General features: G+C 41.7%; 4 protein-coding genes across 5 annotated transcripts in view; 3 read left to right on the top strand and 1 right to left on the bottom strand.

Moving 5' to 3' along the window:
- Positions 1–17,219: 17,219 nt before the first annotated feature.
- Positions 17,220–21,874, top strand: TMEM139 (transmembrane protein 139). Its single transcript, XM_058800224.1, has 4 exons — positions 17,220–17,246; positions 17,460–17,547; positions 18,510–18,818; positions 20,137–21,874. The coding sequence occupies exons 3-4, from the start codon at positions 18,526–18,528 to the stop codon at positions 20,609–20,611; spliced, it is 768 nt and encodes a 255-aa protein (XP_058656207.1). The 5' UTR covers positions 17,220–17,246; positions 17,460–17,547; positions 18,510–18,525; the 3' UTR covers positions 20,612–21,874.
- A 1,480-nt stretch (positions 21,875–23,354) lies between these two features.
- Positions 23,355–41,741, top strand: CASP2 (caspase 2). The gene is made up of 10 exons (XM_058825466.1): positions 23,355–23,603; positions 28,991–29,158; positions 30,636–30,711; positions 32,081–32,175; positions 33,555–33,731; positions 34,817–34,945; positions 35,359–35,449; positions 38,936–39,085; positions 39,178–39,287; positions 39,868–41,741. Exons 1-10 carry the CDS (start codon positions 23,454–23,456, stop codon positions 40,000–40,002), a joined length of 1,281 nt encoding a protein of 426 aa, XP_058681449.1. The 5' UTR covers positions 23,355–23,453; the 3' UTR covers positions 40,003–41,741.
- Positions 41,742–46,282: 4,541 nt separating this feature from the next.
- CLCN1 (chloride voltage-gated channel 1) lies at positions 46,283–103,633 on the top strand. The gene is made up of 25 exons (XM_058825559.1): positions 46,283–46,333; positions 66,253–66,495; positions 72,878–73,031; positions 73,549–73,680; positions 75,177–75,305; positions 75,410–75,543; positions 76,321–76,398; positions 79,887–79,965; positions 82,699–82,824; positions 86,205–86,289; positions 88,717–88,818; positions 90,122–90,206; positions 90,667–90,816; positions 92,233–92,302; positions 93,574–93,684; positions 93,810–94,023; positions 94,730–94,863; positions 95,367–95,581; positions 95,702–95,807; positions 97,221–97,303; positions 98,076–98,114; positions 98,735–98,839; positions 100,732–100,818; positions 101,314–102,931; positions 103,484–103,633. The coding sequence occupies exons 1-24, from the start codon at positions 46,283–46,285 to the stop codon at positions 101,707–101,709; spliced, it is 3,108 nt and encodes a 1,035-aa protein (XP_058681542.1). The 3' UTR covers positions 101,710–102,931; positions 103,484–103,633.
- A 4,559-nt stretch (positions 103,634–108,192) lies between these two features.
- The window catches only part of FAM131B (family with sequence similarity 131 member B), a 14,240-nt gene continuing 11,746 nt past the window's right edge, over positions 108,193–110,686 (bottom strand). For both annotated transcript variants that reach the window (XR_009274406.1, XM_058800247.1), the window contains one exon: positions 108,193–110,686. This exon is cut by the window's right edge. The gene's annotated coding sequence lies outside the window, so the exon portion shown is untranslated.

The raw sequence follows: 110,686 nt of genomic DNA, 5'->3' as shown, positions 1-110,686 counted from the left end.
TGCTCTCTGCACAAGCAGGACTTACTCATTCACCTGAATCTCTGAGTAGAGATGTGACTGGACCAAGGCAAAGAGCCAAGCTTGCCATTTCTGCTGCATCTAGGAAGGAGGAAGAGACATTATTTTTTGCTGTTAGAGAGGGCTGCCAGCAGTAACTACTGCCCTCCCCCATCTCAGGGTCATCATCAGCAGCGCTATCAAGCCTGGCCATGGTGAAAGCAAAGCATACAGAGAGGCTCAGGTCTTTCTGCCGTTCTTGTTCTTCGGCAGCTTGCCACTACAGACAAGAGCCAACTTTGTTCACATACAAAACCACACGGAACTCAGCTTTCATATAGCTGCCTCACAGTTTTACCTAACCTTCTGTGTAACTCCACTTGTGTACAAAGCCCTCAACATGCATAAGCAAAACAGCAAACAATTATTAAATGCCCTAATTACTGTTCTAATTAACTTCCTTTAGCAATAGCAACATGAATAAATTACATGTAAGCAAATCACAGGTCTGCTTTCTGTTCCTCAACTTACAATCAAGACAGCGATTGTTACTATTTACCCTGCTGATACAAAAATATTCCCTATTATAAGCCTGTTGTAGTAAGTAGATTCAGCTCCTATTAATACTTGTGTTCTTATATGACTAATACAGTGTACTTACAGTCTCAGATTTTAATCCCTATATGTGTCCATACCTGCATGGATCATTATGCATTTTATAGTGATGTCGTGGTTTAGTTTTTGTTCTTTCAGGTATCCTTGTAGGCACATTAATATATGTCTTACAGTAATTGCTGTCTATACCTTTTGCTATGTATTTTCCTATTTTTGTTAGCAGATTTTTTCAGTGTGTTTCATTTCACTAGCATTTTCTCTTGCTCACATAGGAGAAGTCTATATTAGCTGTAACACAGAAACTGGTCCCTGCAATTCTGTTAATTGAGTCATTGTAAGAACATCAGCAGCTCCACGGAAGCTGCGCAGTACCACATAAACACAGCAGTATATCCTTCAAGGGTAAACTCTTCAGGGCAAAACCTGTATTTTTTGAAGTTTTACTTCAATACTACACAAACTCATAGCTGCATCCACAGACAGAAACACACATGTTCTCACATCAGCTGTTTCCACAGATCTATGCACACAGTTTCTAAATATAGCACCGGGTGTGCACAGACAGCACCTCCTGCAGTGCACTTGGACTCCTCATTTTATGTCCAGGACTGACATAATCAGGGTGGGATTCCTTTGAGTCTGGGCAGACCCCTCTCTCATGCCCCCCCATCCCTTTAGTTTGTTTCATTTCCTACACAGACATCCGCTCTCCCCACCTCCACTCTCCATTTCTCTCTCTGCAACTGCTTCTCTACACAATGCAGAATAGCACAATGTCATCTAAAAAGCACACACACTTTCCCTGATGAGGCTGAAACTGCCCCAAACTCTATCATTACACAACGCCACACAAGCAGCAGAGAAGATCTGGATCAACCCTCCCCCACCTATCTTTGCTCCCATTCCTTCTAGATGCAAAACATTTTTAATTGGCATTGCAAACAAGACGAGAATAAAAGCAGCTAAGCTGTTCATCCCCTACCTGAGCAAGGATCTCTCATCCCCAGCTGGTGAGCAGATGGAGACAGGGAACCCAGCTGCTCTCCCTTCCTTGCACTATCAATTATTCACGTAGGTTGCAGTGTCCTCCCTCTCCCTCCCTCCCTTTCTCTTCCGCTGCCCCCACCTGCAGCTGAATGGAGATCGAGCAGGTCGGTGCTGTCACACTTGAAACTAGAGATCATTGTCGATTGAACAGCCAGCCTGTGGAGCAGCTGTGCTCTTAAGCAGAGAAGATTTGCCCTGGCAGAAGGGGACAGACTGGCAGCTCCAGAAGTGGAAGACAGGCAGCTCTGTACATCCACATCCTGCTCCCTGCACTTCTAATCTCAGACCTGCAGGGATGACCTTTAAAAATGAAAGCAGGTTTTTTGGTTCTGTTAGGTTTCATTTTATGGTGGTTTGGGGTTTTTTTTGTTGTTTTTTTGGGGGTTTTTTTGGTGTGGTTTTTTTTTTTTTTTTTTTTTTTTTAACCAGAGAAAAGCACATTTTCCTAGTTTTCTCAAGTATAATGACAGTTATTTGGTGACAGTGAACTGGGTCATGCCAATTCATGTGTATAGATCAGAGCAGGAAGGGGAAGTAGAAGACTGGAAAAATCTGAAACATGATTACGTAGTACTGATTTAGTCCCATAGCAAAGGCACAGGAGAGGATAATTTAAGGGGACAGGATGACATGGTACTTTCTGTAAATGCTTTTGGTAATCATGAATCATGAGACCGACCTGTGGGTTGGAATGATTCTTCAGTCACAATTTTTGTAGATAATTAAAGGATTCTTACGTGGTGCCAGCCTTAGGCAAAGGTAAAATGAGTTCTGGCAGACCTGGGTCAAGGCATTTAGAGCATTTTGCCTTTGTAGAGGGCTACTGCCCACAACTGGGTGAATGTTCTAGATCTGCCTCCCAGCAAAATTAGGTTGAAATCCCAGGACAAATTAACTGCTCCATTTTGCACTGCTGTAACTCACCCTGAATCATCCCAGTGCCATCAGTTTGCTGGGGATCCTCCTGCTGTGTCGTCTCAAACATCACAGTAGTTTGTTCTGTTAATTCTTCCCATGACCATAGCTGTGCCAGAATCACCACAGAGACAAATTAAAAAAACAACCAGCCAGAGTGCTCAAACAGTAGGTCATCGTGGCTTTTCTGCCCCATTTAACTTTTCCCATCTTTTGAAAAAAATGTCTGCAGGAATTTTACCAGAAGTAGTGAAGAATATCCTGAAATTACATTCAAAATAAAATGCCAAATAGAAAACATTGGTATTGCAACTACAGTTATGAGTAAAACTCCTGAAGACCAGCAATGCTTTTAAGAGGGTACTCTGATTGTTTGCAACTATCTTCTCATTTTCAAAACTTTAAAGATCAAGCTTTGTCAAGCATTTCTCCACAATTCTGCAGGCTGGAAAAGTTTTAATTTAAATTAAGAAAAAATCATCACCTTTTTGTTTTTGTATGAGCATTGGAACCACCAAGTTCTGTGGATGGAATAATACCCAAAGATTTGTTTTGTGCAGTTGTTCCAGGTCCAAGAACTCTAATTGAGGCTTCTGGAGCAGTTACAAGACCCATCTATTGTGCTGGATCTTCGATGAGGTTCACTTTGAAACCTTTCCCTCCTTTGGATCTTTTTTCTTCATTGGCCATTTTAATTAAATTTAAAGGAGCCTTTTCTCTGAGATAACAGAAAAAAAGGCTCAATGAGATAATTATCGAAGCAATAATTATCAAGTAATCAGAACATAATTTTATGAAAATTATCAAATCAACAAATTATCTTTGAGACCTTGATACCCTAATTTTGGTAAAAGAGAGCTATTCCAGATGTTATAAAGAAATAATGGTATACAGGTATATAAGGCACAGACAGACTGTTTAAAGTAAGATTTATTTCCAGAAAAGCAGACTAAGAACAAGACATGGTAAAACTCAATAACATTAAGAAAATCAGAATTATAATATTAGAAAACAGTAATTTTTGGCTTTTCAGTTAGCAGTAAATATACCTGTGCATCTACCTACAGATATAGGAGTATAGATTTATTTATACTTTTCAGAATATTAGACTCTTACTGGACTAATTGTATGACTATTTTGGTATCTTACAATTTAGTATGATTCATATTATATAATATATATACAATTTATATACTGCATAAAATTTAGTATTATATACTAAAAATTAGTATTATTCATAACCTGATCAATACAATTATAACACCCTGCCCTTCATACAAGTCTTTAAATCACCCTTTGATTATAAACTGACTGGGTCTTCCCATATGTCTGTAAAGACTCTCTCAAAATCTCTGCTGAGAGTGACCCCGGAATACATTAGAAAATCTCTTTTCTCAGCCCAGTGGTTGAAGAAGGAGTCAGAGCTCTTCATTTCTCGGTCTCAAGGTTGTTTATTGTATCTTATCTATAAAATTCTTTCTCCTGGCCTGCCAGCATCTGCTCAGCAAGACAGTCAGAGGCACTTTGCCCCCTCAGAGGTCATGTTATCTTTTTATACTAAAAACTACAATATTTACAATAACTTTCCAATACCTATCACCTATGTTAGACAGCAAGCTTCTACTCTAAACCAATCTAAAAGTACCAACATCACAGCAGAAGATGGAGGCCAGGAAGAAGAAGGAGAAAGGCTGGAGACGCCCAGATTCCTCCATCTTGCCTCCCTGAATCCTCACTCTAAAAACCCCAAAAATCTATTTTTCACCCTGTGACAAACTAACTATTATTCTACTTAAACTCTTTTGACTTGTAATTCTTCATATAAAGGTTGGTAATTGTTTTTCCATGGGTCAAGATCAAAGGCACAGGGGTCTTGGGCTCTGTGCCAAGGTCTCTGAGCCCCCCGGGCAGGGGCTCGAGTCCTCCAGGGCAGCCAGAGCAATTTCCTGGGTTCCGACAAGACTGTAGAAGAAATTGTTTCCATATAAATACAAACACTTGCCACTTCCTTGCCACCTTTATTTGCATATCTCACAAGGCATTACTGATATTGGTTCCCGTCATTACCACTGCTCTACATAAGGATAAACTGGCAGAGATACTAACCCTCACTATCTCCCAGGGCCATAGAAAGGATATAGAGTTCTGAGTCCATCAGTACAGCTGTATAAGCAGCTTGAGATGCCTCCATGCCATGCTGACACAGGCGAGCCCCACTTAGGTCCAGGCGACATCCTGAATGCTGGTGCAATGAAGGGGACTGGAACAAGTGGACAATGTAAAAGGGATGTGGCAGGACTCCTTTGCAAGCAACTGAATTTTAAACTGGCCCATGACATCAGTGCAGCATCGGTCTCTCTGCAGGGCCCTTAGATAACAACTCAGTTTATATTCAAGCTTTGACCTAAATTGCCTGCTAGTAAAACTTAATTATATCAGAAATATTTATCAATTTATCTGTCTGTCAGTACTGTATGAATTGGGGAAATGGGCGGATTTTGATAGTATAACTTTGGGTATTTGTCAACAGGGAAAATTCATTAGAAAGGAAATTATGAGATTGCTTACTAATTTCAGAGAAGACTGGAATGGCCACAATTCAGAAAAGATTAAGCAGCTCCTCCACAGAAGTGACATCTAGGTTCATCACTATAGGCACAGCAAAAGACGAGTGACAACATTCAGGTTGCACCAAGGAAAATTTCAGCTACATTCAAGGAAAAAATCATTCTTTCTATGAGAGTGATTCAGTCATTAAGAAGTGCCAAGAGAGACTGAGTAATATCATTCTTGGAGATCTTCAGAAGATATATATAAAAGGCCCTTCTAGCTTTGAAGTTGACCATTTAGTGCACAGTAGTTGACCTAAATGAGACCTTTTCATGCTAATTTATTCTATGGTTTTATCCACTGCATGTTAAAAAATCTGTGGCATGAAATGTTCAAAAGGTCAAAGTTCATAATTTCAGTATAATATGTAAGAGCTTCAAGTTCTGCAGTGTGTCAGATCTTAACCAAGTTGAAATTCGTCAGTGATGGTTTCCACCCAGAAATTAAGTTCTCTAATCATTCAGCAGGTAAAAATTTTCTTGGCATATGTGAAAGTACTTGGAAAATCAGAGTTTGTATCATCCAGCAAACTTCAGGGCAGGTCTTGCCCTGGCCATATATCACAGGGGCTTAACAAGAGGATAACTCAGAGAGCAAGATGTGAGGACAGCTCTAGCAGAGGAAGACCCTCTAATTAAAGACCATATTTTGCAAACAGCACTGCATTACCTATATAATAATCATGCTTAGAAAAAGGACTTAGTTTCTAGGCTTTACTGCACCATTAATTTCATAATGGGCTTTAACTAATGATTTTAACAAAGGAAAACTCTCTACACTCTCAGTAAGCATAATCCTTTAAAAGCAGTGTTATATGAATATACAAAGCCAGTTTGCATCCGTGAATTGCGTGTGAAACCAAGGCAGGGAAGTGAAAGGATTGCCAGGGTCATGTAAAAACAGATGGATGAACAGCAGAGAGGCAAGTCATTAGACTGAGGAAAGGCTGAAAAGCAAAAGGGTAAAGATATGGGCCTTGCCTAGGTTGGATCAACAAGTTTAACAATTTGCAGTAATGAAATGGTATTCAAACAAGGGGAATAATAGCTGCTTAATCCAAACAAAAGGGCAGGAAGCACAGGCAAGGATTTTTTTGTGGCTGCTAGAAAGATACATGGGATGAGAAGGAAGGGAGGTCAGAACTAGATGCCGTGCAAATAAAGACAATGTGTGGATGAAAAGGCAATCGGACAAGTAAATTTCTTTTGCAAAATTAGCGATAAAGGTGCTTGCAATTTCCTTCTGTCCAGATAATCTGGACCAGCTGGGATTATTCCCCATAAGCCTCTACTGCAACTCTGAAGGGCGCAGAAGGGGTTAAAGCAGCCCGCAGCACAAAGGGTGGCGGAGCGGCCGCGGTCAGACCGTGCCGAGGCTGCGGAATCCCCGGGGACGGAACACCTGAGCCCCCTCCTCTGGGAAATGAGAAGGGTGCGGCGGCCCCTTTAATGACGGGAGCCGCTGCTGATTAGTGTGGACGGCACGATCCACTGCGGAGCGGGAGAAGGGAGCGGGAGCGGGAGCGGGAGCGGGGCGCCCGCCCGCCCGCCCACCTACAGCTGCTGTGCCCGGAGCGTGTGAGGGACGCTCAACAGCGCTTACACCCTCGGGGCATTAATATAGGCGGGGGGTCGTGCTGACACTTTGTTAGACATGATCAATACCTGAAGTACCGTGAAATTATCTGTTTCAGTGAAACATTTGTACTTCAGTAAAATCTTGCTGGTTTTTTTTTTTTTTTTTTTCTTTTCATTGAAGGAGGATGCAAGGCAGCTCAGGAAAATCTCAGCCCTGTTTCCAAGGCATAAAATAAGAGTCAGTCCCCATTCCAAAAGAGTCCAATCTCTGAGAGACCTGCAGTGAACGAAAGGATTTGGTTAAAGTCACAGCTGAAGGCTGTGTAACTGGAATTTGATCTGAGATGACCCGAATCAGAAGTCAGTGCCGGTTACAGGAACAGTCCCCTTGTTTCCCTCTTCCTTCCCACCTACGATACAGCATTGCCTTTCTCCAGTGAGGGCAAGACAAGGACATTCTTACTTACAGGAATCAGGACAGTTAAACAAACAATATGCAGACTGTTCACAATTAATTAACCAACAGAATTTCATTGGAAAACACCTAGTAATTATTCCACATCAACAGGCCATCTGAAAAGCAGTAAGGGTGGTTTATGCAGAGTATTAGGAGACAAAATAGTGGATCATTTATTTGTTAATAAGAACACATAGAGAATAAGGAGGGTTCCATAGTGTAAGCATGTACAACAGCAGAGAACAGCTGACACTTGCTTTGACAAATACTTGGCATATATAAAAACTTAAACAGAATCACTTCATGACATTTCGTAAGAATGTATCTATCACTTTGGAACCATACACTAACTCTAAATATCTAGAAATTAATGTTAATGAAGAGTATGGAGAACATTTTGCTTCTGTGAATGACTAAATATGTGTCCTGATGTGTTTGCACACTACACACTACATACAGTTCTACATGGCATGTGTGGGCTGTGCATTATAGGTATACACACATTTATCAAATACATCTATTCTGTGTATCAGACATGCAGTAAAAATGGAATCTATGGCTTCAAGTTTACTTGTTACAGAGAAGTGCCCACTAAACGTTTTGGAGTACTATCAAACAATATGTCTCACAAAATAGTGTTTCCACATCAAACTTAAATCACACACACACAAAAAAAATTATGGCCAGTTTGTTAAGCACCTCAGTGGCCTGGATAGCACTAAGAGGACAAGCACCACTGGAAAATCAGCCTGCATTGAGCACCTTGGTTAGTAACAATCGAGTATAATTCCCAGACGGCAGGGAGTTGAACTGCCAGAGTAGAAGAAAAAATTCTATTCAATTGCAGTGAAATTGGCTCACTTACTTCCCTGTGGTAGGATGGGGGAGAGAATCAAAAGGGTAAGAGTGAGAAAACATATGGGTTCTGATAAAGATAGTTAATCGGTAAAGAAGAGTCTGCACATGCAAGCAAAGCAAAACAAGGAATCATTCACCATTTTCCATGGGCAAGCAGGTGTTCAACCATTCCCAGGACAGCAGGGCTCTATCATGTGTCACCGTTACTTTGAAGAAAATTAACTCTACCACAGCCAAACCAGCACAGCATGGGATAAAAAGTATCCAGGCATTCTCAAAGGGAGCAAGTGGTCTTAAATATATTCTAGACCTGAAATAAAGAATGCCATCAGTACTTTGGTGACATAAAACTGGGAACAGGGAAAATCCAGCTATCTTTTAAGAGCAAGTAGAGCTGCACAAATTAAAATGTAATGAAAGGAGGGCAAGATGTCTACTTCCTTCTCAAAGAATATTAAGAATTGATAAATGTATTTATATAACTGATGTAAATATATTTGCAGAATGAAAGGCAGAGCTGTAATCAATCATGGGACTCTACCAAAATGAGAGAAGTTAGATTTGTTAGGCAGTAAATATTTACACTTTGTTAGTGCTCAACCAACCAGCCCAGCTGGCTTGGTGTGAATGCTGGAGATAACTCAGAAGGGTCAACAGTTAAACCAGAGAGTTTAGGATCAGCAACAACAACTCTCTCATACTGAAGAGTTTTGCACAGGCATGTCAAATGTGGGGAATCACCTAACCACAGCCTGGTTATTTATAATATCAGTATCTCATCTATGACCCCAAAACAGTAATTTCTTTTCCCTTTGACTCATTCAAGAGCATACATCCAGTATTAATCTGGAGGATGTCAGGTTTGATTTTTCCACCATTTTGTGTATGTTCTTCAAGCTGTACCACTTCCATTGTCTCTTACTGACCTACCACAAAAGCCTCTTACTATGGCAATTTCTAGCCAAAACTTCTCCATTTAGAGAGCCACAATTCACAAGAAGCCTTGATTTTGTCTGTTTTTGTTTGGAAACATGTTTACAGCCAAATTCCACATTGCTTGTTTGACCTATCAGTTTCAACACAACTTGTAAGAAAAAATATTCAGCCTCCAAATTAACAAAATATAAAATAGGAGCATAAAAATAATCTCTGAAACAAGCCTTTGCATGGAAATTAACATATCTCTGCCTTCTCCAACCCCATAATGTTAACATGGTAGATACTGTATTTCCAGTTTCATGTACTTATGGTTCAGAATTTTAGAAACTGCGAGACACGCTCAACAATTTCAGCATAGCTGGGCTGCCATGGAACTACACTTCAGGGTAGGATTGCAAGAGGAAAGCAGCAAGCAGAAGCAGGACATGCAGAAAGCTGTAGTCCTCAAGACAAGCAAACAATTGTCAGGGATTTTGCATAAATAAAAATCATCTGACCTTTACAGTGGTCATAAGAAATTGAAAATCAGTTCACCTCCATACAGTTCTCATTCTGCCCTGACCCCTTACTTTGCAAATATCATTTAAAAACAGCAGGTGAGCATAATATTCCCAAGGAAGCAAAGGAGTCAGCTTTCATCATGGAGGCCCTTTATCTTTTCTTCAGATGGCCAAATGTTCATGCCATAAGAATGCTTAAAGTACAAATTTAGGAAGTCTTAGTGATTGCTAAAGTTGTTGCTGAGTAGCTTCATGAGCAGGAGAATCTGGCTAAAAGGAACACCACCATATATCAGAGACTTGGAAACTTCATCAATATTAATGAAGCCCAAGGACTTTGTCAGTATCAATGGATCTCAGGCAGGTGTAGACTGGAAACTTGGGAGAGCTCTGGGTGTTGTGTACTGCCACACACTCAGGTATGTGAAGTAAAGGTCATATAATGGCAATTCTGATAAAAGACTATTCTCTCTTTTTTTGATCAAGCAAGACAATATTTGGAGGAAGCAGGGAGGAAGAAAGGAGGCAGTGGACAAGAATATATACCTCATCATTACTTCCAGTATAGTCAAAGAAATCTCTTCAGCCAAGATTAAGATCTCTCATGCCCCAAGCGTCAATGAGAGCTTTTCAAATAATTAACACCTTCTCATGAATCACTCTGATATCTTTCATCATCTGCAAGGGATTTCACAGAACAATTAAATGAATCAGAGGTCACCAATAGTGAGTTAACTTAAAAACTCTTCTCAAGAAGCAGAGGCACTATGACAAGGATCATCTTCGGCATCAAATATGACTTCACTTCAACACAAATGTTCATAAAATACAACCGTTCTACCCTGAAATTCTGCCTTCAATGGCAATCTTCTAAGTTTCACAGAAAGACTCTTTGCAACCAGTCAACACTTGCTCTTGAAACAGGTACAATGTGGAACAAGCAAACTTGCACAGTCATCATCACTAATAAATTCTCAAAGCCGTCATTTCAACCAGATAGGCAGTTAATCCCACATATTGAGTGTCCTGGTTTTTTGTTGCCTACAGTGAACAAGAAAGCTATCTCTCAGCAGCAGAAGCCCTGATAACGCAGAGTTCCCCTTCACAAACAACAGGAGTTGCAGTGTCACTACTGCTGCCGCCTCAGGAGAAAGCAGAAGGTTGTGTATTGCTTTCACAGTGCTCGTTTACAAGGAGCAGGCTGGACTGGCAGTGATGTGGTGTGGTGCTTTCAGGAGATTGTCCCTGCAGCTGGTGGCTGACCTTGGAAGCAGTCATTTGCCCCCACAGGAACAAACATCTGAAATATCATCACAATGACATTCTAGAATGTACCAGAATGACAATGCAGATGCCATACAAACTGCAACACTACGAGCATGACAATGGCACATACCAGAAATGCATTATGATGTGCTCTTGCTAATTTGGCAGTGACCATTAGGAATGCAAATCCATGCCAGAACTGGACAAAACCTGTCTGTATCACTAAATAAACTGACATCTCAGACTGAGGAGCCATGCCAAGATAAAAACTACATTCTTTTTGGCTCATGTGACTATTTGCTTTCATAAAATAACATATTTGCTCTTTCACTGACCCCTGTGAATGCCTGTTTGCAGGGATGTAACTGAAATATGACACCCATTTTTCCTGAAGCAGAAAAGGGAACCAGATTGAGTTTCCTCCCTCTGAGGTGTGCTGCCTTTATGGCATGTGGCTGGAGCAAAAACTAGTGGTAGAACTAGGCTGAAACAGTGTTGTCTTTGAGTGGAGAATATCTAACAAAGGAAAGAAGAGGATCCCAGTTAGAGATCTAGTTTTCAGGCAAAAGGCATCTTTACTAAAATAGATTTTACTTATTTTTTTTCTTTTCTTTCTTAGAGTTTCTTTTTATACTAAGTTATCTATCTCTGGTCTTCCACAGCTAAATTATTTTGTGGCTTTGCCACACTTGCTTTAGACTATGAGCACCTCAGGCTGAGAACAGGGATCAAGGAGCATGTGGGATTCTGTGCTTTGCTTGCTACAAAGCACAGCACTCAGAGAAGGGCCAGTACCAATAACAGCAGTGTCCTCTTCTTCTCCAAAGCACAACTCATCAATAAAATGGTTGTGATTTCTCTGTCTGGCAACATTTTCCCCATTCCTCCACCCCTCTATTTACTAAAAGAATTTGAAGAAAGTGCAATGTTATACAGTAGGAAGTAGGAACACCTTATGGAGAGACACTGTAGGTCTCACCAGCAACAGAAAACAATGCCAAATTCCTGCTCAGGAATCTATATTCTGCAACAGGCACTTCAACCTCTTTCTCATCTTTTCACATCTATTACATTTTAGTCCACAGTGAATTGCACAAATGCTGAATTCCAACCCAAGTAGGCTGTATTTTACTGTTGGGTAGTAAAATTTCTATTAACCCAACTATTTCAGGTGTGGTTCCTTAGCAAAACCATCTAGAGCTGTTGAAAGGAAAAGGGCATCCCCCTTTCTTCAACGCAGAAAGAGGCTATGAGGTCCCTTCTCCTCTCCTGTGGCCATACGGTCACTTCCTGCATGGTTCTGTGACTGTTAGTGTATTAACACAAGAGAAAATAGCACTTTTTTCTTTTATACTTGTTTATGCCCTGTTAACCATTCAGAACATTTCAGGGAGCTCTCCAGTGTATAACAGGTTTGGCAACATAAGCAGCAGGAATATATCGCTAGGACCAGGGAGGAAGATAAGGAACAGAAATTCTGTGGCAATTACACATTAACTTTTCTCACTGCATCTCATGTCCTTTGGCTGAAAAGTTTCCTATTTTAGAATAGTGAAATTATGTCTGGAGAAAAGGAATGTTCCATAGTAAAGCTGCTCAGTATACATAGGTCTGCTTTTCTCTTCTTTTCACAGACACCTAGTACAGTCTAGAATGACAGCAAATTATCTTCTTGGGTTCTTTTAACTATCCTCAACTGAGTCCTTAGTTTCATCTTACAACTATTTCTTTCTGCTCATTTGCTCTTTCCACACTATGGAAATTTCCACAGTATTCCACGTGATTCTTTCACCATATTCTTGCAGTAGGATCTTAACTGCCCTCCTTCTTCACATTTAGTCACAGCCATCTCCTCCTCTGTCTAATCCACATTAGGGGCTCTAAATTAGCAAAAGAGGAGAGGTCACTGTAGTGTCCCATTTAGTAGCATTTCAGTCACCAGTTTGGATTCCCACAGAGAAGTGCATACTGCTAATTTACATCCCACATAGAATAACATCTCAGTAGAAGTACTGCAGTGTGCAGAGATTCTACACAAGTGAAGAAAGTCTTCTGGCAAAAAGTAAATAATTTAGACCCAGCTGGGCTCTATCATTAAACTAAATCAGATGCAGAAAGTTTTGCCAGTGCTAATGATATCTCACAAATTTAAAGTGCTTGCCCTAGGGAGAACTCAGAATAAAAAGATGAGGAAGCTTCTAGCCTTCACTTTTTTTTTTTTTCTCAGACAAAAAGCAAAACACATACATGATGTATGTGAATTTAAAAGTCTGAAAGAGGATATAAAGACTGTCATATCACCTTGGTAAATGCTTATTATTTTTCTGTTCCTCTCCTGGCAGGAAAAGGAGGTGCTGTTTTGTTAAATTTAAGTACTTAGGAACTTTAAGTGTGCAGACAGCCCTGAAAAACACTTCACATCTTGAATGTGACTCCTCACTTTCAGAAAAGAGAAATCCTTTAGTTCTCCACAACATAACAAGTGTCTCTGACTCAATCTCTGTACGTTTATGCTTTTCAGGCATGCATCAGACAGCTGAGGAATTAAGAGTATCAGTCCTTCTGTCACCACATCTCGGCCCTGATCTGTGGAGAAAAGCCACTGCAGGTAGAAGACAAACATGCCAAAAAAACCCACCCTACAGTGACTACGCATATAACTTCCAACCATTGTCCGGTAAGAACTGGAATAAGCTGGAAGGAAACAGAGATTGCCAGTTCCCAAGAAACGTATGACCATTAAGCTCTGGCAGGTCAAACACAAATAATTTTCCCCAAGTTACACACATATTTTGAATATCCAAGCATAGGCATTTTGCTTTCCTTGGGGTTTTGCCTTCTCCTGCCTAGAACATTATACTGACCAGAAACATCAACCAGAGCTCATCATTGCCCCATGATCTCTAGACAAAACGCAAAATGCAGTGATGCAATTTGCTTAGTCACAAAAGTGACTGTGCAAAACCTGGGGGACAAAAGGAGAGGCAGACAAGACTGGAAAAGGTGATTCAGTAACACTTTGTACCCAGTACTTGCTCAGATTCTCAGAAATTGCTTCAGGACGAGGTTATGAGGAAGAATAGGCTTGGAGATTACAGTCAGATTAATTGTGCCATGGTGTGCACGTCACAAGCCCTTGGGAATAAAGCAAGCTTCTTTGCATACCGAGCCGATAACTGAGCTCACTGTAGGTACTAAGTTAATTAGTAGCAGTTGGGGCAGAAGGTTGAGTAGATAGTGAGATGAAACAGGGGAAAGGTGAAATGCTTCCTAGAGGCTGACAACGAGATACAGGAAGAAACAAAGAATTAAAAAAAAAAAAAAAAAGGAAATTCACAGTCCTAAGTAAAGAAATATACTGTTAAATGAAGGTTCTCACAGTATGACTGAACAAAAGAGAACAGAAAGCTTTCTGTAAGAAAGAAAATCTGTACTGCACATGAAAGGGAGACAGTTTAGCACGGCAGGATAAATGTGCTTGTTTACTCTCCCAGGCTTCAACACCTTGTTTAACAAAGCCCACAGAGTGATATCTCTCAGGCCTTACCCAAGCCTCACTGCTTTTTCTGTGCCTTTTAATCACCAAAACTTCTTGATGCAGCTTGTGATCAATTTTTCTTAGTTATGGATCCCAGTGACAGTCTGAACCAGACTGTGGAGAGAACCAAAACAGCAGAGAGACAAAAATTTTAGAACTCCTTCAGAAATGCTAAAAGGCCTCATGAAGAAGCACTTTTCTGCCAGAAAACATATTTAAAAGGTTACTTCATAGAAATTCATCCTGCTTTGTATCCTTAGACTCACAAAGCAGTATGTGTCACATTCAAAAACATGTTCAACTAATGAACATACAACTGCATCATAAAGTATTGTTGTTTTATGTGGGTTTGTAAATAAAAATAATTCCTAAAGATTCAGCAGTCATCCATGAACTGCATGGGTAAAATCTACAGGAGTTACTGAACCCTGAAATCCAACAGAAATAAACAGATGCAATCAATACAAGCAACAACCAATTCAACACAGACCTACCATTTCTAGCCTTTTTCATCCCGATATTTCATAACTATGCCCAAGACTATTTTTAAAAATGGTGCACCAATCAAAACTGCTATACAGATTTTCAGCAAAACCAACATCTTTCTATCTATCCACAAATCAAATACAGGATTTCCAGTCCCAGAAGTAGTTGTCCAGCAAATAATGAAGAATTTTTTCACCTTTTTAACTTTGTACTAACTTAGCAAAAAGATCTAGCCCCAAAGCAGTTGGGGAGATTCTGCACAGGAGAATGTGCAGATGTGCAAAAAGCCACAGCTCCCTCCACACAGCTGAAGTACCTTCTGTAAGAACTTACAAAGGGGATTCAACAGTGGTCAAATTGTTGAGGCCTTTGGACAGTAGTCAGTGTACATACCGGAGCTGGGAGTTGTCTAAAGTCATCAGGCTGAGCTAGTAAGCCATGATATATCTAACAGGCTTTGCTGGGTAAAAAATGGGTCTTAGATTCTTTCTGCACCTTTCTGTGGGGCTTACTCCATCAAAGAAGGAAGAATTTCCTTCTGCTACAATGGTTTGGGCCAAGTCAATCAAATGACAGCCCTGGAAATTATTCCCACTCTTCCTCCCTTCTCCTCTACCACTCTGGCTCTGCATTCCTATTGCTTCCCTTTAATGGAGAACTAATGGTTAGATGATACTCTAGGGACTAGATTAAGCCTACTAAATTCACTTTGGAAAAATGTAAATACTTTCCCACTGAGACAGCGGGGCTGGTTCAGCAAGAGATCACCTGAGCACTGAGTCACTGCAAGGAAGACAGGAGGAAATGGAGAACAGGCAGGAGGATAATTTTAATTACCTCCTCAAATCAGTAGGATGTAAATCTTATCTCTGAGGAACGGTTCTAACAACCACCAGCTACGCTGGTTAGAAAGCAGTTGCTCTTTGTACTGACATGTGCAGATTCCACCATGGGTCACTCATGATGCCTGTGTAAAGAGGCTGTCAAAACAGTTTTCTCAAGTCTTCCTTAGAAGTTAAGGTGTTCTCAACACCAGGCAACCCCAAAATGCAAATCATATTTTCCATCTAAATAATAGCCTTGCAACATTACATGCTGCACACCAGAATCCTGACTTTCTCCCCTTTATGTGGGTGTTTAGTCTGCCATATTCAAAAGAATTCTCTTGAAAGCAAAGAATGGATAACAATCAAAGCTTAAAGTCCTTTATCTGTCAGCAGCCAGAAGGGCAATTATAAGGAGAAAATATTCAAAACACAGAAACATTGACAAGTCTAGGCTGGAAGGGCAGATGATCTTGTCCAACCTCTTACTGAAAGCTGGGCCCTGAACTCAGCTGTGTCTTGAATATATCCAGCCAAGAGGATTCCTCCATTTTTCTGGGGAAGTAATAGCATTTTGCTGTTTTCACATTAAAGATTGTTTTTCTAATATCTATAGGCACTTACCCTTTTTCCTGTTGCCTCTTATCCTGTCACCACGTACCCTCATTAAAACTCCTTCTCTGTAACTAGCTATTGGAAAACTGTGAGCAGACACTCTCCACCTGCCCAAGCCCTCTCATTTCTCAGCTGTACAAATTCAGCCTGTTAAGCTCTCAAAGTTCTCCAACCCTCAAGGCATTCACCAGACCATATCCAATTTTTCAGACCACATCAAAACTGGGGGGACCAAAACTGTACACAATGTTTCATGTGTGTCCTAATAAGGGCTGCTCAGAATAATCCCACCCCTTGATTGCCTGTCAGTGTTTAAGAGGCATTTGGACAATGCCCTTAAGAATGCTTTAGCTTCTGGTCAGCCAGAAACAGGTGGGGAGTTAGGGAAGCTGTAGGTCCCTTTCAAGTGAAATTATTCTATTCTATTCTATTCTATTCTATTCTATTCTATTCTATTCTATTCTATTCTATTCTATTCTATTCCAGTTTTCAGACACACACTAAAGATTCAGATAACAGAAGTAATTCAGGACCGAATTCAGTTCTGTTGCTTATCATTACCTCTCATTCCATTCCCAGATACATCAGGGAGTAAAAATATTTTTAACTCAGCCCTCTGTGAAACAGTAACCTTTTGCCCCCCCTTTCCCCCCCTTCTGTTTGTGAAATCAAAGAGGACATAAAACAATATTTGTCAAACAGAAGTCGACCAGGACAAATGTATGAATTTACATTTTACAGAAGTCATAAATAGATTTATATGTGGGCCACGTGATGTGGGCTGGGCAGGCAGTTGTTCCTGCTTTGTGAGGCAGAGATCAAGATTCCTTTGCTACGTGGGGAAAAACCCAGAATTTTCAGGGCAGTTTCTCTCATTGAGGTGAAGCAGATCAAAGAGATACGACACAGGTAAGCACTCCCCCACTGCTCACTCCGCCCTCTTTCCTAATGAGTTTCCTGCTTTTGTGGGACAGACCGAGAAGAGCTGCAATAGAGTAGAAGGTGTGTGATCGTCTAGAAGCTGCTTTGGATTCAGAACCTGGAAAACAGAGATTCTTCTTTCCCACCCAAAACTTGTACAATGGGATCTTCCCATCAGTTGCTCTATTCCCATATTCACTAGTTTCTTTTATTTTCAAAAGAAATCTTCATAGTTTCCCTACCAAAAAACTCAAAAGGAGGAAGGGAGAGTTTTAATTGGTGTTCTATCTTCAGGTCAGAACGGGAAGCAGTGCACATTTTTCCTTGTGATGAAGAGAGAAGTTAGACCATGACTGCTTGTACCTACCAAAACCTCCTTCTGGTAAGTAGATGCTAAAACAAATGTGTTTATTTTGCTTATATGCATTTAACTATTTTTGTTGTAATTAGGGGAAAGCACACAATGTGACATGAGCTATATAAAACTGTTTATTTCTTTGGAGAAGCGTATTCATAAAAAATATGCCTGTTGTGTCATGCTTCTTTGCTTCAAACAGGTCTTCACCAAAACAGTGGGATAGATGTAAGTTAGTATAACAAGTGCAAGACAGCTCCTTAATTATGGTATTCTTGAATACCACAGATCCCTGGTATTCATTCCGTATTGACTGCACACAGTGACAACTGCTGACTCTTTCTCTCAGAGAAATGGGGTTTGGAATGGGGGACAGGAAAGACTATTGTGTCTGAGAACAGAGGAAAAAAAAAAAAAGCACATCAACCGAGAAGGAACTGAGAATACAGGCAAACACTGAAATGAACACCTACATTTTACAAAAGCACATATACCCTGGCTACATCCAGAACCTAAAGTTACATTACTGCTCTAGTACTACACTGAAGTAAGATGCTCAATTTGTCAGGGCAGGCAGGCATATTAAATAATGCTGCTTTTCTTCCAGGGTTTGAACGAGTATTTGAATGTTGATTATGCAAGGTACAAACGTCCCAGAATTAACCCTTATAGTTATTCCATGTCTTGCTTTTGCAGTAACCTCAATCTGCATTCCTGTTAAGCCAGGCCTCTTTAGATATGTCTGGTAATAAGTACTGATGGTCCATTTATACATTTTATGTTTTGCAGCTGTGTCCAAGCATTCCAACTATTCAATATGGACACACAGAGGAAATTCTAATATGTTTACATTGGTGTGCACAGATTTCCCAGGCTTATGATGTACATGCACATACTTGAGTGTCTATGTTTTTACTTTGGTCACAATACTTAGAAATGTGTTTATATGCTCATGTTTCATTTTGAAAAAACTGCTCCATCTTCCACAGATGTCTGACCCTTTAAATGCCCATCTGTTCTCGAGTGCCTGCCACCGCCATCCCTTCTGCCATGTTGTTAGAGACACGCTGGAAGAACATCCGCCAAACCTTGCTGCTTCTGTTCACCGCTGCTCTTCTCATCGGGGTCACCATGCTGGCCATCTCCTCTAACATCAACCCAGTGGGCTATTTCTTCCTCGGGGTAGGGGGAGTGTGCCTGGTCGGCTATTTGCTGAGTGTGTTTGTCGAGTGTTACCTGAGGAATCAACACCGGCGTGACGCAAATGAAATACCTCCAAACAGGCAAAGCCAAGCAGGGTAAGCAGCAACCTGGTTGCTCCTCTTTAACTCTCTCACTTCACTCATGGCCATTTTAAACACTCTTTTGCTGCCCTTCCCCTGAGGCACAAAATGCAGGCTCCATTCCCAAAGACAAAAGTTCTTTTCAGATTGTTTTCCCTCATTACTGATGTGGAGGTTGCAAATGTCAATGCCACGCATGTCCTGTAACTTTTATAATATGTATTTTCTTCCCCCTGGGAACTGATCCACTAAAACTTGCCAATGTTAAACCGATCCAGGCCCATTTTATTTTTTCTTTGAGTAATCGAGGCTTGCCAAACAATGAGTCAGACAAGGAAAAAGAAAAAATGAAGCAATACTAAATCTTATTTGGGTTTAGCTCTATAAACCTTATCTCTAGAGAAACTGTTTCTTGGCAAACTTTAAGAGAAACCTGTAACTGGGTGTGTTTCCACTCTTAAAATTCCTGCTTGACGCTAATAAACCCCTGATTTTTAGAGACTGAATACTCCCACGTGTTCTTGGCTTCACGTTCATTTGCAGGTTTTCAGCGTCAGCTAATTTAACCCCAGTTTTCCTCTGTCATTGAAGAGGTTAACTCTACTTGCAGCCTTGCTTCCTTGTATAATCCAGATAATCATTATCCACGTGCATAAATGACTTGATGTTCCCAAAGACAATGTTTATTTTTAGAAAGACTATATAAAAAAAGAAGTCTGTATTGGGCCCTGCTAGTTTGGGGGCATACTTAAAGAAAAGTAGTATCCTTTTATTTAAAAATACAACCCAAAAATGAAAATGTCTCCAATGTAACATTTTTTCCTTTGGATATAGTTATTTTAAACATGGAATAAGTAGTCCTTGTTTAAACTAAATGAAACTACCTAATTTTCTCCACTTCTTAAAAATGGATGAGCTAATGTAATAAATAAAATAGCTAATATAATAAAAAAAATAGGTCCTGTTTTAGGTTCTTTTATTCCATGAGATAACTAGCAGTTAGCAATCCTTAGTGATAAATTTCAACTGTAGGAGGACACCGGGTTAAGCCTAGGACACTGAACTGAACAGTGTGGGTAGCTTCACTACCTCTGGGGAGTGTGGGAGAATGGTCAGACAAGCTATTTTCTATCCCAGTAAGAAAGGCATTTAGTTGGCTGGAGAGGTGAGCTGATCCAGGGGCAGAATATCCTACACAGCAATACCACATGAGATACCCTGTCTCAGTCCCATTTGTTGATTGTAGCACGGTCCCTATAGTCCATGATCTGTACTACAAACATAAATTATGCACTAAAACAACGAGTGTGTCTGGCATTGTTCTCTGGCACAGGGTGAATGCCGCCTATGAAGCACCCACCTACGAGGAGGTGATGACCATGTCAGCTCCAGCACCAGCAATATGGACAATCACATCCAACCCAGGCTCCGTGCCCTCGCCGCTGAGCGAGCCTCCCCCGTACAACGTCGTTATTGAGTCCTCTGCCCAACAGGGGATGATGGTGGAGGCTCTGCGGGGGCCAGTGCCACCAGACACAGTGCACCCCTCTGACACAGACACGGGCTCCAGGACGCAGCTGCAGCTGGTGCTGCCCCCGAGACTGCAGCGGTTTGTTTCGGACATCCATGAGGACAAAGACCTTGAAGAAAGGTTTGAACCACTGGAGCCACTCACCCCACCACCTCCTTACGAGACTGCCATCAGTGATGAGGTCTTTGCAGATGCTCACCAGCCCTCTGTATTAGGACTGACTTCACCTTCCATGAATACAGAACCAAACCCTCACTCCAATACAGGATGTTCCTAGAGGGATGGTAAAATGGCTGATAATGTTTTGCCTAAACGTTTGTCTCACCATTCTTTGAACCAGAACTGAACTACAGACACAGCTTCTGATGTTACCAGAATCTTTTTGCACAAAAAAGAAATCAATGCAATACCACACTGCTTTGACTTGGCAGATACATAAAACCACTGTGAGGAAAGTTGTGTTATGTATGGCAACATTCTCAAACTGGAGATACACCTTTATGGGAGAGAAGTAAATCCTGAGAAGAAATGAGATGGCCAAAAAAACTCCCGAAGGACTGTAGGAATGCAGCCAGAAGAATCTGCCTGGAAAAGGGGAGGAATAGAAACAACATTAAGCACATTCTGCCTGTGCATTGCAAACAGCAATATTGCTGAGCACTGTGTGACTTCAGCCACCCTGAAATCCCCACAGAGAGAACAAGCCTGCACTCCTCACCTTGCTGTTTTGCAGCAACACAAATTTATGGCCTCAGCTTTTTGTTACTGTCCCTCTGCCACACCTGCTCCCCATCCTCACCTGTGCTACATGGGAGTGTGACTAAGGGGAGAGGTCTGACTGCATCTGGAAGCTGGTACCACCTGATACCTCTCACTTAGGGTTGAAAAGCTGATAGTATGCATCAAGTGACTTCTGTTGTTCACAAAGTTCTCATCCCACACAGCCAGTGGTGGACAAGTGGGAGATAACTTTTCCCCCTGAAAGAGAGGCCAGCGATGGGATTTATACACATGTGAGCATCCTCTGCTTGGACCTCATGGCTCTAGAGCAGGGTTTATGTCTGCTGTATTACAGATGCACTCTAACAGATGGCCTGAGACACTTTACTGTCATCATGCACAGAAAGGCCAAAGCTCCCCCAGTTCTCTGTGGGCTCTGGAAAGGTCCAGTCTGTCTGCCAGGGCAGCGGAGCACCAGAGGACAACAGTCCCAAGACACATTTGGCCTTCATCATGATGGTTGTAGGTTGTAGGCAGGTTCTAGCTCTCACTGATCAGTGGTGCTGTGACTTTTTAAATGAGTGAGCTAAACTGATCAGCTCTGCAGTGTCAAAGTGGTCTGCAGTATGCAAAGAGATGCATTTGCATCTGTTGAATGTCCACATTAAAAAATTTAAATGGTGGTCGAAATCTCCTGTGAAGGAGAGCAGCAATCATCCCAGCCTTGCTCATGACTGCATATTTAATTCATATGAGGAACCATCAACCCAAGGCTAGAAGCAAATAAATTATTTCTTATTGTTTGATTCTTTATATTTCAAAGGAGAAAAAATAAACCTTTTATGTTGTTTATAAATAAATAGGACTGCATTAAAAATTCCTGGTGGCATCATTAATTTTTCCTCTCAAAAGAAACACTCCACAAAGCCATGCTTTTGCTTGCATTCTGCTTATTTGATAATCTTGGCTTAGAAAAGAGAGAGGAGTTCCATTTATGAATCAACAGCTGAATCACTTTATTATCATTATTGATGAAGCAATTATGATACCTCTGTCATGGAAGTATTAGGAGACACAAACTGCTGATCAAGGCACTGTGATTTCTTTAATGTCAATGACTCCTTGCATTTCCCTCCTGTATCTGCCAGCAGAAAAGAAAAATACCTTACCAAAAGGTGTCACAGGTATGTGACACAGGCATAGAAACTTTGAGTCTTAAACTGGGTAACTCAGGACTTGCCTGAGTGCATCAAATTGCCAGGAGTCAGGAAGAAATTCAGGTGGCCAGCACCAACTAAAAACTAGCCAAAACAAAGACCAAAAATGTCACCAGTTACAATCAGTACAATTCTGTCTTCAACATTTGTAAAGGTTGTCAAGCCTTTGGACTTGTGCTAAGCTTTAGCAGATGGAATTCCTGTGCACCAGGACACGGGAAATCTATGTGCTAAAGAATAATGTGCAGAAGCCATCTGAAGATTTACATGACTGTTTTTGTAAGTTGTATGGGGAGCAGCTGCGGGAGCTGGGGTTGTTTAGCTTGGAGAAGGCTCAGGGGAGACCCTATCGCTCTCCAAAACCCCTGAAAGGAGGCTGCAGCCAGGTGGGGTTTGGGCTCTTCTCCCAGGCTACCAGTGACAGGGCCAGAGGAATTGGCCTTAAGCTGTGCCAGGGGAGGTTCAGGCTGGACATCAGGAAGAGTTTCTTCTCGGGAGGGTTGTCGAGCATTGGAATGGGCTGCCCTGGGAGGTGGTGGAGTCACGGTCCCTGGAGTTGTTTAAGGGAGGGCTGGACGTGGCACTCAGTGCTATGGTCGAGTTGCCATGGTGATCTCAGAGGTCTTTTCCAACCAATTTTTCCAATTGATTCCTTAATGAGAGCTGTGAATTTGCTTTCGCTAGGGTGCTCGCTTGATTACCCCTTTGTATTTCCCTCCGTATTTCTCTGCACCCTTCCTCCCTCCCTGTTAACTACAGCACGTTATCATTTTTGACTGCAGCTGATTGCCGCAGGAACCCATCTCAGCGGAAGCAGAGAAACTAAAACCGGTTAAAAAAAGAATTAAAAATGCCCAGAGCCGGTACGCTTCCCAAGGAAGGCGCAGCCTGGCTACTGCGCCCGGTAGCTCCGCACGCCTGAGGGACCGCGCGCCCGCCAGCGCAGGAAGAGGCGGGAAGGCGCTCCCGCTCCAGCGGCGGTCACGTGAGGGCGGGAAGCGCGTCCCGCCGTTTGAATCGCGGGGGCCGCCGGGAGAAGGCTCCTTTCCGCCCGCCCGCCCGTAGTCAGGCGGCGGCCGCGGCCCGCGGGGTCCCGCCGGTTCCTCCCGCGCCAAAAGTCGGGAGGGGGCACGGGTGGCTTCTTGGCGCGGCGCTCGGCCCTGGTGTCCCCGCTCCTCCAGGATGCTGGCGGCGTGCGGCATGCAGCGGTGCCACCAGGAAGCTCTCAAGAAGAACCGGGTGATGCTGGCCAAGCAGCTGGTGTTGAATGTGCTGGTGGAGCACATGGTGGAGAAAGACATCATCACCACGGAAATGGTGGAAATGATACAGGTACGCGGGTTGTCGCCTGCGCCGTGAGCTTTGTGTCTGGCTGAGCTCGGTGTCGCTCTTTGCAGCGGCAGCATGGGAAAAACTCACCTGTTACCTGCACCTTGCAGGGGAATTGCACTCCGAGGAGCTGCAGCGTGCAGGAGAGCTGTGAGGTGCTTTTGTAGAAAGGCAAAGTGCATTTCCTCTTGACATTTCCCTGTGTTCTGGTGTGCAGTTGCAGCAGGCTGCACTTAGTGCATCGTATGGTAACTTCCAGTCCATTATTGTAGTTTTGTGCTTATCTTTTTCCTTCCACGTATAGAAGCAGGAATAATATGTATTTCCAAAATAATACTGTGAAAATAAGTAAATGAATACTTTATATACCGGTTTGTTGTGGCACCTTCCACATAAAGAGTTGGTGCTTCCTGTATGTTTTTGTAAATTGCGTGAATTGTATTGCAAGGCTCACTGTCAACTGACAAATGCTGTTTGTTTGTAGGCTTGTGTTGCTTTCCCTGTGCAGTGGGTGCTGTGGGGAGAAGTCCATCGGAAATAGCTTGGGATTCCAGCCAGAGGGATGGTAATGTGCAGAACACAGTGCAGGATGAGCTGCAGGTCTTCAGAGAAAGCAGGCTGGAAAGGAAGTGGTTGAAACTGCACAACAAGTGCATGTCAGGGCTCAAGTAAGGAGCTGAGGGGGTTTTTAGTCCCCTAGCAAAGTTCATGGTCCCATAACAAAGAACGGATGCTGAAAATTAGGATTATGAGCTATTTTCTGGGTATGAGTGTAGAAAATGTTAACCTGAGACTGATAAGGTTTTGATAGTAGTGAAAAGATAACTTCCTGACTAATTTTGAGTCATTGTCAAAGATAATGTGAATTACTTTGCATACTTTGACGCAGTGTCAAAGATAATATTAGATGCCTCATGGGGCCTGTCAAGGATATCAATGCTGAGTTGTGGGAGTTCCAGGCAGTCTCACCTGAAATAGCTCCAATCCCCAGTGGAGGAGAACAAAGATACCATGAAACAGTGCAAGCCAGAGAGTGAATCAGGGACTTCTCCGAGTTCGGGCTGGAGTAGTTAATTTCATAGTAGCTGCTATGAGGCTGTGTTTTGGATTGTGCTGGAAACAGTGTTGTTGATTTCGCAGTGTTTTAGTTATTGTTGAGCAGTGCTGACCCAGAGCCAAGGCCTTTTCTTCTCACCCCACCCGACCAGCAGTGCTGGAGGTGCACAGGAAATTGGGAGGGGCCGTATCCGAGACAGCTGACCCAAGGGATATCCCACTCCGTATCCAGTTTCAGTGTCATGGTCAGCATGTAAAGGTAGGAGAAGAAGAAGGAAAGGGAAACTGAGTTAGAGAATGGTGCTAATGATGCCACAGTCTTGGATTTAATCCCTGTACAGGCCATTCACGTATGACTCAATGGTCCTTCCCACTCAGAATATTCTGTGTTTGTAAGTCACCATTGTGAGTGATGGAGCCCTGCTAGCCTTGGAGTGGCTGAGCTCCTGCCTGCCAACAAGAATTAGTGGGTGAATTCTTTGTTTTGCTTTGTGCGTGTGGCTTTTGCTTAACCTATTAAACCATGTTTGTCTGAACTTTTCTCACTTTTATTCTTTGGGTTCTCCCCACCATTCCACCTGGGGAGGAGGTAACTGAGTGTCTGATGCTTAGCAGCCCACAGGGGTTAAGCAGCAGCATTGCTCAAGTGTGAATGGTGAGTAGGGGTGGGCTTCTGATGGCCTGCACTGTGTCACCTGAGGGGGAGAAGGGAAGAAAAGGGAAAAAAAATCGTCTCAAACTAAGGTAATGGCAGAGAAAGTACTCTTTTTGGTGAGGTGCTATTGTAAGTTAAAAGTATTAATCTGAGACAGAAGAGAAGAAGCCTAAAGGAGCCTTTCCCTCCAGATGTAATTGAGTAAAAGGGAATGCAGCAGTACTTAGTAATGGATTATCAGTAAGGAGGAAGGTGTTATGATGGATAACTCAGGTAAAGAGTAGTAGCTTAGTGAAAAGTTATGCCTAATACAATAAACACACCTAACTAAGTGCTTAAATGTGTATAAATAGCAGTAGCAGCCTGAGCAAGAGAACAGAGTGACTTGGACTACTGTTGCAGGGCATTGATCTGCAAATTGCAACAAAAATAGAAATATGGCAGAGGTAGAAGGAAGGCTGGATCTGCAGAATATGCATTGTACTAGAAGGATAAAAATGAAGGGAACGTTTACTGAATACTCCTAGACGTAACAGTGCTATGGAGAAAGAGCAAAGTGCATTAAAAAAAAAAAAGAATCACTGGAGTGGAAAACACTTTGTCTTAACTTTGATCTTCCTGTAGTAGGTCTGTGAATTTTTAATATTCTTCCTGTCTCTGGCAAATGTGAGCACTGGTCTTAGAAGTGCTGTTAAGTAGCCTGTTATTGTAAATGTATTGTGATGCTGATCGCCAGGTACCTTAATGGAAACAGGAGGAGCCAAATGCCATTGACTGATGAAAGAGAATAGATTCTCCTGGATATTATAACTGGCTGGTTCTATATATATCCTCCTGCACCCTCAATAAGTCAGGAAATCAAGATCTGGATAAATAGTTACGATAAATAGTTATGTTCTAAATAATCTTTTCTTAAAAAGACAACAGTTACGCTGGTCCTGTTGGCTTGATTTAAGCTAAACAAAAGAAGAAAATGGAAAATTTTCTGGAAACAGAAAATTCTGGAAATAGAGCATTTAAATAAATTTCTGTAATGTAAGGAAAGTGAAGTAAATCAAGGAGCTCAGGGAGATGACATTTTTTCCAAGTATGAGGTGTCAAACCAGTACTGAAACTTTACCACAAGTAAAAAGAAGATGGGAGGGGGACTGTGTTCCAGAAGGAGCCACTGAAGGCAAAGATGGTTGAACTGGATGAGGAGCTCACAAGGAATATGAAGAGTAAGTAGAGAGTTTATAGGTGTACAGCATTGGAGAAGAGTCAGCAAATAGAAGCTGCCTCCTTTGATGTAAGAAATGTGGGGAGATAGTAGGATCTGACAGTATTGAATTTAAATTGGGTCGTTCAGAAAGATGCTAAACCGTGTGAAGTTTTTTTCACAATATACATTTTCAATAAATTGTAAAGAAAAAAAAATTGTGTTTACTTTGTAGTGAAAATGATGTTATGATTATCTAGGTGAAAACCCAGAAGAGGGGAGTTTCAAACACAGGGGGGAAATTATTGTGGCATAAAGTGGGACAGTGGAAACGGCTGTTTTTAAGGCAAGCTCCAACATCTACTTGCATAAATGCTTGTTGGAGCATTAGATGTTCTTCCAGAGCTCTGAGATGGACTTTTAAAATTGCAGATAAAATAGCAAGAGCTTTCATGCTTTTTAAACAAGTTGAGTACTCTGTACTGTAATCAAAGACTGAGATGGTATATATAGAAAGATTTAAATACTCCGTTGATCACTAGACAGTAATGAAGGGATCATTGGTTTTGACAAGTGACATAAATTTGATTAGGATGTTTGTCAATTTTATATGCTTTTTCTAAGGATTCTGCAGGTGTATAATAAGACTAATATGGAATTTTGACAGGACTTGAGAATTTATTTACAATTAGTTTCTGTTATTCAGATTGTCAAACCCATATGTGAGGGGAAAGAAATAAATTAGGGATGTATTGGGAAATAAAATGAAAGAAGTGTCTTATTAACTTCTGAATGTTTGCTGAACATTATTTAGCATAACCTAAATGTGATGTTGAAGATAAAGGGCTGTGCTTCCTGATATGACTTTGAGTGTTTAAGGAAGCATTAAGGAAGAAGTCTGCCAAAAGCTGACTGCTGTGCATGCAAAGTGCAGAATATGAACATTCTGGAAATTTCCTAACTTTTCAGTAAAAGTAGCATTCTGGTTCTTGAGGTCAGCTTGTGTTCTTAACTATCATTTATGGCTTAGAGTCACAGACTGAAGAAGATGAATGACCTTTAGCTTGTCTTAAAGCAGCTGCAGAAAGGAAGAAAAATGCATTAGATACTTAAGAAATCAAGTCTCAACTTACGTTTCTAGTTACAATAAAATTCAATGAGCTTACAGCAAGATACAAATGTATGGAGGTGGTTATTTTCAGCGACTAATGGAGCAGTGTTACCAGGAGAAAGGAACCTTCATACTTCTGGGAAGGCACAAGTAAGACATTGTTATTGGCAATTCTAGTCAATAGTACTCTGAAAATTCCGGATCCTGTGGGAATAGGAGAAGGTACATTCACTGCTAAGGGAAAGAGGCCATTTATGGAAGAAAGTTTGTTTCCTGTAGCAAATCAAGACCAATTTATAGAAAGGAGTTTGATTAATAAGGGAAAGGACAAAACATTGAAGCCAAGGATAAAAATAAATGCTCTTAGTCAGTCATGAATGAATATAGGTCTGAAATTCTAAATAGGTTCATAAACATTGGATCAACAAGATTTTGCAATATCCTCCCAAACAATGTGTCAGGGCAAAACCCAGACTCTGACACTGAGCTTGATAATTATGAATGAAACCAGATGATATGATATCTTTTGTAGCAGAAGATTTTCACATTTACTTCAAGGCTTCTTTTTTTTTTTTTTTTTTTCCTGTGATTGCTGTATTGTTAAGCTTTAATTATCTCTAACTCATCAGCTATTCCCATCATCCACCAAAAGGAGAGATCTTGGATCTAAGTGATAATTAAAACAATATAAGATTAATTCTAAATAAATAAAATTTGTTTATGATACCTAGTATTTTGGTGTGTGATTTTTGGTGTAATTTAGATTTCACAGGGAAGAGTATTATTGTAGAAATTATACATTTTGTTGGGAAATACCTGTTAATATCCTAACAGTTAGAGCTTCTTGGCACTGTTTGATTTTTTGATGGCTACTTTTCCCCATATACCAGTATATTTCGCTTCATTGGTCTAAGTATTCATCTGTACATAGAAAATACCATTCTGGAACTGACTGCATATAGTAAGTGTTTTACTTAATGTTTTCTGGAGAATTTGACTATCTGTGTGAGACCATAAACTATTGGATAGTAGTGGGAGCATGTGGTTGACTTTGTGTATTCAGTGAGGAGGAGCAGATACTATTCCAGCCGTAACTGGAAGAAAAATTTTAGAGAGAATATGGTGTATTACTGTGTGTGGTCATGTATGAATTGTTGGCTTGTTGTGTGGTGTCATGTATTGAGCAAATAGGAACAGAGAAGTGTGAATGAAATCAACTAGGAAGAATATAATAGTGGTTCTAGCACAGCTAAGCATAGTGGTGAAATGTTTTTCTGAAATAAAAAAAAAGGAGTTCTTCTGATGATTCATTGCAAGTTATTTATGTCAGATGTTACTTGAGTATGGATTTTGATTTTTTTTTTCCTCAGGCCAAGTCTGGGAGCTTCGACCGGAATGTGGAATTCCTCAATTTGCTGCCCAAGAGAGGCCCTAATGCCTTCTCAGCCTTCTGTGAAGCTCTGAGAGAAACCAAGCAGCAGCACCTGGAGGCAATGATCCTGAAGACAATGTCCAACCTGAGCCATGAGATTGCAAGGGTACAGCAGTTTTTAAAGAATAGGATGGATGGATTGCATTTCAGATTGGGTTTGGGCACAAAAGGATCTTTATCAAATGGGAGAAACTCAATTTTTTACAAAGGATAGAGTGGTTTTGTTGTAAGCTGAAATTTGTAGTAGCCTTAGCAAAAGCAGAGAAGAAGAAACTTGGGAAGAACAGCATTTTCATAAAGAATCACAAGATGGTGGAGGTTGGAAAGGGCCTCTGGAAGTCATCTCTTCCAACTTTCCTGCTCAAGTGTTACGTTCAGTAGGCTTCCAGAGTCACATCCAGGCAGTTTCTGAATATCTGCAAGGATGGAGGCTGCAGCCTCTCTGGGCACCGCCTCCAGTGCTCAGGCACCTCCCAATATAAAAGCATTTCCTGATGTTTAAGAGGGAGTCTCCTGTGTTTCAGTTTGTGCCCATGGCCTCTGGGTCTGGCGCTGGGCACCACTGGAAAGAGCCTGGCTCTGTCCTCTTTGTGCCCTCCTTTCAGGTATTCATACACATTGATAAGTTCCCCTTGAGGGGGATGAGGGATCACCTCCCTTCATCTCTTCTGCTGGCATCGCTCCTCCTGGTGCAGCCCAGGGTTCCAGCTGCCTTTGTGCCAAGGGTGCACTGCTGGCTCCTTTTGGGCTTGGCAGCACACAAGTCCCTTTCTGCCAAGCTGCTTCCCGGCTGGATGGCCCCCAGGATATATTGGTGCCCCAGGCACAGGGCCTTGCACCTCTTTTTGTTGGACTGTATGAGGCTCCTGCACTGTTCTTACATCCAACAAGTTCTTAATGGATGTGTAATCAATAATCCAGAAATTTTCTCTGAACATTCATTGGTTTAGTTTTCAGTGATTGTCTGAGTAGACTCTTGAAGAAACAAATACTTGTATTTCTTTCTTTTGTTATTTTTTTCACCTTTTCACTTTGTGTACTTAGTGTTGTACTAAAGGAAGAGTTTTGGAAAGATTCCATGTTCTTAGTGCATTGGCAAGGATGGAAACTGTCAGTAAACATATTTTACACAAAGGAAGCGAGATCAAATACTTTTGCACAAGTGTTCCCTTATTAAAATGTAAAATTTATTAGACTACCCTTTTAATTTTTTGTTTCCAATTTTTCTTTACTATACAAACAATGAAATCTTGACAGCAAACAAAAATAGAGGAATCACCAGACAATCAAGTTCTTGTTAAAACCGAGAAAGCTAAGATGACCCCAGTGTAAAGATTCTAAACTGAGGATTTGGGTAGAAGTGCAGATGATCAAAGGGGAGGAGTCTTGCATTGAGAGAAAGTGCTGCTGCTGTCTTGTCATGATGTTTCTTTTGGAAGTGACCATAATATTATATTTTAGTCATTTTTTTGTGTATATAAATGCATGTATCCTTTCTTCCATGATACCTTCAGCTTTGTACTGTAGAGAAAAAAAAGCTATTTTATGCTACTCTTTTTCATGGATTTATTGATGTCTTGTAGCTTGAACACTGTCATGAGTCAGATCTTCCATACCCTGTCAGTGAGTCCTGTAATTCAAAGAGACCCCGTTGGCTTGGTGAGTTGCACTTGATTTGCTACCTGGTTGGCTCCTGCCAATTAATACTGTCTTAATTTGATTGTAGAGATAAGCTTGCCACCACTTTGCTCATGCCAGGAATGCAAACTTGACAGTAAACTGACTATATTATGATCAAAGAGGGTGCTTTATAGCATATGGGAAGAGACAACCAATACGTGTTTCTTGTTAGCTTCATTTATTCTTATGGGAGACTTTGTTGCTTAAAACAGTACCTGTCAGTAAAATTCTAGATTTTGCAAAGATTTTCTTGAAGATCTGTAATAGAATTTCATTGAGCTAGCACTCTGATAAGATACTGACTTCAGGCAGCATTTCTTAACCAAGACTTCCTTCTTAAAAAATTAGTTTAAGGCCTTATATGTGTTATCTGGGTCCAACTTGCTTTTCTTTAGCTTCTGTCAAGTGCAGGAAATCAGCTTCTCCTTAACGTGCATTTCCAGCTTAGGCCAGGGATCTGGTCTAGTAAACATTGGTTGGAATGAATCTCCTTGCTAGTTTTTATGTTGCTTCTGGTAATGCCTTGAGTACTTTTTCCCTAACCACAGGTTTTCCCTTATGCTGGTTACTAGAAGCTCTCTCTGGTGTTGAAGAGCAAGTGTCTAATTTTTGGAAACTTTTTTATTTATGTGCAAGGGTTTTAGGTTGGGTTGTTTTGATTTTTTTAGAGCATATGTTCCTCCAACCAGGAGAGCCATGCCTCAAAATGCTGAAAGAGGATTTCAGAAGAGCTCGTGAATGTCATTAGCTCAGTTTCTTCGGTACAGAGGAGTGAGTGTTTGTCTGCAAATGGCAAATAGTTGATTATCATTCCCCTCATCTGCTGTTATCCAGAGGAAAGTGTTCAGAGGCAGATTAAAAAAAGAGAAGGGCTTTGCACTTTATGAAAGTTAAAATTGTCTCGTTTGATCACTTATGCATGTGTTCAGCATGGGAGGCCTTTTATGAAGGAAAGAAGTATTCTGTTTGAAATTTTCTAGCAACATTTCATCAGCCAAACTCTGAAAGTAAGAACATACTGTGCAAAACAGCAGAAAGCACAAAGATCTTAAATTAGATGAGAATTCTGTTTTCATACTCTGTAGACTAGGCGTTAGATAAGGCTGACCCACATACAAGCAAAAATAAAAGCTGTCAGTTAAAATAAATAAAACAAGTATACTGTTACAGCACTTTTTTTTCTCTTCTGTGTTTCATTTTGTGTCAGTAGGCCCTGATCAAACAAAATGTTTGGAGGTGTGAAATATGCATAAATAAATATAGTTCAGAATTTGCAAGTTACTACCTTAATACAGAGGTTTTGTGTCTGAAATCTTTAATTTTTATTAATATATTTGGCTTTGCACAGAACCAATAGAGCATTCCTTGGATAATGGAGATGGTCCCTCAATTCCTCCAGTGAAGTATTGCACTCCTGAATTTTATCACAATCATCAGCACTTGGTAAGTTGTTGGCAGAGAAAGTCTTCAAGATGTGAGATGTTTGGATCAGTGAGCTGAACATGTGCCACTTAAAATTGAGTTGAAATGCTTCACTGGGATGCAGATCAGGGTTGTGCTATTTGTGTAAATGAAAGGTGTTACCAGTCATGCTCCGTTTGATGTGGTTCTCATTTACAAGTGTCAAGAGATCCCAAAAGGTTCTGTAACTCTAAACAAATCTCTGCCTCTGTTTTTTTGGTCATGAAGAGCTTGTTGGAATGACTTCTGTGCTATTGCTCTCTGTGAGCTGTCAGTATTATTGCCTCAAGTTTATTTATCTGTGTCCTCATTTTCTGTAAGATGACAAACCCTCTAAATGACTGTAAGATAGTAGAACTGTGTTTTCAGCTAGTAAGTTGGCTGTTTTAATTGTCAGCTGTACCCAATAGAATCCTTAGGCTTGAGAACCAGATCAGGATTATGTGCTAGAATTCTACCTGTGGGTAGAACAATTTGAATTTCTAATCTTCTGCTGCGGTGTTTGAAGTTTATATGTAATCTAATTCCTTTTTGTTGATTCTGTCTGTAAATAGATTGGTGGGATGGGCTTAAGGAAAAATTACTTTGTGTTGTGGGATAAACACTTCCTTAGGGTTGTACAGTGTCAGAGGCTCTATGTGTAATGAAACAGAGGTTTTGTTTGTGTGTTGGTTTTTGTTTGGGTTTTTTGGAACTGTCTGTGGGGGTGACTTGATTAATAAGCAGTGCCAGTGTGAGCTTGACTAGGCTCCTTTTACATCTGTGCCTGGATGCACCTTATTTGATATTCTTCTTTGGTATTAAATTTTACTTCCAATTTGCAGGAGTGTTAATAAGTGAATTACTATTGATTTGTTGTTGTTGGAATGGTAGGGACAGAGAGGTAACTTCTCTGTCAGAAGGCACCCCTCTTAAATTAGTTTTTTTCCTGTTAACCTCTTTTGCCAGTTGCACAACTTTGAAGATCAATGACTGACAGTCCCTTGCTGTTACAATGACACTCATTGCTATTTTACATCTCTGCTCCCAACAGCAATTAAGAAACCTTAGCTAAATTTTGCATAGTGTTGTCCTTTGTTGGGGGTGACACAAAAATATTTGGGGCCCTGCTGGGGTGAGGAAAGGGGGAAAAGTTAGCAATATCTAATTCACAATTTGAAATGGATAAGCTGTGTTTCTTTTGAAATGAGGAATAAGGCAAGGCAGTCTAACTTATTAATAATAGTATTGTAGCATTGTCAGTTGTGGAGGCTGGCAAGCACAGGCATATCAAGTTGGTCTGGAATGATAGCTGTTCTATTCTAACACACCATTATTTCCTTGTGTAGTCTAAATTTACCCGTTTTTAATCTTCCTTGCAGGCATACAAGCTGACATCAGAGCCACGAGGCTTAGCGCTGATCCTCAGCAATGTCCGCTTCAGCAGCGAGAAGGACCTGGAATATCGCGCCGGGGGAGACGTGGACTGCGCTTCCCTGGAGATGCTCTTCAGGCACCTCGGCTACCGAGTCACTGTCTGCCATGATCAAACTGCACAGGTAAGGGGTGATCCCAGTGCTTCACAACCGGTGTGCCTGAGAGTTTGTGTCGTAGTTGTCTCTGGTACGTAGCTGAGCTTTGAATATATGAATTATCACTTAAGAATAGAAAATGAAGCTGAACGTGATGATGCTCTCATACTGATCCACATGAGAAAGCTTGGAAGGCTGAGCTCTTCCAGTGGATAGTAGTATCACAAAGAACTACATGAGGTACTATTCTAGTCTGACCCTAATGCAAGGGGAAGACTTTTGAGACCACTCCTGGCATGTGTTAAAAGCACAAATTAATGAAGTCTCCAATTTACTATAGATAGACTTTTCCAGTGTTCTCTCCTAAAAGTTAAACTTTGCAAATATTTGATGTAGTCTTTGCTATTGTGACGTTTTCATGTCCTTTCACTGGTGAAGTCAGTTGGCATCCCATTCACCAGTCTATCTGTGCAGCTCAGTTCCACTCTTTCAGTCTTCACTAAAAACATGTATGTGCTTCACATAGGAAAATTGGTTGTGTTCCATGACTAACTTAATCAAGCCACTCTCCCTAGGAATGCAGTTGCTGTCTTCTCCAGCATCATTTGATCTTAGTCCTTTTAAATCCCTATGAATTCAACTGACACAGGACGTGTTAAAGAATGTTTTCTTCAAGAACAGAGCTTTTGCAACATTGATAGAAGATATTTGTATCTGTCACGTTGTCGGTTCCTGAAGTTTTTCAGTTTAAATTTTGAATTGACCACTAGTGTCTGAATGCCTGAAGCCCCAGAGTATGTATCTGTTAAGCTGGTCCAACATCCCAGCCAGATGCCAGTGTCAGTGTAAAATATCACTTGTAAAATATCACTTGGTTTCCTCTGTTGGCCTAAGCAATTCCTGCTTCACAGTGTTATATTTAGGACTGAATATTGCATAAAAGAAGAATATTTTGCCTTTTTTTTTAATAGTATATGTCTTTTTCATGTAAATTTGAGGTGTGAGGGGTTTTTCTTCGTTACAAGGAGGGCCATTTGTGTTCTTCCCAGAAAATTGATTCACTTTCCCTATGGAAGTTTGGAAAGCATTGGATTTTTTTTTTCCTGTTCTAGGAGATGCAGAATGCATTGGAGAGATTCTCCAAGCTGCGAGATCATCGAGATGTGGATTCCTGCATTATTGCTCTGCTTTCCCATGGTGTGGAGGGTGGGGTTTATGGCAGTGATGGCAAACTACTACAGGTATGTTGCTGAGTCCTGATCTCTTGTAGGTTATCTCCAGGAAAGTAACAATATTCAAAAAGAAAAAAAAAAAAAAGAAAAAAAAAAGACTGAGGATTCACATATTTTAAAATAGAAAAAAATAAGGGCTGGAGGGAAGAAAAGGGCAAGGGGAGGTCTAGAAAATGAAAAATAGCAAGCAGGAGAAATTATTTCTCTGTGTAAATACTAGGTAGAGTTCATGAACCCAAGCAAGTATGAACCTGGGGAGAGGGTGGAGAAGGGATATGTTTGTCACACACTGAGTTTGCAGATAAAGGAGAGGATTACCAAGACTGGTGAGGTAATAAGCAAAAGATAGGGAACCAAGGTTGAGACTGGGTTTGGCTTACAGGAGGCTACAGTGAAGAAATTTCCTCTCTTTCTTCTCTCAGTTGCAGGAGGCTTTCCGGCTCTTTGATAATGCAAACTGCCCAAATCTCCAGAATAAGCCCAAAATGTTCTTTATTCAGGCCTGCCGGGGAGGTGAGTGCCCAAGCACTGAAAGCCATGTACTTGGCATGCCATTAAGGCTCATTTTGCACACATGCACACCCTCACATTCAACTTGCTGTCAACTTTGCTCTTTGCTTCTCTCAGGTGTAAGTGGGACCCATATTCACCTCCCTCTGCCCCGCTGCTGCCACTGCATCTGTTGCTCTGTAAGTGTCTTTAGCTGTGCATGAGGTGTGTGCATTGCCTTGCAGACCCCAGAGCACCTTGGTGACATAAACTCTGTCATGTCCCACCCATACCCCGAGGCTTCCTCGTGCTGTGCCTGCAGGAGGGGGAGCGGGGCACGTGGTGCACAAATAGCAGCACAGCATGGAGCAGTACACTAGCACTGGAGTCTTGCTGAGGTCCTGTCTTTCTCTAGATCCTTGATGTGTTGTGTCTCCTGTGGTGGTCTCTTGAGCTGTCAGGGTTGTTCCAATTATTTTTAGGGTCTTGGCTTTTTCCTTTACCTGAGCCTGTTTTCAGCCTCAGATGACCTTTCCTTGCACCCTTTTCCACATACTGCTGTTGAATTCTTATATGCTGCTGTACAGAACTCTTTTAATGATTCTTACAAACTTGTTCTTCTTCTGTGCTTTGTGTACCTTTTAATTTAAATTCTATTATTCCTTTTCCTCCCTTTTGTAACTAAACAAAGACATCTGTAACTAGCTACCTTTCAGATCTGCTAATGACCAAAATTTTTTTCTCAAGTGTTTGGACTCTGTGAAATTGCAGCTATTCCAAAGTGAAGCTCTGTCTTAGAGTTTCCTTCTTTTCCATTGTGATAGAGGAGTTTTCCTCGTAGCTTTTCCCCCTGCTTTTTCCTTGTTTCTCACAGTTGTCTCCCTTCTTTCTCATTTTTAGCAAGCTTTACAGTTTGTCCTCCAATCTCTACTCTTCTTTAATCCCAATACAGGGAAATGCCCAAAGTCTACATGAAGTATTTCAGTGGTCAGAAATACTTGATCCTTTTAAGCATTTGGGAATATTGTAACATGCATGTTTACAATATGAATTGAATCTGATTGCTTTCCTTAAGTGAATGAACATTTAGATACTCTTGAACAAATGTGAATGGGCAGACTCAGGGTGGAAATAAGTGTAATTAGCCATAATTTTCAGCTGACCTCATTAGGTAATTATGTTTATTTGACTGTAATGTTACCATAAGGAGTCTGTTAAGACTAACAAATCAAGCTTGGCCTTTGCATTCCCAAAAAGTTGCTGTCAAGGAAGAGTGGTAAAGCTTGCTGTGCATAACACTTTAGAACTAGGATATTGCAGTAGACAAAGGATTAAGATACTTGAAAAACTGTAAGGAAAAACTCAATTTAATAAAAAACAGCAAAGACAAAACCCTGCCTTGTCTAACCTCTTTTAAACCTTGATTAATAGCTAGAGGGGAAAGCCAGTTAAAAAGTAATTGAGTTGTCAACAAAAATGTGTACCCTTTAGACAGCATTAAAAGGACTGTATAAATAGTATTGTCAACTTTGAAATAGTAGTCAATCTATCTGTGCCATGCAAGTTAGCTGGAACTAGTTGAAACAAGGTGAGAAATACATAAGTTATTCTTCCTCTCTAACCTTACATTGTAGGCCTGCTCTGTCTTCTATTAGTGACACATTTTTAAAATGTAGATAAAGAAATATTGGTACAGTCCTAATTCCCAATGAGCTTTTGGCAGGAGTCTACTAAAGAAGTTAAGTAGTTCACCTACAGTCATGGGTCAAAAACCAGTGGCAACAGAAAGCAATGGGAAGAGTTTCAGTGTGGCATAAAAGTTGCTTAGAATCTGCATTTGATGTAGTCCATTCAAAAGAGTGAAAAATTATACTAAAAGCTGGGTAGTTAGCAGTTACTTAAATTAATTGTCAGAACAGCTGTCTGGGAGCTTCAGTACAATTTAAACAGACTTGATCAATCTCTGGCAGTGGTTCTATAAATTAGAGGTTAAGTATGCAAAGGGTTAGTGCTTTACATGTTTTAGTAAAGTTGATAGGAGTGGTGTTTGAAGATATGCATGAGGAAGATGTTTAATTCTGAAGCTTTAATCAAAAAAGTTTTGATTTTATACATAATGGGATGATGACAGTGTGAATAATAGAGTTTGACAGTAAAATTACCTGAGTGTTCTGAAATAAAATGCACTGTGAACAGTACACTAAATTTTTAAAAAGACAGAGAACTGGAAAGATTTTGAGAAGGGTGATAAAGGCATGAAAAAAATGTGGTTAAAAATGAAAAAATACGCATTGCTACCCTAAGAGATGAGAAAGGAACTTAATTATGAAATTATTAAATTCTGAGCTATGGAGACTTTAATTCTAGGCTGTTTCAGACAATCACACTCCTCCCACTGCTGTTTTCTTTTTAGAGGAAAAGAACAATGTTGCTGACTTATGAACTGACCACTTTCTGAGCATAATTATGAGATGCCACCTGTTCCACTGCCTGTTAAAGGGTTAGAAATCCAAATAGATTATTTAGACATGAGCTGGCAATAAAAATTGAGAAATATCTTAGGAGGAAGGCCTCTGAAGTGGACACTGAAGCCTTGTAACACTAGACTCTGATTTTGCTGTTAGGAAGAAAGAATAATAGATTCTCATAACAAAAGAAAACAAAAGGGCAAAATTATATGGAAAATTTGTGAAATGTAATTTTAATTTTCTTGTAACACAGCTGGACTATCAAAGTTACCACCACTAAGCAATTAGTTGAGATTATAATGGAAGCTCTGCATCATGCAGAAAACCAATTGAGAATATCTACACTTGCATAATGCACACTAATGAATCCTGGAAAGAGCATTAAATGCTCTCCAGGTTTTAAACTCCAGGTTTTATCTCTGTGGACTGTAGGTCTCTCTCATGTTTGGATTCAGATTATTTTGCATTTTTCTGCTGCACAATTTATGCTTTTAATTGAAACAAGCAGTATTGTAATCAGGTTTTAGAACTAGGTGAAATACTTGGTCTAGGTTTTCTACATGTCCTGGGTGTAGATCATAGCAACTAAAATTACAGCTCTTGTTTGAGTTCTGCAGTCAAAAGACAGTTAGCACTGCAAAGTGCACTAGGCATTTTTGGATATTTCCAAGGTAGGTATGAGTGGAAAATAAAATCATCATGGGTAGGCATCAAATGAGTGGTGGAGAACTATCAGAAACTTCCCTGCTTTCATGGTTATCTCATGATCTGTGCAGGAAGAGGTGGGAGCAGAAATCAGCATGCAGACCGTGTCAGGTTAAGCAGGTGCAGCAGTTGTTGGTACTGCATTAGTTTGCGCAGAAGAACTTTCAGATGAGTTTTGAACAGCTGAGAAAGCCTCAAGTTAATGCAAAAACTTTCTGCTTGTCAGGAATTGTGGCATTGCTGACCAAAAATCTAAGTCAGTACAGGAAAGCTACATCCAGTAATTCAGGATAATTTCTTCTCCCTTTCTCCCTCTCCTCGTTTATTGCCACCACAGATGAGTTGGACCGGGGAGTGGATCAAAGAGATGGCAAAGGATGGTCAGATTCTCCAGGCTGTGAGGAAAGCGACGCGAACAAGGAAGAAAGCCTGAAGCTGAGGCTGCCCACGTGCTCGGATATGATCTGTGGATATGCTTGCCTGAAAGGTAATTGTTTGGGCCCCTAATTGTTTGGGCATGAGGAGGTTTCACGTGTCGGTGTTCCCCAGAAGGCTTCATGGCAGGCGCTCTCTCGGCAGGCACGGCGGCCATGCGGAACACCAAGCGCGGCTCCTGGTATGTGGAGGCTCTCACCTCCGTGTTTGCAGAGGACTCCCGACACACCCATGTGGCTGACATGCTGGTGAAGGTAAAGGCCATTTACTCTCCCACTCCCACCTGGCTTTAGAAGGGCCTTCCATTGCTTCAGAATGCTAGGATTAAAGTACTGTTAGAGCACTTATTTTTGCCTTGTTTGTAGCAAAATTATAATTCTTTCCTCCTTCTTGTTTATTTTATATACAGCTGCATAGTAGTTTAACCAAGTAATGCTGTTTCTTTGACTCCTCCTGTTTCACTGATGTGGTCACATGGTGCACTTGCAAGTAGAGTTCATATTGCTTGCAACAATTACTTTTCTTCTATAGAAATAGCTTTTGTTTTAGTTGAGTTCATTCCCTGAACATGCACAAAACAGCTGCAAAAGCAGCAATACTCATATAAAGTAAAGATTGAAAAAGTGGAGGAAGAGTGAGTGAAAAAAAGCAGTGTGACCACAGCAACTTGAGCTGCTGTGGAACTGCACCATAGTTATTTATCCTTCTTATAATTACAGGACTACTTAATGCATTAAACAGAAAAATCTGGGAGTGCAGAAAGAAATGACATTCTTCTTCCTTCTGTCTTTTTAATCCTTCTAGTCACTTGAATTTTTTTCCTCTCACATCTAGGTGAATAGGCAGATCAAGCAACGAGAAGGTTATGCCCCAGGCACGGAATTCCACCGCTGCAAGGAAATGTCGGAATATTGTAGCACGCTCTGTCGGGACCTTTACCTGTTTCCTGGCTATCTACCAGGAAAATAACCTTGCCAGCTCTGTTTGAAGAGAGATACTGCCAAAGCTGAACTTTGACTGTGGATATCTGTTTTCACTCTTACGAGCTGTGACATCACATGTGCAAGCAAGGAGTGCCAGTCTAATTCTTTATGTCCTTTTCTAAAATAAACTGCCCACTCTCCTTGACCCTGACTCAGTCCAGGGTTTAAAATTCTAATATCCCAATTGGGTGTGTATGTATAGAAAGTGATGGAAAGAGGATCAGCACTGGAACTGGAAAGAAGTGGAAACATCCTTTGGAAGGAGACATAAGGACATTTGTAAACAAAGTTAATGCGAAACTGGAAATGGACTACTAGTACAAGTTTTTAAGTTAAGCCTTTCTGAAAGGAAAATCAGTCAAAAGATGCTACTTATCTTATGCTTGTACTTCAACAATTTCAAGTACTTTCTGCATGGTTATGCATCCAGGACAGTCGACTGCTCTACATATTGAAAAGGGCTTCTTATGAAGGAGAATCTTCCCCCTCCCTAAAATGGAAGGTTATTGTTCTCAGTACTCAACACTTTCCATTTTGATCACTTAAAAGTCTATTTTTCTACATTCCTTCTATAGCCAAGTTATCAAAAGAACTCTAAGATATACCAGATTATCAGAAAAACATGTAGAGACCCAAACAAATATGCCTGTATAAAATGCCCCAGAAATAGTTTTGAATCCAGAAATTCTAGATTAACTTCCCTTAGTCCCAAGAGTGAACAACTGCATGGAATATTCCTTTTGAGGAATTTGTTTGCCATAGTACTTACATGTCACAACAGACATTCACTCCACCAGTTTCTCAGGAGTCTATAAATTGCACTGTACAACCGAAGCTCTGAAGCTCTACAGCTTTGTACATGAGGATTCTTTGCCTTTTTAATTAACAAAAATATTCAAGGCAGCTCTTTACAGTCTGAGCATGTTGCTTGGATTATTTATCACTGCAGGTTTTTTTTCCTTTTAAATGAGAGGGAAGAGTTTTATATTGTTATACTGTTCTGTGAGTTTTCTTTCTTAATCCATGATCATTTAAAAGCATAAACTATCACTTCTTTTGGAAATTTCTTCCACAGCCTCTTCATGCTGTAATTTGTGTCTTGCTGTGTCCAACTGCAGTTACTCCCACTTGATGTGATGTGGGAGATGGGCATTGCTCTCTTTTTGTGGTAAGCCTAAATCCTGAGACACTGGATTACATGTGGACTACAGGTGGCTCACTTCAGTCTCAGTCTCTCCATTTTGCAGCACTAAGTTGGCATAGTTCCTTGCTTTTTTTAATGTAAGTATGGCTTTTAAGATCTGTTTTTCGGGATAGAATTATGAATGGGAAGCACAAAGGTAAATGGAGGGAGGCTGGAAAACTAGGCATGTGCTCTTTTTATTGTTCTGCCTGGTAAATGAAGGCTGTGTTTCCTCCAGCTGACAAGGGTGCAGCATTAATGTGTATCTTGTATTTATCCTACACACAATGTGATGAACAGAACAAGAATCATACTTGCCAATTGGTGCCTTACTCTGAAGTCTAATACACCAGTTTAGGGGTCGTGTATTAGGCTGGAGTATAAACAGTGTCTTCCTGAGTGCTCCCTCTACAAAGTGGTGCAATATTTTACAGATAGATTTATTGATGAAGCAGTCCATTCTGATGGACTAAATTTCTGTAGGATTGCATCAAGTTGCATTATCACTGCCACTTTTATATATCTTTTGTGCACTTGTATTTTACTGCCTTGAGGTGTCAAAATAAAGAATTTTTGTTTGATTAATCTGTGCGGTGTCTTCCATTTGGAGAATTAGATCCCTGCAGAAATGGAGGTTCTACATAAACAGAATTTTGTGTCATTTCTTGGGATAGCACATCCCAGAGGGGGTTTTGAACTCTCAGGCAGAAGCCTGCTACTTACAGCTGCAACCACTGTCAGCTGCTTGTGAATTTTGATAACTCCCTGGCCAAACAAAGAGTGATTCATTAATAAGGAGAGATGAGGCAGAACCACCAAGTAGGAGGCTGCTGTTGTGCTTCAGCAGATGAAATACTCACCTTGGGAAAATTTTGGGGTTGTTCTTTTTGAGGGAAAAGTTGGTGTCAAAATGAAGAGTTCGTGGAAAAAAAGGAGCCTCAGAGGCAGAGGCTGAAAAGAAAGTGAAGATACCATCAGTCAGATTCTGGAAGCGGAGGAAGGTCCAGGGGATTAGAGAGATGCATGGGAAGGAATGCCGGAGAATGCTTAGAGGCTTGATGCATAAAGCCCAAGGCTTGTAGCTGGGAGCAGCTGTATACAGAATTTTCTCTTCCCCCTTCACAAAGGAGCCATGATCTTACTGCTGGGTGGGGAAACTGAGATCAAAGTAATGCACCTGTGAGAAAGTCAATTAGTGTGAAATAAAAAGGTAGAAGCTCTGTTCTTGTAAGCTCTAAAAATAATGCCCAGTCTCTAAATCCACTAGAGGTTGCCATTTACCCTGTTTCATCCATGACACCTTGAAGATTTGTTTCCTGTCTTCCATGATCTCTTTTTGGTGAAAGAGTACATTGGTTTATTAAAAATACAGAATTCTGGTGCAGGAAATCCAGTATGATATTAGCACTGTAATGACCAACATCTACCTGTGCAGAAAGTGATTCTAGCAAGCCAGAAGATGAAGTAAAGAAGATGTTTTCATTGGTGAGTTTGGAGCTACTAGCATGGTTTAAGGAATTACTTACAATGCTGGGATAGCAGGGCAGTGTTATCAGGTTCACATTTTGTCTGGAAACCAGAAGAATAAGGTCGAGGGCTTTATTTGAGATGGGGAGTGAAAACAGTGAACGCAATGTATTCTAAAAATCTTGTGTTGCATGAGAATCACATTTATTAACAGAACAATTCAGTTAATACAATTTTAATTCTGAACTGGTTTTGTTTCCCTATCTGTGATTACTGATAGATAGTCAAAGGATTTGATTTTGTACAAATAGTCATTAGTCCCCTTAAAGATTAGGATGTACAGAATGGTATTGAAAGAGAGCATATGCTTCCAAAACATCAAAAGGTTTGGCTAAACATCTCTAATACATCATATAAAATTTATGCCAAGCTGAGACTCCTGACATGGACTGTACCGGTCTTATATAATTTGTTCTTACCCCTCAGGATATGAGAATTCTTCACTATATCACACCAGTAAATTATTAAGTTAGGAGAAGGAAATGCAAGAAGATACTGTTATGTAATAGGTTATGTCATCAGCGTATGCATACAGAGAACAGTTTCTTTAAAAGGAAGGGAATGAAATGGAAATCTCCAGAGAAGTTACAATCGACTGTTGTCACAGGATCAGCAGCTTTGGTGAGTCTGTTTCACTAGGAATGAGAGCTATGTCCTACTCAGTGCAATTTGGCCTGCTGTTTGTTGCTGATTTTGCCGCTTCTCATAGAATTCTTTTCTGTTGAAGTTTGATATTCTTTTGTTTCAGTTCATCTGCATTTGTTACTTGTTTATGGGACTGCTATCTATAACTTGGTCTTCAGACTGTATTTTTGCACGAACCGTTTTGCCTGCATGCACAAATTCTTAAGATGACATCTGTGTAATTTACTACATATTTCAAAGAGCTCAGAGTCGCACTCAGATTTCTCTGACTTAGAAAAGTAGCTAAAGTGCTGTAGTTTAGGCTGGTTTTTTATTATTATTTTAATTTTCCTTTGGCACTCCAAAAGTTTTTATTTGAAAAACTTTTATTTTACTTTATTTATTTATTTGCAAAAAAAAAAAGGAGCAACAGTAACACCTGCCATAGAAACCATGTTTTGACAAAGGTAAAGTTCACACTACATTGAAAAAATACTTGTATTTCGATTTGGATTTGGATCTGGATCAGGGTTTGTTAGGTGCAGGTGGTAAAGAAAAACACAAACTTAGTAGCTGTTGGTATTCAGTCACTTGTAAAGTGACTTAAAGAATGAGAGGGAAAGGTCACACTGAGCATAGGCTTAAGTTTTCTAAATGGATTCACACAGAAATAAACACTTAAGGAATTTCATAACTAAGCCTCTGCAAGTCTGGCTTAGTTATTCCTCCTGTCCAGCCCAGAAACCCTGGGCTCCATGCCTTAGCAGCTGACCCAGGACATGTGCTGGTCCCATCCTAGAGGCTGGAGCAGACAGTCGTCCGCTCCTGTTTTTAAGACCAGGGTGCCAGCACCCCAGGTGTGACAAGTTCTTGTGCCAAGTCCCCTCACACAGGTCTGAGCTGCAGCATGCCACACACTCATTTACTTGGTCCAGAGAGCTGTGGCTGCTCCAGTTGCTGTTGCTGAGGCCACACTTGCTTCAGCTCCTGTCCCCGATCTGCACCCAATCTGACTGCAATTGGGCCAAATTCACTCATGCCAGTCTCACCAGCTGCTGGCATCTCAAACTTACAGCACTCATGCGTGTGGGATAATGATATTTCATGGAAAGATAGTTAAGAAAGCATTTAATATGAAGATAGGACAAACTTAGTTTTCATGAAGGCTGTCCTTTTCCATCTATTTCCCTCATTAATCCTCCCCAGCCATCTTCCTTAATAAGTTTTGCATAGCTCCACAGACCTAGTTCAAATCCTTATGATCCTTGTTTCCCTCTTGGTAATAGTTACAAACTCCAAGCTGGCCCTCTCCAAAGCTGTGAATGTACTTTATTAATGGCCTGTCAAACAGTGACTGCAGACATTTGGTCTTTTGCATAATCTCTGCTCCCCATTGTCCCTGAGTCCTGGGTGGTTTTATTTCTGGCTTCCCATCTGCATTGGAAAGCTCCCTGACTGGATAACCTTAATAAAGGCAACACTTTCACCTTTCACATGCTCTTACATAACTCATTTTTATTTAGTGGGGGAAACAGCTTAGGAAGTTATGATGCTGCACTAAGTAACTGCTTTCCTAGATACAGAATTTTTCTTTTTCCCTCAACGAAAAGCTTTACAGATATCAGATGACAGGGGGAAAAAAAGCACTTGTCTGTGAAAAGAACTGTGGCCTATATTATCTGCTCCATTCCCCACAAACTTCTGTGCTTGCTGCTGCCTCAGGGTACAGCAGACAGTAGCTGTGACTCAGCTGAGGACATAGCTGTTGCCACAGCTGCTCAGTGCTCTGTTTCTCAAGGCAGTAACCCACAGCAGCAAAACCCTGGTTTTGTCCTTTCTACACTGTTAGTTCCTCCTTGCTTTTCTTGTGGCAAAGGCCCAGGACACACAAAAGGGCAGGGGGCAGGACCTCTCTACTTTGCACCCCTACAGATGTTCCAGGATCCTCAACAGCCCACAAACTCTTCCTGACTATGCTGTTGAGCAGCCTTAATTGGCACAAACTGAAACCCAGGAGGCTCCATCTGAACATCAGGAGGCACTTTTTTACCATGAGGGTGCCTGAGAACTGGAGGGAGTTGCCCAGAGGCTGCTGAGTCTCCATGCTTGGAGATACTCAAAAGCCATCTGAAAGTGGTCCTGAGCAACTGGCTCTAGAAGGCCCTGGTTGAGCAGGGAAGCTGGGCCAGATGACTTCCAGAGCTCCCTTCCAACCTCAGCCATTCTGTGATTCTGGATATAAAAGATCCTGGGTGTTAGCTATGCCAGTGGATGAAGGTTCATGAAGGTACAAAGACTGCAAGGAGTGCTGTTTATTTGTGGTGAGGTAACCAGCAATAATGGGTATGCTTGAAGAAAAATTATGTTAAATGTGAGGACAGCATAACAGTAATTCATATGAGGAATCATCTTCCAAGGCCTGCTAGAGAACTTCCTCTCTCAGATGCTGACACTTCACAAGATTGTCCCTGAAAGAGGTTGTGGAAATAATCCTCTTCAAAGTTGCAGGATGGTGATCTTGTCTCTAATTTTGTTAATTCGTCATTTCCATCCTTCTCTTCCTTCATCTCTCTCTGCCATGAGTACCCGTTCTTTCTGTGGTTCCCCACCCTTTCCAAATGGAGTGAAGAATGACACTGCCTGAGAGAGGAGGAGGAAACGTTACCTCCTGTTAATTTACTGAGCTGTCCCATTGCCAGGACAGCAGAGAGAGATTAAAGCAGGGAAGCAGACAGAACAGGAGGGGGCAGGGAGTCTCTGGTTACACTCTCCCTCTGTGTCTTTCCCTCACCAGTAACCTTCTCTCTCAGGGTGCTCTGAGGGACTTCAGCTGAAGCCTTGTGCCTGTTTCACTCCATGATTTTGCTGGGGAGGGCAGACAGGAGGACAGCCCTGAACAAGCCCTGCTCCACAGGACGTTGTCTCTGGGGATATGACTGGGGATGCCTCTCCAACGAAAGCGTTCCGATACCAAGAATCTCTGGTGAGTACGATACCTGCAGCAGCACAGAATGTTTCCTACGTGAGAGCTGGCTTCCCTCCTCTGCTTAAGGCACTGAAAACTTTCTTTGCGTACAAATATCCTTCCCTGTTTGCATTAGACAAACTCCCTGAGACATGTGCCCGAGCACATGCTCCAATAGTGGCTTCCTTCAAGAGAGAATGTGGCCATGTTCTCCTTGAATTCCTAATCCTCATGGGTGAAAAATTTACAACACCAGGCAGGTTAAAAAATGCTGGCATGAGTCAGAGCTGAGTCTGCAGAGCTACACAGAAATGCAGCTGCTGGTTGTGAATGGGTTTCTCTTATCAAGACAGCCACCGATAAGGCACTGAAGCCATTCCCTGCCCTTTGTTACAGCTCCCACAAGAAGCAGTTAGGATTCTGCCATAGTGGTGGCTACAGGCACTGTGAGAACATGGAGCACATTGCTCTATGGCATCCTTTGGGAACATCCCAGTGGGGTCTTGCACTGCTTTGTTGTAGGTATTTGGATGCAGGCTGTTGAGCCTCTTTCTGCTTTAGCTACTTTAAAGAGTTAAATGGCAGAAATGAGATTCGCTGCATGTCTGTGAGTCCTCACACTTTACTGGACAAGTGGAGGTAGCAGTTTGTCCTGTGCCTAAAAAGCTTCTTGCTTTGGTCCCTGAAGTGAGAATTAGCATCATACAATCCAGATTGCCTAATGAACACCATGAATGAAATCCCAGCCTTTAAAAATGAATAGCAGCCTCTTTGTGCCTGGGCATGCAAAGTTTTGGTAGCAGTGTTTAGAGAGAAGTAAGACTGTTGGGGCTGAGGAAAAAAAAAATTCTCATCTTCTCTGAGCTGCTGTAAAGAAAGATGGAGACTTTTTTACATTTTTCTTTCTGGCATTTCTTGACCACATCTGAGTAGTGTCTTGCACTGCTTTGTTTTATAAGTATTTGGATGCAGGGTGTTGCCACACATTCTGGTTTTTGTTTCTAGAGCACCTAGTTTAGTGAGAAGAAGGTATGGAGAAGGAAGGGATGGGCTTTGGGAGCAAGAGGCTGAGGTGAAGAACTAGAGAATGGCTTTTAGTAAAAAAATATTCTGCTGCTGAATATTGCTCGTGTGTATGACAGAGTACCTTAGAGATGAATGAGGACTGTATGATCTTCAATGTGACCATACAGCCCTTTTTGATTTGAAATCTTAATTTCAAATCCAGACTTACACAATGAATGTAAATTTCTTAGTGATCCACAGTAGGCACATCACAAGCACACACCCTCAACTCAACAGTGGTTTTTTAAGAATGCTATTTATCACATATCAAGTATTAACATTGCCAAAAGAGACAGTCAGTACAGTGGAAGGATTAGGATGTATTTCATCTCTCTTGGCCTGATTTTCTGCATTCAAATATAAAAAAGAAACATCCTCATGTCAGAAGTGAGTAGTATCAACAGTACAGCATTGAGGCTGAGCCTAATATAGAACAGAATGGGATTGCCATGACCTGTTTTATTGTTTGCACTATAAACAGACAAGTAATGATTGCATGAGGTACTGAACTGTTAGGAAATACTACAAACCCAAACAAAAGCAGCAGTAAGGAAGAGAGCATGAACCAGCACAAGATGCAGAAGAAGTGAGTATGCTATTTGGATAAAATGGCTATATTTCTTCTGCAGATATAACAAAGTCATGGATCTCTACAATTTTCAGTTTTAGGTTCTTGGTGTAAAACTAGACTAGTCAGAGTAAATAGACTAAGGAGAGTTTTCTCGAATGCCTGTGGGAAGACACAGCTAGCACCAGATTTCTTGAGTTCAAAGAGCATGATTTGTATAACTTGAGCTAAGGCAAATCTTTGACAAAATATTTGTCCATTAAAATAGCTATTTGTGAGAGAAAGACATACAGTGTATTGCATTATATTAATTTATTCATAAATTTATCCCATATATTTGCCTCTGAGAGCTTTTCTAGGCTTCTGTACAGGACAGGATTGTGTAATAAATTATGTCTGATTCCTTGAGTACCTGCTAAGGTAAATCCCAAATGATTAACTCTTTGTTGAACTCAAGTCATCCCCATCCCTGATAAGAGGGCAGCAATGCTAGGACCTGTTTCATTAGGGGTGACGCTAAAGTTAGGAATTCTTTGAGAATGACCATATATACCCAAGTCCTTAGGGATCATAGGCAGAGTAGCAGCTAGTTACTGGAGCAGCTATTTGCTGGATCCAATCCAATTCAGTGCTAAGAAGGCACTGAATCAGTAATCTCAATTGAAGATAAATTATTTCTCAAAACAAGCAAAATTAAGAGCATTTATAAGGATTATGTAGCAGATGAAAACAGGACTGTAATTCTGGATGTTGTTGCCTCAAGTGTTTTTGCCAGACACTCTCAGGACTTGAGTATCTTAGCAATTTACATCTTAAAATGCTATCTTTAGGAACAGGCTCCTCTCAAGTATCAGCATTACATCTGTTCACTCCATGTACTCAGTCATGTTGGTTCGTTCTTGTTTGGTGAGTGAACAGAAGCAGAGAGCACTTCTGAACTAATGCTGCATACATCAGTTTTCAGACATAAAGCTACCACTGCTCTCTAGGCATGCTGCTTGGTCATAAAGGACAGACAGTAGGTCATTGCCTGGCTCAAAGACTGTAGGAATGACTGCTGTTTTCCTCTGATTTAGAAAATCTATTGTAGTGTCACAATCCACAGCCAAAGTCACTTATGAAGCCTGTACATCTTGGGGTGAGGAGAGATGGTAGATGAGGCAGCTGCTGGTCAGCCTTCAAGGTCACAAACCATCTACAAGAGAGCGCTGATGAGTCAACTGACCATTTCTTGTCTCTAAACCCCTTCTATGATTGAAGTAGCTGTGTTTGTTTATATACTGTGGCCACCTTATAAATTTTTTCTGCTCCTGGCTTTTTTTTCTTTTTTTTTTTCCTTTTTTTTTCCATTTCCAATAATTTTTAACTATTTGTTTTCCAGGTGTTCATGCCTCTTAGTCACTTACTCTTTTACCATTCCCTTGTTGCTCTCGCATACCTTCTCACTGTTGTGCTCTGCTGGTCTCCTCAATTTGTTTCTCTGCTCCTCTTGCTCTCAGTACATATGAGGCCAAGTGTTAGGTTTCACAGCTGTGTTTTTCTCTGTGCCTTCCTCACATCACTGCCATTGGATTCTGTTCTAAAAATATCCCATGTGACCCTTTCCCTGTGCTGTCCCAAGGCAGAAGGGGGATTCTCCCCAGCTCCCCTCTCCTCTTTTTATTTTTGAAGATGTTGTCAATCATACAGAAAGTAATGTTAGAAGGCAGAAGAGACCTGGGAAACTGAGGTCATGAGAAAGATCACTTGTGCAGATTTGTATTGCCAGTTCCAAAGCTGCAGAGGACAAAAGATGCAGATGAACATGGGGCCAAGTTGTATGTGGCAAGATGTAGGGTTGTGACAATGACAATAGAAAAGAAAAAAAGGAATTCTTTCTTCAGTCCATTTCTGCATGGGAGAGATGTTCAGGGCAACCTTACCTGTTTAAAAGATGAGGATAGGAATTTTTGCTGGATTTTGCTGTGATTTTAAGCTCTGCTGTGAGAATAGCAGCTTCTTGAGGAAATTTTCTCATTTCCAGTTTGTATTGCTAGCAGGTCTGGTCTCTATCATTCTATTAATAATTGAAGTTTGCCTGCCAGTATTTTGGTTTTGTTGCCATCAAAGCAAAACCACAAGAATCACAGAATTATCTATAATGGAAGGGAACATTAGCAGCATCCAGTCCAGCCCCCTGCTTGGTTATGAATTTCCCTTGTTTCAGGTCATGGCTATTGGCTCTTGCATCTTCCTCATGCCTCTCAGAGGAGAGCCTGGTGCTGCCCTGCCTATACCCTCCCTCTGAGTGTATTGGCATTTGCTGTTTGCAAATCAGCCTCTTCTCTGGGGTGAATAAACCCTGCTCCTTCAGCTTCTCCAGTCAACCATCCAAGCAAGACTTCCTGAGGTGACACCCACAACTGCACACCTGTGCTGTATATTCCTGACTTAAACACATTTCCCATGGAGAAAGTTCAGTTCAACAGTAGCACATGCAACAGAAATGGTACCAAAGGCTTTACTTTGCCTGAGTGTTGCCCACATTGTCCTGGTTCTGGGTTATGGGAGCAGCTACAGGAACAGGTTGCCTGCAACACCACATTCTGGATTGCACCATCCTGGCAGGGAGGGCAAGGGGCCTTTTCTGCTACTTGCAGAATAGTATTTTTTAAAATTCATTTCCAAAATCATTCAGGTATTGGACTCTGTTGTGAAGGTGTCCAATACCTGAAGGTGAATTACAGTTTCCATGAATTGTACAGGTCTCCTGCCCAAAGAAATAAATTCCAAGGGCTGGCAGCATGCCAATCAGTCTACACATTGCCATTGATCTTGTGCTGTAAAAAGTAAAAAAACTTGTTCATGTGTAAATGGCACATGGGGCTATCCCCCATTTGTGTGAAACCTAATTGGGTAGTTGCATGCTATAAGCTTTTTTTATATGGACAAAGAAAATACATGTTTGCTTTGACATCTCGTGTGTGCTGCTTTGGCAATATAGCAGATTAAATTATTTCACGCAAGTTTGGGGTAGAGGGTACGTGTGTGGGAAGACCTTGTACAAAAATTCCTGACATTAAAAAAGACAGACCTGTTGCTAGTATAATTCTCAACAATGGCAGCAGAGGTGCAACTGGAGTACAGAGATTAGTGCCCCAGCTGTACAGCAGGTGGCATACAAAGTATGGTAGATGGGAAATATTTCATCAATACTGAAATGCACAGCAAATAAAACTCCTCAGGGTAAAGTCAACTACTGTTGTGAATCTCCACACAATCACAGCAGAGAATCTGGGCATGCAGAAGAGAAGCTGGCAGTAAACATGACATAAAAATAAGTTATTTTGTCAGTGTTTACTTTAGCAAAATAGCAGGGAGATTTTGCTGTCAGTATTGATGGAAGAGCTTCCATGTACCTGTATGATAAAATGATCACTGTTAACTTGTTAATGCAGAGGCAGGACAGACAGAAGTTTAATAGTGCTGAACACTACCTTCTTGGAACCTGCTTATCTTAAGTGTTCATATTTACTGTTAAGTAACATAGAATTTCTTGATGAAACCAGATTTCACTGCTGTTTCTTTGCATGGGAAGGCATATAATGTTTTTGTATTTGTTAATCACACAATTCTCAGTACTGAACATAGAGGCAGCAAAGAGATCCTCCACACATCGTGACTGCAACAAACACTTTGGTCTTTGGACCTTGATGAGGATGTAGTCAGAATTAAAGAAATTGCTCACATCTTTAAAATTCAGGCATTTATCTCTTCAACAAATTCCTGCCTCTTGGTGAAGAAATTGATTCTTACTCATTCTTCAGGGAACCAAGTGGCCGTTGGGATTGTTAGTCATCCACTTCTATGACGTATTTGTAAAAGGTCATGGATCAGCAATGTTTGCCCATCATCTATCAGCACTGAGGGTGGATTCTAGAAGCACATAAAAATACAAAGCGCCTTCATCTACTGCACAGTGCTATGGTGAGCGTCAGTGGCACCTAAACTTTTTCAAAGGAAGTCAAATACCTATAGCTCTAAAAACTCTGACAAACTACATGTAGTATGTTCTGATTTGGTGCCATGAGGAAACTACTTTGTGCACCCCCAAGTTTGTTTCAGATGGAAGTTTGTCCAACTAGTCTTACCTGTTCATATTCTGGCATACATATCCTTTGATTACATGTAAACTATTATAAGACTATAGATATCTATATCCTGAGACTTGGAGTTTCCCACATCTCTACTGGGACACTGAAGAGGAGAGAATTTGCCTGAAGACCAGTCACAGAGGCTGATAAAGTATTTAACTGTGAGGAGGAACACACTGCTTTTAACAGCTACAGAAAAATAACTATCCATTTTTGAGTGTGTGGTCAGCCAGAACTGCTCGCAGTCCTGCAAACAGATTTCAGAATTAGATGATGCTTTCTTCAGACCATTGCAAGAGGTCATGTTCATAGTCCCTGGAAGCAAACCTGCTGCAGCAGTAAGAGCAGGGCACAAGCAATCCTGAAGGCTTCTGGAGTGCATTGCCAAGAAGTTCATAACAAGATAATCAAAGAGACAACAAGAGGAGGTGCTCTGCTGGACCTGATACTTGAAAAGGAGGAAAGACAGGTTAGGGATGTGAACATCCAGGACAGCTTCTGCATCTGAGGAGGGAGGAGGGCTCAAAGTAAGGTTTCAAACCTTGAGTTCAGGAGAAAAGTCTTTGACTCTTCGGGGATCTTATTGGAAGGATCCCATCGGAAATGGCCCTGAAGGGAAGAGGGGTATGAGAGAGCTGGTTGTTGTACAGGGATCATCTCCTCCAAGCTCAGGAATGATCCATCCTTATGAACAGGAAATCAAGCAAAGGCAGGAGGTCTGCATGAATTAGGAAGGAGATCCTGACAAATCTCAGACAAGTGACCTGGGAGGACTCTAGGGACACCAGCCATGTGTTAAAGGATGAGATTAAGAAAACCAAAGCTCATCTGGAGTTTAATCTGGTGAGGGACACAAAGGGCAACAAGAAAGGCTTCTACAGGTGTATCAGCAGCAAAATTGAGGCAATGGAAAATGTGGGCCCTCTTCTAAAGAATCAAGGCAAATTGATTCTAAAGAAGATGATGGAGAGCAAGGACTCTCACTTGAGGAGGACAAGGTCAGAGAACATTTAAACAAACTGGGAATGCACAGATCCATGGAACCTGATGGGATGCACCCACCAGCATGAGGGAGTTGGTCAATCTCATTGCAAGGCCACTCTCTATTTAATCTTTCAAAGCTCATAGGGATTCAGAATGGTAACTGAGGACAGGAAGAAAACAAATGTCACTTCCATCTTCAAAAGGAGCAAGAAGTCCAGCAAACTGCAGGCTGACCCACTTCAGCTCAATCCCCATAAAAGTGATAGAGCAAGACTTCTTGGGAACCATTTCCAAACACATGAAGGACAGACTCCCCAACATGATTGGGAGTGGCCAGCATGGCATTGTGAAGGGAAAATCACATTTAACCAACATACAGTTCAGTGGCCAGTTGAGACAGCCTGGTGGATGAAGGAAGAGAAGTGGATTATGGTTATCTTTACTTTAGCAATGCTTTTGTCTCCCATCACATCCTCATAGTGAGCTGATTAAGTACAGGCTGGACAAGTGGACCTTGCAGTGGATTGAAAATTGGCTGAACTGCAGGGCTCCAAAGGTTATGATCAGCAGCACATCCTTCTGCTTAGCTGTGATGAGGCTAAACCTGGAGTCCTGTGCCCAGGTCTGAGCTCCCCAGTTCATAAAACCCATGGAGTTTCTGGAGATGGTTCTACAAAAGGCCACAGTGATGATGAAAGGATGGGAGCATCTCACATCTGAGGAAAGGCTGAAAGAGCTGGGATTGTTCAGCAAAGGCTTGGGGGAGGTCTCATTATCTGATGGTAGACTGAAGATGGTGGAGCCATTCTCTTCTCAGCAGAGCTCAGTCACAGGACAAGACAGAATGGGCACAAATTGAAACACAGGAATTTCTGTCTGAACATAAAGAGGCTTTTGCATGACTGAGCACTGCCACAGGTTTGCCTGGTGTGATTGTTGCATCCTTGAAGGCATCCAAAAGCTGTGTGGACACAGCCCAAGGCAACTTTAGCCTGCTGACACAGCTTAAACATGGTATTGGACAAGACAGCGGGTGTCCCATCCAAAGCCCAAACATTCTGTAATTCTGTGATTAACTTAAGTACTCAGAGGAACAGCAGTGCAAATTACCTACTGGTCTACAAGATTATTGTCTTCTAAATATGACACAGAATGTATTTTTAATTCTTTGTCTGTAATGAACTCTCTTATCTACCCTTGCTGTTAAATGACTCACACAAAACTGTCATTTACTTCTATTACAGAAAAGCAAATTAAAACTGTTTGCCTGCATCTAAATTCCAAGGAGTTTGACTTCAATAGAGCAAGGCCCTACTTCCTGAGATACAGCCAAATTAACCTTCTCAGTTAATTTTCTTCATACCGCTCAATATTTTCCAGACCTCATTGTCCTTTCCAGCTTGGGAGGTTATAGTCCATTTAACTGTTCCTCATACAGCAACTATTCCATAATTTGACCATCCACTAAAAGTCTCCCAGTTCTACTGTATTAATTTTGAGACTTACGTAGGGAAAGAGAAAACAAACATTGTTCAGATGTACTTGCACATTGTATTTTATTAGGTATTATTATCCTGCTTCTTAAACATAGTTCTAAATAAATGCTAAAGAGGTCATTATGATAATTCAGTGTAACCCCAAGGTCTTATTCTTACATATTGAGAGCTTACATAGTTGAACAGTTCTTGTGTATGCAAAGCTAGAATGCCTGTTCCTCCTTAATCACTTCAGATTTATTGTGACTTTTCATCTGTAATTTTATTGCTCAATCATCCTGTTAAAGCCCTGTACAATTCTTCAGCCAGTCTGTTTTTATTCCTCTGAATAGCTTACTAGCACCCTGTGAGCCCTTATCCAGACCAGAGAGGTATTTGATATTAATTCTTCTTGGCATCGAGTTTGTTATCAACCGTAGGGGACATGGTACTGAGGGCAGGCTGCTTTTAGTTCCAATTCCATATAAAAATAAGGCATGTTGGAAACCTTGTTTCCATTAGTTTGAAGTCCATAATGCTCCAGGCTCAAAGGGCAAAAGAGCTGCAGGTTCACCTAAGCTTTCCAGGAATGGGAAAGGCAAAAGCAGGATTAAACACATGGCAGCTATGCAACAGGGTAGTGGCAGAAGAAACAGTCAGCGTGGTGTAGGATCTTTATTCCAGGGATTCATGGAAATCTTACTCTTGGGAAGATGAAGCCAGGGCTAAATAAATTTCTCTAGCCTACACATGTGTTTTAGTGCTGCATGTGAGCATGTACATTTTGGATGATATGATCTATTGACGGCCACGCGAACAGCTTTGTTCTTAAATGCTGCTTCCCTATGTGACCTGCAGTGAACTCACTCAGAGCACAACTCTGAGCACTTAACTGCATGAAGACATGAGTGTTTTCGATTGGTTTACCTTTCACAATGCTCAGACAGACATATCAGAGCTGGTGCAAGGAAGGGAATATGACCATCCTTTCTTCATGGCACTCAGTTTTGAGACAGCTGTAACAGTTCAGGCCAATGCTGAAAAATCTTGAGTCTCTGTGTGTTCTCTCTTCTTTAATCTAGATGTATTTCAGAAGCAGTACCAACTACTCTTATGCCATGACCCTGGAAAATATATTTTTTTTTTCCTTATAACTGCCTCATACCAAAAGATAAAAGAACTAGACTTGACACTTTGTCTGGAAATGTGGAGCAAGGGAGACTAAGAAGGTCAGGGCCTGATGCATCACTGGCTTTTGATTAGGCAGGTGCACAGTGTGACAGGCAGCCTTTTCTGCGCAGAGCTCAGGTACAGCATGGTGCTCCACTAATAGCCCCTCAATGCAAGCCTCAGAAAGAGTCAGAATACCTACAAGGAGTAGTCCTTCCCCTTGTGACTCCTCACTCCCCACTAGTTCTAGCCCTGCGCGGCCATATGTTATCTTTATTCTCTTTTACTCTTCCATCACTGGGGGAAACTACTTGCATGCTATGTAGCAAATAAGTAGTGTAATAATAGTGTAGTAGATTAATAGAATATGCTAAGATATCCTTTCCAAATTCTTCCACAAAGTTTTTTCACTCTCAGAACCTCTAGTGGTTTCTGCTTCCAACCCGACTCTTTTTTCTATGTGTAGGCTTCTCTTTTCTTCTTTCCACTTTTCCAGATCAGTGTGTTTGGTCCTGTAGTAAATGGATGTTCTTTAAAGAGAATGAACTATCACCATCTGATGATTTTTTGCTACTGCATATGGAGGACTGAAACAACTGATTCCATAACAATACTTCAGCTGAACCTGATACCACGATTCAGCTTCTTAGCTGAAACCACTACTTATTTCATGGTGACCACAATGTGCTTGGAGTTCAATAACCCCACAGAAACAGCAAAGGTCAAAACATAGACTAGAATGGATCAAATGGAGAGCCACATTAAAACAAAGAAGCTTTTTGACCTATTAAGAGAAGTGTTCAAAAAAGTGAAACATTTCCAGAAGATATGAAGGTTACTGAAAGACGCTATACTGGTATCTAAAGAGAACAAGTCCACACAAAAAGGCCTCAGTCCTTCTTTAGTCTGCTTCAGATCCTTCACATGAATGCTGTCCCCTGCCAGGATGCAGGTGATATGCTTATTATAGGGTTAGAGGGTGTACTAGGAATCCTTTAGGGAGTGCTGACCTCCTGCCTTCTCATTTATATCTGCCTCTTATTTCCAATGCAACTCTGTAAGAAAAATTCAAAGCTGGGTCCAGACCCTCCTGTGGACAGACCGTGGACTGCAGAGGAAGGCATCTTGATAACAATGACATTTCAGACCTGGTATCAGAACACAGATATTGAAGACGTTAATGCACTTCTAAGCAGATCTGAATGCTCAGCAGCTGATTCAGGGCAATGATCATGTTCCCCAGCACACAAGACTATAGGTCAAGGGAGGACAGGTCTGTAATGATCAGTGTAGCAAAGCTCAGTATGAAACTGTATAGACAGATGTCTGTTCATGGTCCTGCCAGAAAGCACAGTTAGACTGGTGAGGATCTCCTGCAGGAAGACAATGGAGAACCCTCCTGCCCAGAGCAAGGAGATTACCTTGCCCCTACAGAGACCTCACTGCCATCCCATGGGATTTAATGATGGCATTTGTAGCAGTTTTATTTGGAGGGAGAGGGAAGGAGGGTAAGGACCTGTTGGCTGGCAGTGGTGGAGGCACTGGGGCCAGCCTGTGCTTTCTACCAGAAAGTTCTGTAGCCAGAACTGTGGTCCCTGTGGTACAGGGAAGCACCACAGCAATACCCTCTGCATCCCTCTCCTCTTTGATGAAGAGCAGGTTGAAAGCTGCCATGGCAAGGGTCAGCTGCATCTTCTTCCCAGAGCAGTGAGTCTTCAGCATGTGGCATAGCTTGTCTGTCAGCAGGATGGGTCTGAGGAGCCTGCAGACTTGTGTGAGCTTGTGGTCCTCATGGTGCCCAAAAACCAGTGGTCTAGAGCATTTCTGTCCTTCTCCCCCTAAGTAAATGTCCCCAGCCCAGCCAGTGCACCTGCCAGAGAGCAGTGCACCTGCCAGAGAGCAACAACTCTCCTCCTGATGCAAGAAAACCCAGAAGAGTGAGTGAGTGGGATTTGAAACATTTCACAAAGTCCATCTCTACTTTTTTTTTCTTTTTTTTTTTTTTCTTTTGTTACTGACTCATTCCTTTCAAAATAAACTATAAACATAATATAGAATAGAATCTGGCTCTGATATAGACAAGAAAAATTTTATATACACCCCAGACCAAGGGCAGTGCTTGAACAGGATACCACAAGTAGTCTTAAGCATTGCTGCTGTTTCTGAACACCTAATAATGCAAGAGAAGGACTGTGAGCAATGGTCTTAAACAAACACAACATCCAAAAGTCTTTCATTTCTCCTGAACAGTCCGAGTTTAACAGCTTGTAGAACTAATTTCAGCTCCCAACATAAGTGAAAGTAAGAATAGTTTCCACCATTTCTTCTCAGCACCTTCCTCTTCATTGGACCATTATCTCTGCACCATTCCTGACCTTGGTCAATAGTTTCCAGCGTCAACCTATAGCCCCTTACTGGACTCCTGTTCCAGGGCTAATATTTTTAGATGTCATGGACATTATATGCCAGCCCTGGGACCCAATGCCACTTATGGGGAATGTCCTGCAATTTCTTCTGCTGATTTATCTTAATATCCTGGACTTTATATACTAAGCTACCTGTCTCTTTGGCGCTTGGAGATTGTATCCCCTCATGGCCCTGGTGTACTTCTTGCACCATTTTTCCCTTTGTGACAATCTAAATTGGCTCTTGCTAATAGGTGTGCAGCAGCTCTAGTTTATAAAGCTTGACAGAGAAAAGACTTTTTGCAGCCTTCAGGCCAAAGAGTGGCCCAGTACTTGAACCTGGATGCACATGGTTGATGCAGTTCTTTTTCCCTTCCCCCAGCACCTTCCTGCAAGTCAAAGCAAGGGGCTAGAAGACAGAAGAGGGAGAGAGTCCAGTGAATGTCATGCTGACTCTCACTCTCATCCCTGTATCAGCAGCCAGTGATAACAGCAAAGGTTATTGCTGCAGGGGAATTTCTTTGCCTTCATTTGGGATGGATTCATTATTCAGGCTGCCAAGAGAAACACTATCTTTCCTCTGTTTACCTTAGTCTTTATCTCATATTACCACCAGGGATTGTTTCATGGAAAACAGGCAAGACCCCTGCTGTGCTGGAGAGTTAGGTTTTTTTTTTATGGGTATCTGCATTTAGATGGGGGAAAGAGAAGGGGAAGGTTAGTCAAAACTTTTCAGGATTTACAGCTGTCCTTGTAAATAAGTATATTAAAAAATCTTCAATGCTAGTGATAACACATCTGTGCTACAGCCCTTCTGTTGACATCCTGTATCTCAGTTGTCTGAGATGGGACAGGACAAGCCAGAGCTGCCAACAACTTGTACTCAGCAACCATGGCTCATGCAAGCACTTCATAGCATTTGCTCTAACCATGTCAAGAGTCTGAAATGTAAGCAAGAGCCAAGTGTTACATAGAAAATTTTTATGGTGGATGAGAGCTCTGTTGCAATCAGAAAAGACAGTCCCTTTTCTCATTTCTAGGTGTATTCCTCATCCCTTTTTTACTGACATTCATGTGGTCATGCATCAGCAGGAATGAAGAGCTGAGCTGGCTGAAAATTAATTTTTTCCTTGCATCAAGCTTCTTGATCACTAGTTCCAGTACATAAAAAAATTAGGACTGTCCTTTTCAACAAGTCTGCTCCTCAAGTGCCCCAAACTAGGCAATGTGATCAGTCTCATAGAGATCCATAGATCACAGGGCTTCAGTGAAATTGCTTTTCAGGCATTTGAAAGTGGAACATATATCAGGAAAAAGAAATTATTTTTCTTGCATATCTCTAATCCTAGCCATGACCTGCTGCAGGTACTCTGTCCATATTCATGGTTCCTTCTTCTTGACCAACCTCAGCTCATGCACACCACAAACATGTCCTTGAAACTTTCCCAAAAATCTTCCCTTCACAAGCCAGTTCCTCCTCCTAAACCTTTCAACTATGGCCACACATCTTCATAGTTGGCCATATTTTACATAAGAATCATCATTCTGTTGTTGAAATTAGCCAAACCAGCTCAGCACAGCTCATCAGTGCACTTTCTTTCCACCCTCGTGGTGTTGGTCAGGCTGTGAGTCACAGCATGACTGACAGATCTAATGGGCAATTATTCATTTTACCTGTGCAACAAGCAATCCACAGGGAGAAGGGGAAGAAAGGCACAAGCTACAATTTCTCTGTGCTGGAATAATAACAAATTTACTAGCTTAGAGGTATCCTTAATAAGTTTTGATCATTAAAGAAAAGTCTGTATTTCCTAGATGTTCCTTGGTCCTTTCTGCTAAAAATATCTTCAAGCTGACTACATCAGAGAATGTTTGTGATGCAAAATTATTCTCCTAGAAAATAAGAAATCCACTGAATCTACTTCAATCAGTTAACTGAGTGTTTGCTAGTTCTCACTGTACTTTAGCTGCTTTTGGATGCACAATCCAGTCAGAAAAAGTTTTCTCCTTCTAAGCAGTCTAATATTACTTTTTTGTAATTGCTTTTTTTCTTCTTTTGGTACTTGCATGCACACTGTGCCTATTTGATTTGTTCTTGGTTTATCCTAAGACAAGACATTCACTTTTCTACCTCACCAGTAATACACCTCTTTATTTGGAAAGCCTTTTGGCAGATGAAAAGAAGAAATTATTTAATAGAAGCTACGGGGTGCTGTAGGATAGAGAATCACCAAGGGAATTGAGGGCTGCAATTTTAGAAGGGGGCAGCTGTAAGGGAGGAGGCATCCAACCTGTGGAGATATGGAAACAATCTCCTAGGCAATAGAGTGTAAGCACAAAATTTTAGCAGCTCAGAAGGTCATCAACTTAATTGCAACCAAGGTCATAGTGGGTTAGGGAGAGTTGTGTGTAGACTATGTATTTATTTCTGTGCTTTCTGACTTCCATGCTTGAAGTTTTCTCTATTTAAAATAATCAAATAATCTTATTTTTATTCTACTAAAGGCTGTTCTGTATTGAGTTTTGAAGCCTGATGGTGTTTACCTGAGAGCTCATCAGGACAGTCAGATTCACTTTAAAGTTCTGAATGAGTTTGGATCCATTTATAAAACCAAATTTTGTTGTCTTCTCTTTAATCTGAGTTTCTGTCTTGTTCTTATTGCTGGGTTTAAGTCTCCCTGCTGGTTATTTTTGCTCTCAGTTCCAACCTGTGACCACATTGTGATTTAGGACAATACAACCTCGAGTTAAAAAGTAATTTACCTTAGATGGTGTCATCAACATGGACATGTGCTCTGTGATGACTGTCACAGTCAGGTTGGTTCTGGAACTGGGACATAACCCTGCCCCTTTAAAGCTCATTTGGTTTTTGCCAAGTCATGGCATATCATATCGTCATATCATGTCATATTGCACTGCCATCCTGCCCTATCCTGATCTGTTCAAATTCCTTCCAAATTCCTCTACTCCAACATCTGCTTCAATGGCTCCTTCATGTCTTTGTGTTCCTGTAAGTATTTATCTGATGCCAGTTGTGAGATTTTTTTCCCCCATTCTGCCTCTTTCTTCTTGAGTTATCAAAAGCTGATGATTTTCAAAATCTGCCCTGTTTCTGTCAATTCTGCTCTACTCAGTCTAGTATTAGTCAGTACATGTCCACTTGAATATCATCATATTATCTTGTTATTTTTCCATAATGAAAGCACTTAAACTTTCTGGTCTTTTTCTTTTGAGTTTTTGCTGTGAACTCAACCCTTCTTTCAAGTGTCCTCTGAGAGTTCTCTGCCATTGTCTCTCCATATCCAGCCTGACTTACTATGTGCCCTGCACAGCCTAAATTTCTATCTTTTGCTGCTGTTCAAGCCTCGGTCCATGATCTATTTCTTTCTTTTAGTATAAAAGCTGCCTTTTCTTCCAATCTCCCTCCCTCATCCCAGCCCTTTTCACAGCATTCTTTCTCTCCCAAAGCTCTAATTGCCTCCTGTAGCTCTTTGAAGCCTCTATGGTTATCTTGTCTAATAAAATGTCCTAGTCAAGAGCTTTGTTCTCATCTAGAAGCCATTGCCTTTTCTAACATCTACTGAAGTCTTTTTCCTGCTTTTTTCACTCTTTTTTGCTCCATCTAAAGGTATTGCTTGAAGCAAAATATTCTTGCTGTATCTTCCTGTCCAGGTTCTCATCCCCTGATGCCCTCTGGAGCTTTGTCTTTTATTGCCTTTGTGTTTCTCTCTTAGAGACCCTGTTAGTGTTAAGTAGTAATCCCTTTGTCACCTTTCTCCTCTTCCTCCTTTAAAACTCCCTTCTTCATCTTTATAGTTTCTTTTGTCCCATAGACTATCTTTTCTATTATGTTCTTTGCAGACTTATGGACCTCTTGGGCTGGGCTTTCTCAAGCACAGAATATTATTTTTTTTCTTTGTTGTTAAATGCCTGTTTCTAATCTGCATGCAGGGTTCTCTGTAACAATAACTCTGCCTCAGCAAATTCCATTCCTATCAGTGTGGGGTGGCAGAGGGCTCTGCATCACCATCTGCTATAATGTCTGTGTACGCAGGGTTGAAAAAATAGATGTGGTGTTTCACTCCAGAGGAGGCTGCAGTCTGCTGGTGGGCTGCAAGGCTTGTGTACAGGGAGGTCATGAAGTGGTCTAGATCTTTCAGAACAAGCCAAAAAAAGCTCTAGCATAAACACAAGCCTCAGAAGTTGGTATGATGTCTGATAATTGCGTGGGCAGGGCATAGGGAACATTAAGATTGTCACTGCTGATAAATAGTACTTGGATTATTTCAGGTTATAAATCTCCTGGGACCAGACCATGGGAGAAGTGTGAGTCTTCAGACATCCTTACCTCCCTCCCCACCAGCCTCTCAGAGCTTTCACCAGCCTTTCAGAGCTTTCTAATGCCATCAAAGCATTAGGATGAGAAGGCTAGGAATTGTATTTCTGCATCCTGAAAAGCATTAAGGAGAAATAAATTAATGCAGAGAAAGGCAGACCTGAGGGAAAACTAAGAAGAGGAGTGAGAAAAATAGAAGCCTGACTGGAAAAGAGATCCATCTCAGTTGACAGCTCTTCCAGTTTCTATTCTTTTCTTTATTGTCATTTAATACCCTAATTTGGACTGTAGCTGTATTTTCATTCATCACAAACATCTTTTCTTGAAGCACATTTTGGAGTCTCACTAGGGCCTGTAAAATGCAATGGACAAAAAAAAAAAAAACATGGTGTATGAGCAGGTCGTGTAACTTTACTCTTGCATGCCATGGGGAGGTCTAGAAACTTTTGTGAGCCTTTTCCAGAGGCTTAGGTGCACTTGAGGAGTCCAGCCATGTGTGCAGGTCATCTGTGTTTGTGGCTAGTGCAAGATGGTTAAGATGTGTTATTTTTACGTCTTCCTCCAGCTCTGTGCTAATCTCCTGAGTGTGCTGGTAACCTCTGAAGCAACAGAAATGCTCCATTGGTGAGTCCTGGTGGAAGTGCAGAACAAGGTCTGGGGAATAGAAAGCAAAACAGAGAGACAGTAAAGAAAATATATAACAAAGAGCTGTGGCAGGAGATTGCAGGAGGAGTGATAGGGGAGATTTGACAGCAGTTGCTGGGCAGCAGCAGTGCAGAAAGGCAGATTTTTTTCAAGGTATTCTCTATATTCTTTGTTTGTGTTTTTATCTGCAGATCTGAAAACATGGAAAAGATTATGAGTAAAGCCAGAATTTTACTTTTCTTTAGGTCAGCTGTGCCAGCTGGAGAAAGTGGACAAATTGGTGGGTCTACAAGTTCTTCTGAGAGTGAAATAGAAGCAAATTGAAATCTCAGAGCAAATACAAGTTGAGAGTAGCTGCTTTGAATTTAACTAAAGTAGTGTCAGTGAGGCTGGAGGCTGTGACAGAGATTATTGGTACCTTGTGAAATAGCAAGGATTGTTAAAAATTTCCATAGAGCTGACAAAGCATTTTCACCTCCAAGGGGAAAGAGGTTGATTTATAAGCTCAGTAGCATGGTAAGATTAGTGTTCAGGACACAGGAAATATTGTAACATAAATCCAGAATCTCCAAAGATTGCATATATTTTGTAAAGCACTGAAATGACGAATTTCAGTTCTCATTGTTTCCTTGTTGGACAATATCTGGGTACAGAGACTAGAGGCTGTGACTCTGTTTGATGAGAAGTGGGAATTAGTTGAATATGAGGTTCTTAGCTGCAGACGAGCCAGGTCTTCCCTAGTGCATAGGCGCCACCATGCACACAGTGATTGCTCAGGATCAGCTGTGTAGTTGCAGCACTGCCATGCACTGACTGAGGTGTGTTACACTATGGGAAGCACAAGGAGGGGCTCAGGGGGTTTGTAGGATGTCTTCCTAGTGAGGACAGTAAAGGTTTCTTCTTCAAGTAGCATCTGGAGTCACTTGGTTGGCCTTGAGGTCCTTCGTGCTTTTATTGATGAGGTGAGTGAGGCTGGGACCAGTTAGGAAGCTGAGAGGGAAAAAAAGCTTTTTCCAGTTCTTGGAAAAAGCCTTTCAGGGTAGAATCATCCTATTTTGAGCTATTACTATATCATTGTTTCCCTGGAAATTCCACAAGAGTATCATGCAAGACAGGCAGTAGAGTTTGATTAGCTGGCAGTAGAGGGTTCATATTTATACTGCAGCAATTTCTAATGTGCCATTCTTGTGCCTCTTGAAAACAAGAGCTAGAGGAGTGCACTTTCAGCTAAAGGTTCTCATTTGTTTTCTGCAGTGTCTCTGATGAGTGTTCTCCTTCAGTGCATATAATAGTGGCTGAAGATCTGGTGCTGTATTACAGCTTTGATATTTGCTAGGCTCTACTGTGTTCAGTTTTTAGGCTTCCTATACATGATGTACCCTATATTTTAGAAATTTTTTATATTTTATACACTATATAGATTGTGCTATGTATAATTTTTTAATATAAGTCATAATGACAATGGCCTTCCAAAAGCATCTTAATAGGTTTGGAGCAATTAATACCTTTTTGATGGTAACCTGTAAGGGCAACCAAATGTTTTTCTCTGATTTCCTAGAAACAGTCGCTTAGAAACTCTTCTTTAAGGTGATTCATTTCAAGTTTTGTCCTGCCTATGGGACACAGTCTTTCTCCAGAAGATAGTGCTTGTTGACAGTAAAGTGAGTGCTGGTGAGAATGAAACAGGAGAGCCTGTAAATTTTTGGGGCAGCACTAATATTGCTTTTGTAAATATTCAGTACATTTAATGCTTGCCTGGCCAGATACCAGTTGTAGATTGCACACACTAACCCTATCCATGTGGATATTACTGCTAATGGATATCTATATCTTAGCAGGAGCATGGAGAAGGTGGTTTGTGCAAGAAATGAAGTGTGTCTTCCTCATAGAGACTTTCTTTCTACCTTACTCTCTAGGACCATGCAGACTAAAAAAAAAAAAAAAAAAAAAAAAAAAAACAAAAAGCAAAAGAAGAAATGTTTTACAAGAGTCTGCAAAATGAAATAATAAGACCACTGTTCTGGGCCCAAAAAGGGGTGTTTTGCCCTTCTCTCTACCCCATCCTGCCTGCAAATCTCTTACTCAGTATGAGTAGCTTGGCATATGAGGTCTTTTTTCTTGTATACAGCTTCTGGGACCTTGAACTCTCTGCTCCTCCCTAATTAATAGCCTCCACAAGAAATATGGTTCCAGGCAGCACTCTGACAGTACTGGGAGGTGTCTCTAGGCCAAGTTGCTTTAACATGCTTCTCATTCCTGTTACTGGCTGGTAGCTCACTGGTGTTGGCTGAGCTTGTTGCTTCTCTCCGTGGCTGAGAAACAAGTGGCAGAGTGGAGAGGAGAAGCTGTTGAATGCTCTACTCTGTGGAAAAGTGAGCATCAAGAAGAATTAAATTTCTGCATACACCTATAATTGAGTACCCACAAAGCAGTTTGGTGACGTGCTTTGAAGAGCAAAGTATTCCCCATAAGAACATCTGGGAAAGCTGAGATTAGACTGTAATGTTCAGCTTTACAGGGATGTCTGACTTTTCCATTAGGGCTTGCTGCTGTGAACTGTATGCTTAGAAAAATTGTCTTGGGACACTGAGTGAACACTCATCTCGTTCCATCTCACCATGGCTGCTGGCTTCTTTATGGTTGTTGCTCAGTCTTTAGGGCACCTGGTGTCTGGGGAGAAAATGAGGAAGCCCACTGACCTTTGTTCTCATTGCAAACAGAGCGCATGGGATGGGGAGCTGTGAAAGAAGAGATATCCTGGATAATAATTTCTGCTTCCACCTCTCTGCTTTCTGTTTGTGTGCTCGTAGCTCTGTCACACCACCTCCTTCCCCTTGCCCCCTCCCTCTCCTTCAGGAGTTCTCCTCTTGCTCACACCTGATATTCAATCCCAGCAGAGTTATTGCCTTTTGCTGAGATCAGACACGGCACTGGGGAATCATGTGGCTGAGGAAGGTTGCTATAAATATAGTTGAACCTTTTGGGCAGGAAGGGAAGAAAGCGAGAGAGGCACAAGGAGGAGGAGGAGGAGCAGGGGCAGAGAGAAAGAGAGTGCAGGAACAGGACAAGGTGGAGTGGTCTGAGGAGAGAGAGAAAGGAAGGATCAGCAGAGAATGCGGAGGCCATGCTCTCTGCCAGAACACGAGGTGCTTCTAGGTAAGGCCCAGAGCAGCAACTCAGTCCCAGAGGAGTGTGAGGAGGAGTGGAGGAATGGAGAGCTCAGAGAGCAAGACAGAGGATCCCAGCTGGAAGCCAGCTTTGTGGGGGGGCACACCGCAGTACGACTATGTCTGCTTTGAGAAATGCACCCGGTACGGGATTCCCCTGGAGGCAGGACACGAGGCTGGGCCCACACGGGACGACCTGCGCTCCCCGGAGAACTCCCTCAGCTACCCACAGGTAGGGCTGAACAACGGGATGGTTTGTGGCAGCACAGGTCTCCCTGGGGTCACACAGGCTCTGGGGCTCTCAGAATACAGATCCCTGTCCATGCCCAGTGCCACCAGCTCTCCCCTTCGCTTGCTGACTCCAGGCCGGGCCTTGACGTTCATGGCCGTACTTGCACCAAGGATCCCTAACCAGTCATTCAAGTCAGAGGTCATTGTCACCTGCCACAGATGCAACGAGACTTGGAATGGGCAAGCTGGGATGGGGAAAATTAACCAGAGCATTAATGTGTTTGTAACAGCAAAGAGAAGCTGCAGCTGCTTTCAAGCTGTGTAGTGATATTGAGTAAAACTAAAGACAAGCAGTGATGTATGTGTATGGATATCTGTACAGCTGTGTAGATGAAGTAAAGCTCTCTTGTGACTTTCCTCTGACCATGAAGCCCTTCATGGTCATAGATCCATACATGTATATTGGTATTTTTGATAACTGTTAGTGGCACTGTAAGTGAGGGATTTTCTAACCCTTAAGCTTGACCTGACTCTTGCTCTGGTTTGTACAAGCACTAGTGCAGAAAAGTGTCTGGAACATAGATGTACTCTGGTTATGGCTTTTTGTTCATTATGCTCTGTGTGTCCCTTACCTCTTCTTTTGGGACAACGGCCTGCAAAGGGGAGGGTTTACAGAGGAGTCCTGGTGTTTTATTTCCTACCACTCTGTTCTGATTAAGCTGATCTAAGACAGCTTTGGTGCAATGAAGGATCCAGTCAAATTATAAGGAAGAGAGCATGTGAATGTGAAATTCATAAAGTGGATGTTTCTCCTTAAATGAATACAAATCCTCTTACATGGATGACGAATGATTGGGGAATGAAGGCCATTGTATTAATTGTCTCCTAAAGACTTGGGTGATTTAATGATAGGAAAACAGGCACATTTGCCACCAAGAAAATCTCTTCCAGTAGAAAAGCATCCCAATAAGGATAGTTATGTGTCACACTGCCAAAGATCAGAGAATCAGTTCCATGGCCATATTCAGGAATTTCTCTTCTGAAACTGCCTACAGCATCTGAGACCTTGCATATCTCCTCCACAAAAGTCTTCCCAAATCACCCCACTGGCTTACTTGAAGCAGCAGCCCAGATGGACAGAGGTCTGACTTAGGCTTTGTTCACAGCAACACGAGACAGAGCTTTGGCTGCAGCAGCCATGCTAAGAGGGTGAGCAGGGGGGTGGGATGGGGTGGAGAGGTGTGTGTGCCCACCTCAGGCTGAGCTCCACTGGGGTCATGCCTGCCCCATGGGGTGCAAATGGGGCTGGAGAGCTGAGGTGGGTGAAGGAAATGCACCTTTGTGTGTGTGCCGTGAACCAGGAGTGAGCTGGGTTGTGGGGAGCTTCCAGATGCAAACCCTTTCTCCAGTAAAGCACATCCATGCACAGAAACTTCCCAGCTCACACAGATCCAGCAGATATGCCAGTCCCACACACCTAAAACCACTGTCCAGTAGGCACAGATGACACAGTGAGGCAACACCACCACCAGTTCTGTGCTCTTGCTCCCTGACACCAGAGTGTCTCTGTGCTCAGTTCCAGAGGCCTGATGGTCAGTGCATGCAGATAGATGATCTCTCATGCAAACAAGAAGGCCAGCAAACCCATTCCCATGCATAACTTCAGGCAGAAACATCCCCAAGCAAGCATGCATTCGTGAAGGCAATTTGTAATCTAAAAACCAGACAGCTGTATTTATAGTTTCCTGAAAGATGCGTCCTAGAAATATTTTATATAAGCAGTCATGTACATGTGTGTATGTACATTTATCATGGAATTTTGCATGCAAGCATATTCTGGCTAAGCCAGGTTTGCTGTGGATATGTGTGTTTTGCTGGTAAGTCATGCACATGCAAACAAATTATAAATATGCACAAGTAGTTTTTACAAACATGCACACTTATTATCATGTAATTAGCATGAAAAACAACCCCTTGCACGTTTTCATACATTTCCACACAGAGTCAGCATTAAGATTTCTTTCCCCACTGTCATCTGAAAAAACACTTGACAGAGATTTTGATTCTGTTGACCCCTTTTTTTGCTAGCTGTTGCCTTCTGTTATACATGTGATTTGGTTTGGTTTACACAGGCCCCAAAATAGTGAAATCTTGGTCCTTGGCCTTGGACCTTCAGATAATTGATAATAAGAAACCATAAAGTGGTTAATAGATAATAACATTATAGTAGGATACTACTACTACTACTACTACTACTACTAATAATAATAATAATAATTATTATTATTACTATTATTATTGTTATTGTTATTATAAGAAGAAGAAGGAGAAGGAGAAGGAGAAGGAGAAGGAGAAGGAGAAGGAGAACAAGAACAAGAAATTTTTGGCAATTAATATAACAGATAGATACATAACAGATGATGTAATTTACCTTGTTAAAAATATACATTATCCTACACTGTAGGATTTTGTATTGTTTTATTTCTGCATGAGAAAGCAGTTACAGCTGGTGAAGTATTTAAAAGCTGTGCTATTTGTGACTATAGAAAGGGTGTTCCTGGCAGGGAGCTCGCTCAGCAATACACAGATGGGGGTAGTGGGAGGGATGTGCAGTAAGAAATCAGGCAATGCAGTAATACAGAATAACAGGCTCACAGAGAGAGGTAGGTGGGAGGGCCTCTGGAGCTCTCCTGCCCAAATCCCTACTCACAGCAGAGCTGACTCCAAGGGTAGATCACGTTGTCCAGAGCCTTTTCCAGGCATGTTCTGAACATCTGCAACACTGAAGATTCCCCAGCCCCACCGAGCACCTGCTCCTGTGCTGAACTACCTTCAAGTGGGGCTGGATGGGAACATGTGTTCCTTTGCATGGGCTTTCCTTTCTTGCAAGCTGTGCTTTTTCCCTTTTGTCCATCTCTGTGCCCCTCTGAGAAATTTTGCTCTGATGTTTCCCTCCAAATCCTCTCTCTCTTTAGGTAGTGGCACTGCTGTTAGATTTCCCCTTAGACACCCTTTCTTCAGGAACAACTATTATTTTGTTGCTGTCCCCTGTCCCTTACATGTGCTTCATTGGCTCTATGTCTAAGCAGTGGACTGAGATATTTTACTGACATTTGAATTTATGTATGTGCTGCATTTTGGGAGGTTTCACCTTTGAGGTCAGATATGGCTTCTCCTTGGTGATGCATCAGGAAAAAAAAAATCACCTAAGGAAGATAATTTTAGGAATAGCAGGAGGGCTACGAGGCAGAAGTGAGAGGGAAAGGAGGTACAGGCTAAGTCTGCCTCAGTGGCTGGGAGCAGCAGATCATAAACAGGATGCACTGGCAGAGCTGGGAAAGGGATTTCAGGACTGGAGTATTCCATGCATTGTTCAGTCTGAATGGCATGGGAAATAGCTTGGGCTTTGGATTGTGGGAGGAGGGCAGTTTTATACAGGTGCTGACCCCTCAGAAAATAGCTCCCAGTAAAGTCTTGAGGTTGTGATGTGCTTTTTCCCCTGAGATTCTGTGAAGCTTTTCCTCTGTTACTCAAACAATGAAATTTCCCCAATTTTCAGAAAGACAAAAGATCATTTGCATTGATAAATGCTTCATATCCGAAAACAAACTTTGCCTTGTTGGTTTGGTTGTGGTTTGTTTTTTGGGGTTGTTTTGTTTTGGTTGGTTTGTTTGTTTTTGTTTGGTTGTGGTTTTGGGGGTTTTTTTTTGGGGGGGGGGAATGTATGTTCCTCCCATCTATCCTGAGTGATATTTATACCTTCAGCTGGTTTTGCACCATTTTGGTGTCTCCCTTAGCATTTAGCCAAGTAGGCACCTTTTCTGGTTCAACACTTAGGTGGTAATTGAGAACTTATAAAATTGCCTTCATTTTTTCTGGTGCTCAGAAACCCTGTGTTCCTCGTGCTAGAGAGGGAGCAACAGAAGAAGGAACAGTCAGAGTCGTACTGTGTTATATTTTTAGTTTTATATCTTCTAGTGGGTGGATATTTCTTGCCTAACCCAATTTTGCTGTAAGGTCATCCTCTGATTTCTGGATTCTTTCTCTGTCCCACAGTCTCCTACCTTTTCAGATACTTCCAGAATCCTGGAGAAGCAAAGCACATGTGTGAAGCATTCTTTAAATGTTTGAGACTACCTAGTTTGCCAGGACAGCAGTTTCTTTTTTATGTCTGTGGACTAACTCCTTTTATTCCCATATCCCAAATGCACCATTTTGCAGCCAGGCAGAAGCAGTGAACTCAGATACCGTATGAGGACTTTCAGCATTCGTACTATTTTACTGTCATGCTGTTCCATCTGACAGATGGAAGATTCTAATTTGAATCTCATACTTGACATGGGTTTGAGTTGTATTTGACATAAACCCATCTCTCATGATCATTTAACAGCAATGAAACACTGACTGAGGTGATGTGAAGATGCATTTGTCTAAAATCTGCTTGTATTTGGCATTTCTGCCTGAAAGACACAGTAAAAGAAAAAAATGAGCAGTTTGCTAGGAAGGACTGTATTCTGTATGTGGCAGTTACCCTATAGATTAAATTCTTCAGCCTGATGTTTCACTGTCCTGTCTGTTTTAAGGGGGTCAGAGCATGGCCATTATTCCCTGCAGAGAGTCTGCTTCATTTACTTAGAATGTGTTGGTAATCATGTGGTTAATAATTGCATTAAATTTGTGTGGCATCCAATACAGTGATGAATGGAAGAATACTTTCAGCTGCTCAGACAGGATCAATCTGTTTAAGAAGCAGCAGATGAGCCATCTTTAGAACAGGATGATTTTAAAAAGCATAGATAGGGGTTCTGTGAAGAAAAAAATAATCCACTAGGATTTCCAAAGGGAGCTATGACAAATGGTACAAGTGCCTCTTGAGGAATTTGTGCCAATAAATAAAATACTTAGGACCTTCCGTCATATTTGTTATGTTCAAGTACTAGTTGGTAGAGCACTGAAACAGGTGCCCAGAGAAGCTGGGTAATTCCTACTCCTGTAGTTGTTTAGGAGTTGCCTGGATAAGGTCTTGAGGAGCCTAATCTGGTTTACCTGGCTTTGGAGTTTGCAGGCTGTGGGCAGAGGCTTGGACTAGAGGTGCTGTCTAGTGTAAATCTTTCTGTGAGTCTCTGTATCTATTTCATCTCAAGGGAACAGGAAGGGGGAGGCAGGAACTGTCAAATAGAAATGTCTCCTAAGTGTGTGGTAGTGCTTTATCTCTGTCATGTGTCCTGTCATTCTCCAGCTTAAGTGTCTGATTTTGCTGTCCAAGACATGGCTCATTCTCCTCCTGCCACTCAGAAAATCTCAGAGAAGCAGATGTTGTGCTGGGGAGGGAGCAAAGGGTCACCTTGTCACAGGTGGGAAGTGCATCAGGTGGTGACCTGGTCTGAAGTAAAGCCAAACCTGGTTCACTGAAGGACATGAAAGGAGAAGAAGCTTATTCTCTGCTTCTCAAATGCACACCTTCCCCACCTATATTCTGAAAGAATGAGGTGGGATAGCTGCTCTCCAGGGAATTTGGTAAACAAACACAGGGCACGGTCAGGGTTCTTCAAGCTCCCTTAAACTGTTGATGAGACAGCACAACTGCCCAGTTTAGTGTAGACCCATGTAAGAAATGTCCTTGTTGAGCACCTGCAGCTGATTATGAACTGCATAAAACCTACTGCTTTTCAAGTTTAGGATCAGAAGAAACAGACTGGCTTAAGCAATTAGGAATTTCAGAGGAATTGGAGATGCAGGGGTACTTAAAATGCTGATTTGGGTAAATAATGGTTGGAGGTGTGCAGCAGCCTGTGATATTTTTGAGATGATGCTGCTTCTTTTCCTCACAAGCAGCACCAGTGGCTGTGTGCCCTGTTAAGCATTCCTTGGCAGCAGGAGGAACAGATGCAGGACATTCCTGCAGCCTGTTTGAGAGTGTAATGCCTCTCAAAACCTTCAGAGATGTTTTACAGTGCTGCTGAAATCTATGAGACAGCCCTGAGGATGGTGGCCTCATATGAACTACTTTGACCTTCTTTTGTACCTTCAGAAAGCTGTCTCTTAATGCTCAAATGCTGTCTCTTAATGTTCAATCTCTCAACCATTTTTTCCCCCAGGACATTAGAAAATAATGAATATTCTGTGATCATATCTTGTACTCCTAAAAAGGGGGTGAAAAGGTTTTGGAGAGATTGGGAAGAATAAACTAGAAAGAAAAAGAAGAAAAAAATAAATGGGCTGCATCTGTCTGAGAGTTTCTGTGTCTCAGTCTCCCTGCTTGGTACATTTGGGTCTGTAACTCAGGCTGTTGGTAGATCTGCCTTGTCATCCTTAATGCTATTTGTGAAGGAGCATTTGCCTTGCCTTTTCCTTGTGATCCTTCTTGTTTTCTGCTGCTCTAGCTGTATGGCCGATACACAGACCGGATAACAGATGACATTTCAGACAAGGAAGCAGCAAAGCTACTGAAGAAACAAGCCCAAAGGAACAATGGAAGACCCCTGAAACGTGACAGTCAAGTACAGATCAAAGAAGAGCACTATTCCAAATGTCAAGGTAAGGAAAATTCATGTTTCATTCCCTATTACCAGATATTGGGTGGGCCAGCAAGAGAGATGGGATTTAAGCAATTGAGACTGGGGAGAAGCAGAGAGGGAAGGAAAAGGAATCGAGTCTCATTGGGTTGAAAAACCTTTTCTATATGAGCTTTCATCCTAGAAAAGATGTTTGGAATATAAAAAAGCAATCCCAAGTAAATATTTTTTCCATAACAGAGCTCTGTAATGGGAGGAAAAGGACCTTCTTGTATTAGACTTTTGCTGCTAGTGTACAAGATGTTAAATTCCACCCTGTGTCCCCTGTACATACCCCCCCCCCCTTTTTTTAAAATGTTTTTTAAACTACATTAGGTATTACAGAACTGTGTGAGAGAGGGATGGATATCAGTCCTTCAACATGAAGCCCACGATGCCTCCAAATAAATCCTTGTTTTAGTCAGTTCTCAGCACAGGAGAGACAGACACAGCTTCATCTATGTTCACTCCATTTTTCTGGTTCACTCTTCCCTCCACAGACTGTGCTAAACGCATCCAGAAATATGTCACCAAGAAGCTTGGAGAGGACTGGATTTTCTTGGTTCTGTTGGGTCTGGTCATGGCGTTGGTGAGCTGGGGAGTGGATTATGCCAGTGCAAAGACCGTACAGGGTGGGTCCCATTCAGGTGTTGCAAAAGCAGCCAGTAAATGATAGGAATGTGTTACAAAGCCCAGTGACCAGTGTTGCTCCTCCTTTAGCATCATTGTCCCATCCTCAACCCTCGCTGCTTGGGAAGTTTGAAGTTCTGGCAACGTAGTAAAGGTTGGCTAGAGAGAGGTTCTTTAAAGTGATGGCAGGGGAAATTTTGGAAGCAAGTGGGCAGAAACAAGAGATGTGTATGATGAGTCAAAGACAAACGATTATTTTTAATCCCTTTTCTTTCTGCTCCCCTGAATATGCAGGAGCACAGGGAAGTGTTACTGCGGCCTTTCCTGTTCTACTGCTTCCCTTTCTCCCCAAGAATATTAAGAACATGGGTGACTGGGGGAAGGGGCTCTTAGATGCCCTCCTGGCACTGTTTCTGCTTTTTAACTTGATTTTGTTCTTTCCAATTTTTACTTATACAGTGCCCTGATTGGTTTTTTGCCATTTGGGCATATAGTGCCCTCACCTTTTGCCCTTTTCACAAAGATCTCCTATTCCCTGTCTTCTATCCCTTCCCTGCATTTTTCCTGTAGTCTGTCTCCCTTCACCAGCAATAAAAATTACAAGATCTTTCAGCCCCCATCTCAGTGTGCGCATACAAACACTCCACCCACTGCCACATCCCATTAACTGCACTGTTCCTTTGTCCTTACTCTCATGTCCCAGTCCTGACTGGCCCACACATACTGCAACCTTTTCCTCTTGGCTGCTGCAATTCCTCAAAACTCCCAACATTTCTTCAGCCTGGCGTTCCTCCCTCCAGAGCTTCCCCATCTACCAGGTGACTGGTATAATCTACTCTGAGGGCTCCTCTCCTTTATACTCCCTGCAGCTGAGTCCTTTGGGGTTCTTTTTCCTTTTCCCCTGCCAAATCTCTACCAAAGCTCAGCCTCTTCTGAGCCTGTGTGGGGTGCCAGCTCAGGCAGGGAAGATGCAGTTTTAGAGGAGCTGCAGTTCAATTTAGATTCTCAGCAGCTCAAGTTGTTGTACCTGGCTGAGCAATGGTACCACTGCTGTTTTAATAGCTGCTGGCACAGCTTCCATTCTGCTGCTCTAAAAGGGTAAAAGGGATATCACAATCAGAACTTTTAAACTAGTTTTTTATGAAGGAATGGTGGGTGGACTGCGTTATTGCCCTTCAGAACCCACGCAAGACCCTCAGACTGCCAAATGAAGGCACTGCACAGTGATTTGTTCTCACAGCTGTATGTAACAGGCCTCTTTTTATGCCACACTTGTGCACAGGTATTAATAGTGTTTTCTATCCATCTCTGAAGAATGCCTGCTTTATTGGGGAACTCATATTCAAAATAAGGCTTGTCTTAGAAAAGGAGTATGAGGGCACCATTTCTGATGGAGCTTTAGCATGGGCGCATTTAGCAAGTGTGTGACTCTCTGATGTCCACCAGCCTGTTTGGAGCAGCTGTGGGTACTGATGGGTTCTCTGTTTGTGTGTTGCAGCCTACAAGTGGATTTATGGAGCGCTGCACCCCAATGTCCCCCTGCAGTATGCCGCGTGGGTGGCCGTCCCACTCGGCCTGATCCTGTTTGCGGCCAGCTTCTGCCACTTCGTGTCTCCACAGGCTGTTGGTGAGCGCAGAAGGGGGGCAAGATCTGTTTCTGTCTGTCTCGTCTTTCCTTCTTTCCATTTGTCCATGGGTTTTGTTCATCCCTGGCTCTGATCTTGTTTTCAGGGTCTGGGATCCCAGAGCTCAAGACCATTATGAGGGGAGTGGTCCTCAAGGAGTATCTCACTCTCAAAGCTTTCGTGGCCAAAGTTGTGGCCCTCACAGCTGGGCTTGGAAGTGGCATGCCTGTGGGGAAAGAGGTAAATATTGCTGATTCTGTGTGCAGCAGTAACCATGGTCTGGAAGGTGAGAGTTTTCTGTGAAAGAAGAATCTATAAATGTTTTCTTACTTTCACCACCATTCCTCTTCTCAAAGCTCTGCACTTTCCAGCACCTATTTTTCACTGGCCATTTTTCTTCCACTTTCAAAGACATGATATAGGAAACATCAAAGAACTCAAGTCAGGTAGTCTTTGAGAGGGAAAAAAATTAAATGGAGATAGGACAACTGAGGAAGATTGGTGGATCTAAAGCACAAATCTTATGAGGAGTGGCTGAGGGAAATGGGGTTACTTAATCTGGAGGAAAGGAGCCTCAGGGGAGACCTTCTCACTCTCTATAACTCCCTGACAGGAAGCTGTAGCCAGGTGGGAACCAGTCAGTTCTTCCAGGTAACCAGTGAGAAGACAAGAGGAAATGGCTTCAAGTTGCACCAGGCAAGGTTAAGATTGGATATTAGGAAAAAATTCTTCAATGAGAGGGTGGTCAGGCATTGAAAAGGCAAGTGATGGAATAAATATCCCAGGAAGAGTTCAAAAGGTGTTCAAAGGGCTGTGGCAGTTGGGGGCATGGTTTAGTGGTGAACACAGTGGTGCTGCATTAAAGGTTTAATTCAATGATCTCAGAGGTCATTTCCAACCTTGATGGTTGTATTACTGGCTAAGATGGCAGGGAAGCTATGAGGCCTGCAGCAGCTAAATGGTTGTCAGTTAGCAAGGGGCAACCCTCTCTGATTTTGTCCTCCTCTTCTTTTGCAGGGTCCTTTTGTGCATATTGCCAGTATCTGTGCTGTGGTACTCAGCAAGTTCATGTCTATCTTCTGTGGGGTGTATGAGGTAAGACACATATCTCTGCGCACAGCTCTTCCACAGGCTGAGCTCCTGAGACACCCAGGGTAGTGTGGGTAGGCTATGGAACACAGGGGAAAGGCATAGATTGATGTTTACTGTACTGCTTAGAGCAGTAAAACACAGGCTGAACAAAAGTAGTGCAAGGCCAGACATACAGGCCAAATAACTGTGCAGGACCATCAATGTTGCCTAGAAATTACACAGAGACTGGTTAGGAGTATGTGTTTGACAAGTTTTCAATCTTGTGGTTGATGCCTTTGCACTGTGATTGACTGTATAAAAAAGTAGCTGCAGACAAAGATCAATTTGTCTTTAAGCCAAATTTATACAGCATTGCTAATTATAGACACTGACACCGTCTCTGTGCTTTTGCTATTGCCAAACAGCCTCTGCAGGCTGATCACCATATTGACTGGTTGTATAAAAAAATCTATTAACTGCACATATAGATAAATGTAGGAACTCCTTTATGTGCAGGCTCTTAGCAGAAGGTGACTGTGTAATACAGCTGGAGGTGCTGTTCTCCTTGAGTAGGTCCTGTCTGTGCACAAGGAGCAGATGTCACTGCTGGAGACCAGCTGACAGTACTAAAGACCGCACTAAAGTGTGTAGAGCCTGCTATTTGTAATAGCAATGGCTGACTGTGCTGCTGGCTGTTGCTTCTTTTCATTGTTTTGGGTCCTAACCCCGTGGCTTTGCTCCCTCTAACCCCAGCATGCCCGTCTCTGGCTGCACTCCCTGTTCCAGAATGTGCATAGGCAGCTCGACCTCCTGGTGCCAGCTTGCGCAGTTGGAGTCGGATGTTGCTTCAAGGCTCCTCTTGGAGGCAAGTGTCTTCCTATATGTGACATTTCGTGTACAGTTCCTTTGACCTCTTGCTCTGAGACTTCCTGCTCTCATGAAAGGTTCTCCACAGAGACCTCTCCACTGCAGCAACACGAGTTCTTTCTTTCCACGTGTAACCAGGGGCAGTGAAAGGAAGGGAAGGTTACGGGGAAAGGGACACCTATTTAAGTGCTAATTTCTAATGATGCAGCTTGTTCAGTCCCTGCCAGCCATTAACACTGCTCCACCTGAAAAGTACCCAGGGCAATCCAGACAATCAATAAGGATGAAGTAGAGAACAGAAGTAAAAAAAAAAAAAAAAGCCAACCTTGCAAGAGGCAACAGGCACAACTTGCAATGAGGGAAATTTTGACTCAGTTAAAGGAAATTTTGTTCTTTTCTCCCAAAGGTGGTCCAGCACTGGCATAGGTGTTCAGAGTGTCCAGGGAAATTCCACCCTTTGAAATGTGCAGGACTCACTTGGACAAGAACCTGACCTAGACTTGGAATGAATGGAACTAACAGCTCTCTGAGCAGGGAGACAACTCCAGTGGTCCCTTCACAACTTTCCATGATCCCACTTGGAAGAAAAATTTGGAAATTTATGTCTCCCCCATGCATTTATACTACTCTTCTGATTCACTGAATTTCCTTAAACAGAGGCACATGTACAGAGGCCTCTTCCTAAAGCAGTGGAACATATGAATAAATAATATTTCTTCCAGTTCACTTCCCCCTCTCCCCTCAGTGTGCTGCCCTGAACCTCTTTGCATGGTTATTGTGCCCAGAAGTGTAAGGAGTTTTTAAATGCTACGTTTTTGGGGTTTTTTTAAGATGGCTTTAGTTTTCCCATGCACTACTTTCTTGTTAGTCTTCAAATGGATGACTTAGCTGACAAATGCAACATGGTCTTGCATCAGCAGGAATACTGATCTTTACTCTGGTTGGCTATTTAAAAAAAATCAAGGAAGGCGCATAGTTTGTCAGCTACAGATCAGAAGTTCTTTAGTGGATAACTTGAGAAAAGATGCCAGTAAGAAAATCAGGCTAAGCAAGAGAGAGGCTGAGAACTGTGCATATGTGGGCAGTCCAGCAAGATGTAGACAGCCTGAGCCGAAGCCTGAGGCTTCAAGGCAAAATTTGTCAGTCTGCCAAAAGCCTTGAGAGAAAGCAGTTTCGGAACCAAGGATCAGACCGCAGTCAGGTGGAACCATTGGAAATATACAGGAGAATGGTATCTGTCTTAATGGTAAAAAAAATTAAAACAAAAAAACCTAAAAAATCATCTCCGTAGAAGTCTATAAATTTTGTTTCTTTCTTTGTACCTGGAATTAACATCATGTCAGAGACTCCAGGATGCATCATACCTAGATGACTGGGAGATGCTAGAGAAGAAAACAGAAGGCTAAACAGGGACTGATCTAACTGCTGCCTTTGCTAGATAAAGGAGATATCAGACAAAATAGCCAAAGTCTTCTCAGAGGGCAGTGAAAGCACAAAGAGACAGCAGGCACAACTTGCAACAAGGGAAATTCCATGTACACATGAAAAGAATTTCTCCCCTTGTCACAAAGGCGGTTCAGGGTGGCACATGTGTCAAGAGATGCTGGGGAATTGCTGCCCTTGAAGGTGTTCAGGGCCACCCTAGCAGCCTGATCCTGAGCACCCTGATCCCATCACCCTTGACCAACCTTGCAGTTAGCCCAGCTCTGAACAGAGACATTGAGAAGCATTCAGAAACACAGGATTAAAACTTGCTGTGAGTCTGTGATAACATTGTATTATGAGAACAAAGAGAAAGTTATCATAGTTTCTGTAGCCCTAGTTCCTCTTTTGGATTTACACCAAATTGCCAAATGTGATTTCCCTTACTTCAGAGTCATGTAATCTTCAGCTTGGTCCAGGATATAACTTGCAGTTTGACTTCATATTGCCCTGATGTGTAACTTCTTGGTGTTCTTGCAGGTAAATACTACTCTGTGTGTCAGGAGGATGGATTTTTAAAGCCAGTTTAGCCCTTGACAAGCAAATGGTACTCAGTGTCTTAGAAAGAATCTCCCTTTTATACCTTCCAATTACTTTTTTTATTATTATGACCATTTTTGCCAGGACAGCACAATGCTTTACTGGGTGATCTGTCACCCACTCACCTACCCAGCATGGGAGAACCTTCAGCATCAGTCCACACTCTGCTCTGGACATGCATGTACCTTGTGCACACTGAATCACAGGGTAGGTTTTTCGAGGCATTCTGTGGCACATGTGCTTCCTGAGATTCCCTGCCAAAGTAAACGAGATGGAATAAAACCTACTTATGCTCCTTCAACCCTCTGGAGGATTTTCCAGGAGACATTTCTTCCACAGTGACAGAAATGTGTATGTTTCAAAGGAAAATGAGGTGATGCCTTCTTCATGTTTCTTGAATGTGTGATTCCAGGTATATGCCTGTCCTGTGCCAGGTCTTGCCTTTTCACTATTTTGAAGCCATCCAGAAGGGAGAAGTAAGATAAACATAGCTGTAACTCTGAGACTGGAGACAGAGCTGGGTGACATCATGCAGTAACACCTGCCAATTTTGTTACTCACTCTCTGTTTTCTTTCCTTCTTTCTTCTGTTTGTCTGTCTCTCTTGGTCTCTTTCACCAGTAGCAGCCCTATTATTACACGGATGTCCTGACTGTGGGCTGTGCTGTGGGTGTTGGCTGCTGCTTTGGGACACCACTTGGAGGCAAGTGGCTGTTCTGTTTCCTTTTCCTCAGGTACCAAAATCCTCTCCCACCTAGTCCTCTTCTCCTCTGCCCTTCTCCTGCACCACATTTTTGATGAGACACTTACCTTTAGTGTTTTCAACCTCCCCAGCATCTCTGACAGTCCCTTTCCCACGTGTTGTCCACTTTCTGGAGGCAAGAGGAGAAGGCTCTCTAGAGCAGTGGTCTCTAAATTGGGGTGTTCATACGCCAGGGGTACACAAGGTGTTCTGCTGGGTGTGGGAAGGAAACACCCACAGAATTTGTATTTTTTTAATATAAAAAAGTAAATAGATTAAACTTCACTAATATTAAGTATTTGTATTGGCAGTGGTGCCCTAATATGCCACATGGCCATTTGTCACATACAGTGCATGAGGTGCAGAGTTGCTCCCAATGTGGGGGGTTGATCATGGTGCCTTCAATCATTTATTCACTTTAAGCATATTGCAATGAATTGCAATTGATGTGTGCTCACACTGGATTAAGTGGATTTATGGATTATATTATCTACTGTTAATGAAACTAATCCTCACAAATTGGAAAAGTGGCTTTTAAAGGTTCCTGCAAAGAGGCTATGGATTGAAGATAATACTAATAATGTCAGCACAGAGAAATGACAAGAAATGGCAGAGCTGACACTTCTAGCACAGGCCCTTATTCAGTCCCATTATGAGGTACAAACAATGGCCAGCTAATCAGATCTGAGAAGAAGTCAGATAAAAGAAGATTAAAATTATCAAAGGTTCTTTTAAATATGAATTTACATCTGCTATTGTTAATGATGAACTTTATCCTGCGTGTGTATTGTGCTTTGAGAAGTTAAGTAATGAGGGTATGAAGCCATCAGAATTATCAAGACATTTCAAATCTAGGCATCCAGAGCATGAAGACAGAGACCTCTACAATTTTTTCAGTGATGTTTCAAGCTGTGTGACATTCAATCCAATATTTCACAAAATTCCACTGAACCTAATGACAAATGTGTAGAGAAGCCTTCTTTAAAGTCTCTTTCTTCACAGCAAAAGAGAAAATGCCACACAGCACAGGGGAAACGCTTGTTCTTCCTGCAATAAAATGTAAAAATGGCTGTGATAGTAGACAGAAAGCAACAGGGCAGCAAACTAAAATGTGTTCCTTCATCAGTAAACACTGCTGGAAGATGCACAGCAAACATTGCTTAAGGTTTGAAGAAACAAGAGTCTGTACAAATTGCGCAGTAGGAGAGGTTTCCTGTGCAGCTGGATTAGAGTACAGTTGTTTCTAAAATGCCTCAGATGCTGGTATTTTCCAGATTCTGTTTCAATGGTGAAATGCAGAAGTTCTTTCTGTGAGACACTGAAAGGAATGTCTACCACAGAAATTGTATTCCCAACAGTTAATGACTTCTTTAATAAAAACTGTTTCATGGAAGAGCTCTGCACATGTAACAACTGGTGGAGCAGAATAAGAGAAGAATTGTGGGGGTAAGGCTACCTAGACACCATTACACCTGGAATTCATGCACTCCAGTGTTCACAGATGAGCTATTGCAGCAAAGAAATGGGAGCCAGACATGCACAAAGTGCTGCAGGATGTTGTTGATGTGGTTCATTTAATAAAAACAAGACCCTGAAAGAGTAGAATCTTTACAATACTTCATAATGAGATGGGAAATGACCATGAAAATCTTACAGGCATTTGCTGGTTATCTGATACCAACTTTAGAGAAGAATAGAATTTAAAGTCCAGTTGCACCTTTTTCTTTTACAAAAAGAGGTGTTCTGAATTTGCTGATCTTTTCTGTGATGACAAGTGTCTGTCAGTAGATTGCTACCTAGCAGTTATTTTTGAAAAAGTAAACATACTTAATGTACTTCAAGGTGAAAGTGATGTTCTAAGAGTGGGTGAGAAACTGCTTTTCAAAAGAAATTTGTGGAGGTTTTGTGAATCTGTTGCCAAATACAATGTAAATGTCTTAGCTACAAAAACTGTCACTTTATATATACTCAAAAAACTTGAAAACAGAAATTTCTACCTTTTTAGAAATCTTCAAGATTATGAATTTCAGTGGGTTTTGAACCCACTTGTTAAAAAAATAAAAATTCAACATCATGTGATTATTTTGCAACCACAAATGATTGACATCACGGAGGATGAAAATTTACTACCCAAACTTTAATAAAAATCTTTGCATGTGTGGTGGGTGGGATTGAAAAAATAGTACCATGATTTAGCCAGCACAGCAAATGATACATTTCTTGCATTTGGATCTATGTGTCTTTGTGAGATATTCTTTTTAGACCAAGTACCAAACTAATTGAGCAAGGAACCAAGATATTCTTGTATCTTGAATCCCTGTGTCACAGAGCATTAAACCCAGATTTTTAAAAACAAAGAATATTACTATTTTAGTGAGAACAATTATTTTTGTTCCATCAATAAATAAAACAAATTATTTTAAAAATTATGTTTATTTCATCTTTATCTCATCCTTGTTCATTTTCTATCTTTGTGCATGTTTGCTATTGTACGCAATGTTTTAGTACATTATTTTAAAATAAATAAATACACATATGAGGGGAGGTTACATGCTCAAAAACCTTTTATTGGTAGGAGTGCATGATCAAATAAGTGCAGAGACAACTGCTCTAGAGAGCTATTTAGAACCCTCTCTCATGCTTCTAACATGACACTTGTTATTTTAACTTTGCTCCCTTTCCAACCCTTTCTAGGGGTTCTTTTCAGCATCGAGGTCACCTCCACTTACTTTGCTGTGCGCAATTATTGGAGAGGCTTCTTTGCAGCCACCTTTAGTGCCTTCGTGTTCCGAGTCCTGGCTGTCTGGAACAAGGATGCAGGTAAGCTAACAGCCATTCCTGCCCTCTTTGCACAGAGGTTGCTCTGTTCATACATTATTTTCCATCTTTCTCAAAACCACAATGTTTTTATGATGTTTGAAGCTTCTGCCACAACACGAATTTCAATGGCACAGAAGGAAGGAGAAAGGGAAGTGTCTTGTCATCTTGTCAGCTGTCTAGTCCAACCTATTCCTAGGAGAGCTGGGGTGTATCTAACTGATAAATGACAGAATATGAGTCCTCAGCAAGCAAAAGACCCCCTGAGGTGGGATTTTTTTTTGCCTCCACTCAGGACAGCATCCAGGCTGCCACACAGAGATATCCTGTCACACAGGATGTAATCCTTGCTGGAAAACTCATGGCCTGCTTTGGTCATCTGTTGACTAAAAACAGATAATCAAGAAAATTGAGATGATTGAATGATTAGGAGAGTATAGGACTGGTAGGATCTGACTGAAGGTCCTGAAAAAATAAAGTGTCTCAAGTAACTGAAAAGCATGAGAGTGACATTTGTTGCAGACAGAAATTGCACAAGTCAGGCTTGTTCAGGAGAGCATCTCAATCACTCTGGGAATAGAGTTTTGGTGCAGAAGGCTGCCATTTCTATGTAAACTTCTTCCTTATAATGCCTATATCTTTTATTCTTACAATTACATCTATTTTATTGAGCTCCATGTGGGCAGTTTATTTATTTATAACTGCTACAACATGTCTCTCTTGACTTCAGAGGGCTGGATTTTTTTGGAGGTTTGAATATTCTCTGAAATATAGAAAATGACTATACTTTCTACCTAAATGTAGAAAGGGACTACATTGTTCTTTATACAGAACTGCCTAAAAGTCAGCTGTATTTTACCATTGGGTCTGTCACAAAAACCCAGAACCCTTATCTTTTTGTTCTTTCCAGAGAAAAATATAAGAAACTCAAAGACAGATAACAAGAGATAATTTCCTGTCCTTCACTTTGTCTTTTCTGATTCCCTTCTTGGTCTCTCAAATCACTAGAAATTAGCTTAATCCTGAATCATCTTGACTCCTGTCCCTTCTTCAAAATCATCCAGACAGCTTTAATACCCATATTAATGGCTCTTCAAGTTCTTCTTCATTGACTCTCTAGGTTAAAAAGTTCCATGATTCAACTGGCTATGAAAAATCAATCATTTTCACAGTTCTGTATTTTCTTTGTGTTGTCAGTCTGCTTGTCCTTGTATTAAGGAACTAGGAACTTCTATCTAGCTAAGTCATTCATTATTTTATGATCTTTTATCATATCTGCTCTAACTTGCCTTTCATGTCTTTTCTTGCTCATTTATTTCCCTTCAAAAGTTAGACACCCAGTCTTTTCAGTCTCCGTTCATGTTCTATTATGCTTGCTACCAGGAAGAAGGAGGTAGGGAAGTGATCACATCAGAATGACACATGCAAGTAAGTTGTGTGGCATCTCACCAAAATTCTTTTATTTCTTAGACCCACAGAATCTTTGCTGGACTCTTGATACTCATGGCTTTGTTGTCTGGCCTCACACCATGATCTGTACTTTCCAAATAACTTCTGGTTATTTGTCAACCACTCTGGTTGGCTGCTCCAGCCTGAGTCCCTCTTTGTCAGTCATGGAAGGCTGGAGTTATGCAATTTGCAGGATTTCTGTTTTACCATGTCCCCAGCTTTCATCTTACTTGCCATAGGATTTCATGCCTTGCCTTCCTTCTGCTCCTTCTGGTTCCTTCTATACATGGCTCAGTGCTATCTTAAAGTTCAAATCTATTTTTAATTAAATTTTCACATTAACTACTTTCCCATTCCTTTTTACTTCTAGCCTTGTAATAATTGGACAGATACTCTAAAGTGGTACATTTGGTAGCCAATGGAGAAAAAAGGGCTTAGACATTTAGTTTCAGGATGGCTTAGTCAGTCAGGAAAGAGGATGTAGACAGGTGGGATGAATCTCTCTGTGGAAATCTCTTTCTCTTCTGTGGGAGTAGAGATGGAACTAAGAAGGACCCAGACTAAATGCTGTGCCTGTTTTCCTTTCCTCTGGTCATCTTTGCCACCCTGTAGCAAAACTCTTTGAAAATGAGTTCACTATACTTTTTAATGCTCTGCTCTTTAGTGGCTTGGACTATTTCCTAAAACTGAATTGAGATGATCCCTTTCTTGGGCTGATCTAACAAAAAAGAGGGCACCCTGCTTTTCACCATCTTCCATCCCTGAGTGTTGTTCTAACCCTCGCTGGTGCCACCTGGGTCTGTTGTTCCCCTCAATTCAACTCACTTCGCTGGCAAAGGAGTAATGCAGGGAAAGAGCAGACAGGTTTTCTGGCAGGTTTTAATGAGGCAAAGGAGCTCACAGAAGGCTGTGATGTGTGAGAGTGGGCCCGATGGGAGAGGAGAACAATAGTACAGCCGGGAGGGAAGGAGCAGGGGGAAGAGACAGGGAGCAAGATCTTCAAAATTTGGATAGTAGAATGCAGTTTTAGGCTTAGCTATCTTAGGTAACATAACCCACTGAGACCTCATTAAATTATTACTCTAAACCTAGTTCTGTCTGACCAAATTAAAAGTAATTAATTCTTCCTGTTATTATCATATGCTAGATTTTCACTGCTTCTTTTATTTTCTCATTGAACAAATAATTCCTTCATCCAGGACAAGTGGGGATTTATAGCCATCCTCATTCAGCTGCACTTCCACTCTGTATTAAATTGCTGATTTATCCTTCTTCTGTTGGCACACAGATGTTTATTGTTTCCCCATAATAATGCACCTCCAGAAAAAAGCAGCTCAGGTTTGAACATTGCATTGTAGCAGAGCAGTACTACCAGGAGGGGTGAGCTGGAGAAGATGGGGCTTAGCTGATCTTTTACATCTCTGATTTCTAAGCTTTTAATTTTCAAGTTTTGGTACCAGTCAGAAATTTTGAAGCTGTAACTTCAGTGAAGATCTGAGTTTTGTTTCTGGAAGGCAATCACAACTGTAAGAAGTGACACAGCTTCCTCAGCTATGCATGCACTACCTGCCTCAGCAAAGAGACCTCTTGGTCAGTAAGGACACCAGGAAGAGTTTTTTTTTCTGTAGTGGATGCATGGTAGGAGACAAGAAAGAAAAGAAAACCCTGTAAAAATCAGAGATTGATGCTAAAAATAATGCATACATTATCTGAAAGCAAACCTAGACCATCTAGAGTGCTAGGGCTGCGAGTGCTCAGAGATAGAACCTACTAAATCAGAGCAGCCTGCCAATCTGTAATAATGTATATAACCACACAGGAAAACCACACAGGAGCGTGTATAAACAAGTTTCCTTGTCCCTACCCTAGCTTTTATTGCATTTAACTTCTCACCTCATTATTTTCTTTCCTCTTCTACCTTTTGTCTCTCACAGTTACCATCACAGCCCTGTTCAGAACAAACTTCCGCATGGATTTCCCCTTTGACCTGCAAGAGCTGCCAGCATTTGCTATAATAGGGTGAGTTCCCAGGAAACTGACACCTTGCTCTACAAAGGTTAGAATATGATCACTGTTAGGAATTCTTCTGCCAAAAATTTACAAAGATCACTTTTAGTCACTTTGGTTGTGGCAAATAAAGCTTCTATTTTTTGGAATTTTTCCTTCAGAAATTATGCCTATGTATCACAATGGCTAAGGAAAGAAATAGGGGTATTATTAAGGTGTTTGTTATTTCCTTTCCATGTATCTTTTTCAGAAATTAAGCTTGGAGGTAAAAAAAAAAGGGAAAAAAAAAAGTCTGACTTGGTCAAAATTCTGGGAATAAATTTACTGAATGGCCCTTTAATTGTTTTGACATTATCCCCAAACGAACTGATCCAACAAGTACGGCCATTTCATATGACAAAGATGGAACAAAAGGTTTAACCTGAAGTTTCCTTTTCACAAGCTCAGACTGATTATCCTTTTTGAGAGAGGTTGGTACACCTGACATGGTGACAAGGGTAATCAACAGTAATTGGATTCAGTGAGAATAAATTGGTTAATTTGGAGGAAATGAAAGAATAAACTTAAGAAAAATGAAAATTGGGAAATATTAGAGAAAAGATGAATTTGGAATTACTGTGGGGAAAAATCTGTGGTTAGAGCTTGAGGGAGGCTCTGGGGAAATCACTTCAGAGCAGTAATGAAAGGCATACACTGTAGGAACAAACGCCTGTTCTGGTGATGTGAACATATTCTCTTGCAAGACCTCCATCCAAGACCAGAAATATATTTGAGGTTTTCCAGCCTATTTTAGTAGGCTGCTCTCCTACTAATTTACTTGAATATGAAATCAAGTGGGGTTTTTTAAAGACATCAGCTATATTGAAAAGTCTGTGAATACACAGGAGCTTTTGCTAGCAACATGTATTCACTTTGTTCTTCCCCTTAAACAGACTTGCCTAATGAGCTTGGAGGAATCTACTGCTTTAGATTGGCAAGGAAAAACATAATCCTTGTGGTTTTACAGCTGGTTGTTAAAACACAAAACTTCTTGCCGCTGTGTTTTGGACAGAGTTGACAGAGCTGGCTTTTTTCAGCATTGCACATAGGCTAGGGAAGGAATATACGACAACTGCAAAATGCTTTCAAATGCCTGGGTGTCCAGTGTGGTTTCTAAAATAAAAAACAACCCCAAAGGCTTGGATAGTCTTGGATAAAGTCCTGATACCAACTTGGAATGCTCCAAATTCTCTTAAGTCACAAAGTTGAACATTCTTTCTACCCAACATATTTCTTCACCTTCAGGTGGGACAAGAACTATCAATGGGTAGATCTTGTTTTTCTGTGTCACCAAATGTTAATTTGCATAATCTGTACAGAAGGAGCACTTCCTGTTTATTGATAAAATGATAGACAGGAATGGAGAGACCTATATTTTAATTTAAAATATTATAGAGCAACTCAGTTGACTGTGTAGTCTTTAGGCTTATATTGCCTAAGGGACTGGTCTATTTTAAACACTGTTCTAATCAGTGCTTGCTTAAAATATTGAACAGTAATTCATTGAACATGTTTGTCTGTGAAAAGCTTTATATTTAGTTTAAATGTGTTTCTCTGCAATTTTTAAATGATAAAGCAGGATTATTTTCAACGTACAATGTTTTAAGTATACTAAATAATTCATTGAATGAGATTTGGCAAAAGCATGTGTAACATATAACAAAGCAGAAGTCCGTTAATTTTAGAAATTAATAGAATGAAAATATGAAGTGTTTATCCTCAGTATTATGTGGGTTATTGGTTGTCACCTAAAATAAATCTTGCCCTTACCAATTCTAAATGCAGTCTTTTTTCACTCTTCCTTTTCTTTTCATGTTCAAGTATTAGGCCCTATTTATCCAAGTCTCATTAAGCTACAGAGCCTAAGGATCACACCAATTCTTAGACAACTACACTTTTTTTCTTTATTAAAATCAGGAGCATAACCTAAGTTATTAGGATCATAGAGATGATATACTTTGCTTTAGGCACAAGAGTTCCTATCACTATTAGTAATTGTTGTAGGCGTATAATTTTACTGAATCAGACTTAAAACTCCCCTCATTTTTACTATTTTCTGTTCCAACCTGGTGTTTAAGTTCTGACAATACTGCTCTTTGCCCCGTTGCTCTTCACGAGCCCCCACTGAGAACTGTCAGTTTCTTTTAATAAAGTATTTTATAGATTTTCAGCAAGAAAAAATTGGTAAAATGGTAGTGTGCATGACAAAGGTCCAAGATAATTTCTCCTCTTTCATCAGGGAGTCGACAAAATGAGCTGCTGCAGGAGTAACCCTCCAGCTGTTATTCAAAAGACTTCACTAGCAGCTGAAGATTAAACCACTTAAACTCATTTTCTTGGTTGATGGTTTGTGTATTATCTGTTTTTTGGCATGATTTTATTTCTTTTTCTCCATTTTAGCATATGTTCTGGATTCCTTGGAGCCTTTTTTGTTTATCTCAATCGCCAAGTGGTCCTGGGCATCCGACGTCATAAAGCCCTGAGCCAGTTTCTCACCAAATAGTGAGTGCTTTTGAATATATACTCTTTAGGGACCAGATTCTTACACCCAACTAGTACTGGATAGTAGCAAATGCTTTCTGGATGACAGCAGACCTAATTCATGTGTAAGATAGTAAAAATATGAGAAATTGCTCCTGTATGAGAGAAAGGTCTCTGCAAACATCAAGAGAATTTTTCCTGCAGCGGATTTTCCTTTTGCCCATCCTCCATAGCTTCAAATAGCCTCTTGATTTGGAAGGGAGACTGCAACATTTGTAAAGAGGATAAGGCAAGCTATTAATTGGACAGAAAATATTTTTAATTAGAAAGTCAATGATCATGCTTTTTAAAATCATGCTGTTTCTGGTTTGTTTGGGATTTTTAGGATCTGTGAAAAATTCAACATTATTTATATTTCAGGAAAATTAAACACAACTGAAATCTAACTATGTTTTTAAAATATGTAATTTGGTTTTAATCAAAGTGTTGGCATAATTGTAAGGAATGTGCTCCATTCTTATCAACCAAAAGCTGAAACTGATAGTAACCAAATGGTGTGGAATGCAGCATGGAAGAGAAATGAAAAAATGAAATAAAAGTCTTGACAATAAAGTTTTAACAGGACACTTGAAGATACTGTTTTCCCCTCTCTAATAGAGTCCTAACCTCCAAAGTTCATAAATTGAACAAGATAAGAAATGGTGGCTAGCTGTAAATGTCTTCAGTCTCTTTACAGAAAAAGATCTGATACTATGAGAATTTTTGAAGTTGAGAGGCATGGAGGACTTTATTTCTTTTCCACTTGCAAGCCTGACCAGAAGAAAACCACTAAATAAACAGAAGTTCAAATTAGCTTACTTTCTTACGTGGAAGGAAAAATGTCTTTCCTCATCATGTAGCCTTACCCACAAACAGCTGCAGGGCTGTTAAATCAAGTTAATAGAGGAGTAGGGCAAAGCCTGAAAAGTGGGAATTAGTTTTCACTGATTTCTCAAAATTTTTTAGGTCCTTACACTGAATCAAATTATATTTTGTTATATTTTGTCTTCCTAAATCTCAGCCAATGCTTCCTGTAGGAAACGGTACCTTGCCAAGGGACACATGACAGGATTAGTCCAGCACAGGGGAGCAGTTTAGGCTCATGTTGTCTCAGTGCTTGTGAAGTGTCACAGTGGAGCAAGGCATTAAACTGCTGGTAACAGCACTCCAAAACAATGGATACAAATACAGAGAGCCTCACAGAAATAGCATTCCTAGTCCTGAAGTGATGGTGCTGCAAGAACTGAATGTGAGGCCACACTGTAATAACTCTCTTCCTTTACAGCCGACTGATATACCCTGCAGTTATAACCTTCTGTATAGCGTCTGTGACGTTTCCTCATGGATTTGGGCAGTTCATGGCAGGAGAGGTGAGGCTGGAAAGTGTATTATCAATTCTGTGCAGTTCTTTGGAACATTATCTCCTTATCCTCCGCCCCAATAACCTTGTGTCAGGGAAAAGGGAAGAACAGTATGGGAGGAGTTTGTACTGAGGAGGCACTATATGATCTCTGCTACCTCCTTCATAGAAAACTTGAAAAAGGTCCACTCTTCTTAGCAAATAATAAGAAATATGTTACCCTATGTGTAAAAGTAATTATCCCCTCTTCTAAGCAAATAATAAGGAAAATCTTACCCTTTGTGTAAAAGTAATTATCTCTTCACCTGTATGAGTAAAGTTCTGTCTCTCTTCCTGAAGATTAGAAATGTGAATTAAGTCTCATAGTCGTGAATTCCCATGGTAAAAATCTCCTCCACTTCCTTGTAATAGAGATAGAATATTTACTTCATCTAATGTCATGACTCATACCTGGTTTTTTTGCTGTTTAGTTGATGCCACGGGAAGCCATCAGCACTCTCTTTGATAACTATACCTGGATCAAACACTCTGGGGACACCCAGATCCTAGGGAAATCTGCTGCCTGGATCCATCCTAAAGTCAGCGTCTTTGTCACCATCCTGCTCTTCTTCCTCGTGAAGGTAGGAAGCCCAGCTCACCACAACCCTTCTCCACTCAGACTGAATGCTCTTCCCTTTTGTAAAGCAGTTTGTGAAGTGCCAATGAGGAGATGCTGGGTATTGAATGAAGCACTACAGCTGCAATGGATTCCTGCATCTTCTGATGTGATGTTCATCCACCTTGAATGACCAAAATTATTAGGGAAGAGTTTCCTTTTAAAAGTAGCCTTTTATGCTCCCTAGGTCATCCTCCTCATGCATCCTGCTGAATGACCTTTGGTGTCCACTGTGTAGTAGCTGGTAGGGAAAACTAAATCAGGAAAGATTTCTCAAGTTCCACAAAAATAAATACTTGACTAACTAAAAAGCCCTCAGATAATTTATGTTTGATCTAAATGAAGTCTGATACAGTCTATTTGATATTTCTGACTTCAGATATGGGACAAATAGAAATATGCAAGTGCAATCTACAGCTGTGTGAGGCTCAAGGATTTCTTAGCAGTCCATCAAAACTTGATGGAGAAGTGCAGCTGGAAACAGTTTTGCTCACTTCCCAGAAAGCAACAGCAGATTAAAAATTTTGAGCTGTGGAAGTTGGTCTGTTCAGCTTCTGAAAGGATCAGCTGTGTAATTGACATGGGACAGAGAAAAAAAAAAAGACATTTGAAAGAAGAAAACATCATATTCCAATGTGCAAAATAAAAGCAGCAAGAAGGAGGTTTTCCTAAGATGAAAGATAGATAGATAGATAGATAGATAGATTTTAAAATATCATAGAATAGGTGCTAATTCTTTTATTATTTACTTATTGCAAAGGCACAGAAGAGCTGAGGCCACCTTGCAATGTCAGTTGAAAATTTTGGTAGATCAAGAGCAGCTATCAATGACTGATTGACACAACTGTTTCCACCTAAAGTAAAACACTCTATCAATTTCTGACAGGTAGTTAAGGGTTCTCCTTCTGTGATAATTCTTATTACAGTGTACCAAGCAGAAAAGGTCTTGTTTACTTGAAGAAAAGAGGAGAGGAGGAGTGGACTACGGGGTGTGTTGGTCCTGAGTCCATCAGTTTGCCTTTGGCGGAGCTGTACCCTGAGTCACTAGATTCATTGGCATTGTCCTGCTAACTAAAGGCTTTCTCTACTCACTAGATAACTGCTCTTGATTTTCTTCTGGATAAATTCAGTATTGGGATAGACCACATAAACAAGAAACTGCTATTTTGACTCTGGGCAAAGGCCTGGCCTGATTCTCCACTGCAGTATAATCAGTTCTCAGCTGTATTTGGCCAGGTTTGGTACTACAAAGACAGAGTTCAGTTAGCAGTACTACAGCTCAGCAGCTTTCTGGTCTCTGTAGCCAGGCTGGGCACAGAGTGGGGCAGCAGGAAATGCTACTGCTGCTCAGTAACAACTGCACCCTCTGCCTCTGTTCTAGTTCTGCATGGCTGTTATTGCCACTACGATGCCAATCCCCTGTGGAGGCTTCATGCCTGTTTTCGTATTAGGTGAGTTGCAATTTTGTTTTGCAGCATATTCATCTGACAGGGAGAGAGAATAGGAGAGACACTGCCTACACACCCAGCAGGGTTCAGCTGGCATATGAGGAGTCATCACTTGATGTCTATGACAACCTGATTAGAAGTCCATGGACCAGCCTCTGGATCTCTGCTTTTGTCATTAGTTCAATCCCCTGAAACCAAATGCCAAATAGGTAGTCCCTACCCTTTTACATAAGGAAGGCCACACTTGGGGTCACATGTTGAGCCACGGCCTTCTAATCTCTATGCCTCTTCACTTATATCCTGTAATGAATAGTAGCTGCTCCTTTCACCCTTGAAAGCCAGCCAGAAGAGATAACCTCAAAACTAGTACCCACAATGTAATCTAACTCCTTTCTTCTGACTGAAATGTGATAACATAAAAAGTTTATTGACTTTTAACTGGTTTTAATTCCAATAACAACAACAAAAAATCACAATAATGTGATGCTGATATTTAGAAAGAGAGGCTATGTTAGACCGAGCTATACAAGCTCATGATGTTCAGCATTCAGTACCCACAACTCTCAAATGAAATAGGGTGCTCTAAGGACCTCTGAGTTCTGGCAGGCAGCAACTGAACATGAGGCAGTAACCATGCCCTTGCAGTGATGAAGGCTAACCAACATCAGGGCTGTATTAGGAAAAGACCTAGACAGCAATGCAAAGAAATTGTTTCTATGCATTCAGCATTTTGGATACAATTCTGGAACACTGTGCTGTTTTGTGTCCACCAGACCAAGAGATCCTTGCAGACTTTTAACCTGTCTGAACAAGACATGGGTGACTCCATGTAACTTTGAAATCAGCCCTTTTATGTGCAGGGGTCAGAACAAGACTTCCTGAAGTCCCTTCCCACAAAAACTCTTCTGTCAGCTGGGATTCTAATGCTTAGACATTCACAGCATGAGAGTCTAAAGGGCCTCAAATATGATCTGGACTGACATTGTACGCAGCCTGAAAATATGTCCTCCAGCCTGGGAATCACAGCTACTGCTGTGCCTGGTGTGCCCAAGTGAATGAACGAGTGGTCAGCTGTATTTAACAATCTTAGTACCCTTTTTTCCTCTTTTAGTCTAACTTCTGTATTTTATAACTGAGAACTACTCTTTAGTTTTCAGTGTCATTTTAATGTAAGCTTTGGCTTCGTTTCTGTTAGAAAATATCCAAGTGATTGCACAGCACAGACTGGATGTTCCTTAAATGTTAACTCCATAACTGTCAGTGATATTTTTCAGGAGCTGCATTTGGACGTCTCATTGGGGAAATCATGGCATCACTTTTTCCCAACGGGATCCTCTTTGACGACATTCTCTACCAAATCTTACCTGGAGGGTATGCTGTCATTGGTGAGCCTCCACACCTTCCTTTTTCCTCACCTGCTCCCACTGCTGTAATTTTCCTGGTTGACATGACACGCTGCTTCTATATGACAGTCTTCTTCTCTCCCTATTCCTTCACCTACCTGGGAAAGGTGCAGCAGCTCTGACAGGAGCGGTGAGCCACACTGTCTCCACTGCTGTCATCTGCTTCGAGCTGACGGGTCAGATCTCTCACATCCTGCCCATGATGGTGGCTGTCATCCTTGCCAACATGGTGGCCCAGAGTTTGCAGCCCAGCCTCTATGATAGCATCATCCAGGTGAAGAAGTTGCCCTACCTGCCAGACCTGGGCTGGAATCACATAAGGTATAGTAGCAAAACAGGCAAGAAAATAAAGCAGGGGAGGGTTAAAACCACAGGGGAATAAAAGGTCTAGTAAGGGTCTAGTACTACAAAGGAATTAAGAAGGCACAATAGGTCTGCAGTAAGAAAAAAACAAGTGTTGGAGTAGAATTAGGTTTCATACACAAAAATAGAGAAAAGTCCTCTTATTTTTTTAACTGAAACCACAAGTTTGAATGACCTGCAATGTAACTGAATTTGTATTAATATTTCCAAGTTGCTTCATCTTAAAAATTTAAAATTCAGGAGTCTCATTTATCTAAATTCAGTGGAGTTTGGTTATTTTTCCCCAGCAAATGAGCAAATGTTTGAAATACTTTATTTGGATATTTTGCTTGAAGCAAAACTCAGTTATTCCTATAAACATCTTCCCCTGTCTAGTATATATCATACACATGGGTATGTATAAAAAAACCATCTATACATATATGTATACATGTGTGTATTTCATGGTGAGGGGTAACGGAGTGAAATACAACTGTAATGGAAATCCAGTTAATCTGTATTTATCCTCTTGGAAAGTCCTCTGGTTACTCTCACAGAAGATCATTTGGCAGCTGTATTTTAAACACTTTTTTTAAAAGTAGTAATTTGGGTATTTCTTTAGAGAATTTATGTGCTTGGCATTTTAATATGCTAACTCTTCCTCTTATTCTCCCCAAATTCACAGCAAATACAATATCTTTGTTGAGGATATTATGGTCCAAGATGTGAAATTTGTTTCCTCCAACTGTAAATACCGAGACTTGCAAGAGGTACTCCAGAGCACCACAGTGAAATCTTTGCCTTTGGTGGACTCGCCAGGTAGGCAATGTGGAGAGACTGGTCCTTCCTGAAGACTGTTTCAGCTTGAAGAAACTAGCTTTCAAATTATATGGTGTGAAGCAGGCAGGGTGACCTACCACATTAAAAAAAATCCTAAAAATCTCCCACTGTGGATGATGTATAGCAGACAGCTGTTCAGCTGGCCAGACAGGGAAGCTGGAGTGTGGGCAGTGAAGCAGATCCAGCACGTAAGGGAGGTGTGTGGGAAGTCTGTAGAGGGAACTGTGACAACAGGGCCCTCCTGGGATCCTGCATGAGCCAAGAGCATGCGTGGGGTGGCACAGCTCAGGACAGCAAGGCCCCTTCCCACAGTCCCACAGCCTAGGAGCCACCACAGGGCAGTCAGTGACTCTGGTACAGATCTAGGCAGTACAAGCCTGAGCACCTGGAAGAGGCTGGAAGGAGGAAGGGCTGATGTGTGGAAGGGCACCTTCAAACCACCTGGAGGTGGTTTAATGGCTTCCCTGCTCTGTTTTGTGCAGAGTCCATGATCCTGCTGGGGTCCGTGGAGCGGTCGGAGCTGCAGGCTCTCCTCCAGGCCCACATCAGCCCAGAGCGGCGGCGGCTCCTCAACAGAGAAAGGCAGCAGAAGCTGAACGAGGCGCCCTACAATGGACCCTGGGCAAACCTGCCCAAGCTGAAGCACGAATCTTTTGCTTATGTCGATGAGGATGAGGATACAGAGGAGAGGGGAGAGGTGAGGGAGGGAAGTGGACAGACTGCAACACAGAGACTGCTTGAAAGCAGTTAGGCATTTGGGGAGGCTGAGAAATAAATGGCACAAGGTGGACTTTATTTTCTCTCCTTTCTGTAACAGCTGCCTCGGCCTCCAAGTCCCACTCCCAGTTACCCAGAGGAGCCAAATGGCCCAACAAGTCCTCTTAAACAAATGCCTGAAACCTTGGAGCCCCAGCAGCACCCAGGTATGGTAACTTCTGTCATGGCTCAACCACATCCTGGCCAGCTTGGGGAAGCTGTGTGTACCTGCCTGTGTGAGGGGCTGGCTTCCCAGAGACTGAGGAGGAGCTTTCTCTGCTGTTCCTGAAGGACACTTTGTTAGTGCACCCAAGCATCAGTGTAATGTACCTGGTGATACCTTCTTTTGTGATTGCTCAGGCAGCACGGAATAATTAGGCCCACTAAGGATGGATTCTATCTGTCTCCCCACTCCATTCTTTGCAATAACAACTCCTTGGACATTTTCTGTAGAGTCTGAATAGAATGGTCCCATCTTTGGCTCCTTCACCACATGAGTGAATCTCCCTGGAGAAAGCAGCCTGAGAGCTAAACATGTTTTGCACTAAGTTTTTGAGCAGCTTAGGCTGTTGCTCAGCCATCTCCAAAACTGAAAGTCTCCTCCCTTGGACACACATCTCTTTGGTTCAGCTGCATCAATGTGATGGACAAACATTGATATATTGTGCTCTTCTGTGTCACACCCCAGCTGTGTATTAGCTTTGCTTTCAAGACTGTACTTATAGCTCATTGCCGATTTATTTTTCATGTGTGATGCAGGATGGTGGGTTGTTTTTATCCTTTATGCATCCTGAAATATGCAGAGTGAGTAAGCACAGAGATGTAGCCCAGTCTTAAGAATGAGTACAGAGGATAAGGCTTTAGCTCATGCTTTTAGGCACCCAAGTGTTACATGTAATAGAGCATATAGCACATTCTGGTTCATTAACACCCCTCATGTGTGACTAAACCTTTAAGGCATAGAAAAATCCACTTCATGTTTCCAGAGCAGGGAAGTGTTGGGGTAGCCATCCACCTATCCTACCAAAGTACAAAAAGAACCACATATGAAAACAAGGACAGTGTGTGAAACATTTTACGTGAAGCTAGAACTGGGTGACCCAAGAATGACAAAGGAAGTGGAACGGGAATGAATTCATGAGACCTTGCTTCTCTTTTTTTAGTTTGGCTCACAGCTATCACTGTTTCTGACTAAACTTCCTCCACAGCCTTGCTCACAACAGCACCAGGCCCTGTATCTTCCTCTTTGCTTACTCTTTGGCTGGGAGTATAATTCTGGTCTTTTCTATTCCCATTATTCCACTTCTGGCAGAACGCATGGACTCCTCACCCCTTGGCACCCACTGTCACATCCAGTTTGTTGAAATGTTTTGTTGCATGGTAATATTCATTCTGGAATGTCCCAGACACCATCTTTCAAACTGAATGCCAGATTGTGACCAGCCCAGCTCTATCATGTCCCTCATACATAGCATTTCCCAGCCTGCCTTGGCTAAGAGGATTCATTAGGTGTGGGGCTTTGTATTTTTGTCTCTCATTTGTCCTTCTCTCTTATCCACATGTTTGTTCTCATCCTTCAGGCAGTTTCAGGAGTCTGAGGAAACTGATCCAGCAGCTCTTGTGCCATTGCAGCCGTCCACATGAAACAGAGAGCACCATCCAGGTTAGGGCTACACAGAGCCTGGTAGTACCCTGAAGAGGGAAGGGAATGCAGTGGAACTAGAAACTACTACTTGAGACATTCAGCATTTGGCTAAAGCATGGACACAGTTATGATCCTGAACTCTGACAGCATCAGTGGGGAGCTCACCCAAGGAGAAAGGGTGTGATTACTGTAAAGGAGTGTGCATCTTCCTGAAGAGTCACCTGTGCTCAGGTCTCAGGCTACCATCATGATTGAGTTTGGGCATCTTTTCTCAGTGATAAAAATTAATGATATTTTGGCTAACATGCAATAAAATTCAGTTCTATTCCATTTGGCAAACAGTTTTGGACAGATGGAGAAAAATGAAAAAAAAAAGCTTTTGGCTCTTGCCATGTTAAACTTGCCCTTGGTTATCTGACACATCTGCACAGGGTTTGGGTATAACAGATAAGAGCTTATGGGAGACGCATCCACTCCAGGACAGTGGTTGGACCCTATGTGGGATATCCTGAGAGTATCTAAATCAGTATTAGGTGGCCATATTTAGGCACCTGAATTGCTCCAGCAGAACTCCATGGTGAATTGTCATTGGCAAGGGAAGCACAGCAAGGGCAGAGCACACCATATAATGGATGAGTATAAAGAAAATCTAAGCACTTGGAAAATCTAATACACCATTTGGAACAAAAATGGGACCACATGGGGTGAGGAGGCTGTGCAGATTTTCCCTTTCTGTACTCTGTAAAACTGTGGGTTCTTTGGCTGTCCTGAACAGTGTTTTCTCCTACAGGAGCCAGTGGAAGTCATTGAGACAATGACACCAGAAGAGGTAAGATGAGGTGCAGAAACAGAGTGAGGTTATGTGAGTGCTCCTTGTACCCATTTCCTATCACTTGCAATACTCCAGGAACCTCAGTGACTGGCAGATAAAGTCATAGCCAAAGTAAATTTCTGCTTGGAGTGGCACAGTGGGCAAGTCTCACCCATAAGAGAAGAGATTGGCTAGATATGCTGGTAAGACTTTGACTAATCTGATCTAGCTTTGAAGTCAGCCCTGTTGGAGCAGGGTTTTGGACTAGAGGGCTCCACAGGTGCCCCCTCATCTAAATCCTTGTGGGCCCACATTGTTCCTTCATTTCTTACGCAATGGATCAATCATCTTGCAACAACAAGGGGAAGATGTACTCAGAAAGGAAAGCTAAAGATGTTCACCCCCTCTTTAAGAAGGAAAAAACAAAACCCCATCTTCTCAGAAAATCTCTGAATTGCCCTGTTTCCACAGGGACTTGACATCTGGCAAGAAAGGGACAGAGGGGTGAGATATAATGGACAAGATGAATGCTGTACATACGAAGGAAGAAGCATTAACAGGAGGGGACTGGTTTGGGTACACAAGACAGCAATGCTGCAGGTAGCTGTGAGAGTGACTCCCCTTCTTTCCTGTGTCAGATAGATGCCTGGGAACAGGAGGAGCTGGGCAAGAACGTGTGCTTTGACAGCTGCCGCATAGATCCCTCCCCTTTCCAGCTGGTGGAGAGAACCTCCCTGCACAAGGTGAGTGCAGATGTCTCCCTGAGGCATACATCACTTTTCTCCACTCATTCCAAGTCCAGTCTATGACTTATTTCTTCTCCTTGTCTTCACCTACAACTACTATCACTACCCACTTTCACATCGAGCTACAGAAGTGAGCTTGTTCCTGTAATCTCCTGTGTGTATCTCCAATCTCCTGCAAAATGAAAGCCTTTGTGATAAGAAGTCTGAGTCCATTTATTAAAAAAGCTTTTGGACAAAAAAAAAGTCTGCTACATTAACAGCAGCATTGTGTGCCTTGCTGCTGGGGCATTCCACTGAGATTGACAGTCTGCCCTGTCAGTGTGCAGCACTGGAATGAGCACTCCTGGATTTCTCAGGGTGTTTCTCAGAGGGCCTTCAGAAACCCTCTACTCATCTGCCTGTGTCACAGGCTCTTCATGGAACTGAAGCACAAGGAAAGAGGAAGCTGGATCATGCAGTACCTAGAATCAGCATAGGATGACTGGGGAGTAAAGCAATCATTGTATGTCGAGAGGAAGGTAGGACTGGGCATTCATTCAGTGGAAAGCAGTCTACTGAAGCAAAAGTGCATAGTGCATGCTTTTATCAATATTTAATGTGACTAGTCAGCATAAACCTTGTACTAAATTAATGAATTACTGTTAAGATCTCAGCCTTGAGCAAAACAAGAATAAGCTAGCATATAGTTCAGATGAGTTTTCTGAAGGGGTAGGTGAAGTAACCTGAAAACCATTAGCATGTATCTTTGAGAATATACGCTTACAAAAAAATATACTTGAAGGCTCATCATGGGGAAAGTTTCATACCTGTCATACAAAAGAGCAAGTGAGAAACTCTGAAATAACAGACAAATCAACTTAACTTGGATGCACAAAAAAACCCCAAAAACTACCCAGGAATAAATAATAAATAATCAAACTATGTGAAATATGCACAGTTAGAGCTAAATGTGAGACTACTGACAATGAAAAGAATACCACAATTTATCATGACCGAGCTATATTTAACCACGTTTTCTTTTCTTTGGTTTTCTTTTACTTTAGAGTAAAATGTCTTATTCTTGAGAAATCAGATTTTTCCTAGTTTACACTTGAACATGACATTCAGTTTCTCATATGATGCTAAAGAAAAGGTCAAACACTAGCTGTGACAGAATGATTTCATGGTAAAGGCCACAGGTAAAGTCCAGCTAGAGCTCAGCTTCAAGAACCTGGAGGTTGGAAATGTACCAGAGATGAGGACTGAGAATGTGGAAAGTTTTAGAAACCCTGATCTGTGAATAATAGTAAAATAATGGGGTATATTTAGGCTGAAGAAAAGAAGACTGATAACAGTGTGATATCTGTCCTTTCAAGGAGACTTTGTAAGAGAAAGAGAATAACTTGTTTTCAGTGTTCTCACTGCACTGGATAAGCAGCAACAAGCTTAAGCTTCCACCGAAAATATTCTGGGACAGGAAAAAAAGAAATCCTCCATTGATAAGGAAAGCACTGCAATAAATAACCTAAGCTGCTTTTGACTTTACATATTACTATATGGTAGTTCAGTTTCCAGCACCAGATCGAAACAGGATCTGCATAGGTCTCCAAATGCACAACACAGGGTGTTGTATGTGAATCTCCACCAGCTGCAGGACTAGAATGACCTTGAGAATGTGCTCTCCATCATCAGCATAGTCCCAACTACAGCTGCACAGCAGAAGGAGCAAAGAGCAGCATTTGGCAGAAACAAAAGGGCAAGAAGGGAAGGCATAATTTCTCACTGGGATAACTGCAGTCTTGTGTCTTTGTGACTGCCATTTCTAAATCCTGAGTCCCAGCTCTAGCATCAAGTTCTGTGTTGCCCATTTCCAAAGCCTCTGAGATGGTCTTTTGTGGTTTTGCTCCTAGACACACACATTGTTCTCACTGCTGGGCCTCAGCCATGCCTACGTAACCAGCATGGGGAAGCTGAGGGGAGTGCTGGCTTTGGAAGAGGTGAGTACACATCCTCTGCCATCCTCCTAAATAACTGCAAGTGTCCTGTGGATCACTGCAGTAAGTCACAGGTGCTGTAGGCTCCAGCTGGGAATATATATAACTGCAAGTGCTACATTTCCAGTCCAGTGTTGAATTCTGAGTCTGCTCTTTGGAAGCCACGTAAAGGAATGGATGACTGCATTTCAGAGGAGGCAGCAGGTGCTGTTTACAGGGATGCTAACAGGTTCATCTTTTGCATGAGTGCAGGCTTAATAGCCACTCTTAACTGAGTGGCTATTACTGTTTCTGAAAGAGGTATGGAATTTGTTGTTTACCATGGAATTTTTCATGACATCACCAGTGTAAAAGATGATCTCCACAGGCCCCAGAGGCAGAGCTGTGACTCTATTTGTGATCCCTTTACCCCGGGGAGTAGATGAACTTCTGCTGGGTAGGGCTGGGCTGGCCTCCCTTTCAACGTTTTTTATTTCTGAAGTGTTTCTCTTTTTTCAGCTCCAGAAGGCAATAGAGGGTTCCACCCGCTCTGGGGTCCGTCTCCGACCTCCCCTTGCCAGTTTCCGTGACATCAGCCGGACTTCCAGCACCGCCAAGGCCGGGCAGGGCACGCAGGCGTGGGGCCGGGAGGACACCGGCACGGTGGCAGCAGAGGAGGCAGCAAACCTGGGCACCGAGAGCCCTCTGCCCCCCTGCTCACACTCCCCCCAGCCCTCACACTCACAGGAAGAGGGGGAAGTCCCCAGCTCCGCTTATGCCACGGATACGGAGTTGGAAGACATGGAGCTGACAGGGCGAGTTGCTGAAAACATCTCAGACATCCTCAAGGACATAAACCTACGTACCACTGACCTGGATGAAGATGAAGATGAGGATGAGGATGTTCCCCTATAGCTGGTGTGAGGGTAGCAGTCCATCACACTCTTCAGTGAGCCAGTCTTCTTGCGTTTGCTCCTCCAGGAGAAGCTTTTGGATGTTCTTTGCAATCCCCACAGAGGAACGATTCAGCTGGGAGGAGGGACATCAGACTGACCCTTTCTTCTGACGCTTTCCCTCTGGGCAGGCTGTTGGGCTGCTGGACTACTGGGGCATGTGCAGGTGTCAGATGTGGACTGCAAGGAGCCTGAGTGCAGGCAGAGCCCACTGTAACAGGACATGGATACTGCTGACACAGCCAGGATGCCCTGGGTCAATCTGCCATGTGGAAAGGGGAGGAGGATCAGCTCTCACTCACCACTGGTGCCATCCTTCCAGCCACACCAGGCCTGCATGCAGCAGTGTATCACAGCCAGACCTCCAGCCTAGAAGCATACTGCTGCTTCTGACTGCCACCCTGTCCACGCTGCTGCAGCTCCTTTTCACTGGCTCTTATCTTGCACCCCCCCAAACATTCCCATGTAGAACATTTTTATTCTTTCTCAATTTTTACTCTGGGATTTTCCTGGATGGGGATGCAGTTAGGAGCTTCTCCTCTGTCCTATGGCTGAGCCATGCCCTAAAAACAGATGGGAGAAAAGTATTTGGTGTATGTCTCATGTCTTGAATTCAGCCAAGGCTTAAGAAAACACTGGAAGGGAAAAAAGCATCTTTGTTTTCCCATCATCTCTGAAATTTTAAAACAGAATGGGAAAATCTTAAGTGAGGGCATCCTCTGTGCTGGGGGAAGAGGAGTAAAACAGCATGTATGTACCTATATTTCAAAAAAATGTTTGTCTCTCTGAATCACTGTTCACAATTTTCCACAGTTATAGTCTTAAAATATAAGAACTCAAGAAAAAAAAAAGTAATTATGGAGTGTTAGCAGGCTGCCAAGAAATACAGCAGAGGGAAGACACATTTTCTACACTTTGAAAACAAGTTTCTTTCTGAAAACTCCTGCTCTCTTTTCCTGGTAATTCTACCCTGCCTACTTTCCACATATTTCTGCATACCTCAGATCTGAGAATTCCAGCTCTCACTTTTGCCAGCTTGTCTCTGTTGTGACTAACAGCAGAGACCTCAACCCTTGTCTGCAGCATCCCTCCCTATTCCAGTTCTAAATCTGGAGCAGATCTGCGTCTTGCAAAAAGACGTCTTGTCAGTTCGTGTCATGCATGCAAAACCTTGGCATCCAAAGGTAAGGTGCTGCTTGTTTAATTCACTGCTCTTGTGAGGTTTTCTCAGTAAACAGGCAAAACCAAATTCTGTGTATTCTGCAGCTTCTTCTAACAGTCTACATCGTTTTCTACCATATTTTTGGTGTCTCATACCACTCAGATGCAGCCTCAAGCAGTCTATTAGATGTGTTTCCACTTATCAGCAACAGAGAAGAAATCCAGGCTCTGAAAATACGTTCTTGGGGGTAATCTCATATCCCTTCTTGATATTAGTAAAGCATTATCTAACTTAGACTGACCAGTTCTACTTTAACACGTGATTTTCCATAAGCCATCTCAGGAGCAAGTGAAAAATACCATTACTTCTAACACAGTCACCAAAGGAAAATTCCCTCCTGGCTTTAATTCCAAGGATTGACCTTGCACCAATTGCTCTCTGATGATGATTATGGGTGGGAGAGTCTGTGACAAGCTTACAGTAAAAGGAAATCTTCCCTGCTAGTCTCTTGCAGAGAGAGAAATTTATTCCTGCTGTCTGGAGTTCAGAGCCCACCAGGTCTGTTCTGTTTCAGGCGCAAGATCACCCTTGATGAGCTAACTGGGGACAGCCTTTCCTGCCTTAATGATGTGCTCCAGGAGCCAGCCAGTCCTTGTGAGGAGACAGTGGTGATCTGAGGGCAAGGCCCTTGCATACAACAGCTGCTTGGCTCCACCAGAAGGGCACCTTTGTGTCTGCCAGGCACCAGCACGTCCTCCCCACTACCTTTGTGTCACCTTCTGCTGCCTGCAGGGAAGAGGCAAAACAACTGCTGCTTTGTTTTTTTCCTCAGGGAATTGTGATAGTCCCTTATATAAGCAGAGGAGAAAGGACATTCCTTTTACAAAAGTATAAATATTCAGTGAGTGACAACACCGAGACCAAATGTGGTCTGAGGGTGCAGGCACACCCAAGAAGGATGAGTTTCTCCAAGTCATCCCCAGCCTTACTGTGCAGGCTTATATTTTACAGCTTAAGCACAGGCTTCCACTGAGACAGATGAGACAAGGAGAAACTTTGAGGCTGGAGTCAGCACACCTCCTCCCCCTCCTCTCTCCTGCATGCAGAGATATGCTCTGCTCCAGTCCCACACTTCTCCTACAGTGTGTTACAGAAGAACTGGGATGTGACTGGCTGAGAAAGCAGATGGGAGTCTAAATCAAAGCCAGCGAGTGTGTGAGTCATGACAGACAGATTGTGAGCTGGGGGAGATGAAGCTGGAACAAAAAATTATGCACATGGAGAGCCTGGGGAGTGAAACACTGGCTAACCTGGAAAGCTTCCTGAGGCTCACCCCTTGAGATTGCAGGAAAACACACGTGTGCCCACACATGCACACACAGGTACCTCTCCACTCCTGTTGCCTTGAGCTGTCCCTGGGTTACTGTGAGGAGCAGGATTGCTCTCTGGGGGGAGCTGAAAGGTGGCTGTGTCTGCTGTTCTTTGTGGACACTACTCAAGATCCATTCCAGGTATTGCCTCCACCCATGGAACAGAAGCAGCATCCATCCGCACCCTTTTCTCACCTTTACTCATACATGAAAATGTGTAAGAAGCCAGGATGGGACAAAAAACACTCTGTGAAGATGGTTTGCAAAGGCTGAAGTTGTTTCCATTTCCATCCTATCAATAAAATCTTCACTGAGCTGATGCCAAGTACATTAATAGGTGCAAAATGTGCAGTAAAATAATACTAAGCCTACCTTTGTCAAGGGAACTTTAGGCTTGTGCACTCTCAGGCTATCCCACTACACCCCATCAAAGTTTGAACTTGAAACCTTTGTCCAGCAAATAGTCACACTTATCTGTCACTCTAAAGCCTGCATCTCCCATCCTATCCAAATAGGACAGATTTGATAAGCTACAGGGAAAAACCTTTTTTTCTCAACCCAAAATATCCCCAGAATTAGTATCAGCTAAGAGGTCTTCACATCCAGAAATTCACATCTAGCAAAAAACTGAACTCTTCCTTCACATGGCACTTAAGGGTGAAAGCAGAGTCTTGTTTTTAAATGCATCAATATGAAGAATTGAAAAAATAGGGAAGACTTAAGGTTGGTAAGACAACAAGTGGGGCTTTAGGTAGGTGTGACTAAGCTAAGAGACTTGGCCATGAGCCAAATAAAGGAGAAACACATGGGGATGAACTACCGAACAACAAGAAAGATTTGCCTCAACAAAGTAACATTTTTGATTGCCATTTGAGACTAAAGAAATTCTAGTGTTTTAAGCCTATGGACAAAAACAATTAGTAGAGGCAGAAACAGAGAGACAGATAGAGTCCATAAAAACAACATCCCCTTCTGCCCAGTTATGCAGATATTGTATAGAAGTGTGCGTTTTGTGGCCTAAGAGTAAAAGACCAGCAAAAACCAGCTGAGCAAGAGAAGATCCCTCTTTACCAAATTAGTCCAAACCCAGGAAGGGTATAATTAGAAACACACTATTAAAAATACAATCACAGCAAACACTAAGTTGCTCATGGCCACATAAGCAGATACCTGGGCACAGCTCTTATAAAAATATAATCAACACTAGAGACCAATAATTAAAATTTACACATAAAAGCCATACCTGAGCATTAGGGTTAGGGTCTTAAGATGTGATGCAAAACTTTTTAATGCGGTGTTTGTGGGAGACAAGCTTCAACTGGTCCTGGCTGTGAGCCACAGGCTGTTCTTGTGTGTCGTCCCAGCCACTGGACAGACAACCCTGTGCACATTCACTCAGGCACACACACAACATCACCTCTGTCAAATCGTGGCTGTGCAGTAGCAGAAAACTCTTCAACTCAGTTTCCTCTGCCCTGAGGCACATCCCTCCTTCCCTCAGCTTGCTGGATGTCACCAAGTCCCAGCGCAGCTTCATTGTAAGACAAACAAGAGTGCTGTGGACACTGCTGGGATTGGTGTGATGGCTAAATGAGGTAGAGTCTCACCCAAACCTGTTGCTAGTCCAAGCACTGGACTTTCAAATGAGCATTTGCTCCCATCCCAGCCTTTTTAGTGTGCTGCTAGTGCAAACATCTTGTGCTGTGTAGTAAAACTAGTCACAGAAACATATCTGACTTGAAGAATTGCACCTGATATGGAGGACAATGTGCAGCTGAGGAAAAATCCAATACCAAATTCATAACTGAAACAGAATGCAGAGAAATGAAAATGTGAATTGCCTACTTTAGAGGAACAACAAGCTAAGTACTGCTAGTATCTAAACCTTTACTGAATGGCTACTCAGTTGGAAGAACAGAAGGGAAAGCTACAAGGCATACTGAGATATACTCAGAATTAAAGCCACATAAGGTAGAAGCTTTTCAGTTTTTTCCACACAGAAACAAATGCAAAAGACAGTAATGGAAGGTTTATGAGAAACACATTTGAAATGTAAAAAAAAAAAAAATCTGCTTTTTTCTCCCCCCTTAAAGTTCCATAGTGCACTTAAGCAAACAGGCTGTGAAAAGAAATGGGAGCCAAGATGGCTGGATTCTGACCAAACATGTCACAGAATCCTGTGCTTAACTCAAACTGGCAATTTCTCTGGCACAGAAGATAAGATCTGCCTGAGAACCATGCAGAAAGTACCCTTGCAGCTGGCAAAGTGTAGATCCAGTGAGGTGTACAGCAAGAGTGCTCGTATGCCCTTTTTAGTTACCCTTCTTATTAATCACTTAGAAATAACACATGAGGTATTGTAAAACAGCAACGTGAGAGAAACATATGGCAGGTTTGCCATCTAGTCTAAACAAAGAAATAAGCAGAAAGTGGAGATGAGAGCCTCAGGCAGATAGCATACAATAAGGTTCATGATGGGGCTAAGCAGATGAATCCAGAGAAGATGAACTGAACTGAGGGGTAAGTCTAATCTAGTATGATGACAGAAGAGTTCTTTTATATGAAACATTCAGCAGCTGGACAGTATCTTCACAGCATAATGTGAAATTAAGGAAAAAATATGTTTTTCCGATGCAGAGGTATAACTTCCAGGACCAGAGACATTTTGTTTTCCCAGGGACTCAAGTCTTAAACATATGTGGAATAAGTGATTTCATTTGACACACTACATTTCAAAAACAAAGTAGTTTAGAAGCCATTTGGAAAAGGAAAAAAAACAACAAAATCCACAACATCAACATCAACAACAAAAACCAAAACCAGGAGAGAGCATGGGGAGACTTACAAGGATTCACAAAAATAAAATATAAAAAAAAACCCTCAAAAAAACAACAAATAAAAACCTAAAGCAGTTAAGTAAGTGTGTCTTATGCAAGTCACAATTAATTCTATGAATGTAGTTATGCAGACATACATACCAAGTGGTCGGTGGCAATCTATTTGGCAGCAAAAGCAGGTAAACTGGAAAGAAGCAAATTAAATTCAAATAGAACACAGAAAGCAAAACTCAGTGCAATAGCCCTGGCTGTAAAATATGCTATGCCTTGAGCAGGGCAAGAAACACTGCTTAGCTCCTGGAAGAAACAGAGTCTGAAAAGCACAAGTATCTTGACAAGGAAATAATACTTTTTATGGCTGGAATTCAAAAGTCTCACATGGCAAACAAACTATGGCAAACAAGCTACTGGATCTACCTCATGTCCTGCATCAGAAGCAGATGACACAACAATGCTGCAAGTGCAGAGATGTTTCCTTCCCTCTGGGTGGACCAATTCCCCAATCTGCTATGAGGACAGTGAGCTGAGAAGCATTTAAAATTGAAATGTGAACCCAGAGTCGTGCTACTCAATGTCAGTGCCTTTTACAACTGAAGCACCAGACACCTTTCTGTGTCCTAATGGGCTGTTGTGAAATTTCTGTCCAACTCTGAGTCAGATGTGTCTGCATCTCACCAGTTTTGGGACAAAGCTTGTATGTATCACCTGGAAAATGCTTATTCAGTAGAACAGGAAAACTTACTCTGTGCTAAATTTGAGGATTGTGTTGACATGATGCTTTCTATCCTCAAATCTGGCCTAGGATTCATGTCCTGGCAGTTATAGACACACATCAGATTTTAGCCCAGTATAGTCAAACATGTGATGCTCTTTCTTAATGAGAAATCAGATACTTCCTACTCTGGGGCACTTCTCCAAGCCACCATGGATCCTTTTCAATGTGCTCCATCAGATTGTCTCCTTGAAACCCACCCCCTCCTCCTAGGATCCTCCTTCCTGAGACGCAAGTTCCCTGGAACCAGTCCCACAGAAATAAAACACTTCCACCAGCCAGGAGGGCAAGACCACATTCTGTTTAATAACAACTCCATAAAGGACTGTACATGCTATTTTGAGCTACCTCCCCTCCTTTACTGTGGTTGCTGCCACATACAGGCATGGAGGTGTGTAGTGCCATATAGTTCTCTAAGTCTATATGTAATGTGTGCACATGTATGCAGGTGGTTGCACATGGATGTATTTATATATAGCTCTGTAGAAGTGTTTATCTCGTAAGTCACATTATCAAAACATGCGAAGTATATCCAACAAAAATTTTCAGGCAAACATGTTTTGGAGCTGGAAGACCAAAGGCAAATCAGACTCATTTTAGTTATTAAGGGCTAGTGTGGGACAATGTAAGGATGAAAGCTTTCAGTAGTGGGTCCCTTTTCCTTTTTGTTTCGCTTGCATTCAGTACCTTCTCCCCACACATCAATGCACCTCTGTAAACACTAGCTGAACAGGATACAGACAACCCCCATGCACCCTCCCCTCTACAGAACACACATCCAGGCTTGGGGGGAAGCCCTTGAGAACTGCTTTGCAGCAACCTCCATTGTCCCATACACTTATGCTAAAGGAGTTTCAGATACTGAGAATACAACATTTGAAGACCCGAGCCTTTAGTTATTTTTACACATGGTTCAGGAATCCATTCTGCACGCCACCCTTGAGACTCCTATCCACCATCCTTGTACGTCCCAATCCTCTGCCTGTACCCACCCACGTCTGAAAAGAGCTGAAACAAGAGGAATCCTGTTCCCTGTAAAATTACTTTTGAGTTCCAGTTTTATAGTGTAGGGATTCCCAGAGACCTCCAATCATGCACAACATCCACAAATCAGAGAAGAAAAATTAAAGCCAAACAAGAATATATACCTGCAAAAGAGCTTTTGGCTTGCTACATTGCTCAAGCATGCAGTATCTGAAAAGAAGGGAAATCCACCTACACTTGCCTTATGGGAACATGGCAGAGCTCTGGAAGAGGATTCTTAACCTTGTGGCCTCCAATCCAATCGAGACTGGATTTCCATGCCAAATGAAAATGAATCCAGAAGGCCAATGAATCTGGACTACATGCCTTTATCTTATTAGAAGCAAATCTTGATGCACAATCTTGTTTCCATAATGGAGAAAAGCCTTTTTAGATGTTTTTGTCTTGCAAGCATGGACATTTGATCCCTTATGAGAAAGCAAAAACAAGACTAGGTTTCAGAGGGCATTTAAAATGTCCCCAGCTGAAGGAGATGAGGAAGATCCTAGCAGGAGCATTCTTTCCACAGAACACTGCAACCCCTCTCTTCCCAAAAGACAGCATCTACTACACATCAGTGGGTAGGTCCTGTCCATGCCAGAGGGGTTGGACTTGATGGTCCCTTTCAACCATTCTGCGATTCTGTGGTATCTGCACTGGTTTCCTCTTCCAACAATGTGTATCTGCACTGGAAAAATACAGCACATATTTCTTTTCTTTTGTGCAGACCAACAATGACAATCATAGACCTTCTCTTCATTTTCAAGGAAAAAATAACACTTTGGTCTGCCTATGCTGGGGAAAATGTCAGTGCAAGGATGTAAACAGACCCTGATGTTGCAAGCGCAGATCTTCCACATCCATTTGTTAACATGGTAACCCTCACCCTTATCCCAGTCATTCCACGGAACTGGCTGTGCTGCCCAGGGAGCACGGTGTCCCCAGGCTCCAGGACATACTCTGAGACACAGAGACTCTGATCTGGCACAGAAGTGCAGCTCTTCTGCTCATGCACAGGTTCGCTACTACTCAGCCTGGGAAAAGCCCATGGTACAAAAGAGGCACCTGACACTGACTTTACAGCTTGCAACCGTATTTGAGACTGTGCTTTAATGACTGTAGGCTGTCCTACACATACATGTAGTTCTAATAGGCACCATTTTACTCACATTTTCCCTGTTTATTTTTCCTTTCCCTGAGCCATGGCATAGAAATCTTTCCCTGTCAGATTGCTACAGGGGAGGAAAATCAAAGATGAAAGTATTACTTATTTACATTTTTCTAGCTGTAAGCTGCTGATAATCTCTGTATTGGAATTAATTTTTTTTCTTTCCTTTCTTTTCTTTTTTTCTTTTAGAAAAAGTCAAACAGCTTGTTTAAAAGATATGCCAGAGTTGTCTGAACAAGGAACACTGGAAAATAATCCACCTGGGAGAAATTAGAAGGAAGAGCTTAGACTTTGCCAATGTTGCTCTGCTTTTTATAGCACTTAGAGGCAGGTTATCTGAGTTTGCTTCTCCTTTTAGGCAATTATCAATACAACAGTTAAGGCAAACTAAGCTGAATTTAGGTGTTTTGGCTTTCCAGTGAGATCGGAACTCACACTAACTTCATTTGGGCAAGGAGTAAGTTCTTATTTTGTGTACTTCTCATACAATTTCCCTGAAGAACAAAACACACTGTGAGCTTTTTTTTGAAGACAACGAAGAAGAAGCTAGCAGGTACCCAAACCCAGGGAGGTCTCTTTCCTATCACTGTCTCAAAAAAAAAGTGTG

This window comes from Ammospiza caudacuta, chromosome 2, assembly GCF_027887145.1.
Source record: "Ammospiza caudacuta isolate bAmmCau1 chromosome 2, bAmmCau1.pri, whole genome shotgun sequence".
Taxonomy (NCBI): Eukaryota; Metazoa; Chordata; class Aves; order Passeriformes; family Passerellidae; genus Ammospiza; species Ammospiza caudacuta.
This window is presented reverse-complemented; position numbering and strand designations above follow the sequence as displayed.

Excerpts from the sequence above, each read along its gene's own strand:
- TMEM139 (XM_058800224.1), top strand. The coding sequence starts at position 18,526 with ATGCCCATCTGTTCTCGAGTGCCTGCCACCGCCATCCCTTCTGCCATG. Across the intron at positions 18,819-20,136 it reads AACAGGCAAAGCCAAGCAGG|GGTGAATGCCGCCTATGAAG; the intron begins GTAAGCAGCAAC and ends TCTCTGGCACAG.
- CLCN1 (XM_058825559.1), top strand. The coding sequence starts at position 46,283 with ATGACTGGGGATGCCTCTCCAACGAAAGCGTTCCGATACCAAGAATCT. Across the intron at positions 82,825-86,204 it reads TGTCTGGAACAAGGATGCAG|TTACCATCACAGCCCTGTTC; the intron begins GTAAGCTAACAG and ends TGTCTCTCACAG. Across the intron at positions 92,303-93,573 it reads CATGCCTGTTTTCGTATTAG|GAGCTGCATTTGGACGTCTC; the intron begins GTGAGTTGCAAT and ends GATATTTTTCAG.
- CASP2 (XM_058825466.1), top strand. The coding sequence starts at position 23,454 with ATGCTGGCGGCGTGCGGCATGCAGCGGTGCCACCAGGAAGCTCTCAAG. Across the intron at positions 39,086-39,177 it reads TGGATATGCTTGCCTGAAAG|GCACGGCGGCCATGCGGAAC; the intron begins GTAATTGTTTGG and ends CTCTCTCGGCAG. Across the intron at positions 39,288-39,867 it reads TGGCTGACATGCTGGTGAAG|GTGAATAGGCAGATCAAGCA; the intron begins GTAAAGGCCATT and ends TCTCACATCTAG.